This window comes from Octopus sinensis, linkage group LG8 (assembly GCF_006345805.1).
Source record: "Octopus sinensis linkage group LG8, ASM634580v1, whole genome shotgun sequence".
Lineage (NCBI taxonomy): Eukaryota > Metazoa > Mollusca > Cephalopoda > Octopoda > Octopodidae > Octopus > Octopus sinensis.
Window position 1 is genome coordinate 83,138,244 of NC_043004.1, and position 123,625 is coordinate 83,261,868.

A 123,625-nucleotide genomic window follows, 5' to 3' on the forward strand; every position below is an offset into this window, starting at 1 on the left:
ACAAATTCTGTTAAAATTTAGCGATTTGAGTCAAGAGACGGTGAAATTTGATTCTCTAATATTATTGCATCTTTGATAAAATTTCAGCATTTCAAAAAACTTCTTTTCTTTTACTGTCATGCTTTTATACTATCAGCTTCTTTACAACTTATTCGTGTATCCATCTTTAAAACAAAACATGTAAACCACGTTAACTGTAATTATCTTCCAATTTACTAGTTTTTCTAATGATCAATTATAGTTTTATGTAACATATTTCTGTGCATATCTCTAAAACATTCAGATAAGCCACATGTAATCCGAACGAAGGGATTATTGTTCAAATGTAATTAGATGATACGTCGTAAATTATTTAAAACAATTTTATATGGTTACATGAGACAGACAATACACAATATCTAATGTGTATAAAGTACTAGGAAGTATATAAATAACAATGACATCAAATGGATCTATGTAATTAGGGCTTATGTATTAAGAAAATGCTCATCATAGGATGCAATAAAGTACTGTGTGCGCTATGATTTGATCATTATCGGTGTTTATATCTAAAATCAACAACTTTTATCACTAGAGTTAATAAATGTAAATCTTCAGTATATGTATATGTGTGAAGGAGGTCTATACGTTTGTAGAAAATCGTTAAAACCCACGTTCACACACACGCCCACGCAAACATTTACATGCACACACACACACGCTCAAACACACGCACACATTCACACACACACTCACACACACACATACACGTATATATATATATGTATATATGTATACGGCAGGCTCCTTCCAGTTTCTGTCTACCAATTCCACTGACAAGATTTTGATCGGCCCGAGGCTACAGTAGAAGACACCTGTCCAAAGTACCACGCAGTGGGACTGAGCCCGGTACCATGTGAATGGTAAGTAAGCTGCTTACCACAGAACCATGTTATCGTGAACCAGGTCAGTTTAAGAAAATGTAAACTTTTTTGAACTTATAATATTCTCTGTGTGTATATACATACAGATACAATACCAATATTCCACTGAACTTTTAAATAATTCCCTCTGGAAACTAATTTTAACATTTCCTTGAGAATGTATTTATAAGTTGTAATCTGTTGTGCCCAATATTTTAATGAACTTATTAAACTTTTTTATATTTTCCCAAGATTTTCCCTTGTTAGCTGTTCTTAACATGTTCTTGTTATCAAAGAATGTATATATGTATTGTAGTATTTTGTGACAACTAATAACTAACACAACCAAGCTTTTACATGTTTCTTTTGACAATTTTTTCTAAAAAGTGATACCGGTAAAGTAAATAAACATCTTTTAAAATTGCATTTCCAAACCTTCTTTCATATATAAGTTCACTCGTGCGGTACGTTACAACTCCACTTTGTTATATATACATATATATATATATATATATATATATATATATATATATATATATATATATATGCTATACATATAATATATATATGTATATATATATATATATATATATATAAGGGTGAAAAATTAAATATTAATTTCATTAGTGTCAGTTTTAAACCAGTGGCCTAGCATATTGAAAAATCTGAAGATTCAGAAAATCTGAAGATTCAGAAAATCTGAAGATTTATCCATTATGCTAGAAGTAGATCCCCTATGGTCTTAACACTAAGAAAGGATTGTTCTCAAGAAAATTTAGCAAACGCCAGGACGTATCATTTCATTTGTCTTGCTCGTTTACGTTCTGGCGTTTGGTAAATTTTCTTGGGAACAATCTTTTCTTTGTGGTAAGTTTATGGGGGGGGGGTCTACTTCTAGCATAATGAATGTCTACTTAGTGGTCATCCCTGTTATATATATATATATATATATATGTATATATATATATATATATATATATATATGTATATATATATATATATATGTATATATATATATATATATATATATATACATATATTTGTGTGTATGCATACATACACACACAGACATCTTAAAATCCTTAAATCCTTAAAAATGTTTTAGCCCGAAGGCCGCGGCCATGCTGGGGCACCACCGCTGAATGAGCCACACTAGTTTGTGAATCCACCTCTGATACGTGGCACTTGATCAACAAGGGAGTTCGATGCTGCTGCCCGCATCCGTGTCTCCTGTCGTGAGGTAGGTTCATCTGGGACTCCCAACAAGAAGAGATCCAGTTTAGTTTTAAAGAAACCCACATCCACACCATGTAAGTCTCTCAGGCATTTAGGGAGGATGTTGAAAAGCTGTGGTCCTCTGAAACCCAAGCTGTTGCAGTATCTGGACCTGTATTTTGATGGTGATGTTGGAATCCTTGGCACCACGCAGCGGCGCCCCGTTCTGCGGTTGGAGTAACTTTGAATGCCAAAGTTTGGGATAAGACCCTCCAGGATTTTCCAGATGTATATTACTGCATATCTCTCCCGCCTCCGCTCCAGGGAGAAGAGGTTTAATACCTTCAGTCTTTCCCAGTAGCTGACATTTTGCATTGAGACGATTTCTTTGTGTAGCTTCTCTGAGTTGCTTCGAGTTCTGCTGTTTGTTTTATATTGTGTGGTGACCAAAGTTGGAGCAGTAGTCCAAGCGGCTGAGGACAAATTTTTCCATAGGACCATCAGTGTCTCCTTCTCTCTTGTTCTGAAAGTTCGGAGAATCCATCCAGCTAGCCGTCTGCATTTTATCACCAGATTAGCAATATGCATTTGGAAAGATGCATCATTGCTCATGTCAATGCCCAGGTCACGCACTGATTTTGACTCAGGGATTGCAATTCTTCCTGGGCCAGTGTATCCAGTCTTCACGTCATTTACTTTGTGTGCCAGTAGCGCAGGGCCTGGAACTTACCTGCATTAAACTGCATGTTGTTGTCCTCAGCCCACCTGTATATTGTGTCCAGCTCATGTTGCAGATGCGCAATATTTTCAGGGTTCTGTATTGCGTGGGAGACCTTTGTGTCATCTGCATAGCTAGCAAGGGTGGTCATCGTAGCAACTGAAGCATGTCTGAAAGGGCCACTATGAACATCAGTGGCCCCAAGACAGTGCCCTGTGGGACACCGCTTGTTATTTGCGTTTCCCTGGAGGTGGCTCCATTGCTCACAACTGCCTGTTTTCTGTCTTTTAGGAAGTTGTGCAGCCACTCTCCAAGTTTCCCGCCTATGCCGAGACCACGCAGTTTGTGACAGATCATACCATGGTCGACTTTATCAAAGGCTTTTGCAAAGTCAAGATATATTACATCCACATTTGAGCCATTTAGTAGCTGTTTCAACACCCAGTCATAGTGTTGCAGGAGCTGTGTTAGGCAGCCTCTACCTGGTCGAAATCCATGCTGGGTGTCAGACAGTAAGTCATTTTCTTCAAGGAACATGATTAGTTTCTTACGGACTATTCGTTCCATGACTTTGCTGATGTGTGAGGTCAGAGAGATAGGCCTATAATTTTTAGCATCTGCTCTGCTCCCTCCCTTATGGATAGGGCATATTACCCCGTCTTTCAGTTTGACTGGGAGCTTACCACTTGCAAGAAAGCTCTGAAAAAGAAGCTGTAGCGGTTTTGCAAGGGCTCGTTTGCACGATTTGAGAAGGATCGCTGGGAATCCATCAGGTCCAGCAGCTGAGTTTGTGTCAATCTCATCAATGGCTAGTGTGATATCATCTTCTTCGATGTTGATGTACTCAATTTTTGTCTCTTTGGCCGCTGGTAAAGTGGCAAAGAATCTAGTTAAAAAACAAACAAGCCCACAAACTCTCGCACGCACACACACACATATACACACAGAGGCTGGTTTTCTTTGCATGACAATCGTTTGAACTTCTTTATATATGTATACTATAAATCTTAGAGAGACTTCTCTCTAAGAAATTCACAAGTGCTGATATGAAATACATCTGTGAGTTTTGCTTCAGCAAAAGCATTTTCTGAGAAATAGCAGCAAACGTCTACTTTTCTTCTAATATACAAAGAAATGTTTATCTGTTACATATTGTCGTAGAAATAGAAATGAGGGTTAAATATAGTAATTAATTTCGAAGCAGAGAATTCATTTGTTCGAATGTATAGTCATATATTCACACTATTCTACAAACGCACGCGCGTACACGCGGACATCTCTCTCCCTTTCTCTCTCTCTACCTTTCTTTTTCTCTCTCTCTTTCTGCATATATATATACGCATGTGTGTATGCATACATACACGCACATATGTATATACAATATACATACCGGCGAGCTGGCAGAACCGTTAGTACGCCGGGCGAAGTGCGTAGCCACGTTTTTTTAGGTTGACTTTGCCTTTCATCCTTTCGGGGTCGATGAATTAAGTGCCAGTTACGCGCTGGGGTCGATGTAATCGACTTATCCCTTTGTCTGTCCTTGTTTGTCCCCTCTGCGTTTAGCCCTTGTGGGTAGTAGTAAAAAATACATACATACATACATACATACATACATACATACATACATACATACATACATACATACATACATACATACATACATACATACATACATACATACATACATACATACATAATACATACATACATACATAATACATACATACATACATACATACATACATACAATACATACATACATACATACATACATACTACATACATACATACATACATACATACATACATACATACATACATACATACATACATACATACATACATACATACATACATACATACATACATACATAATACATACATACATACATACATACATACATACATACATACATACATACATACATACATACATACATACATACATACTATATACTTTTCTGAGTTTTGGCGTACGTTTATAAGAGTTCAGATACAAATGGTTTGAGATTATATTACCGTGTATAGAAATATTGTAAAACGCTAATGTTTGAATGAGAATAACATAAACGATTTAGCAGCGGTTTTGCTGTAAACTATAATTGGACAGAATTCCATGAGTGGATTCCTTTTATGTGTTTAAATGTACACTGTATTTTATGAGTAATACATAGTCTTTGGACTAAATGTTTACACGCTAGGCCACTGGAAGTGAAAATTTCTATTAATTTCTATTTTTTCCATTCGATATGATTAAGTATATATATATAAGTAATCCCTCTCTCTCTCTGTCACTCTCTCTCTCTCTCTCTCTCTATATATATATATATATATATATATATACGACGGATTTCTTTACATCTACCAAATCCACTTAGAAGGCTTTCATTAACCCGAGGCTATACTAGAAAACACTTGTCCAAGGTGCAATGTAGTGGGACTGAACCTGGAATCGTGTGGTTGGGAAGTAAGCTTCTCACCACACAGCCACTTCTACAATTATAGAAGGTGTGTGTTTAAATGATTGTATATATTTATTTAAATAGAATTACACACATGCAGAGAGGGAGAGAGAGAGGGAGGAAAAGAGATACACACACACACACGCATATGTATAGATGTTAGATTACATTCAGATTTAATAAACCATGTCAATTATTGCTTTTCATTTGATCCACTTCGGTCATAAACAAGCGTTAATGAAGAGAGGAATTTTGAAAAGGAACTGACGTAGCTTCAGTGAAGCTTCATCAGCAACTACACCCACTAGAAACACACTACTACAAGAATTTATCTCACAGTAATGTACACACAAGAAACAAGTGGTGCATTTCACGTGTTGCTCTGCATGAAATTAATGCTTTCAGAGCGATATATTTCGCAGTAGCGGAAATTATTTTTTAAAATATAAAATATAATGGTAGGTCTGTGAAGGTTTCTTACATCTTAGAATATTCAAGGGCCCCAGCTAGTAATAAGACCAAGGAATAAAGCGAAGAAGAAGAAGAAGAAGAAGAAGAAGAAGAAGTTGTGAGATCCTCGATTAGAATTCTTCATACCTGGAGCTAAGATCCTTCTGATCACCTTAGTACACACTATTGCGGTATCAGTAGAAAACATAGAGAAAGAAAGAGAGAAAAACTATAAGAAAAGAAGAAAAAAGAAACAAAGAAAGAAAGAGAGAGAAAATTATATAGCAAGAGGGGCACTGGGAGAGTGAGAATATTTGGCAGCGCACCAGCCAAACTTAAAAGTATTAAAGGCAATGTATATTTAGGTAGTATTTGAATTGAGAGATTAGGGAGTCACGACAAATATTCATTCCATAGATTCAAAAATCTCTCTGATGTTATTTAGTTTCATAGACAGAATTACTGTTATAAATATGAGCCTTAAAGAAACAGTTTCAAACTTACCGCTCGGTGTATACGAATTCCACACCAAAAAACTGCAATCCAATACAAGAAATAACCGGATGCTATCACAGATACATATACATATAAATACTTGTTACTTCCTAGTAAACCATTTATAATTCCATAAGTAAGAATAGTGCAGCTCGTAATACTACTGAACACAATATATCCTGAAATAATCTGCAATGATTCATTTACCAATGTCAGGATTGAAGAAAGAGTATCATGGGTGTTACATATTTCGGTAATGTCTCTATGATGCTTGATAAGAAATGCATTCGACGATTGATTTTCCTTTATGTAATGCTGTGCCTCGTGCGACACCTTATTAAATTCATGAACAAGCGTGAAAACAATTGTAAGATTTACATAGAGGTCAATTACCACGGACATAAAGGATATGCAATTAAATACAACCTGCACTATTAAAACAGGTATGATGTATGTGATATGGTTTGGTACAGGATATGTAAAGAACATCAACAAATCAAGACTGAGTAGTGGCAAAATAAGATGCATAATTAGGCTACAAATGACACTCAAAGCTATTAATATTGATAATCTTCTATATGAATATATTAAAAAGGAATTGTAATATTTTTCATCTTCATCTTTAATTTCCAGTTTTGTGTATATTTCAATTAGCTGCTTGACATTAGATCCTCTGAAGTGCTTCACCAAACAAAACAAGGAGGTAAAACTCCGGTACAATACAATATATATATATAAGAATATTACATGAGGGTGAGGAGATTCCAGTTCTAATAAGGCAACAATGTGGCGAACAGGATCTAAAATAATATGCATGGAGAGGAGTATATAAAAAATTTGCAAACAAATAGTTTTAAACTTAAAAGATTTCACCGATGACATTTTCAAACTTGCAGTCCTTATAGTGTTAAATTTTCGATAAAATTCCAGCATTTTAAAGAAGCGAGTTTCATTTAGTTTCATATTTGTTGTAATTACGACTTCGTTACACGTTACTTCTATATGAAAAGCAGCAATCGCACAAGTTATATTTCTTTGTTAGATACCTAGTTACTCATTATTTTTTCTGTTTTACTATGTTGCACTGCTTTCCTTCTCACGGAAGTACTAACATTAAACAAGAAACGTGATAAAGCAGATATATGCTGTCCGGAGTCTTTGAAATCAGATATTGTTTCAAATCTGTTGCTATGGATGTAAAATTACAATATCATCCACAAAGCATCTTAAGACATGTCAGAGTCAAAATCTATTTCTTAAACAAACACTTCTTAATGCTTATATCAATATAAATATATATCTATCTATATACCTACCTGCCTGCCTACCTACCTACCTACCTACCTACCTACCTACCTACCTACCCACCTACTACCTGCCTACCTACCTAACTACATACCTGCCTGCCTGCCTACCTACCTATCTACCAACCTACCTACCAACCTACCTACCTACGTATCTATTTATCTACCTATCTAACTATCTGTCTGTGTGCCTGTCTGTCTGTCTGTCTGTCTGTGTGTTTGTCTATCTATCTATCAATCTATCTATCTATCTACCTGTCTATCTGTCTATCTATCTGTTTTCTTATCTATCTACTTATGTAGCTATATCTGTATATATATATATATATATATATATATATATATATATATATATATATATATATATATATAACTATTTATCCATCCACGCATCCATCCATCCATCCATTCATCTATCTATCTAAATCTATCTATATATTGTGCAGTGCTTTATATTGCTGCCAGTTCATTTCTCACAAATGCAATAAGTAGGATATTGATGTTACATTGATATTAATTAGCATGTATTGTATCAAGCATTGATTCACAACCGAGGTGTGTTGGGTGAGTCAATGCTTTTGTTATATCTACCCCATAAATGAACACTTATATTTCTTTGGTGAATACAGTAGCGTGAACACTAATTTACTGATGGTGTATTTCATAGTGGTATTGTCTCCTTTATGTGCACTGGTACGATATATTTATATATATGCCTCTGTGTGTGTGTGTGTGTGTGTGGTGTGTTTATATATATAAAATATATATAATATATATATATATATAATATATATATATATATATATATATATATATATAAATAGATATATAGACACACACACACACACACACACACACATATATATATTTATATATATTATATATATATATCGGTAGATCGATAGATATATTGATATATATATAGATTATGGAATTAACAGGTGATGGCATTCTTTATTTGAAATCATTGAAATTGTTTCGACATATTCTCACACCTTTAGAACATAAGTGAGATGTTAAGCAATGATTATTTTCTATCCCAGTTCTACGATGCGCATCCTCAGATTAGTATTTAAAAAAAATTCGTTAGATCTTCTGGCCATTCTACTCAACGTGATAACGCATACCCAAGGAGAAGTGTCATTCTCATCTGTTTACAGTTTAAACGAAAACCATAGATATAGTGCCCGACAAAATATAATTATTAACAGGTGATGGCATTCTTTATTTGAAATCATTGAAATTGTTTCGACATATTCTCACACCTTTAGAACATAAGTGAGATGTTAGCAATGATATTTCTATCCCAGTTCTACGATGCGCATCCTCAGATTAGTATTTAAAAAAATTCGTTAGATCTTCTGGCCATTTCTACTCAACGTGATAACGCATACCCAGGAGAAGTGTCCTTCTCATCTGTACAGTTTAAACGAAAAACCATAGATATAGTGCCCGACAAAATATAATTATAATCAAAATACAAAATACAGTTACAATCGAAATATAAAATATACAAATAGAAAAAATAGAGCTAACATACAAAAGAAAAATTAAACAGAAAAAAAGAAAATGTGCTAAAGCATCTCTTAGAACCTAGTATCGAACTTCAAATTGAGGACATCAGGGAGAAAATGGTGAATGATTTCGTGAGAAAAGCTAGAACAAAGAGTGCTTCAGGATGTGATGTCGTCTCGCATAAAGCATACAAATATTGCACTCGTCTGCGAAAGAAGCTTTTTGTCCTCCGACCGCTGTGGCGCGAAGAGATTCTAGTAGAGTCATATACTTTGCCTCTTACGACCACTCTCAAGGTTGCTCTGGAAGAACGGTCTTTTACATTTCAATCCTATGCTCTTAGACAGAAAATATTAAGAGGTGGGAAATGGGAGAAAATGAAAAAGAAAGATCGGAGAGCGAGAAAAAAATATGTGTCGGGATTAAATTTTCAACATGACGAAACGGCCAGAAGAAAGAGGTTGAAATGAAAGGGAGGTAATGACGGTGACCCGGTCGAAGGAATTTACTGACGCGTACCCGTGTGTCTGTGAGAATGGTGTATGTGAGTGCGTATCTATGAATGCAGGTGAGTGTGTGATAATCATGTGTGGTCAAGCTGAAGAAATTGTAGACCAGTGTGTGTGTGTGTGTATAACAGACGCAATATGTACATTATGTGGAGGAATAGGCGTTACATGTACTAGTATGTATGTGTGTGTGCATGTGAAGGTGTGTATATGTGTGAGGATAACGTGTGTGTGAGAGTATGTGTGTGTGTATGTGTGTGAAAGAGAGAGAGAGAGACAGATCGCTTGTGCATAGCATTTGATGTGTTATATATATATGTAATCAAAATAAGCAACAAGGATATCCAAAGGTAATGCAGTACGATCGTTTCATGCGACTTCATTTAATTAAACAATGCAAGTATTGCATCAGTTTTAAACTTGCATTGTTTAATTAAATGAAGTCGCATGAAACGATCGTATTGCATTACCTTTGGATATTCTTGTTGCTTATTTTGATTATAATCACCCCATTTTCAATTATATGGATACTACCATACCAAACTCTGGTGCCTTTAACTTAAGTACCATATTCGACTAAATCTTACTGAACTATATATATATATATATATATATGGCCTGCTCGCTTAGCCAGCGGAGTGGCGTCGCTTGAAGGCTAAAGCAATGCACAGCGCATTGTGACCAGCGATGTGTAGCAACATCTGATAGTCTGGTCGGTCACGGTGATCACGGTGATATATATATATATATATATATACCTACATACATACACACATACATACATACATACATACATACATACATACATACATACATACATACATACATACATACATACATACATACACACATGTATGTTGCTTACTAATATTCCTACAATTTTTATTGTTCACATCAACACCTGTTCGGCGGGAAATCCAACCCGCACATAATACAAATCGTATATCTTTATATCTTTCTATACATGTATGTGTGCATACATAAAAATGCACACACAGGTGTATTAATACCAACATGCTCACCTATATGCAACCTACACATATTTATCTCTTCTGTAGAGCATGCAGAATCATAAACACCCAGAGAAACAAAACAAAAAATGGGAGTGGCGTTGAACAGAAAGCAAGAGCTCTCTCAGGTACTGGCTCTGCTATTAGGTACCTCATTGTAACAGTGGATTTTTATTCCAATACTTACATCACAAGAAGCTTAGAATCTTTAAAGACTAAAGCTGTTAATCTGGCTATCTTCAGATAGGTTGCGTGTGTGTGTGCGTGCGTGTGTGTGTGTGCGTGTGTTTGTGTGTGCGTATGCATATACAGTGTTTTGGTTTATTGTATGCTAAAATGTGCTATAGAGAACGTAAGATATTTTATTGTAGATCTTATTGTTTCTCATGTGTCCTAATAAGATTCAATAACCAATTAACCAGCTCACGACAGTTCTCTGTATCGACCAGCATATTGTAATATTTGATTGGCAATATTATGATTTCAATAACTTTCTAAGGTGAGATCGCACTGAATGTATGAATCTCTGATAAAGTGATGATCTAGAAAACTATCAGAACAAGTATTGGAACAAGTTGCTGAACAAGTATTGGAACAAGTTAATCTTCACTGAATCCTATTTAAGAACAACTTATTGGATGATATATATATATATATATATATATATATATATGTAAGTTCAGCAAAATTTAGATTCAGATCAAATCAACATCTCTGTCTATATATCTACCTTTTTTATAATGTTGGCAAATGAAATAGGGATAAGAATGTGCATTGTCCGTTTAATTGAAAAATTCTATATGTGGCTGAAGATTGCTCGACATTTTAAAACTGATGTAATACTTACAGTGTTTAATAAAATGAAGTAGTATGAAACAATTGTACTACTCTACCTTGGATATAATAGTTATTTATTTTGAGTATATATATATATATATATATATATATATACATATATATATCAGCTCTATCTATTTACCTATCTATATATCTATCTGTCTGTCTATGCGTGTCTATCTGCATATATATATATGTATGTATGTGTGTGTGTATGTATGTATGTATATATGTATATACATATATATATGTGTGTCTGTGTGTGTATGTATGCGTGTATATATATATATATATATATGTGTGTGTGTGTGCATTATTTATCGGCATTTATACTTGCACAAGCATTACAATTAGATATAAAATATAAGAAAATGTGTATTTCTGTGTATGTGTTTATGTATGAGTGTGTTTCTCTGGGTTTTTGTGTGTGTATGTGTGTGTGTCCACGCACAATAAGTAGGATACTGATGGCACATTGATAACAGATATTTTGCATTGTCTCAAGCATTGATTCACAACTGAGGTGTGTTGGTTGAGTCAACGCGTTTGTTATATCGGCCCCATAAATGAACATTTATATTTCTTCGGTGAATACAATGACGTGAATACTAATTTAATGAAGATGTATTTCATAGTGGTATAGTGTCACTTATGTGCACTGATACGAGATAATAATAATAATAATAATAATAATAATAATAATAATATAATAATAATAATAATAATAATAGTAATAATAATAATAAAATTTAATAATAATAATGATAATAATAATAATAATAATAATAATACTAATAATAATAATAATAATAATAATAATATTAATAATGATAATAATAATAATAGTAATAATAATAGTAATAATAGTAATAATAATAATAATAATAATATAGGATGAAACGGGATAACGATGTGTTATAAAGAGTGGACCACCTAATCTCTGGATGTATGGTTTTAACACCTGTAGAATAAAAATCAAGAACTGACAGAGTTAGCCAATATCTACACTGGACAATATGTGGGCGGTATAAACTCAAAACTGCGGACAAATGGTACAAGAACCCCAGTGAGGCTGTAACTAAGTGAAAATAACTTAACAATTCTTTGGGATTTTCTAGTGTGTATCAAAGTAAATAAATCAGATATTGTTGTGAAAGACCAAAACAATAAAGTCTGTTAACTGATTGACATGTGCATACTCTATGACTATACTGAGACCCCCTTCGGTCATGACTGACCGTGGGATTGCACCTAGAACGTTACGCTCCCAAGCTGAAACCCGGACAAGGTTGCTTATGGAAGACCAGCAGTCGCCCATGCATACCAGCCTCCCCTCTCCATGCAATGCTACCAGTGTTATCCAAGGGAAAGGCAAAGGGGCCGATACAGCTTGGCACCTGTGACGTCGCAACTCATTTCTACAACTGAGTGAACGGGAGCAACGTGAAATAAAGTGTCTTGATCAAGAACACAACATGCAGCCCGGTCTGGGATTCGAACTCACAACCTCACGACCGTAAGCTCGACGCTCTAACCACTGAGCAATGCGCCTTCACTTCTATGACCATAATATCTCGGCAAAAGAGTGAACTGGAGCAACGTGAAATAAAGTGTCTTGATCAAGAACACAACATGCAGCCCGGTCTGGGATTCGAACTCACAACCTCACGACCGTAAGCTCGACGCTCTAACCACTGAGCCATGCGCCTTCACTTCTATGACCATAATATCTCGGCAAAAGAGTGAACGGGAGCAACGTGAAATAAAGTGTCTTGATCAAGAACACAACATGCAGCCCGGTCTGGGATTCGAACTCACAACCTCACGACCGTAAGCTCGACGCTCTAACCACTGAGCCATGCGCCTTCACTTCTATAACCATAATATCTCGGCAAAAGAGTGAACTGGAGCAACGTGAAATAAAGTGTCTTGATCAAGAACACAACATGCAGCCCGGTCTGCTATTCGAACTCACAACCTCACGACCGTAAGCTCGACGCTCTAACCACTGAGGCATGCGCCTTCACTTCTATGACCATAATATCTCGGCAAAAGAGTGAACTGGAGCAACGTGAAATAAAGTGTCTTGATCAAGAACACAACATGCTGCCCGGTCTGGGATTCGAACTCACAACCTCACGACCGTAAGCTCGACGCTCTAACCACTGAGCCATGCGCCTTCACTTCTATGACCATAATATCTCGATAAAAGAATTTGATTAGCTCAGAAAATATAAAGATTTGTTAACCGAAATCGAAATAATGTTGCATCTCCAGACGTCCTGTGATTGTAGGAACAATTGGAAAAATCAAAACAGAAACTGAAAATTATTTAAGAATGATCCCTGTCTTACCATCCATGAAGGAAGTGCAAAAGATTGCCTCAACTGCTACGTGACACGTAGTGAGAAGAAGATTGTCGCTGTGAATTTTCTTTCCCTTTTTCTCATTTATGTGTTTACTTTTGTATTTAATTTTTTAAAATATTTCTTTGTAACTTCTCCTTTTTCCCTATCATACGACATTGTAAATGAACAATCTGGGGTTTTTTTTTTTTTTTTTTTTTTTTTTGGTCAACCAATATATAGAGTATATTTCTCTCTGCCCTAGGTGTCAAGAAGACACTCGTCAAGAAATGGAAACAGAAATGAAAGATGCTAATGGAATTAATAATAATAATAATAATAATAATAATAATAATAATAATAATAATGAGAAGAAGAAGAAGAGGAAGAAGAAGAAGAAGAAGAAGAAGAAGAAGAAGAAAGAGAAGAAAAAGAAGTTGAAGAAGTTGAAGAAGTTGAAGACGTTGAAGAAGAAGAAGAAGGAGAAGAAGAAGAAGGAGAAGGAGAAGAAGTTGAAGAAGAAGAAGAAGAAAAGAAAAGAAGAAAAAGAAGAAGAAGAAGAAGAAAAAGAAGAAAAAGAAGGAGAAGAAGAAAAAGAAGAAGAAGAAGAAGAAAAGAAGAAGAAGAAGAAGAAGAAGAAGAGGAAGATTAAGAAAAAGAAGGAGAAGAAGGAGGAGGAGGAACATGTGCGAAATTAAGAAATTTAGAATGATAAGGAAAGTATTCATAAATAGATAATACACCATATCGGTATGTATTTAATACACCTGAAATGACGAACAGGTATGAGGTACTTCTGCTTTTCTTTTCATGCCCTAAATATGAAATAATCACTGAGAGCGTGTGACAGCATATCCATAAGAATTGAATTCTAATGCCTCACCTAAATCTGTCTGCATTCCTGGCAGAACCGAAATTTCGTGTGGCTTATACACAACACATCTTATGCCAGATTGCTGCAATGTCTCAATGAAAGAGTGGAGAAACTGTGAGACTGGTGGAGAAAAGAACAGAAGTACAAAAAAAAAAAACAATGAGGGAGATGAATCTTTGTCAAGTATTTCAAGCGTATTTTATTAATTAGAGATATAATTAATAAGGTGGGCGTTGGTGGAATAAAATAACAGGTCAGAGAGATGAAGCATTAAATTCTATCATTCATTTCAGGTGTCTGTCAATTTATTAGCTTTTATGATGTAATAATTATTATGAAAATGCAGTTATAATCAAATGTGAGAATTATAGAAATCTGTATATATATAAAAGGCAGGATATGCGTGTGTGTGTGCGTACGTGAATGTAATTTAGGTACGTGCACAAATTAGCACGCATGTCGCTTCGATTTTAGGAGGACATTTTTCACGACCCTAGTTGTATTTTCGTCAAATTATTTTTCCCGAGGTACCCGTGGATAGCGGTAAAAATCGATTTTCAACCTTAATTTTTACAAATTTTGAAGTTTGCCAACATGAGATAAGTCCCTTCTTGCCATAGCGAAGTGAAAACGTGTGTGTGTGTGTGAGAGAGAGAGAGAGAGAGAGTGAGAGAGAGGGAGGGAGAGAGAGGGAGAGAGAGGGAGGGAGAGAGAGAGAGAGAAGTTGTGTTGATGCATGTGTGCGTGTGTGTGAGGGTGATAAAATAAGTGACAGCGCTCACCAAAAATAAAAATGTAAAATGATATTTTTTTCTTAAACAAGAGATATAGTATTCAAATTAGGACGTTTTTGAAAGACACCATATTTTATAATAAGATTATGTATACTTTCTCACACAACAATTAAAATATACTTATTTTAAATCATTTATTTATTTTAAATCGTTCATATTCCACCCCACCCCCCTCACACACACAATACTTCGGATGCGAAAGAGTTTTGTTTTTATTTTACGCCGAGGAAACAAGTGTTTTGTTTAGAATCAATTTATTTAACAACATAGAAACAAAAAGGTAGGTAACAATTTGTCAGTGAATTATACAATATAAATGGGTAAAATTTCCGAGGCTCCACCCCACTACACCCCATTTTTCGGACCACATAAAGGGTTTTGTAGCATATTAGGAGGTCAGGGTAGTTGATTCCACGCAAAAAATTCGATTTTTGTTGTTAGAGAAAATCGTGCGAGTGTTATCTAAACGTTTGCCTGAAGTTTCTCATGGTAATTTTGAGATTAAAGATAAATGTTTTCCATATTCTTAATCTCCGTATTTTTCCACGTATATTGAACAATTGATGGCGAAACGATCAATGGGTACGGGGAATGAAATTTCCGAGGCTTCCACCACACTACACCCCATTTTTCGGACCACAAAAGGGTTTTGTAGCATATTAAGCGGCCAGGGTAGTTGATTCCACGCAAAAAAATCCGATTTTTTTTCTTAATGAAAATCGTGGAAGTGTTAATCTAAAAATTTACCAACCTTTTTTCCATTCATTTCTGTTTATGAAATTCACTGTATGTAATTTTGCTTTCTCGGTGATCAAGGCAAATGTTGACTGGCAACGCAACAGTACGCTAATGCTGACATTGGATACAATAACTTGATCTACAATAATGCGCCGATTGAAATCGAGGATGCCCTGCTCAAAATGGGTGGGGCGGCGTTGAACACATTCGGTTTGCCATTCTCATTGCGACAGGATGTTAACACACTCCGACCAAAGTTACTTCAGTAGTCGTCGTATGACACCTCTGTCCTTCCGGAGTACCTGATACTAAATGAACCGAAATTTCTCCCTTATCAGAGGCTGATGCCCGAAACTGTCGTCAGTGCCGTTGAAAAATTGTGAGCGGTATCTTTTCCCTCGATGCCGCTAGAGGTACCGGCAAATCATTTGTAACACGATTAATAGTTGCTAAGATTCGTCACGAGAAACAAATTGTGCTAGCCGTTGCTTCCTCGGGAATCGCTGCTACGTTATTGCCGGAAGGTATGACGGCGCACTCGATATTCAAGCTGCCTTTACATTTGGTGAGGGCCGAGGTTCCTACTTGCAACATTGGCAAAAATTCAGAGGAAGCTGAAGTTCGTTGACAGTGCCATCTCATTGTATGGGACGAATGCACAATGACTAATAAGGGGGCCCTTGAGGCACCGGACCGACCACTGAAAGGTATCAGGGATTCTACAGCATTTGTGGGTGGTGTGACTCTATCGCTTTCAGGAGATTTCCGGCAAACCCTTCTTGTCATCCCTTAAAGAATCCGGGATGATGCAGTGCGCGCATGTCAGCCACGTTGAGGATCCAGGTTAAGACCTTAAGCCTAAGCACAAACATGTGTGCGCACTTGCCTCGGTTGTCAAGCGATGTTGGGGGAGAAACACAGACACCCAAACACACACACACACACATACATATATATATATATATATATATATATATATACATACAACGGGCTTCCTTCAGTTTCCGTCAACCAAGTCCACTCACAAGGCTTTCGTCAGCCCGAGGCTATAGTAGAAGACACTTGCCCAAGCTGCCACGCAGTGGGACTGCATCCGGAACTATGTCGTTGGTAAGCAAGCTACTTACCACACAGCCACTCTTACATTTTAAGAAGTCCTCTCACGAAAGATTTCATTAAACAGCGTAACCACTTCCGAGGGGAAGAGACAGAGAGATATTGAGAGAAAGCGAAAGGAGATTCTACACCATAATTTGATAATTATCAAAAGCAATATCTAAGTACTGAGATCTGCAAAAAATGTGATATGTCTGTTACTCCCACCATTTAAAGAAATATAACTTCTCATCCAAGAATCTGATGTATTAGAAAGCGTCATGTTATATAATACATTTTAGTATAATAAAGTCAAAGTACGATATATGAAATATATGGTCTGGGGGTTACGATACTTGGTACAAGGCCATAAGGTCGTTGTTCGATTTATGGATATGAGGGCAGATGTGGATAGCATTTAATATGCCGAGCAGCTCTTGATTCCATTAAGCGAAACGTTCAAGAATTGCAGTAAGTCATGGAGCCGAGAGCTGAAACAATTGTTCTGGATGCCTGCAAAACTTAAAGATCGAGATTAGTTGTCGAATGCATAGCGTATTCCACCATTCGTAGTCACTTGCTTTTAATTGCAATGCCATTTTTGGTTCGTATCGAAAATAAGGATATTACACTGACAGAGTATTATGTAAGTAGTTTTTTTTATAACTTACCGCAGCATGTAAACGAACACCATGTCAAAGTGTTATGATCCGAAACATCAGACTGTTGAATGTAACGATTATTATATAAATGTACAAAGGCAAGTCGTTTTTATATGGGACATTTATAGTTGCGTACGTTGCAATACAGCAATTAATGATGCTACCAAGTACGATAACTGCTGTAGGAAACTGTAATGATTCATTTACTAATCCCAGTATTGTACTCAGATTATCGTGTGCATTGCACAAATCTGTAATCTCTCTAGGTTTTTTCGCCAAAATTGAAATGTATGGTTGCTGTTCCTTTAGGTAACGTTGAGCCTGACCCGCCAGCTTGTTAAATTCATATTTAAGAATAATCCAGTCATGAAATTTATATACACATCAAATAAACCAGACGTCAGTGACATACCATTAATTACAACTTGTATTGTTAAAAATGGAATGTTTAAAGTATTGTTGATTGGTACAGGATATGTTAAGAAAGCCAGTATAGCAGGGCTAAAAAGCGGCAAAACTTGCTCTATAAATATGTAAATAGTTAGCGGTACCAGTATACTTATAGAGAGAGATATGTATGAGATATGTATGAAGAGATTTTAACGATGAAATATCCGTAACTGATTTCCTAATGATATTAAATTTTCTGTATGATTCAAAAATTTTGAGGAACTGTGTTCGCTTCCGTTTCATATTTTCTATATGAGCGATATCTTCAGAATGAGTTTCCATATCGGGAAATGGAATCAAAGACAAGAAAGAGTCAAGTTTTACTTTTTAATGAATTTACTATTCGACTTTCGGTTAAAGTTCTATTTGTCTTTATGTCGAAGGAAAGCTAGACCATAACATAGAGGAGATGCTCAATATTAGAGAACGATTGGTATGATTTTAGATATTATTTTATCAAAATAATATGCTATTTCAGGAAACAAACGTATTACTAATATAGAATAAGCAGCAATGATATGCTCAGAGAGTTGCAATATTATAAAGTTGTGAAGCCGTTAAAACTTTTAAACTAAATGTTTAACAATTAATTTCGTGTAATGGCTTTCTTACAGACATCGTATTATTACAAATTATTAGATGCGTTAACACTGGTTATGCACTCGTTTTTTATGTGAGACTAATTGTCAGTTTCTATGCAGCAACAATAAAAGATATTGCGAAACACGTTTCGCTAAAAGCCTTTACATAATTTAGCGATATATACATGCGCATGTATGTATTCCTCAACACACACACACACACATATATGCATATCTAGTTAAATACATGTGCACGAATACATATAGGTATACACACATATGTAGTTAAAGATATATGTATATATACATATGTAGTTAAATATTTGCGTATGAATATATATATATATATATATATATATATATGTGTGTGTGTGTGTGTCTGTGTGTGTGTGTGTGTCTGTGTGTATTATTAAGTCGATTATAGCGTAGTTGAATATATATGTATATATACATATGTAGTTAAATATTTCTCACCCATATATATATATATATATATATATATATATATATATATATATATATATATATATATATATATAAACATATATGTAGTTAAATATATATTTATATATACATACACACATACACACACGTACACACTCATAGACACGCATGTAAGCAGAATAAATATTATGCTTACATGTTTGCATGTTTGGATGGTTGCTAATTCTCTTACATTAAAACCCATCACTTTTTTCGACGTCGTCAACAATAAAAATATCACTGATGCTGAGACGTCAATTAGTTTACCATAACGCTAACAATGACTCCATATTTATCTAGTCGTATAATTTGCTTAATCAGAATTGATTCAGTTACGTAAGAGATAGGTTTATTATTTTTTATCATGCGTTGTTGTGTTGAAAAAATCTCGGGCGTCAGTCCAGTGTTTCTGGGTTCAGGTTGTTCTGGTAACTCAAAGCTCCAGTTTTCTATGGTATGGACAGCCATAAAGCGGCGAACTGGGAGAAGCGTTAGCACGCCGGGCGAAATGCGTAGCTGTACTTCGTCTGCTGTTGCGTTCTGGGTTCAAATTCCGCCGATGTCGACTTTGCCTTTCATCCTTTCGGGGTCGATAAATTAAGTACCAGTTACGCACTGGGGTCGCTATAATCGACTTAATTCATTTGTCTGTCCTTGTTTGTCCTCTTTGTGTTTAGCCCCTTGTAGGTAGTAAAGAAATAGGTGTGGACAGCCATATGTGGGCGTATATTGTTGTACAACAATAGCACTTGATTTGACAGTAAAACTTGGTGTTTCGTACGAATAGTTGGTTTTAGTTTGTTGGTCAGCATTTTACTGTAGCTTACACTGGGGACTATAGACCCTTTTTCCAGGTTATATTGCAGTAATAAGCCTTTCTATATTTCGAAAAACAGTTAGTGTCACGTTTTTGCGGAGGGTTGAGGCTTGAATTTCTTCTTGCTCGGAGGTTCCAGGTATTTCTATTCCATACTCTGCCTTTTGCATTCTGGTTTAAAGTGATGGACTCATCACCTTTAACTATTCTCTCCAAAAATGCTTCGCCTTCATCGCTGTAGCGGTCGAGTAAATAACGTCACACCGCCGCCCGATTGTACATATACGCTTCAGTAAGCTCTTTTGACATCCATAGATTTTACGAAGCGAAGCCTATTGTGGAAGATTTTGGAAGCAGAAGCATAATTAATTTGCAGAGAAAATGCCCCTCAGGGATGGTCACTCGACGGTTCACTTGAACCATCTTTCGGCTTGTTGAGTTTTCTCATCAGTAGCAGAGGATGTGGCTGTCCTCTCCCTCTTGGTGCTTCGGGCTTTCTAGCCAATTTGAGACTTCTCGATCCACCCACACACTTCTACTGAAAACCTATAATAAATTTTAACCTCTGACACACCTGTAGACCGGAAAACCCAGTTCTCTGATCACTATACTTCCTTGGTGCGCACTTTCCAGTAGAGGATGAAAACTAGAGGGAACAGGGTCAAATCACGATTACGTTACCAAAAACGTGACACGAGAGCGCTGAATGTAGTTCAGCCAAAGAAAACCAATTTTAGCGAAAGTGTGTATAACTTTTGACTGCCGCTTGTATGACACAAATCTAAATTTTAGACGGTACCGACAGCAGTATATATTATTTCTTATAATTTTGTTCTATTTCATGTCATACGCGCTACAATTAATAGACCGGATTTGCTAAGAGAATTTAACATCAAATCGTTCTCGCTGCCTCCATTTCCGTGCGCATTGATTTCTCCCCACCAGACATATGACCAGCAAATGTGGCCAATTCAGGGAGAGATATAGAGAGACAGACGGACAGAGACAGATACAGAGAAACACAGAGAGACAAAGAAACAGAGTCAGAGAGAAAGAGGCAGAAAGAAAGCGAGAGATGGTAATTTATTCAATCTCTTTGGATGAGAGACAAACTTAAACTCTTCATAATATGCAGACAGAGAGTAAAGAAACGAAATACACGACAAAAGGTCGCTTTACTTCATCTATACACTTATATGTTATAGCTATTATAGCAATACGGATGTGATGTAGATTAGAAAACTTAGAGTTAATAAAATTTGTACAACTTACCGATTTGTTTAAATGAATTCCGCACCAAAATATTACAATCCAAGGAATCGCAGAAACCAAAACTACCACAATGGCATAAATGTTTGTATACATGTTACCTTTGAGAGCATCATTTATTATTCCGTAAGTAGCAATACAGCAGCTGATAATACTACTGAACACGGTACACCCTGAAATAAACTGCAAGGAATCATTTACTAAACTCAGTATTGAACTAAGAGCATCATGAGTGTTACATATGTCTGTAATATCTCTATGATTTTTAATAATATCCGACTTCGCTGATTGCTTTTCAGTTACATAAATCTGTGCTTCATTCGCCACTTTGTTAAAGTGATGCATAAGAGAAACTGCGATTAGAAGATTTATGTACACATCAGCTAATATGGATACCGTTGCCATTGAATTAAATACAACATGCATTGCTAAAAATGGGATGATATATTTATAATCAGCTGGTACAGGGTATGTCAAATACGTGAACAAATCATTACTGAACAGCGGTATTATAAGATCTATAGTTATGCTCCCAATAATAACCGGACATATTAATATATACACTGACTTATATACTATAGGTCTGTTATACCAGATGTTTTCTTCATGTTCAGTTTTAAGTTCGGCAAACTTTTCAATTAGTTCCTTGTGTCTAGATTTTCTGAACAGTTTTATCAATACAGATAAAGATTGAAATATGCGGAAAATTATTATGTAAATACATAGAAACATTTGATGGCTTTCTATAGTTCCAATTTGTACTAAGGAAACTATGTGCCGTATAGGATTTAGAAATAAATACATATAGAGCAGTAATGAGAGAACTTGAAAAGAAAAACCTTTAACTTTGTTTGATTTCAGCAATGATATGTCGGTTATTGATTTGAGAAAACTATTAATATTTGCATAAAATTCGAGAGTTTTCAAGAAAGGTGTTTCATTTGTGTTCACAGTCTCCATATTTACTCCTTTTCACGACGTGTTGACTGACCAACTCGCTCTTAACATATACTCAGGTCATACGAGATTTCTCTCACTTTCAGAGTGAGCCCAAGTACATCTCTCTGGCTATTTATACTTGTGTGATGCGTAAATGCTTGTCGTAAAACATTATTTGTCTTAAGGGACACTTGGAAAATATTTCAGAAAATATAAACAAATAATTCAATATGACATTAATATTGACAAATAGCAGCTTATACAAAACACGGGAAATGATTTTTCTTCATAATACAGATGTGAAATGAGTGCATGAATGAATATGTATATATATACATATATATAGAGATAAATAGATATATATGCTTGTGTGTGTGTGCGTGTGTGTGGGTATGTGTATATATATATATGTGTGTATATATGTTTGTCCAGGATAGGACTACACAGCCACAGCAGGAAATGTATCAGGACATGAAATGTAAAAGCCGGACTAGACTACTTTATGCGCAACTCCATTGTCTCCCGAGACAAAAAAGAATGCCAACCAACCAATATATATATATATATATATAAATATGTATGTATATCTATCTATATATTTATATATACATATATATATATATATATATATATACACACATATATATATATATATATATATATATATATATGTGTGTGTGTGTGTGTATCTATATCTATCTGTATATCTATATATACATACATACATACATACATATATATATATATATATATATATATATATATATATATATACAGGGTGGGGAAGCAAAATTTACAATGAACGTTAAGTTGTTTTTTCTCAGGAGACACTAAGTCAATTGTTATGAAACCTAGCATATATTGATGTCATACTCATACCTAACACTATTATCCTTACTTTTTCAGAAACTTTTGTCCATATGAGTAGTCAGGAAAGCAAAAGTCAAAAAGTGTGTGACTTTCTGAATGCACTCGTCCCACCATAGGAGATTTCAAAAATAGTTGGAGTGTCCATAAAAACTATTTATAATGTAAAGAATAGAATGACTATGAGTAAAACTATTACGAGGAAGTCTGGAAGTTGAGGAATCAACAAAAAACGTAACAAAACTTTTATTAAAGCTCTGAAATCCAAAATCCTAAAGGATCCAACCAAATCCATGATAAAAATGGCAATTGAACTTGAGGTAGACAACAAGACCATTAGAAATGCTGTAAAATATGATTTGATGTTAAAATCTTACACAAGAACACCAAAACACTTGTTGACAACAGCTCTGAAGGAAAAGAGATTGGAAAAGTGCAAGAAAATTATTACACGGTTCAAGAAAATGTCCTCCATTATAACGATCTTTTCAAATGAAAAGATCTTCAGTGTTAATGCTGTTCTGAACAGCAGAAATGACAGATTTATCGCAAAATCAATAGCTGAGGTTAAGGTGACATTCAAAACAAAATATCCTGCTCAAGTTATTGCTTTTGGTATTGTGGCTTCCGATGGAAAGAAAATGCCTATAATATTCTACAAAGCTGATGAAAAGATCAATGTTAATACTTACTACAAGACTTTGAGATACCAGGCATTGCCATGGCTTCAAGCAAACTACCCAGATGGTAATTATGTATGGACACAGGATGGTGCTCCAGCCCGCACAGCTAGAAAAATACAAGATTTCTGCAAATCCAACTTTAGCAATTTTTTGGAATCGTTTTTCTGGCCACCTTCTAGCCCAGATATAAACTCTCTGGATTATGCTATTTGTGGTGTTTTAGAACATGCTACCAATAGAACATCACAAAGCAATGTCGACTTAAAGATACTATTAAAGAAGAATGGGAGAAGTCGTCTCCCGAATATTTGAGGAACGCTTGTGCAAGTTTCAGGAAGCGTGTGAAGGCAGTTATTGGGAAAGAAGGAGGGACACATAGAATAAAAATATTTTCTATTTTGTAAATTGTCTTGTAGCAAATAAATTCTTATGACTTTCAATAAACAAATTGGTCATACACTGTCTTTCAATCCCTGCCTCAAAATATTGTAAATTTTGCTTCCCCACCCTGTATATATATATTTATGTATATATATATATATATATATAATATATATATATATATATACGATTAGATTCCCCTAGGTATCAATCATGTCTAATCAAGTTTTTCATACACAATAACAGGAATACATAAACACCAATCAATATTTATCATTTTTGTTAATTATCCGACATCTGTATGTCTGGATTAGGTAATCCTATCTATATAATTATCGAGGTGAAAATTCCATTTTTGGGCATATAATTGTATATCAGTATATACATATGTTCTTTCCTGAGCGTCCAAAAATACTATATTTGTTGCACGTCCTCGCGTTGTTGTGTTTTTTGTGTTTTCTTGTTTGGATCAACTTTATATATATATGTATGTATACACGCAGGCATTTACGCACACACTCACATATACACAGAAACACACACAAATACTGACACACACATACACACATATATATTTATATAGAGAGGAAATACAAAAGAAAAATCAACAACGCAAGGACGTGGTAGATGTAACGAAACTTATCACACACAGCATAGGATACTGTTTTTGCTGATCGTAACCTAGTGGAGCCACAAACTATACACATACGTACATATATACATACAAACATACATATATACATAACTATGTGGTAGGTAGCTTGCTTACCAACCACATGGGTCAGTCCTGTGTGGCACGTTGGGCAAGTGTCGTCTACTATAGCCTCGGCTCGACCAAAGCATTGTGAGTGGATTTGGTAGACGGAAACTGAAAGAAGCCTGTCGTGTATAGATATGTATTTGTGTGTGTGTGTGTGTCTGCGTTTGTTTCCCGCCATCGCTTGACAACCGATGCAGGTGTGTTTACGTCACGTAACTTAACGGTTCGACAAAAGAGAACGATGGAATAAGTACTAGGCTTTCGAAGAATAAGTCCTGGGGTCGATTTGTTCGAATAAAGGTGGTACTTCAGCATGGCCACAGTCAAATGATTGAAACACATAAAAGATAGAAAAAAGAAAAAGCGAGTATATATATATACACACACACATATATATATATATATATATATATATATGTATGTATGTATGTATGTATGTGTGTGTGTGTATGTTCTGTTCTGTTATTTGTATTTGTGTAACGTTCGCCGTTCTTTTTCGTACTTGCTTTCGGATGCATTTGTTGCTTTCTTCAAAGAAATTTAATGCTCTTAGATTAGTTTTTCCTTGCGCTGGCCAGATTAGAGCAATCTCGAGTATAACCAGCCGAAATTGCAAAGATAATCTGGAACACGACTGAAGAAAGAAAATTCCAAATGAACGTCCCCCCCCCGTTTCTTTGTATCGTCTATCTGGATGTTTTGTTGTCCCTTTTTTGTATCACCTAACTGTCTGGATGTTTTGCGTTCTTGTCCTATTTTATATTACTATTTATATGTATGTGATACATCATGTGTGTATGTATGTATATACAATCTAATCCAGTAGGTGCATACACACATATACGTATATTTATAACACGTAAATACACACATACATATATCCATACAAACATACATACCTGCTGACGTTCATATCATGCATACATACATAACAATTTCTACTATTTTGCGGTTGGGGCTAGCCTATTACGTAGATTCATGTTCTGAAGGAGAATTTAGTTAATCGGCCATGAAAGAAAGAAAGGCAGAGCTGTGGCTGTGTGTTTGTATAGACATATGTATGTGTGTATTTACGTGTTATGTATATACGTATATGTGTGTATACGCCTATTGAATTAGATTATATATACATACATAGATACATACATACATACATACACACATGCTGTCTCTCACACACACATGTTCTTAAACATGCATGCATAGAGATCGGTAGATAAATAGATAGATAGATAGATAGATAGATAGATATATAGATAGATAAGATAGATCGATAGATAGAGAGAGAGAGAGAGGGGGAGAGAGAGATAGGTTGATTGATAGTTAGTGAGAGACAAACAGATAAACACACAGACTGACAGATAGACAGAGAGACAGGCAGGAAACAGATAGCTTGATAGCTAGAAGGAGGGTAAAACAGATAGACAGACATATAGATAGGTAGATAGAGAGATAGATAGATAGATAGATAGATAGATAGATAGATACATAGATAGATAGATAGATAGATAGATAGATAAATAGATAGACAGACAGACAGACAGACAGTCAGTTAGACTAACAGATAGACAGATTGATAGTTAAGGAAAAACAGATAGATAGACAGACAAACAGATAGACAGATCGATCGATAGATAGATAGACAGACAGAAAGTCAATCAGGCAAACAGATAGATTGAGTGATAGCTAGAGAAGAAAAACCCAGAGACAGACAGAGTGACTGAGAGACAGACAGACAGACAGACAGACAGATAGATATGTTTCTTTATTAGCCACACAGGGCTGCACACAGATAGAACAAATTACAAGGTAGAGCTTTTCTTTTGAAGGTTTAAAAAAAAAAAAAAAAAAAAAAGGAAGGGGGAGTTTCGATCAAAAGGGATCGTAAAAGGAGAGAAAGAGGACAAAAGAAAGGGGGTGTTAAAAAAAAAAAAGGGGGGGGGGGAGAGGAAAAAAAAATTGATCAATAGGGATCGTTATCACAGAAATGTCAATATGAAGTGTAAAGGGGAGGACAGGTGAGGTTTACCCGTGGAAAGAAAAGCCTACGGAAAAGACCACGGTAACCTCGGTCAATGAAGTCACATTTTATATTTCTTTTTTTTTGCAAATAAGCAACTCTCTGTTTTCGATTTCTGGGTTCATAGGACTATGCTCAAGGTGGCTTCGTCATTCATACGTGCCATTCTTGCTACATTCACCCATCTTTTTTTAAAACATTCGCTAGACAAAACTTGCCTCTCTACTCTCACTTTCCTTTTCAAGTGGTACTTGAAGAAGTTGATGAGAGATTGACCAGAGAGGAAAGTGTTTGTCTCCAATCCTTTCAGACGCGTCCACCAGATACATTCTTTCGCCATAGCCACAAGGATGATGAAAATAGCTCTTCCTTCCCGTTTGAAGGAAGGAGGCGTGACAATATTGACGATAGACTCAGCTGATAAACCGACTCGTCCCACACGTGACAGCAGTTGTTCGACATAAGCCCACAGGTCGGAAATTGTTGGACACTGAACGAGTGCGTGCAGAACGGTTTCGTCGCTCTGACCGCATCTCGGGCAGGTCGGCCCCGTGTTTCTCGAGCCGTGTCTGTAGAGCTTATCCCGAACGGGTAGCGCTTCTCGGTAGCACTGCCAGGCCAGGGATCTCTGGAAGTTGTCCATGGGCCCTGGCCCGAAAGTCGTCCCGAACAGGCGGGTCAGGTACTCCTCGTCGACGTCCAGGTTCGCCCCGAGCTCGTCGTCGTACCTCCCCTCCACTAAACCCCTATAGAATGCTTTGGTTGTGTTGAAGTCACTTAAGGTCGACCCAGGACGGCAGAGTTGCTTGAGAGCAACGCGACACTCGCGGTGCCATTCGCCCTTCCTCGGCCTCTTTTTGATCCACGACTGCAGTTCGGTCATGGAGACGAGCTGCGGGAAAGCGTGCCTCACAAACGGCGACCACACCTGTTCACCGTCGTCTACATAGAGCCAGAGATGTCGCAGTCTCAGCGCGTGTCTGCGCATCATCAACCACGGCATGCCCAGCCCTCCTTTTAACGGGTGTTGACAGCAAATGGATCGCCTGACCATCGGGACGCATCCTTTCCACAAGAAGCGAAAGAGGATGCGTTGTAGTTTGGTGATGGTAGGGTCGGGACAAGGTACGACGGTCAGGCGGTAGTAGATGACGGACGCGATGTACGTGTTCGCCACCTCCGCTCGACCTTTTAGGGACAGTTTCCTCTCGGCCCATTGCCGGGCGAGAGTGACCACCCTACTCGTTATCTCGTTCCAGTTCTTCTCCACTTGGAGGTCCGGACCAAACCAGACCCCGAGCAACTCAACCGGGCCGTCGGTCCAGCGTCCCACGACGGAGGCGCTGGTGGACGGCATGGGCTTGCTTCTCCAGGTGCCTAGTCGCAAGCCCACTGACTTTTCCCGGTTGATTTTCGCTCCTGTCACCGCTTCGTAGTTTTTCAGTGTCTCGCCGACCAGCTCGATGTGCTCGTGGCTAGACACTATGACGGTGACGTCGTCCGCGTATGCAGACACGCTCGTCCCGCATCCCAATTCTCGCGGGATGCCCCTTAGAGTCGCCAGCTTCCGCAGTAGTGGCTCAAGAGTCAATACGTATAGAAGCGCCGAGAGGGGGCATCCCTGACGGACCGAACGTGCAATGTCGAAAGGTCTCGATAGATGTCCATTTACGCGAATTTGGACATCTATCGAGACCTTTCGACATCTATCGAGGACATCTATCGAGACCTTTCGACAGACAGATAGATAGATAGATAGATAGATAGATAGATAGATAGATAGATAGATATATAGATAGATAGATAGATAGATAGATAGATAGATAGATAGATAGATAGATAGATCGATATATATATAGATAGATAGATAGATAGATAGATAGATAGATAGATAGATAGATAGATAGATAGATAGATAGATAGATAGATAGATAGATAGACATGCTAGAGCTATTCAGCTACTGACGTATTGTATATAACCTACGATTTGCATGTTAATTGATTCCACTTAGACAGAAGTATATAAGTCTACCTATACAAATGTAAAGATTTATGTTTACATGATCGATCAGTTTCCTTTGATGTGAAAATTGCAGAAAATAACCTAATCAATACCCAATTGTTTCTTCGAAACTGAGGTTACTATCATTTCTTCCACTTAAGTGGAATCACTTAACTTACATAACATGCTATGTATAAAATGTCAATAGCGATGTTGCATTAATCTCATGGGTTGCTCTCCATTTCTGTTTCAGAATACAAATTATTATTCACATGCAAGCGTATTGTTATCAGTTCAATGTTGTCTGCAGTCCTACAATGGCTTATCTGGCCGAAACTATGAGGTCACTCTCAACAACTTTTTTTGTGCACAAAAATGTATATATTGGAGATCAATATGTGCATTGACGCATCATTTTATAAGCACATTAGCAAGATGGCAGCCAAGTGCAAACTGCTGACAGGATGGATACTGAGGCCCTTCAAGACAAGAGACTAAAACTATGTTTACCCTGTGGAGAACCTTTGTTCTCAGCCGCCTGGAGTTCTGCCCCCAGTTATAGTCACCACGTAGTACCAAACTAACAGCGGAGCTTGAGGCAGTCCAACGCCACTACACTAAAAAGATTGAAACAGTGCAATGGATGAGCTACAGAAACAGGCTGAAAAAGCTACAATTTTACTCCCCGGGGCGAAGGAATGAGATATATGCAATAATATACATATGGAAAATCGAAGAAGGTTTGGTACCCAACATCGGCATTGAGTGTTATACAAATGCCAGAATTGGCCGTCATTGCATTGTACCAAATGTGCCATCCACTCCACCTATATTCAGGACCAGGTGTTGCATTAGTCAAGGGTTCGAAGGCCCACATCTCTTCAATGACCTGCCACAAACATTAAGAAATCGGCATAAGGTGGAAGTAGATGTCTTCAAAGAGGAACTTGACATCTTCTCCATAATACATGATCAACCAACAGCCCGACATGAGGTGCAGTCGTGGGCAGCGGAATCAAACGCCTTCATACACCAAATGGACCAACTGCAGGGACAAAGATAGATACAGAAGTGGTGATGTGAAACACTTCAGGCTGAGGAAATCAGAAATCCATGGTGATGCTCCAGTATGACCACAACCGCATGGCTGAAACAACAAGTAAAAGTGTAAAAGTGAGTGTGTGTGTGTCTTTCTGATCATATCTAGAGAATTGTATGCGGTACAGGAATTTCTGTACGTGTCTCTACGTTTCATAGGGTTTGCATAGTCGGGACGTTGTTCATTATCCTAAGTCTGCTATGAGTATATTGGCTTTCATGTTGTGTGTCAAAGCTGAGTTCTTGTAAACAACATACGTTGAAGCTATGGGTTTCATGTAATAGGAGTGGAGGAGCTGCATTCTGTTGTTCACAGTCTCTAATCAAAGTTCAGTATCAAAGACTGGGTGTCAATTGTTAGGTTGCCAATTGCGGTAATCTATAATTACCTTGATACTTTGATAGATGATGTTTACTGTTTAAGAAGTGTAACATTTCGATAGAAGATAAATTTTTCGTCACCAGTCCAAAACAAGTGAAATGAGTTCGCGAGAATGGAGAGAAGAGCAGATGTCAACTCGGGATTTGCGGTTGCTTTCGGGCAATTCATGAGGCACCCATTTTCCAAGTCTAGAAACCTTTCCAAGTTGTTGAAGAAGACGCTGAACAGTTGTATGGTTTGAACTAAGCTTTATTGCCAATTCTTCAACGGATAATGCAGGATTTTCTTCAAGTAATGCCTCCAGAAGCTTATCATCAAATTCAACTGGACGTCCTGTTCGGTCTTCATCTTCAACGCTGAAATCTCCACTTCTGAATTTTGCAATCCATCTTAAGCAAATTCTTTCATTCAAGCATTCTTTCCCTTAAACCGAGTGTTTGTTTCGAGTCGTTTTGGCTGCAGAGTTTCCTTTTTTCACTCATAAATCATTATGTGCCTGAAATTCTCTTTGGATATTTCCATGTTAGAAAGGGTTTTAATCAAAGAAATTTTAATTCTATTATTCTGTGAAATAATATTTAATTTATTTTAAATGTACGCAAATGCATGAAAATAATTTTTAATTCCATTAGACATTCTAAAGTACTATCAAATTTCATTTAATTTTTAAATAGGTAAAATCGGACAGAACTTATGGGATGACCTGATTAATATATATAAAAGGAAAGTTTAGTTTAGTTAAAATATGTTTCTAACATATTTCAACTGCGAAAAGGCAAATTCACGGCAGTTACCGAAGTGACCGTTAAGAAAATGATCTCGTAGGGTAAAAAGTTATAAAAGCACCATATCTGTTCAGCGTCGCCATCTGAATTGGAATCCGGACAGATGGCGACACTGAACGGTTTGGTGTTTTTACACACTTTTAAAATAAGATATAATTTTTTAAATGTTGGATTTACTGTAGGCTCTTTATTTCTTTTAAAACATTCAAGCGACGTTGTCGAAAATGTATTTGAAATGTTTGTATAGGGTTTGGTGTTAGGAAAGATTCATGTAAAGTTGATTGCTTGTGCGTTAAAAAATAATTGCTTCAACATACTCCGATTGCCAATATCTTGCAATTCCATCCAAAGAAGACACGCGAGTAAATTTTGACATAAAATACGAGGGGCGTTCAATAAGTAATGCCTCTGACCCACTTGCAGTTATTTGATCTAGCTGAAAGTTTGCATGTGCAATTATTCATATCTCTATCGATTGAGTGGAAAGTTACAGCTCTGAACTAATTGTGGTTTCTGATTTACAGGTGTTTGAACTGAGTCACGTGTGAAATGGAGCCTGTTGAGTGTCGAGCAGTGATCCGGTTTTTGTATTTGAAAGGACGCACACCACGGGAGACTTTTGATGAAATGAAAGTAACTTATGGTGATGATACCCCATCATATGACCTTGTAAAACGCTGGCATCGTGAATTCAAACATGGTCGGAACTCTGTGGAAACAGCTCCCAGATCTGGTCGTCCCCATTCTGCCATTGATGAGGCACCTCACCGTCAAGTTGAGGCTGCCATTTTGGAAGATCGACGCATAACTATTCGCCAAATAGCCCATGAGGTTAAGATTAGTACCGGGCCTGTGGAAACTATCATTCATGACCATTTGCATATGCAAAAGGTGTCTGCCAGATGGATTCCCAGGTTGCTCACACCTTTCCAGAAGCAAGAACGCGTCGAGTGCTCGAGGATGAATTTGGGGATGTGCCAAGAAGATGAGTCAAACTTTTTCAAAAGACTGATTACACAGGATGAAACCTGGGTCCATCACTATGATCCAGACACCAAAGCCCAGTCAATGCAGTGGAAGCACCGTGACTCACCTCCTCCAAAGAAGGCAAGGGTGCAACCCTCCGCTGGCAAGGTCATGCTCACAGTCTTCTGGGACCAGGACGGAGTAGTGATGACAGATTTCCTGGCAAAGGGTACCACAATTACAGGAGCCTATTATGCTTCACTTTTGAGGAAATTAAGAGAAGCTATCAAAATCAAGAAGCGGGGCAAGATCAGCAAAGGCATCCTCCTCTTGCAGGACAACGCTCCGGTCCACAACTCGCGTGTCGCCAGATCAGAAGCACATGCGTGCGGCTAAGAACTCCTCCCCCATCCCCCCTACTCTCCTGACTTTGCACCCTCTGATTTTCACCTCTTCCCAGCCATGAAGTTGTTTTTGAAAGGAAAGCGTTTCCCAGATGATGCAGCCTTGATTTCTGAAGTCACGTCGTGGTTGGAGGACCAAGCTGGGGTCTTCTACAAAAACGGTCTCCAGAGCTGCATCAAACGATGGGAGAAATGCGTAACTCTGGGTAGTTCCTATGTAGAAAAAGACTAATAACTGTGCCAAGTTTCGTTGCTCTACTGCTATGGGAAGTGGGTCAGGGGCATTACTTATTGAACGCCTCTCGTAGCTTTATATTAACATAATTTTTTCTACCCTGATGACATGCATTTAATTCAGTAAAATGAATAAATGAATTCAGTAAATGGATTCATCATGACATTTTATTTCAAGAAAATATAGCCAAAAAGGAAATTACATAATGCAAGGTTGAATATTTATAATTGAACATTTATACAGTGATGTATCGGCCAAAGAAAAACATATGTTGTGCAGATGAGGGGTAAGAAAAATACAATATATATGGAGAAAAATCAAAGTGAAAAATATTCTTTTTGATAAGGTTTAATAAAAAGATGATGGTCAGTTGTAAGAAAGACTAGTTGAAAATCAATAGCCGCATGATAACAAAGATTACATAGTCAACCTAATGTTTCACTGGTACGAGAGGCTGGAACCCGCTACAGTATCACGCTATTTTTTATCTGTTCAAGCATCTTGCTTCGGAAAGGTTTGCAGGGACGTTGTCCGAACACATGTATAGTTAGGTAATGTTGTTTAACTGAACTTCGTATTTAATTTACCATTGGAAAGGTATAATAAGGAAGAGGGCAGTTATAAAGATTTTGTCTGGATCACAACCAGTATGTAAGTAATAAAACTTCCTATCATCTGAAAAGAAGAAAAGAGAAAAATTAATTAGCTGTTATTTTCAATGAATTCATAGAATGATTTAGAAAGAAGTTTATTATATTTTAATAAAATAAGGACAGAAACTTGGCAGTAACGTGAATGATTCAGCCAATACGAGTAATTTAGGCCTTCAGTTAAAAATCTGCCAGTCTTGTCGTCAGTTCTCTTCAATTAGGCATCGGTAGAATATATATCCTTTTGTATTCTAGGCAATCCAGTCGATTAGATCGACCTCAGTAGGCAACTGGTACTTAATTTATCGACTCCGAAAGATGAAAGGCAAAGTCGACCTCTGCGGAATTAGAACTATCGAAATATCGCTAAGCAATTCGCCCGGTGTGTTATCGTTTCTGCCAGCTCGCTGTCTTATTACTAATTGTAATAGCAATAATTGATTGATGTCTGATTAAAATGAGAGGAGTCCTGCGATATGTAGTTACAAAAGGAGGTTGGGAATAAGAGAACGAGCTCGATAACACTAAACAATCCAGTATCTTCGCTCCCAGCTCAAAACTATGTTTTCAAATCTCCTATCTCCTTTAAAGCTGGTTTCCACTTCAATCACATCATAGCATCTATAGCCCTGTTGTGATTATAGCAGTTGTGTTGCAGTTTTAATTGGAGGTTTGTTAGGAATATTGTTTTGTTATAATATCCTCCAATATAATCTATTAACGAAATAAGTAAATATTAATATTTAGCACTTACTTATAATTTTGCTTGCGCATTCATTAATACGGTTACTAGGTTTCCAATACGTATAAGTTACTGAAACCATAACATTCCCCTTGCCAAGCTGGCGGCACATTGTAAGATTTAAGGTCAGCAGAGTGAAGCACAGATGTAAGTCGATTACGTCGAAACTAGTACATTACTGATATTTTCATTTATCAACGCGATTCTAACTTAGTCGTAAAGAACTTCCAAACATGCAGCTAAGCATTTTCTCTGACATCCTAACGATTCTGGTAGGTCACCATCTTGTTTCGGAGTTTTCGGAAAATTGAAGTATGAGGAGCTGTATCAGTAATAGATAGATGCAGTGGCAACAGAGTTTATTTGAAGCAGATTGCATATATTCGTACATATGTCCAAGTACGGATGTCATATCACATTACCTCCTATATATTTCAAAAAAATTGTATGAGAATATATATATATATATATATAGGACAAGGTACTGCAATAGCCTGGGCTTCAGAGGTCCACAGTTTTCAATAACCTCCCGAAGGATCTGAGAGACCTGCATGGGGTGGATGTTGGTGTCTTCAAAATAAAGCTGGACCTCATCCTGTCAGGTGTTCCAGATGAACCAACTTCGTAGCAGGAGGTTCAGATGAAGGCAGCTGCACCAAACACTCTCATGCACCAAATGTCAATTGCTAATAAGCATTCGTAAAGTAAACTTATGTAGCAACACCAAATGGCGGTGCCCCAGCATGGCCACAGCTCGTGAGCTGAAACTAGATAAAATAAAAATTAAAATAGATAAAATATATATATATATATAAACTACGGTATTTGATGGCATAAATGACGCAGGTACCAATTTCAGGAAGAGATATTCAGAGTTAAAATGCTTTTAGTTCTTTAACGCATATAAGATTTACAGCAGAATAATAGTATATTACAATTACTTAGAAAAGTGGGTTAGGTATAGCAGAAAGCATTGCTGTATATTAAATATAAGTTACAATATAAATTGAACATAAAACATTAAATTACGAGGGTGAAAACGTCCTACACAATTACAGCAAAAAAAAAAAAAACAATGGTAGAATACGTTTAATGAACTGTAATCATCTACTTTTTTTTTATTACAAAACCAGAAAACTCTTTACCACCAAATCATATAAAGTCCTCAACTTCGTATATAGAAATGGAGTTGAGTTTCTTTTAGACATTATAAAGAAAAAAAGCGCTTCATATATAAAATGAAGTTTTGTAAATATTAAACACTGTGATAAATTACCGTAAGTGTTGACGAGGGCGTTATTACGAAACAGCCACCAACATCAATTCCATGAGATTCAGTCGTTAGTCGATTTAGGAAAACTAATATCTGTAATACATAAGAAGAGGGACAACATGAATGGGGATTGTGTAAAAAGAAGCATTTAACATTTCTGTGGCTGCATGATAAGAAAACATACTTCCCAACCATATGGTTTTCGGTTGGCACCTATGGCGGGGCAGTCTTCTAATATAGGCTCGAACCAACAAAAGCATTCTGAGTCAACTCGGTTGATGCAGACCCCGTCGAACACACACACGCATCCCGGAATTCTGTCAGTTAACAGGTCGCGGTTTCAAAGCATGTATATATTTTGACAAATTAAATTTAGATGCTGAAGTGTATCTAACGGTTTTTGTGTGTATTTTAAATGGGTTATAAACACCTTCCACGCTGTTTTTGTTTTAGCACACGATCTCAGATGAGGTTACTTGATAATCAAGTACATCTCCGTAATATATATATATATATTAATATGAACAACTAGGCACAATATAATTTCATAAAGGATAATTCAGTCATCACTACGTGTGACTAAATTTGTCGAGACGCCTACTTTGCTAGAATTGAGAATTAAAAAAAAAAAACTCTTTATGCTGTCAGAGGGGCACTATATATATATATATATATATATATAAATTATTAGAGAGTTAACCACTATGTGGATAACTCTAGTGCTAAAAATGGCCCCGATAGTATAGCCACAGAAAAAGATGTTTCCAACTAGAAGTAACATACATTTAACGGAACGAAAGTGAAATATAACGAATAAATAGATTGACCCTGAACAAATTGTTTCATTACTAATGTAATATGTAATTTTACTTACATACACATCTATAAATCATAAGCAGAGGTTTGTCTTAAATACAATTAATTAGACCGACACGAGCGTCAAAATCACGAGCGGTTTAACGAATTGCATTTTTAGTTATGCCTCAAATTCCACGCCAAAAGCATGCCAAGACTCTTTGGAAGCGTATGCTGCATCAAATAAAATATTTACTGCCGCATAATTAAATTTATAAATTTATAAATGAGGGTGAAAAATTGATATTAATTTAATAATACCATTAATTTAACACCGAGTGGCTTAGCACAAAAAACTACGGAGAAAATACAAATTTATACATAAATTATTAGAGAGTTAACCACTATTTGGATAACTCTAGTGCTATGCTGCAGTAAATATTTTATTTGATGCAGCATACGCTTCCAAAGAGTCTTGGCATGCTTTGGGCGTGGAATTTGAGGCATAATTAAAAATGCAATTCGTTAAACCGCTCGTGTTTTTGACGCTCGTGTCGGTCTAATTAATTGTATTTAAGACAAACCTCTGCTTATGATTTATAGATGTGTATGTAAGTAAAATTACATATTATATTAATAATGAAACAATTTGTTCAGGGTCAATCTATTTATTCGTTATATTTCACTTTCGTTCCGTTAAATGTATGTTACTTCTAGTTGGAAACATCTTTTTCTGTGGCTATACTATCGGGGCTATTTTTAGCACTAGAGTTATCCACATAGTGGTTAACTCTCTAATAATTTATGTATAAATTTGTATTTTCTCCGTAGTTTTTTGTGCTAAGCCACTCGGTGTTAAATTAATGGTATTATTAAATTAATATCAAGTTTTCACAATCATTTATAAATATATATATATATATAGTTACGGAGATGTACTTGCAAAGCAAATAACCTGAACTCAGATCGTGTGCTGGAAGGAAAATAATTGCAGCATGGAAGGTGTTTATAAGTCATTTAAGGAACACACGAAAACCGTTAGATTCACCTCTACATTTAAATTGAATTTACCAAAATATGTTCGTCTCTTTGAAGCCACAACTTGTTCACTGACAAAATTCCGTGCGGCAGCAAAATATACATATATATATATATATATAACAAAGTGGAGTTATATATATATATATATATATATATATATATATATATATATATATATATATATATATATATATATATATATACCGACAGTGTAAGAGCGGTTAACTGCCCCATGACCGTCTCTAGAATCAGCTGAGTAGGCCTAGTTTTGCTTATAAAACAGGCATCAGCAGCAGCGACTCCTCAAATGGCCGATGGTTTGGCTAATTTCTTCTGCCAGTATATTTAAATTTACCTTAAAAAATTTATGGCTGATTTAGCGAAATGCATTAGGTGTATATTAAAAATTAAGATAAATAACCAGGCGCAGCGTAATGCCATAAAGGAAATTTCTGTCAAATGACTGCAACAAGCTGAATATAAAGGATAAATGATAGCTTGTAATCGATGTCTTTGGGTGCATCATCATTGATGTTACCTTGGGTTAGTGTTCACACTTGCCGGGAGTTTGTGACCTCGCATGCATTTTTTGCACGTTTGATGGGATAAAAAACAATGCACAGAATGCATACTTGTTGAATAAATCTGAACGTTTGTAACTCGCATTGATGCTCAAATAATTTGCGAATATCAGTACATGGCCCACATTTGTCGCACAAACGCGGGAATATGGATTAAGCGCCAGTTTTTATTCAGTCGACTATCCTATCAATAACTCCCAAATCCCGAGTCAATGTTTTGTTTCGTGAAGCAATAGATATCGCCTTACGTCTATTAACTTCTGTATTACCCAGCCATCATGGGCTTTAAAGGGAGACGTACATGGAAAATATCTAGTCCGCTATCAAAGCGATCACACGACGTTTGAATTCGTTGATACAACAAAATACCAGCAGCTTAGAAATTATTCAGAGGACGATATTTTCTGAAAATAAATACCTATGTTAATGTTAGCAATTAATGGTTATGTCATTTTCATCAAGAATTATCTTTCTAATTTTTATATAATGCAGCGTGAAATAATTTTATAAGATATATATTCATATGGCTTACAGTGTTTTATAGGATATAAATTTATGACTGATTTACTGAAATGCTAATGTGCTTACTATGATTTAATAAAACTTGCTACGCGCATTGTGAAGCCATAAAAGAAATGTTTAATCGACGATAATTGTATCTGAGGGCGCTGAATTGCACCGACATTGACAGACATAAGAGTTAAATCCCTTAAAGTTGCATAAGCTCATATTTATATATACAGTGAGGGGGAAGATAACCCCCCCTTCCACATATATATATGCTCTTTATTACTCTTTTACTCATTTATTTGTTTCAGTCATTTGACTGTGGCCATGCTGGAGCACGCTTTTTGTCGAGCGAATCGACCCAAGGACTATTTTTTGTAAGTCTAGTACTTATTCTCTCGCACTCTTTTGCCGAACCGCTAAGTTACGGGGACGTAAACACACCACCATCGGTTGTCAAGCAATGTTGGGGGAACAAGCACAGATACACAAACATATACACACATATATATACATATATATATATATATATATACGACGGGCGTCTTTCAGTTTCCGTCTAACAAATCCACTCACAAGGCTTTTGTCGGCCCGAGTTTATAGTACAAGACACTCGCCCAAGGTGCCACGCAGTGGGAATGAACCCGGAACCATGTGGTAAGCAAGCTACTTACCACACAGCCACTCTTATGCATATATATATATTTCATATAGATACGTATGTGTGTACATGCATGTATAAAGCCATTTATTATTATATAATAAACGGGAAAACAATAAGAATTAGAAGAAATATTGGCGCAAGTTTCGGGTGCTTCGTCGATTACACCAACACTATTGCTCGAATGGTAAGTATTTTATCTACCCCAAAAGGATGAAAGGCAAAGACAATGCGAGTGGCATTTGAACTCAAAGTAAAGACATGAAATCGTGCTAAGCATTTTGCCTCGTGTAGAAACAATTCTGGCAGCTGGCAGGCTTCTTTTAAAGAGAAATATTAATAAAAAAATATATTAAAAGTAAGACGACGAGATCATAAAGTCTGCTTACCTTTGCAACGACTTCCGGTTTTATGTCCTGAAATTGCATATAATGAATACTTCGTGTAATACTGTGAACCTAGTAGTGAAATAGAAAATAATAATAATAATAATAATAATAATAATAATAATAATAATAATAATAATAATAATAATAATAATAATGCTGGCACAAGTCCACTAATTTCGAGAGTCGTGTCAACGTTGGTGGAAATTGAACGTAAAGAACCGGAAGAAATGCGGCTAACCATTTTGTACGGTGCAGTAAAACAATATACTTAGTGTCACTTAAAATATTAGGTGTCTAATTATAAGAGGAGAATTGTTAAATAAACACTTGGAATATTAATCTGATCATTATTAAAAGGATTAGTCTAAAAAACACTTAAAATATAAATTTAACCCATTGTAGATGTATCCGTTAAAGAAACTACTGCTGATGCAGCTTTTGCTGCTAGTGCCGGCCAGTATCTCAGCTTCATGTTGGTGCAGCTGCTAGTGTCGGCGAGTATCTCAGCTTCATCAATAACTCCCTTGGTTTCGCAGTCGCCCCTCACTGGACCTGCCCCTGCTCGTATTCTAGGGGTACTAAATGCAATGTTCTTAACAAAGTTTATGCCTGTTAAAAATGAGTCTGTATATATGTGAACAAGGGAAATATTTATGTATTAAGGACTATCCTACCTATAGACGTTTTTATATTAAGGGAGACGTGGGGAGCGCAAGCCAAATGATATTTCTGTGACGCTTCCTTCTACGGATGTTGAGGCCCCGCATGTAGGCGATGCGGTCCTTAATCCTCATACTAACATACTTCACCAGATTTTTTAACACGGTGGATGGGTGGTACGAGGCTGTATTGATGTACTTTAGCCTCTCATTTGGCTTGCGGTAGGGTCTGTATGTACCGAAGCCCATGTTAAGCGTGATGTCTAAGAAGTTCGCGGTGGTGAGGTTGATCTCGATCGTGATTTTTAATCCCATGGAGGCAAGTGTGCTAATTTGATCTTTCCTAGGCCTATCTAGTATGTGACCGCTATCTCCTCTAGAGATGGCCATCTCTGTAGAGACCAAAGAAGACAGAGGAGAACGTTTTCTTAAGGGTATTAAGGATATACAACACGGTGAGGTCGCATACATCAGACCGTAGGATTGGCTTACTTGACCCAGGTCGAACCTTTAATGAATACACTGTTTACCTGGCGTGAAAAATGACTTCTATATCCCTGTCGCTAACGCCATGTGCGTGCGTATGTGTGTACACATAATATTAACTTCTAATGTTGTATAATGGTTTGACTGGGCATCTATCGATTTCACATGAAAAACGAATTGACATAAATAATAGACTCGAAATTGTTCTAGACTATTATCGAAATATGTAAATTTCGTGAAGTACATGTATTGTCTTCTTTAGGGAGGCCAATATAATATTTCTTTTCTTCCTCAATATGCTCGCTTGTCCGTTTTCGCATTAAAAACACCATATTATACTGATATGACGAATCAATTCTGTATTTACTTCAACTATTTATTGTCAAATTCTGTCATATTTCCGATAAATATAAATGCATATTGTATGAGTATCGATGTATCTCAATGAATATACATGCATGAATATGTGCATGTGTGTATGTGTATATATATATATATATATATATATATATATATATATATATATATATATGTGTGTGTGTGTGTGTATGTGTGTGTATAGATATGCATACACTACACGCACACGCACACACGCACATTCACACATACACAAACACATCTGTCTACAGACAGTTATAAACACTGCTCGCTGTGTGTTTTGGCGCGTATCGGTTTATGAACAAGGGATAATTAGAGTATCCTTAGCTCATTGATATCGGTTAGTTTCTATTGATATACGAAACATTCCTTTGAAAGTGATGTGATTTTGCAAGTGTCTTACAAATATCTTTATATCTCTCAGGATTTGCACAGTACCGTACAATATCCTACACGTATTTATACACACAAGGAAACATGCATCTCATATCTCTATATCGAAACAGGTTAACAACAACAGAAGTCACTTAGAAATTCATCTGCAACAATAATCTTATGCACAATACATACATATATATATATATATATATATATATATATATATATATATATACATATTGTTTGTTCCTTCTCGAGCCACGCCTGGTTCATTAGGCCGGTTTCCCGGTTTCCTTGGCGTATAGGTTTCTCCCCTGGATGGTACGCCGGTCCGTCGCAGGTGAGCTGCAAGATGCAGGAGGAAAGAATGAGAGAAAGTTGTGGCGAAAGAGTCAGCAGAAGTTCGCCATTATCTTCTGCCGGAGCCGCATGGAGCTTAAGTGTTTCGCTCATAAACACACACATCTCCCGGTCTGAGATTCTAACCCGCGATGCCTCAACCACATATATACATTTAACACGTGGTATTGTTATATATACACCTTGTTTATAAGGGATCCCCAATTCACTTACATAGCAGAGTGATGCTTTGACGAGACTATAAGATACAAAAAAAAAAATGTTTTGAAAACCGATGTCGGACGACAAAAATTTTACTTTTTGTTTTCAGTATATTTTATCACAATGAAGAAAGACAACAAAAGACTACGATAAAACACAAACTAAATAAATACACAGTAATCACAAAACCACTCAGTGTTTCATTTTAATTTTCCACACACATGCACACACACACACACACACACACACACACACAGCGAGGCATTGAAACAAATACACATGTATATTTACTCATAAGTCGAACATTTAATAAGTAGCATATCTGTCTGTTTTTCTGTCTATCTATCTATCTATCTATCATTCTATCTATCTATCTATCTATCTATCTATCTATCTATCTATCTATCTATCTATCTATCTATCTGTCTGTCTGTCTGTCTGTCTGTCTGTCTGTCTGTCTGTCTGTCTGTATTATGTAATTATGTATATAGACACATATACATATATATGTTGATATATGCATACATGCACACATACATACACGATTATATATAAACATATATATATATATATAATTTATATTATTAGGGTGATAAAATTTTAGAAATTCTTACTACTAGTGGCTTAGTGTATAGAAAAAATAGTCAATAGACTATATATTATTCATATAAAATACAGTGTACATTTAAACACATCAAGACGTGTCCATCATAGGACTACCTTACGATAGAAGGAACAACTACAGTCCAGCTTGTTTGGACTTTAGCTGTTCCTTAATGTGTTTAAATCTACTCCATATTATATATATACATATATATATATTGCGCTCAAGTGAAGGTTGGACAGGACCACTAGCGCCAACCTCATCAACAGTACAGTTCTACCTGCAATGTTATATGGTAGTGGAACTTGGGCTACCACAAGGAGAGAAGAGCAGAGTCTGGTAACGGCTCAAAGAGCCATGGAAAGGTCAATGCTTGGTATCTCGTTGAGAGAGCACATCAGTAGCGCGATCCAGGGAGGAGTGGACAGCGTGCTGTGACCAGCGATTTCAAATGGACGCCCGACAGACTGGTCGGTCAAGGTGATCTAGGTGATATATTAGAAAAAAAACACCTTTATATCTTGTGAAATTTTATTTAGTATTTCTAAATTGTATTTTTCCCTGTAAGTTAGGAATAATATTCCCTCAAATTATATATATATTTATAATCGTGAATGGATACCTGAATGTAAGATCACATGTTCTCCTAACAACACCCAGAACGTATCGTATTAAGGAAACAGACCGTGTATTCACCTATATTGATCTTTATTGTTAGAAATGATTATTGACAATATAGTCATTCTCTTGAATACACCAAGGGTTCAATGTTACCTGGCCAGGTATTGATGTCAAATATCACCAAACAAAGAGGTCAATACCATTTGTTGGCATTTCGCTCATAATAGTAGGATACATTCAGCATATTAAGGAGGTTGTGGAATTGACGAAATATGATCTGAATCTGGAGATAACTACAATATGGAAATTGAAAACAAATGCAATCGCTATAATAAAAGGAGCTTCGGGAATAAAAAGGAAAACATTTAGGAATATACATGACCACACAAACATCACCTACATATGTGCATAACTCACATACAATACAATTTTTTGGCACCGTGCTCATAATTGTAGCATTCATTCAGTATAGTAAAATTAATAATTCCAAGAAGTAATACTTCATATAACCATGAAAGATGAGAAGCTGAACTATATCTCTGAGCTAAAAATATTCTACAAACCCACCGAAAGCGCTGAAAATGTGCTTACTATATAAAATACGAAGCATATCAGTTTGAAAATGAGAGACGTATATTATGAGACTCACCGATCTGTTTAAACGAACTCCAAACCAAAGCAGTGAAATCCAGAAGAAAAAAGTTTCCAATGTCATCATTAAAACGTAACTGTATATATACGGGTTAGTGTCTAAACCATTATTTATCATTCCATACGTTGCAATACAAGTGCTGATGAGACTACCAAGTATGACAAGTACTGAAATAAGATTCAGTGTTTTATTTAGTGATGTCAGTATTGTACTCAGAGTATCATGATTTTTAATTATATCTATAAGTAGTCTTCGGTTTTTAATAACAAATGAAATGTCGGATTGCTCTTCCTTTACGTAATTTCGAGCTTCGTTCGCCACTTTGTTAAACTCATAAATAAGTGCAATTTCGGTTATAATGTTAATATACACATCAAGAAATAGCGATGTCAATGAAATGACATTAAATACAGCATTTAGTGTTAAATATGGTATGGTATATGCACTGTTGTTCTGTAGAGGATATGTGAAAAATCGCAGCATATCTTCACTGTAGAGAGTAAATACGATTTCTAAAAGTGTGCTTGAACCTATAGTTATAAATAAAAATATTGATAAGGAAATATATGAATATATAAATTTAGAGTCATAGAATTTTTTTTCTTCGTCTTCAATATTAACTTTGGCGAATGAGTCCAATAATTCATTGTTGTTAGAATGCCTGAAGAGTTTAAGCAAAGAAAGGACAGACATGAAGCTGCGGAAACATAATATAAATACATATGTTGATATTTGAAAGGTGTTTACGTTGTCCAGTTCTATCAAAAAAATAAAATAGCGAATAGGGTTTATAATTAAATGTATGGAGAATAGAATATTGAACACTTGTAAACAGATTCTTTGAACATCAAGTGTTTTCAGCAAGGATATATTGAAACATGCTTTCGCGAAATTATTAAATTTTTGATGAAATTCCAAGACTTTAAAGAACTGCGTTTCTTTAATATTCTCGCTTATTCTAAATTTGAATTCCATTTAAAATGTTTTTGTGTCCACTTTCAAAATCTAAGAGATTAATCAGGTAATGTACCGATACGTTCAGTGCGTTACTTGATATAATGTTCTATCACACTTCCATTATATATATATATATATATATATATATATATATATATATATATATATATTTCACAAGATAAACACCTAACAATCAACGGGTAAACAAATACAGTCTTTACGGACTATTTGTCATCATGCATGTATTCAAATTATAATTTATATACATCATCCAATGTGCCATGGTACAAATCACTGATTAGACACCAGAAGAATCAATTCGATTAAGGTAAAAGTAAAACAATCTGCAGTCATTAATTCATTACAGAAATACAGAAATGCACTATTTAATGTTTAACGTTTCAGTATTGCCTTCATTATGGACATAACAATAATCGGGTCGATTGTGCGTATTGAGCATGTTTACTCACACAAGTTACTTATCGTGAGAAAACAATGAATTACACGTTGTATCTAAAATATTCGGTCAAAATGTATAATGTTTATATTAAGCTAAGGCTCTATCATATATGTTGACGATACATATTGACATTATATTCATTTTACTGACTCAGGTAAAAAGCATACATAGATAAACACAAACATACATGCATATGTATATATACACATATATGCATATATATATATATATATATATATATATATATATATATATATATATACATATGTGCATATATATATGTATATATATATGTGCATATATATATATATATATATATATATATATATATATATAGCTTTATTATGCAGATAAATTAGATTTAATGTAACTCGGTGTGTTGATCAATATCCTCCTACAGAATTATTTACAAACAGGAGTGATTTCTGTTTACCTTGTATGAATTATTACTTCTTAATATATCTGAAGGTGTTGTTTGAATAAAGGAACTCCGAAATATAACCCCAATTCTTCCTTTATATTCACTTTATATTCACTTTATATTCACTTTATATATATATATATATATATATATATATATATATATACATATATACATATATATACATATATATACATATACATATATATATATATATATATATATATATATGTGTGTGTGTGTGTGTGTGGAGGCGCAATGGCCCAGTGGTAAGGGCAGCGGACTCGCGGTCGTAGGATCGCGGTTTCGATTCCCAGACCGGGCGTTGTGTGTGTTTATTGAGCAAAAACACCCAAAAGCTCCACGACGCTCCGGCAGGGGGTGGTGATCCCTGCTGTACTCTTTCACCACTCTTTCTCTCATTCTTTCGTCTGTTGGCCTGCTCGCTTAGCCAGCGGGGTGGCGTCATTCGAAGGCTAAAACAATGCGAACGTATTGTGACCAGCGATGTGTTACAACATCTGACGGTCTGGTCGGTCACGTTATATATTTTCTAGTTTCAGCTCAGAGCCGCGGCCATGTCTAATATGTGGCACTTGGTGAAGAATGGAGTTTGATATAGCTACTCTCATTTGCACCTCTTGCCGTGAGATAAGTTCATCTGGGACTCTTGACAGGAAGATGTCCAGCTTTGATTTAAAAACCGCCACATCTACTTGAAACACAGGCTGTTGCAGAAGCTGGTCCTGAAGCGTGATGGCATTGCTGGGATCTTTGGCACTATGCAGTGTCGTCCCGTTCTAGCATTGGTGTAGCTTACAATGCCAAAATTTGGCACGATTCCTTCCAGGATCTTCCAGACATATATTACTGCATACCTCTCCTGTCTTCTCTCCAGGAAGTAGAGTCTTAGCTGTTTCAACCTTTCCCAGTAGCTGAGCTGTTGCAAAGAGATGATCTTCTTTGTGAATCTTCTCTGGATTGCTTCATGGTCCGCTGTTAATTTTATGGTGGGTGACCATAGCTTTGAGCAGTAATCCAGGCGGCTGAGGACGAATATCCACCAGAAGACTATCATGGTTTCCTTATCTCTGGTTCTGAATTTTCTTAGGATCCACCTAGCCAGTCGTCTGCACTTTGTCGCATCCTGGTAATGTGCACTTGGAAAGAGGTATCATCACTCATGTCGACACCCAGGTCCCACACAGACTTAGGCTCTGGGATTGAAATTCCCTGTGGACCGGTGTATCTTGTAAGTTTAATATTCAGTTTTGGATGCTGGGAGCGCAGGGCCTGGAATTTTTCAGCATTAAACTGCATATTATTATCCTCAGCCCATCTGTAGACTGAGTCCAACTCCTGCTGCAGGTGTACAACATCGCTGGGGTTCTGTATTTTCTGCGAGACTTTCGTATCATCTGCATAGCTGGCCAGAGTGGCTTTTCGGGCATTTGAGGGCATATCTGAGAGGGCCACTATAACAAGCAGTGGTCCCAAGACAGTGCCCTGTGGAACACCGATCACTATTGCTGTGTTCATAGAGATGGCTCCATTAACCACTACTGCCTGACTCCTATCTTTCAGGAAGTCATGTAACCACACTCCACGTTTTCCAGCTATGCCGAGGTCACGCATTTTGTGGCATATCATACCATGATCCACCTTGTCAAAGGCTTTTGCAAAATCAAGGTAGATTACGCCCACATTTGATTTGTTGAGTAACTGCCTCAACATCCAGTCATAATGTTGTAAGAGCTGGGTAAGGCAGCTCCTACCTGGTCGAAAACCATACTGGGTATCACTCAGCAAGTTATTTTCCTCAAGGAATGCAATTAGTTTCTTTCTGACTATCCGTTCCATGACTTTGCTGATGTGTGAAGTCAGAGAAATAGGCCTATAGTTTTTGGCATCTGCTCTACTTCCCCCTTTATGTATTGAGCATATTATTCCCTCCTTCAGCTTGGTTGGCATTTTGCCATTCGCAAGGAAGCTCTGGAAGAGAATCTTGAGGGGTTTTGCCAGGGCATGCTTACACGCTTTGAGGAGGATGGCTGGGAAACCATCTGGACCAGCAGCTGAGTTCGTCCACTTCATCTATGGCTAGTAGGACATCTTTTTCGCTAATGTCAATACATCCTATTGTAACCGCCTCGCTTTTTATAGGTGAGGCGGCAAAAAAAGTCCACTGGCTCGTTCACTTGTCTGTGTTCCAACGAGGTGGTAAAGATACTTTTGAACTGGTCATTCAGCATCTCACTGATCTTAGTTGGACTGTCTGTGAGGGAGCCATCCTTGTGGAGGAGGGGTCCTATCTTGTAGTGCACTGAGACTGTTTCTTTCGCGTAATGAAAGAAGGCCTTTGGGTTAGATTTAATGTTTTTTATAACCCAGGCTTCTTTGTTTGCTTTTTCCTTCACGTAGGATCGTTGCAGCCTTTTTTCGATCTCCATCAGTGTTGTTTTAGGCGGGACGTTTCGCTACTTTTGGGATGTTGGTTGAGACGATTTGCAACCTTCGTCCGTCGTCTCATGAGGATCTTCCTGTCTCTTGGAATCTTGCTCCTATTTGTTTTGGCCTTGTGCTCTGGGACATATTTCTGGCATACGGCTTGCACAGAAGACATGAAACATTCTAGTTTCATGTCAATGTCTGGTGTGGAGAGACATTCCGGCCAGTTCTCTCTTTTTGGATCGATTTCCAATCTTCTCTGTGGAAGTTCAGATTGGAGAGATTTCGGGTGCTTCCTTTAGGCTGTATGTCTTTGGTTACTTTTGGCCCAAACATAGACATCTCTATTATGTTGTGATCCGAAACTGATGTCGGTGTCACTTTCACATCATGAATGATGTCCATATTGTTCGTGAAGCAGAGATCCAGAATGTTATTCGCCCTTGTTGGCTTGAGTACAACTTGCTCCATGAATAAGGCATTGGTGAGGTTGAGCAGGGACTCCACCTGTACTTGCTTGTAATGATTAATTCCTGAGAGTATGTGACCTTCGGGCCATTTGACGTTGGGGAAGTTGAAATCACCCATAAGAAATATGGTCACGTGGTGTTCCAGATTCATGAGGATTTCTTTAATTCTTGTGAGGCAATCTTCAAACTTGCCTGTGTGATTTGGGGCATCCGGTGGGCAATATGTATTGCATATGACTATATCATGTAGTCTTATGTATACAATTAAAGTGTCACATACCGAATTTGAGTATGTCATTAAGACCTGGGGTGTGAGGTCATCTCGGTTGTATACAGCAACTCCACCATGGCTCCTTTCCCTTCTGTCTGTTCGCAGTATGGCATAGTTTGGTATGTGTACTTCTGCGTCCTCTATATCAGGGTTGAGGTGAGTTTCCACAAGTGCTATGCATAGGGCTTGATTGTATGCAGTAAGATCTCTCAGGAAACAAATTTTGTTTCTATTTTGATGCAACAGGCCTCCAATATTTAGTAAAAGTATTGGGGTGACGGCTGTGCAGGCGTTAGGAGAGGCCATCCCGTGTCTGTTGACTGTGGTGATCTTGCATAGTGGTGGGCAGGGTTCCTTCTCTGTGCTTGGTGTAGCCAGGTTAACTGCCGGACAATTCTTTGCGCCATGCATAAAAAAGACTCTTGCTCAGCTGCTGCGTTGCGTAGAACATCTGGAGAGCACACTTCGTTTTTGAAAGTTTTCCTGGGAGATATTTCTTGTGTTCCCTCGGTAAAGTTTTTCTCTTTGAGTCCCCTGAAGTTCTGGCGGGGTGTCGGGTGGGCGAACCGGCAGTTTTTGCCGTCCTCACCATGCCAACATTAGACCCGCAGGTAGAATTTACAGGTTCTTCCAGATTTTTTCTTTCCAGAAGTGTACTGGGTGGCATTGGATCCTCCATGGGTTTCTCTGCTGTTTGTGTGGTGGGTTGTGGTTTCAGCTTTGATTGTTTTGCCTTTTCCTCCTTTTCCCCCCTTATTTTTGTTTTCGATCCATTTTTCTTCTGTTTTTCTAATTTTTCATTTCTTCGTAGGACCACTGGTACAGGGGGGCTCCCGATTTCTGCTCCGTTGGCTCCCCTATCCTTCACTACCTGGTCGTTCACCCGGGTAGGTGATCCATTTTCCTGAGGAACCCCTGGATCACAGAGACTTCCGGCTTCCTTCTCTTTTTCGTCCTCTTCATTCTCATCAGCCTTGCCACAATAATTTTCAATTATGTTGCCAGTGTTTTGATGTGTGGTCTTATAAGCATGTAAACATATAAATATATATACATATATATATGTATATATATATATATACTTTATTTTAAGCAGCAGAAAATTCAACAAAATCTGTTACTCTGAGTTTCTCGTTGCCGTTCATCAGACAGTTTTTGCTAGAATGGAACTTATATATTAATTCAATCTATACTCTTACAAACGCTACACCTTTAAAAAGAAATGGACTTGTTTGATTGGCCCTTTAGAAAAAACGGTCAATCTTCGAGCGATAAACAAAAAGGTCAAAAATATATGTATATATATATAAAAAAACTTATAAAAATTATAAAATCCGAGGAAAAAACCTATTGCCGTTAATGAAGACAGTACAAATTAATGCATAGAAATTAAACCTGTTATAAATACTGCAATACATATTTATATTAAAATCTACATATATATATATCAACATACACAAAAGGATGCGCGTAAACGCCATACATACATATACAGACGTATGAATATGAATCTAAATATACACATAAAAGCATGTGTACATATATTCACGCAAACCGTCTCGCACGCAAGCTAAAATTCATCTATGTAGCAATTCTCATATACTGAGCAAGGAGGGGGAACGAAAGAAAGGGAAAGAGAGAAAAAGGAACGAAGGAGGGGTGGGGAAAAAACTTGTAACGATGTTGTTGGCATCTATAGAGACCAGTATACATACACAAGTTTGAATTGATACATATACATACCGTCGTGTATATGTGTGCTTAAGCACAAGCATACTTTCACTTACACATACACAGATACGCATGCTTACAAATACATATGCCTTGCTATACACATACTTATATAAACATTCTAATTTTGACAACATTGCTTTTTTTTAAAAAAAAACATTGCTTTTAAAAAATGGGTGCATTAATAAAAATATATACGAAAGACATAAAATAAAATATAACATCCTATTTTGGGTCATTTAAATGACCCAAAATAGGATGTTATATTTTATTTTATATGTCTTTACAAATATATATATAGCTATACAAATATATATATATATATATATATATATATATATATGCATATATATATATGCATATATATATATGCATATATATATATATATATATATATATATATATATATATATATATATATATGCATATATATATGCATATATATATATATATATATATATATATATATATATATATATATATATATAAGAAAGTTTGTTTGTGAAAGCACGTGGGTGAATATATAAGAAAATAGTAAAGAGTGAAAAAACGACAGAAGGCTTAAATGTTAAAGAATATATATATTTGCGTCAATATGTCTGGAGAATATTGGAAAATTTTTTTTCCCCTTCTTATAATGACATAATTTTATAATTTTTAAAGAAAGACCGGTTTCGCATTTAGCTCTTCAAATTTCTTGCGACGTAATGCTTATCTTTAATAGCGTTATCCTTGTTTTTTTGCTACGGAGAGTTCTAAATAAGGGAAGGTAGTGCGTGATTTCTTCCGGTGTAAGGGAGATAATCGCTTAAAAATTTTTTTTTTCCCTTTTTCTCTTAGTGTGAATTTCTCTGTATTATTCTGTTTGGATAGTTGAGTCTGGGTTTGCACTTTTCAATGAAGAATGTTTCCTTGTTTAGTCTAATTTGTGTTGATGATCCGAAAGCACATTGGTAAAATGGAAAGATTAAAAATTGTGGTTGTAGTTGCTTTGCGCATTTCTCAATGTGCTCACTAAAAGGTATCATTCTATATTCTGGGAATGCAATCTGTTGTCGATGCAGTGTGCATCTACGTCTGAGTGATAGTCCCGTGGACCCCACGTAGTCTTGGTGGCAGCCCGAGCATTTAATGACATAAATTATGTTTTCAGAGGCACAAGTAAAGTTCGATTTGATCTTGAATTTCTGACCCTCTTTAAAGAAGAATTATGATCCTTCTAGTAGGTTAGGACATGTTGCACAGTTCGATCTACCACATTTTTTTTACTTTTGCATCCGTAATTTCAGAAGATAATTTTGCCTTTGTGAGAATCTTTTTAAGTGATTTAGGCTGTTTGTAGCTTTTAATGATTTGATGTATGTTTAGAATTTCCTTTAATTTTCGGTTTTTATGAAGTATTGGTAAATTCTGGGTGATGATGGTGAAAGCTTCTTTGTTTCTGGGGTTGTATGTAGATATGTAAGGTAGTATTTTCGGGGAAGGTGTGTTGTTGTGTTGAACTTTTCTTAAAGTTTCTATGTTGATTTCTGTTGCACGTCTGATACCATCCTCTATGAGTTGAGCTGGGTAATGTCTGTCAATTAAGGTATTTTTGAGTTCTTGCAGTCTGAAGTTCCTGGTATTTTGTTCTGACACTATTGTGCATATCCTTCTTGCAAGGTTGAAGGGGATGTTTGTTTTAGTGTGTCTTGGGTGGCATGAATTAAAGAGAAGGTATTGTTTGGCGTCTGTGGCTTTGTAGAAAATGTCTGTTTCTATTTTAAGGTTAATTTTTTTAATTAGTATATCCAAGAACGGGAGCTCCTTTTGGTTGTATTCCATTGTGAACTGTATATTTGGGTTTATGCTGTTCAATAGGTTTTTAAATTTTAAGAGTTTATCTGTGTTTTCATTCCAGAGAATAAAACAATCGTCCAAGAATCGTTTCCAGTTCTCTTTTATGTATTGAGAGAGGGGGTTTCCAAAGATTGATAAAGATTCCTGGTAAATGATTATTTCCATGTATCCCATTGTTAAGTTCGCAATGACTGGTGCTGCCCTTGTACCCATAGCAATTCAGGATTTTTGGCGGTAAAATGTATTGTCAAACATGAAGTGGTTATTGTGTAGGATGAATTCAATTGATTTAGTAATGAATTCTTTACTGATCCTTTTTGTTATTTCTTCCGGAAATTTGTCTAACCAGAACTGTATTGCCTCCAGTCCATAATTATGAGGTATACTGGTATACAAGTTGACTACATCAAATGAAACCAGGATTGTTTCTTCCTTGGCTTTTTTTGGAAGGTGGTTTAACATATCTAAGTCATCTCTGATATGGCTATCGATATGTTTAAGGAAGGGTTTCAGGAGGATGTCCATAAATAGACTTAGTCTGTGTGTTTCACAGGATGGGCCAGCTACAATGGGTCGTAGTTTTAGGTCCCCCGGGTTGGGTGTGTGTATGTATGTCTTTGGTGATTTTTTAATGGTTTCATTTATAATTAGACTTTTATGAATTTTTGGCAGACCATAGAAAAGGCTAGGTTTGCATTTAAAGTTTGTTAAGAAGTCAATCTCTTTGGTTGTTAGTTCCTTTTCATTGGTTTTAATTAGTGAAGATAGAGTTTTCATTATTTTTTGTGGGGTGTAGTTGGTAATTTTTTCATAATGTAAGTTGTCATCAAGCAAGGAAATTACAAGATTTCTGTAGTATGATGTATCCATTATTACAACTGCATTTCCCTTGTCTGCTTCCTTAATAGTTATATCCTCATCATTTTGAAGTTCTATCAGTTCTTTCCATTGTGTAGTGTTAAAATTTGGGTTAGCTTTCTGTTTGTGTATAGTATGGTAGGGGAAGTTCTCAATGTGGTTGCAGAATTCGTCAAGATCTTTATTTCTTCCTCTGTGTGGGATGTGTTCACTTTTCCAAACATAATAATACAGAGAAATTCACACTAAGAGAAAAAGGGAAAAAAAAATTTTTTAAGCGATTATCTCCCTTACACCGGAAGAAATCACGCACTACCTTCCCTTATTTAGAACTCTCCGTAGCAAAAAAACAAGGATAACGCTATTAAAGATAAGCATTACGTCGCAAGAAATTTGAAGAGCTAAATGCGAAACCGGTCTTTCTTTAAAAATTATAAAATTATGTCATTATAAGAAAGGGAAACATTTTTTCCAATATTCTCCAGACATATTGACGCAAATATATATATTCTTTAACATTTAAGCCTTCTGTCGTTTTTTCACTCTTTACTATTTTCTTATATATATATATATAAACGTATATGTACACACATACATACATATATATATATATATATATATATATATATATATATATATATATATATATATATATATATATATATACGAGTCTAAATGCAATGCACGCAAGATACAATGGGCCAGAATGGACTGCGATCGGTAAATTAGAATTATTTCATTACCTGGGTACTGATTTGAGTAATGATAGATCCTTCCAGATGCATTCTGCTAGGTTGGCAATATCATGCAGACACCTCGCTAGCTTGATCATTGGAACTTACAGAACGAGAGGCCTGGAACCCATGAGGAATGTCTGGAGGAAACTTCTTCTGTGTCAGACTACAGCTCTAAACTACGGTTACCACACAGTGCTAAATTAAGTGCAGAACTCCAAGCAATCGAACGAAGCTACACAACGTCGCAATGCGAATTATCACTTTCTGAGAAACACTGAAATAGTTAAGACTCTGCTCCCTAGAACGAATCTGTTAAAGATATACAGTGATACAGATCTGAAAAACGCTGCAAGACTCATACAAACTTTTGGCGTTCAACTAACGCTGAAATTTTTGGTTACAATAGATTTTCAGGAAGCATATTTCATTGGAAGCAATTTGTTTAAATGTTAACATGAAGACGTTTATGTTCTTTTGACGCCTTTTCTACTAGCCTTGTATAAAGGAAAGACATGAAAACCTCATTCTAGTTTACCATGTAAAATATTTAACATATATGTATGTATATGTATGTATACTTAGAGAGAGAGAGTGTGAGAGAGATGTATGTGTGTATATTTATAGTTACATACAGGCAAGGTGATCAAGGTGATATATACACAAATTATAAGGCAGATTATAAGGAACAAATTAAGTATTATAACAATCTTGATCCTGGCTCTACCTCTAATTATCTAGATGATAGTAACTATGCTATTATTCCTACTACTACTACTACTACTACTACTACTGCTGCTGCTGCTGCTACTACTACTGCTGCTGCTACTACTACTACTACTACTACTACTACTACTACTACTACTACTACTATAATAATAATAATAATAATAATAATAATAATAATAATAATAATAACAACGATGACGACAATAATACTCATGTTATTCCTCCCGTAGATAATGATCCGGATAATAATCATTATATTTGAAAATTTGAAAACAAAGAGTCTAAGGGAAATAACTATATTTCCTTACTCTTTCTGTAAAATAAAAATGAAGAAAAGTTAATTTTTTTAAAATAATAAATCTCTTCATTAATCGCATAACCCTCGTAAAAATATCTGACTCATTGTTCCATTCGGAAAACAAGCTATTGAAAAGAATTTTCCCAAAACTTCCAGGTACCACACCATTTTCAACAACCACCGTAACAGAATTGTCTTTCCAACACCAATAACTTTTTACACATTATATCCTTGCATAACAACTATATTCTAAAAAGTAAAAGGGGTTGACTTAATAACTATAAGAACGTTAATAATAATAACAGTAATCTTTTCTTAAATAAATGTACCAATATTAACAGTAATTGTGGTCCTAACAAAACTTGTCTTCTCAACGGAAATTGCAGAATAACAAACGCTGTCTTCCAATGCAAAATTACCCCTGGATCTAAAGAACTCTTTTATATTGGACTTGCTTCTACGGAATTGAAACGGCGTATCGCAAAACACTTTTCCACATATAAATACAGTCATAAATGTAATTATACAGGTCTTAGTAAACTAATTTGGCATCTCAAAGATTCTAATAAACAATATTCTTTAGACTGGAAATTTCATTGAGAACCTTTCCCTAAGAAAAATGTAAATCATTTTGTTCTCTTTGTACGGACGAACAACCCTTTATCCTCTTTTCCAAATATACACTGTTTAACACCTATAAAGAACGTGTTTACGGGTGTTTACATTGGAGAAAACACTCTTTTAGCTGTTTCAAATTATATCTAGCCCTTACCCAATAATATTTGCAACTTAATCTTTATTCATACTTCCCACACCTCCTATACTTGCCTTCTCTATCTTCTCTATCTTCTCCATTTCTTCTTTAATTCTCTTTCTCTCTTCTTTTTTCTTCCTCTCTCGCCCTATGACGTCAAATTTCTTAACAGCAATTTTAGAATTATTAGCTCTCCCTATACCACTTTGCTTTCCATATATGTATATGCATGTATGTATGTATGTCTGCATTATTATATATGCATGTATATATGTATATGTGTGCATGAATGCATGCGTGCATGCATGTATTTATATGTATGCATATGCATGTATATAAAATTATAATTAAGGGTATCTAAAAGATACTTTCATGCTAGATATATTCATACAGCACCAGGAGAGAAGACAAAGAGACAAATTAGTTTATTTTGACTCTTTGTCATCACTCCTGGTGGTGTATGAATACTTGATGTGGTTTTAGAGTCAAATGTTTGACTGCTATATCTAGCATGAAGTCATCTTTTAGATAGCCTTAATTATAATTTTAATAATTATTATTACCTATGAAATTTTTATTCCCATTCATGCCTCTTGGTATGATCGGTATTTTGAATAACAATCTAATCCTTATTTGTATAAATTTATGTATGAATATATATATATATATACATATGTATATATGCATATGCATGTATGTATATATATTTATATATATATATATATATATATATATATATATATATGTGTGTGTGTGTGTGTGTGTGTGTGTGTGTGTGTGTGTGAGTGTGCGTCTGTGTGTGTATGTGTGTGTGTCATATATCGTAGTTTCTTACATCTGTTAAAATGCTTTATTGATGCACCCTGTTGTTTTTAAACTCCCTGAAGTGATTGATGCATTGTTCCACATTATTCCTCCTCTCGGATTTATTTGAATGCGTCCATCGAAATATATAGGAGACTGACCTTTTACTTTTATGCAAGTTTTGAATTTTATGTCATGTCGCCGGCGGACAGCTTTTATTGTGAAGATAGAATATGAGTGCTTATAAAGGCTTTTATCGGTTCTCATTGCTATTTCTAGACACGTAAAGGTTTTTACAACCCTCTCCATACTAATTGCGATTTATTCACAACTATATAGTCTTGTTTTATGAATATTTGTTTTTGATCTCATGTTCTAACCACTGATATATTTGTAAATAGTTTTGAAATTTTTACGATATATGTTTCGTTTGATTATGTAACACACACACACACAAACACACACACATACATACACACATATATATATAACAAATAGAGAGACAGCGAGAGAGAAAATGGGAGATAGAAAGATAGACAGACAGTGTCTGTGACTGAACCGATAATACAAAGCATATCCATCGCCTTAAAATCTCTGAGATTTTACTGCCTCTAGATTTCTTATAGGGATAATATGTAAATATTTTATAACGCTTACCGATCTGTTTAGATAAAGTCCACAGCAAAACATCACAATCAAAGCAAGTAGGCATCCGAACGCCAAGAATAATGCGTGGATGTATATATGCGAATTAATTTGGAATGAATCGTCTATTATTCCATAAGCGGTAATACAGCAGCTAATAAAACTGCCAATGACAATAAATCCTGAAATAATTTTGAATTAATAATTTCCTAAGTTCAGGATTATAATCAAGGTGTCATGAGTGTTATATATTTCTATAATTTGTCTGTGTATGTTGAAAACTTTTGAATTAGCTGATTGAGTTTCCTTTACATATCGGTGAGCCTTATTTGCTACTTTGTTAAACTCATGAGTAAGTGTAATCCCAGTTATAAGATCTATGTACAGATCAACTAATACGGACAGAAGTGACATGCAGTTAAACACAACCTGGATTGTAAAAAATGGGATCTTATAACAAACATTGTTAGATACAGGAAATGTGAAGAACAACAGCAAATCATGACTTAAAAGCGGTAACATCACCTCCCAAATTACGCAAATTATCATAGTTAAAGTTAAAAATATGCATAAAGTTATATATGAGAATATAAAGTTTTTGTTATAGAATTTGCAATCTTCATCTTCAATTTTAATTTCGGCAAATGTTTTGATTAGTTCTTGGTGTTTAGAATTTCGTAATAGTTTCGACAAACAAAAACAGGAAAGAAAGCACTGGTAAAAAATTATTTGAATATACACAAATATTTCATCACTTTTTAAAGTGTGTTTGTCCATAAAATATGCAATGTGGTGAATAGGGTTCATAATGAAATATATACAGAGCAGTAAATAAAATATTTGCGAAGAAATTCTTTTAAAATTTAAGGATTTGATTGATGAGATGGTGAAATTTGCTCTCCTAAAATTATTGCATCTTTCATAGAATTTCAGCATTTCAAAAAACTTCGTTTCTTTTAATGTCATGTTTTTTAATATCTCCAGCTTCTGCACAAGTTATTTTTGTATCCATCTTTAAACCAAAACGTATAAACCACGTTATCTCTAATTATTTGTCAATTTCTTAATTATTCTAATTACTTGTGGAAAATATGTCTGTGAAAATCATAAAAATTATCTGATACACGATATGTAATTCAGGTGAAGGGTTTCCTGTTCGCATGTATTTAAATAAGTCATATCAGTTTCACACTCTGTTATAGAGCAGAATCACTCTGATTTTGACTAGAATCCAGCAGAGAAAATGTGCAATATCTAATGTTTATAATGTGAGAAGTAATATAAAAATAATAATGTCAGCAAATGGGTTTATGTAATTAGGGATAATGTATTAACAAATTGCTTATCATAAGAATCTCATGAATTATTGTACATTATGATTACGTAACTGTCATCTTTCATAACTAAAGCAAACAGATGTCATGTTTCGAGATAAGTAAAAATTCATATCAAATGCGTAACTAGGAGCAAACGTATATGTTTGTAGACTCTCATAAACTCATTGCTCTTGTGTGTGCGTGCATTTAGTCATACATGCACATGTGGCTGTGTAGTTAGTAGAGTGCTTACCGACCACATGATTCTGGGTTCAGCCTCACCGCGTGGCACCTTGGGTAAGTGTCTTCTGCTATAGCCACGGGCCGTCCAATGGTTTGTGAATGAATTTGGTAGACGGAAACTGAAAGAAGACTGTCATATATATATATATATATATATATATATATATATATATATATATATATATATATATATATATATATGTATATATACATATATATATATATATTTATGTATACATATATGTATGTCTGTGTGTCCCACCATCATATCATCACTTGACAACCAATGTCGGTGTGTTTATATCCCCGTAAAATTATCGTATATAACTGTGTATATATATATATATTTATATATATACAAATACATATACATGCATACACACACACACACACACACCACACACACATACACACACACACACACACACACACACATATATATATATATATATATATATATATATATGTAAGGAGTATATATATATAATTGCGCTCGTGTTTACACATATGATGATAAATTTATCGATATGCATAGCGATAAAGATAAACTCGAAAATCTACTGTTCGTGCAAAAATATAAAGTTCAACCGTTAACATGGCCACACCTTTACGTATTATTACAACCTACTACTGAAAACAACGAAATACTAACTGATTAGAACTATGCAGACAAACACACACACCTAACACATAAATTAGTTTATCACACTAACAAAAGTAGAAAAGATATACTGATATATCTCAGCTCCATTCACTTGTGTGGATCCATTTACGTTTGCGATTAGTGAGACGTATGATAATTTCTGATAATTGGTATTGCAGAATCGTGATTTGACAAACATAAAATGGTGTCTAATTAATTGTTTCCCCACTTCGAACTGGAGCGATTGATTTTGAAGATAGTCTAATATGTATCCTGATTGCTTCATCCAATAATCCCTTCACAGCAGGTATTAAACGACCTCTTAAATGATTGTTTTCAATCCATGTCTGTAAATATATATATTAGCAGTTATATCCTCTCAGTTGTAATCCGGCACTTCAATATGGAATTAGCTAAGCTGTGATATGAAAATGTAAGAAATACGTTACATGGCATTCGCAGAAAGGTCTTGGATATGACTACGCAGAGGGGTCCCAATTTTCTTGCACGGTAGTGGCGAACGAAAATAAGCAAGGGCGTGAACATGAGCACAATTTTCAAATATACAGCTCTAGATTGTCCTAAAAATGATGAGGATCACTCAAATTAGAAAATAGACCATAAAGACAAAGTAGCGACAGCGGTGACAATAGTCCAATCAGTGATATGAAGACTGTACAAAAACAATAGAATAACAGACCTTGAAAGTTGCCGCAACGTCACATACGGACTAAAAGATGACTCTGCTCAGCACAGCCCGCTAAACCTTCTCGCTAGTTCAATTTATCAGCGCAGCTCAAACAGCTTATTCTTTGCTTATAGGCAGAAGCTCTAAAAATTCATCACTGTTAAAATTGATTCAAATCAGATAAGAAATATTCCAGGGAATCACTATTATTTATACAAAACAAACTACTTTATTGACAAAGAAATATAACACTGGGAAACGATAATAACAAAAGCTGCCACCTACAGCATTAAATAGTTGTGTATGTAAATATAATTCTACATTTCTGAATTTGATTGTTACATGTAAATCAGGAACATAAAAGAAAAGCTGTTGGGGCAGTAGACATCCTCATAAAACTGTAGGAAATTTGATGGTAATAAGAAAGTAGGAGAATACGAAGAATAAGAAGAAAGGCCAGATAAGGCGAATGTATAAGATTAATTTTAACATGGTATATCAAAACAGACTACTATTAATATAATGAATAATATTTAAAGAGAGTCAAGACTATCGAAAAGGTTGCAAGACGCAAGGAAAAGTTTAGGAAAATAAAAATAAGAAATAAGTGGAAATTTTACCGATGAGTGTGTTAAAATATAGGGCACAAAAGGAAAATACCTCTCCCCATACACAACAAAATTTGCTTCAACACACGAACTCATATAAGGAATCTTGCAAACCAAATCCAAAAACGAAATATTTAAGGAGATTTTGCTCATTAATAACGATTTCTATTAATATTTAAAATTATGATATATTTGTGCAGCTTTAATATCGTTGTTTGTTGTACGTTGTAAAGAACAACGGTTTGTCTGCGGTTATTTTCAGTACCGTATCAGATGTTTGCATAAGATGTGCACTAAAGTACACCCTGAAATCTACTAGAAAAAGAATAACTGTGAGCAACTGTCATAGGAGAATTTACTGAAGCCTTTTTAGAGATAAGGATAGAGCAAAACAAATACGTTGGTATTATAGAAAAGGAGTTAAATTAGAATATTAAAAGAATGAAAAACAGTCACAAATTCTTAAAGTAGATGTTGCTGTTGCCCCACCATAATATGCATAAATGTAATACAGGAATACATACAAGCATAAATAAACACATACAAACACACACACAATCATATATATATATATATATATATATATATATATATATATATCAAAGTTCAAGGAGAAAGAGAAGATAGATTAGCCTATCACCCTCCCAGTCAGGCCAATACATATTCCTTTTGGGAACGGTGTATCACGCGTAATAGTAATTAGTAGTGCGTCGTGTAAATATTTTCTTTCCTCCTATTTGGTTATAATATATATCCAACGTGCAATTTCCTTTTGTTTACTAAATTTTTCCTCATACATTCAGAATTTAGGGTAGAAATTTAACTTTTTCCTCTACAAGTATGTTTCCGTTACTAACCCAACTTATCTTCGTAGGACCATATCTATGAATTTACCATTGTTTACATTTTGGCTATCGTCTCTGGTTTCCATGCTATTATGTCTAGCATTTGCATTGCCCTGTCTAGCTGCTGTAGGAATCGTAACATCTGTCTCCCTTCCATTGCCTGCTTTTTTGGGGTGGTTGTTTCCCTGACATTATTTCTAAATGTGTTAGTAGGTCGAGCGAAATGCTTAACGATGTTTCGTCCGCCGTTAGATTATGAGTTAGAATTCCGCCGAGGTCGACTTTGCTTTTCATCCCTTTGGTATCTATAAAATTAGTACCATTTACGCACTGGGGTCGATGTGATCGACTTAAACCCTTCCTCCAAAATTTGAGGCTTGTGCTTCCAGTAGAAATGATTATTTCTAATGGGGTGTTGAGGATCCTTCTAGGCCGGCTATTTATCTTTCTGACTCTATGTGTGTGCTAGCTTCCATTATGAGCATTATTATCACAATTGTTTCTACCAATTACATTAGAGTTGTCTCTTGCGGTCTGGAATTCAGATATTCGCCTAGCAACATCTAATCAAACTTGTCAACAAACCCAATTCTTTTATACGCCGCTTCATACAGTGTGAATACAATTTTGACTGAGACTAAGAGAAAAAATAACACACCCTAAGAATTACAGCATTTATTTAAGTCACAGAAATTTCCCCCACCTGATCCACAACTGGCTATATTTTAAGATGTAACTTCCTCTAGTACACAAATAACAGCTAAGAAAACTGCACGCACCAGTCAAGGAACTCAAGAAGGAAGTAAAGATTTTTGTAAACGGAGACAAAACCGCTATTTTATAATACTTGGTCTATAATCTACATCAATCTCCGCTTAGAAAAGAGATCCCAAAAGCTACAAATTGGCACATACAAACAAGCTGATTAAAATTTGCAGGTCAAGAAACTAGTGGTGAAGTTAAATTTGAGGTTTAGATTTACAAGTAATGGACCTTAACTACCAAGAACCTTAAATAAACCTGAGAGACAATAAGCCTAACTTCACTATTAACCTATGAATACCTATATCAAAACGTGATCCATAAAGATAAATAATAACACTTACTGATCGGTTTAAACGAAGTCCACACCAAATCATTCCTATGCAATAGAGCATGTAAGTTATAAACTTCAGTAGCATATAAAGGTGTACATAGGGAGCAGATTTAAAGGAATTATTTATCATTCCATACGTGGCAATACAGCTGCTTATTATATTAGCAAGGACGATAAATCCGGATGATATCTGCAGTGATTCGTTCACAAATCTCAGTATTGCGCTTAGAGTATCGTGTCTATTACATATTTCTTCAATCCCTCTATGTGTCTTGAACATAACAGTCTTATCTGATTGTTGTTCTTTTAAGCACTTCTGGGCCTCATTCGCCACTTTCTTAAACTCATAAATAAGTGTAAGACTGATTATAAGATCAAAATAGAGATCGAATAACACAGTCACCAAAGAGAAACCATTGAAGATGAGTTGTATTGTTAAAACTGGAATGTAATATGTATTATTTGTTGGTACAGGAAATGTTAAAAACATAAGAATATCGCTACTGCAGAGCGGCAAAATAAGATCCATACACACATTGGAAATGACAGACACGGATATATATACAAATAAAGTTGTATATGAAAATATTAAATTACAGTTATAATATTTTTTACTTTCCTCTTCAATTTCAAGATCGGCGAATTTTTCAAATAGTTGCTTGTCGTTAGAATCCCTGAAGAGTTTCACCAAACAGAAGAGTGCTAAGAAACTCCTGTAGAGAATTATGTAACAATACACAAATATTCCACTAGCGTTAGCATTTTGCAATTGTATTAAAGTCACAATATGCCGAATCGGGTTTACAATCAAATATATAATGTACAATAAGTAAATTGCAGAGAAACAAATTACTTTCAAATCGAATGTTTTCAGGATGGATTTATTCATAATATATTTCCGAATATTACTAATTTTTCGATATAATTCCAACATTTTAAACAATTGTGTTTGTTTTGCATCCATACTCATTCTAATTCCGTCGTATGAAGAGACTTTTGCTTTCAAATAGATAAACACGGCAATAGAGTCCACACGATATATAAAGCAATTTTAAAGTTTTCCGCTCTTTCTTTCTTGTCTAGATTTGACTGTGTTGTAAAATTTAATGTAACGGTAAAATTGAAACAATAACCGATGGCAAAATAAAGTAATTATGAAAGGCCTGTAGAAATTCGACAGCATTAGTGTATATGATGTTAGCTTTAACTAGTTGCTAAAGATCTGAATGCCTTTGTACTAAAAATTTTATTGTCATGAAAGTATAAAAGATGTAAGTCCACTTTCTATGAAACCTGGTCAATATTCCTTTCTGTCTAAACAAAAAACTAATCCGTATTCTTATTTACAGTCGATATAATATTAAATAGCATGTATATTTATATGCATAAATATACATATATATAACTACACAAACACACATATACACATATGTATCCATATGTATGTGCATACAAGGGTGTGTGTATATATATATATCTGCATACATACACACAAACACACACACCTATATATGTATGTATATGTGTATATATATATGTATATAAAAATAAATATATATATATATATATATATATATATATATGTGGTTAATATTCCTTTCTGTCTAAACAAAAAACAAATCCGTATTCTTATTTACAGTCGATATAATATTAAATAGCATGTATATTTATATGCATAAATATACATATATCTAAATACACAAACACACATATACACATATGTATCCATATGTGTGTGCATACATGGGTGTGTGTATATATATATATCTGCATACATACACACAAACACACAAACTTATATATGTATGTATACGTGTATGTGTATGTATATAAATATATATATATATATAAATATATATATATATATATAAATACATATATACATACACATATACATATATAAGGGTGTGTGTTTGTGTGTATGTATGCAGATATATATATACACACACCCATGTATGCACATACGTACGGATACATATGTATAAATGTGTGTTTATGTATTTATATATATGTATATATATGCATATAAATATACATGCTATTTAATATTATATCGACTGTAAATAAGAATACGGATTTGTTATTTGTTTAGACAGAAAGGAATATTGACCAGGTTTCATAGAAAGTGGTCTTACATCTTTTATACTTTCATGACAACAAACTTTATAGTTCAAACGCTTTCAGATCTTTAGCAACTGCTTAAAGCTAACATCATATACACTAATGCTGTCGAATTTCTACAGGCCTTTCAAAATTACTTTATTTTGCCATCGGTTATTGTTTCAATTCTACCGTTACATTAAATTTTACAACACAGACAAAACTAGACAAGAAATAAAGAGCGGAAAACTTTAAAAATTGCTTTATATATCGTGTGGACTCTATTGCCGTGATTATCTATTTGAAAGCAAAACACTATTAATACGACGGAATTAGAATGAGCATGAAAGCAAAGCAAACACGATTCTTTAAAATGTTGGAATTATATCGAAAAATTAGTAATATTCGGAAATATATTATGAATAAATCCATCCTGAAAACATTCGATTTGAAAGTAATTTGTTTCTCTGCAATTTACTTATTGTACATTACATAATTGATTGTAAACCCGATTCGGCATATTGTGACTTTAATACAAATGTAAAATGCTAAAACAAGTGGAATATTTGTGTATTGTTACGTAATTCTCTAGAGGAGTTTCTTAACACTCTTCTGTTTGGTGAAACTCTTCAGGGATTCTAACGACAAGCAACTATTTGAAAAATCCGCCGATCTTGAAAATGAAGAGGAAAGTATAATATATTATAACTGTAATTTAATATATACACAAACACACACACACACACACGCACACATATATACACATACTTATTATATATTGATTATTCCTGTTTTTACGGTTTGTGATCTAGTTATGATTTATGGAAATATATTATATTTGTTATTTATGTTTTTGTTTGTGTCTATAATTGTTTGAATTGCATAACAGTAGTTTTATCTCTTAATTATATTTTAGATATTTACATTGCGAAATTTGATTTAATACTAAACTGAATTTTTCTCAGTAGGTTTGGAATTATACTCCCTAATAATATTATTATATATACATAGATACACACACGCACACACACACACACACACACACACACACATATATGTATATATATATATATATATATATATATATATATATATATATATATATATATATATATATATACGAACGCAATACCTGGTGTGTCGAATATAAAGACATTTTTGTCAGAAGGAATAAATTAAAGCAATTTCAAAGGTGTAGATTAAATAAAATCAAGTATAAACGTAAATTTAAAACAGCTCAGAAACATTATTTTATATAATATAAATTTGGATAAGGGAAATGTAATATAGATTTAATGGAAAAGTCGACAGAAGCGGAATCAAAAATTCCAAACTGAGGTACTGGATGAATAATGCCAAGCATTTTGTGAAGTCCGCTAAGAATCTGTCAGTATTCCTGCCTTTTTAGCAATAATATTAAGAATGATAAATAAATGCAATTATAGTAGATTAAGCAAGCAATATTAATAGTAATAATAATAATAATAATAATAATAATAATAATAATAATAATAATAATAGTCACCCAGGCACTGCAAATACTAAGCAACTGGAAGGCACCTGGGCATGACAAGATCCCCAACTTCTGGTTGAAATATCTAACAGGAATGCACAAAAAGCTGGCTGAAAACTTTCACAACGTACTAGCAGAGCCAGAGACAATGCCTGAATGGCTCACGAAGGGGAAAACCATCTTAATTCCCAAATCAAGTGAGACAGAAAAACCAGAAAACTACAGACCAATAACCTGCCTCCCTACTATGTTCAAGGCATTTACTGCAGTGATATCACAAAGGCTGAACAAGCACCTGGACAAAAACAAACTGTTCCCAGAAGAGCAGAAAGGATGCCGCAAAGGCTCATATGGCTGTAAAGATCAACTAATGATTAATAAAGCCATAACTGAAGACAGCCACAGAAAGAAGAAAGGCCTCAGTATGGCCTGGATTGACTACAAAAAGGCGTTTGATAGCATCCCCCACACATGGATCCTCGAAACACTAGCCATTAACAAAGTAGCACCAACAATCATAAAATTCATAGAGCACTCTATGAATAAATGGCAAACAGTCCTACACCTCCAAACAAAAGAGGGACTCATGAAAACCAAAGACATCCCCATTAGAAGAGAAATATTCCAGGGAGACACGCTCTCTCCACTCCTTTCCTGCTTGGCACTGTCACCTCTATCTGATATGCTAAATAGAACTGGATGCGGATATAAATGTTACGGCAAAACGATCAGCCACCTTTTATATACGGATGACCTAAAACTATACGCTGCAAATGACAAAAAGCTGGAAACACTATTAAAGACAGTTCATGGATTTACCAAAGAAATAGATATGAAATTTGGATTAGAAAAATGCGCCAAAGTAACCCTGAAAAGAGGAAAACTAGTTAAGAGTAACAACATCACACTAGATAAAACCAATGAAATAAAAGAATTAGACCAAAGCCAAACTTACAAATACTTAGGAATCCATGAACTAGATAAGACACAACACACACAAATGAAAGAGAAAATAAAAAAAAAATATTATAGACGAGTTAGATCAATACTAAACACAGAGCTCAATGCTAAAAACAAGATAATAGGTATCAACACTTTAGCTGTCCCAGTTATAAGTTACAGCTACAATATCCTTAACTGGACACGAAATGAACTGACCAAAATAGATAGGAAAACAAGAAAAATACTGACAGGATCTAGGATGCATCACCCAAAATATGACATAGAAAGACTATATATACAACGTATAGAAGGTGGTAGAGGCCTTATACAGCTGGAAAACTACTATAAAATAACCACCATAGGACTGCAAAAATATCTACTTCAGAAGGAAGGAAAACTGGTCCAGATATCGGCAAAACACGAGCAAAACAAAAGACTGTTCTCAGTATTTAAGGAAGCTGACAAATACAAACAAGAAATGATGCCACCTAATAAACATGAAGAAGAAGAAGATGAAGAAACAACAAAAGCTATAAAACAAATGAAATCCAAACTAAAAATAGAACAGCAACGAACCATGATAAAACGATGGCAAGAAAAGCCCCTTCATGGTAAATACTGGACTAAACTAAACGCAAAAGAAATAGACAAAGAAAAATCCCAGCAATTGTTGAGAAGCTCAGGACTCAAAGCAGAAACAGAGGGATTTTTAATTGCAGCACAAGACCAAAGCCTCCCCACCAGAAATTACCAAAAACATGTAATGAAAAGAAATATTACAAGTAACTGCAGAATATGTGGAGATGGACAAGAAACAATAAATCATATTATCTCTAGCTGCCCAGTCCTGGCTAAGAAGGAATATATTCACAGACATGACAGAGTTGGAACCTACATACATTGGAAGCTATGCCAACATTATGGAATAACAACAGAAAAAAGATGGTATAGGCACACACCAGAAAAGGTCACAGGAAACGAGAATGCAACCATACTCTGGGATATGCCGATACACACAGATAGAGAAATTAAGGCCAACAGACCAGATATAGTTGTCAGAGATCATGAAGAAAAAAAATGCTTTCTAATTGATGTATCAATACCGGCTGATGACAACGTGTCTCTAAAAGAAATGGAGAAACTCTCAAAATACAAAGACCTGGAAATAGAGGTAACTAGAATGTGGAATCTGAAAACAGAAACAATTCCTATCATAGTAGGTGCATTAGGCATGATAAAAAAATATTCAGACAAATACATAACAAAAACACCAGGACTTACAAACACATATAACATACAGAAAATTGCACTACTAGGCACCGCACACATCCTACGCAGAACACTTTCCATACAATAACCATCAGAGCATCACAACAAATCACAGCACATACCCAAGGCACACAGAGCTGTGCTCGGTAGTGAAGTGAAAGCACGCTATAAAAATAAAACTACTGAATAATAATAATAATAATAATAATAATAACAACAACAACAACAAGCAACGGACTAAGCTACTTAACAAGATTAATGCAGCACAAACAGCAGAAGAAGTGGAAGAATTTTGGAAAGAAATATGATCGGCGTAGGAACAACCTCAGAAAGGGACTATTAAATCAAAGGACTTAGCGTCTCAACAACTGTGAACCCCAATAACAACTCAAGAGTTCATCCAGGCACTGCAACGACTAAGCAACTGGAAGGCACCTGGGCACGACAAGATCCGGAACTTCTAGTTAAGATATCAGAGAGAAACACACAAGAAGCTGGCTGAAAACTTTAATGACATACTAGCAGAGCCAGAGACAATGTCTGAATGGCTCACAAACGGGAAACCTATCGTAATTCCCAAATTCACTGAAACGACAAGCCCACAAATCTACAGACCAATAACCTCTCCTTACAATTTACCAAGGCGTTACTGCAATAATATCGCAGAAATTGAGCAAGCATAAGGAAGAAACGAACACGTTTTTTTTTCCAAAAGAGCGGAAGGGATGCTGCAAGGGCTCATATGGCTGTAAATATCAATTAATGATCAATAAAGCCATAACTGAAAACAACCGCAATGAGAAGAAAGGCCTCAGTATGGCCTGGATCGACTACCGAAAGGCTTTTGATAGAATTTCCCACACGTGTATCCTGGAAACACTAGCCATGAACAATGTAGCACCAATGATTATTTAAAAATACATAAGACACTCTATGAATAAGTGGCAGACAGTACTATAGCTCAAAATAAAAAAGAAACTAGAGAAAACAACAGCCAGCCCCATTAGTAGAGGAATATTCCAGAGAGACACGCTCTCTCCACTCCTTTTCTGCTTGGCACTGTCACCGTTTTGTGACATGCTAAACACAACTGGATGCGGATACAAATGTTACGGCAAAACAATCCGCTACCTCTTATATATGGATGACCTAAATCTATAAGCTACAAATAATAAACGGGTGGAAACACTACTAAAGTCAGTACATGGATTTACCAAACAAATAGATATGAAATTTGGGTTAGAAACATGTGCCAAATCAACCTTGAAAAGAGGAAAATTAGTTAAGAGTAGCAACATCACACTAGATAAACCCTTTACTGGCAATTACTGTGCCAAGCAAAACGCAAAAAAATAGACAGAGATCTAGAAAGTAACCATAATCTGGGTTATACCTATACACACAAATAGAGAAATTAAGGCCAACAGACCAGATATAGTTGTCAGAGATCATGAAGAAAAAAATGCTTTCTAATTGATGTATCCATACCAGCAGATGACGACGTTACTCTAAAACAAATTGGAGAAACTTTCAAAATGCGAAGACCTGGAAATACAGGCAACTCGAATGTTGAGTCTAAAAACAGAAACACTTCCTATCATAGTATGCGCATCTGGTATGATAAAAAATATTCAGCCAATAACATAACAAAACCACCAGGACTTACAACTATATAAAACATAAAGAAAATTGCACTTCTGCGCACTGCACACACCCGATGCTAAACACTTTCAATACAGTAACCATAAGAGAATCTTAGCAGACCACAGCACATACCCAAGGCACACAGAGCTGCGCTCTGTAGTTGTTAAGTAAAATTAGGAGACTTTTAACGTAGGAGATATAAGATCTGCTCTCAGGGGGTCAAGCAAATGGAAGTCTCCAGGAAAGGATAAAATTCCTAACTTCTGGTTAAATGACTTCCCAGAGAGACATGAACTGCTAACAGAACTTTACTAAGATGTTTTGCAACACCCTAGTATGGAACCCTCTTGGCTAGTTAATGGTTTAATACACCTACTTCTAAATAAAGAAGTAACAAATGGACCAAAATATTATAGACCCATAATATGCTTAACAACAATGTATAAAACGTTAACATCTGTTCTGAATGAATATACCTATAGTTTTTAATAGAAAGTAGCACATTCCCTAATGAGCAAAAATGATGTAAACGAGGATCCTATGGTTGTAAAGATCAGTTACTCCTAAATAAGATAATCTTAGAAGATTGTCACAAACGACACAGACTTGTCAATAGCCTGGATAGAGTATATAAAACCTTTTGATAACTTGCCACATACCTGGATTAAGAAATGTCTGGAAATGTATAAAATAGCGCATACTCTGCAAAACATTTTGTCTGTAAGTATGAGATCATGGACAACCACACTAACTTTGAACAGTGCCAATGAATCTCTAAATGGTGGGGATGTAAACATTTCATGTGGCATTTTCCAGGGTGACTCACTATCACCGCTATTCTTTTGTTAAAGCTTAATACCTCTCTCAAAATTGCTCAATGATACACAGTACGCTTATAAAAATGTTTGATAAAAATATAAATCATCTCATTTATATGTTTAATTTAAAGCTCTTTGCAAAATATCACCAACAACTCAAAGGCTTACTAGCGATTGTTAAACAGTTAATTGATGACATCAGGATACAATTTGGCCTCGATAAATGTGCAAAAGCTACTTTATCAAAGGAGAAAGGACAGAAACATCTAACGTTAACTTTGACCTGCAGAATGTCATAAAATAGTTGGAACCAGCGGAGAGCTACAAGTACCTAGGGGTACTTGAAGAGGACAAAATCAGGCATTCAGTGATGAGGAAAGGATCAGAAGAGAGTGTTATCCCAAGGCGAGAGCAATACTTAAGACACAGCTGAAACAGGATCGAAGCGATCAATGATTTAGCCATACCCGTAGTGACTTCCATTTTCAATATCATTAACTGATCAATTACTGAAATATTTAATTTTGACAGACGAATATGTAAGCCATTGACAAGGTATAGAAAGAAACACCCTAAGGCAGATATAGAACGATTTTTATCTGACCAGAAAAGAGGGAGGCTGTGGACTTTCACAACTGGCATTACCAATGAAGATTTCCACAATTGACCTAGACACCTACCTTAAAATCCCTGAAAACTGAATGTTAAACATGAAAACAAGAGAGCATCATACTCAGTAACAAACGGGCAAAGGAATATCTAAGTGAATTTCAAATACAACAAATTCCGGAATTAGACTTACTCAAAACAAGTGCTGAGAAAGCTAAGCGCATGAAAACCCGTGCTAATATTGCTGCCTTAGATATTCTGACGGATAAATGGCAAGAACAGTCTCTCAATGGCAAATACCCAAAGAGAGTGAATAATGCCGATGTTGACAAAATCCTTACCCATCAATGGTTAATGGTTTACGGCTAAAATCTGAAACATAAGGGTTTATCATCGCAGCCAAAGATCAATGCCTACCTACAAGGTACTACCAGGCCATCTGATTACAGAACGGCAGCTTCCCAAAATGTCGTGTATGTCAACAACAAAATTTAAACGATTGATCATTTTTCTCCATGTGCAGTCTTCTTGCGCCTACAGAGTATCTCAACAGGCATGATAGATCTGCACAATATATTCACTGGGTAATTTGCAAAAACCTTGACTTGCCGCATAATAAAAACTGGTGGGGACACAAACCACTTCCAGAGCTTGAAAATAATCACATCTCACTCCTCTGGAACTTCACCATTCAAACTGAAAGAAAGATAGATGCAAATAGGCCAGACATCATATTGAAAGATTTCAGACAAAAAACATGCCTCCTTGTTGATTGTGCCAATCAATATAAACGTATCTGTCAAGACACAAAAACTGAGCAAATATAAAGATCTTGAAAAAGAAATTAGCAAAATGTTGAACCTGAAACTAAAACAATAACTATTGTCATAGGTGCCCCAAGGAATGAAATCATGAGGAGTTGATTGCTTACCCAGCTCAGATACAAGGAAACCCCAAAATAGGAGAAATTCAAAAGATAATTCTCATGGGAACTGCCCATATCGTACGAAAAATACATTCTATGTAATTTCAAATTTTTAAATAAACACTTAACTTTCTTGTGGTTTCTTAAACATTCTCTAGAACAACACTATGTACAAAACCAAATATATGGCACTTTACGCATAACAACAACATGGACTAGTTGCTTGAGGTCAGTGGGTGAGATTTTGAACCAACTTTTACAAATATGAAGCAAATGTCATAAATCAACAACAACAACAGCAACAGCAATAATAATAATAAAATAATAATAATAATAATATTAATTAAACGATAATGATAACAATAATAACAATAATAATAATAATAATAATAATAATGATAATGATGATGATGATAATAATAATAATAATGATAATAATAATAATAATAATAAAAAATAATAATAATAATAATAATAATAATAATAATAATAATAATAATAATAATAATAATAATAATAACAATAGTAATTGGTAAACGTTTTCTCCAAATTGATTATATCCTACTTCTTCACAACCAAATAATACCCATAGTTTTCCCTCTAACCGTAGATTAATATTCACTTGATTAAATTCTACCCACCATTCTTAAAATTTAGCGGTCAACTATCTTGAAACAGATACACCAATAACTCCACTCTAGTCCAATGTCTCCCTTTTAGCCCTTTTCCGCCACGCAACTAAACACTCTGCTTACATAACAAATAACTATCAAATTTCTATTTTCATGTAGGTATGTACATATCCTTCTTTCTATATTATTTACTCATAACTGGTTATATATGTGCGTGTGTGTGTGTGTGTTTGTGTGTATGTGATTGTGTATGTGTGTATGATTTTGTATCGATATGCCTGTTTGTGTATGCCTAAGTACATCCAAGTTTATATCTGTCTAGACGTATAAGTACCCATACGTATGCGAAGTGGTGCAGCAAGATAAACATGCATATTCACTTCTATACACAACACCTTCTAGTTTCTAGCTAGTCACATTGGAAAACCATCCATTTGTTATCTGAAAAATTCTATACACCGCATTACTTTTGCTATTTACACTAGCTATTTCGATATTTTCATTCACATAAATATTTATATATATATATATATATATAATATATATATATATATATTATATGATATTCTTTAATATTGTAAAATGTATATAGCACTCCCATCTATACATATTAGCCAACCTAATATACTACATGAACAACACTGGATAAACATTCTTAACCATTTGAAGTTGAATTGAAAGTTTTAAATTTACAAGTAATGGACCTCAACTACAAAGAACCTTCAAATAAACCTGAGAGACAGTAAGCCTAACTTCACTAGTAACCTATGAATACATATATCAAATCGTGATCCATAAAGATAAATTATAACACTTACTGATCGGTTTAAACGAAGTCCACACCAAAACATTCCTATGCAAAAGAGTATGTTAATGATTAACATCAGTAACATATAAAGTTGTACATATGGGGCAGATTTAAAGTAATTATTTATCATTCCATACGTGGCAATGCAGCCGCTTGTTATATTAGCAAAGACGATAAATCCGGATGTTAACTTCAGTGATTCGTTGACAAATCTCAGTATTGCGCTTAGAGTATCGTGTCTATTACATATTTCTTCAATCCCTCTATGTGTCTTGAACATAACAGGCTTATCTGATTGTTGTTCTTTTAAGCACTTCTGGGCCTCATTCGCCACTTTCTTAAACTCATAAATAAGTGTAAGACTGATTATAAGATCAAAATAGAGATCAAATAACACGGTCACCAAAGAGAAGCCATTAAAGATGAGTTGTATTGTTAAAACTGGAATGTAATATGTATTATTTGTTGGTACAGGAAATGTTAAAAACATCAGAAAATCGCTACTGCAGAGCGGCAAGATAAGATCCATACACATATAGAAAATGACAAGCCCGGATATATATACAAATAAAGCTGTATATGAAAATATTAAATTACAGTTATAATATTTTATACTTTCCTCTTCAATTTCAAGATCGGCGAATTTTTCAAATAGTTGCTTGTCGTAAGAATCCCCGAAGAGTTTCACCAAACAGAAGAGAGTTAAGAAACTCCTGTAGAGAATTATGTAACAATACACAAATATTCCACTTGTGTTAGCATTTTGCATTTGTATTAAAGTCACAATATGCCGAATCGGGTTTACAATCAAATATATAATGTATAATAGGTAAATTGCAGAGAAACAAATTACACTCAAATCGAGTGTTTTCAAGATGGATTTATTCATAATATGTTTCCGAATATTACTAATTTTTCGATATAATTCCAACATTTTAAAGAATTGTGTTTGTTTTGCGTCCATACTCATTCTAATTCCGTCTTATAAAGAGAGTTTTGCTTTCAAATAGATAAACACGACAGTAGATTCCACACGATATATAAAGCAATTTTTCCGCTCTTTCTTTCTTGTCTAGATTTGACTGTGTTGTAAAATTTAATGTAACGGTAAAATTGAAACAATAACCGATGGCAAAATAAAGTTATTATGAAAGGCCTGTAGAAATTCGACAGCATTAGTGTATATGATGTTAGCTTTAAGCAGATGCTAAAGGTCTGAATGCCTATGAACTAAAAAGTTTGTTGTCATGAAAGTATAAAAGATGTAAGTCCACTTTCTATGAAACATGGTCAATATTCCTTTATGTCTAAACAAAAAACTAATCCGTATTCTTATTTACAGTCGATATATTATTAAATAGCATGTATATTTATATACATAAATATACATATATATAAATGCACAAACACACATATACACATATGTATCCATATGTGTGTGCATACATGGGTGTGTGTATATATATATCTGCATACATACACACAAACACACACAGAAACGTTAGCGCGCTGGGCGAAATGCTTAGCAGTATTTCGTCTGCCGCTACGTTCTGAGTTCAAATTCCGCCGAGGTCGACTTTGCCTTTCATCCTTTCGGGGTCGATAAATAAAGTACCAGTTACGCACTGGGGCCGATGTAATCGACTTAATCCGTTTGTCTGTCCTTGTTTGTCCCCTCTGTGTTTAGCCCCTTGTGGGCAATAAAGAAATATATATGTATGTATATGTCTATGTATATATATATAAATATATATATATATACATATGTATGTATATATATATATATATATTTATATATATATATAAACATATGCATATACATACATATATATAGGTGTGTGTTTGTGTGTATGTATGCAGATATGTATATACACACACCCATGTATGCACACACATATGGATACATATGTGTATATGTGTGTTTGTGTATTTATATATATGGATATTTATGCATATAAATATACATGCTATTTAATAAATTATCGACTGTAAATAAGAATACGGATTTGTTTTTTGTTTAGACAGAAAGGAATATTAACCACACACACACACATATATATATATATATATATATATATATATATATATATATATATATATATATATATTTATTTATTTTTATATACATATATATATACACATATACATACATATATAGGTGTGTGTTTGTGTGTATGTATGCAGATATATATATACACACACCCTTGTATGCACATACATATGGATACATATGTGTATATGTGTGTTTGTGTAGTTATATATATGTATATTTATGCATATAAATATACATGCTATTTAATAATATATCGACTGTAAATAAGAATACGGATTAGTTTTTTGTTTAGACAGAAAGGAATATTGACTATGTTTCATAGAAAGTGGACTTACATCTTTTATACTTTCATGACAACAAACTTTTTAGTTCAAAGGCTTTCAGATCTTTAGCAACTGCTTAAAGCTAACATCATATACACTAATGCTGTCGAATTTCTACAGGCCTTTCATAATTACTTTATTTTGCCATCGGTTATTGTTTCAAATTTACTGTTACATTAAATTTTACAACACAGTCAAAACCAGACAAGAAAGAAAGCGCGGAATCTTCAAAAATTGCTTTATATATCGTGTGGACTCTACTGCCGTGTTTATCTATTTGAACGCAAAACTCACTTAATACGACCGAATTAGAATGAGCATGGAAGCAAAACAAACACAATTCTTTAAAATGTTAGAATTATATCGAAAAATTTGTAATATTCTGAAATATATTATGAATCCTGAAAACACTCTATTTGACAGTAATTTGTTTCTCTTCAATTTATTTATTGTACATTATATATTTGATTGTAAACCTGATTCGGCATATTGTGACTTTAATACAAATGCAAAATGCTAACACGAGTGGAATATTTGTGTAGTGTTACATAATTCTCTACAGGAGTTTCTTAACACTCTTCTGTTTGGTGAAACTCTTCAGGGATTCTAACGACAAGCAACTAATTGAAAAATTCGCCCATCTTGAAAATGAAGAGGAAAGTATAAAATATCATAAATCTAATTTAATATATACACACACACACGCACACACATACAAACACACACACACACACACGCACACATATATACACATACTTATTATATATTGATTATTACTTTTTTTACGTTTTGTGATCTAGTTATGAATTATGGAAACATATTATATTTGTTATTTATGTTTTTGTTTAAATCTATAATTGTTTGATTTGCATAACAGTAGTTTTATCTCTTAATTATAATTTATATATTTATATTGCGAACTTTGATTTAATACTAAACTGAATTTTTCTCAGTAAGTTTGGAATTATACTCCTAATAATATTATTATATGTACATACACACACACACACACACTCGCACATACACACACACACACATACACACACACTCACATATATATTTATATATGTATATATATTTTATATATATATATATATATATATATATATATATATATATATATATATATATATACATTTAAATAATGAGGGAGATAAGTTGAATATTAATTTAATTAATATCAATTTAAAACCGGTATCCTAGCATTGAAAAACCTGAGAAATCAGAGAAAATTCTAATACATGTGTATGTCTAAAGGGCTAAAAAAACCACTAGGTGGTCAACCGTATGGTAGGAGTTGGTGATCTACCTCTAGCATACGGCTAACCACCTAGTGGTATTTTAGCACTTTAAATATATATATATATATATATATACCCGTACACACATACATTATACACGAACACAATACATGCTGTGTCGAATATAAAGACATTTTTGCCAGAATGAATAAATTAAAGCAGTTTCAGAGGTGTAGATTAAATAAAATCAAGTGTAAACGTAAATTTAAAACAGCTCAGAAACATTATTTTATATAATATAAATTTGGATAAGGGAAATGTAATATAGATTTAATGGAAAAGTCGACAGAAGCGGAATCAAAAATTCCAAACTGAGGTACTGGATGAATAATGCCAAGCATTTTGTGAAGTCCGCTAAGAATCTGTCAGTATTCCTGCCTTTTTAGCAATAATATTAAGAATGATAATTAAATGCAATTATAGTAGATTAAGCAAGCAATAATAATAATAATAATAATAATAATAATAATAACAATAACAACAACAACAACAACAACAACTACAACAACAACAACAACAAGCAACTGACTAAGCTACTTAACAAGGTCAATGCAGCACAAACAGCAGAAGTAGTGGAAGAATTTTGGAAAGAAATATGATCGGCGTAGGAACAACCTCAGAAAGGGACTATTAAAACAAAGGACTTAGCGTCTCAACAACTGTGAACCCCGATAACAACTCAAGAGTTCATCCAGGCACTGCAACGACTAAGCAACTGGAAGGCACCTGGGCAAGACAAGAATCCGGAACTTCTGGTTAAAATGACTGACAGGAACACACATTTTAGAGATCATGAAGAAAAAAATGCTTTCTAATTGTTGTATCAATACCAGCAGATGACAACGTTTCTCTAAAACAAATTCGAAAAACTTTCAAAATACGAAGACTTGGAAATACAGGCAACTCGAATGTGGAGTCTAAAAACAGAAACGCTACCTATCATAGAATGCGCATCAGGTATGATAAAAAATATTCAGCCAATAACATAACAAAACCACCAGGACTTACAACTATATAAAACATAAAGAAAACAGCACTACTGGTCACTGCACACACCCGATGCTAAACACTTTCAATACAGTAACCATAAGAGAATCTTAGCAAACCACAGCACATACCCAAGGCACATAGAGCTGCGCTCTGTAGTAGAGGAGCAAAAGTAGGAGGCTTTTAACGTAGGAGATATTAGATCTGCTCTCAGGGGGTCAAGCAAATGGAAGTCTCCAGGAAAGGATAAAATTCCTAACTTCTGGTTAAATGACTTCCCAGAGAGACATGAACTGCTGACAGAACTTTACTAAGATGTTTTGCAACACCCTAGTATGAATCCCTCTTGGCTAGTTGATGGTTTAATACACCTACTTCCAAAAAAAAGAAGAAACAAATGGAACAAAATATTATAGACCCATAACCTGCTTAACAACAATATATAAAACGTTAACATCTATTCTGAATGAATATACCTACAGTTTTTAATAGAGAGCAGCACATTCGCTAATGAGCAAAAAGGATGTAAACTTGGATCCTATGGTTGTAAAGATCAGTTACTCCTAAATAAGATGATCTTAGAAGATTGTCACAAACGACACAGACTTTTCAATAGCCTGGATTGAGTATATAAAAATTTTGATAACTTGCCACATACCTGGATTAAGAAATGTCTGGAAATGTATAAAATAGCGCATACTCTGCGAAAAATTTTGTCTGTAAGTATGAGATCATGGAGAATCACACTAACTTTAAACAATGACAATGAATCTCTAAATGCTGGGGATGTAAAAATTTCATGTGGCATTTACAAGGGTGACTCACTATCACCGTTACTCATTTGTTAAGCCTTAATACCTCTCTCAAAATTGCTCAATGATACACAGTACGCTTATAAAAATGTTTGATAAAAATATAAATCATCTCATTTACATGTTTGATATAAAGCTCTTTGCAAAATATCACCAACAACTCAAAGGCTTACTAGTGATTGTTAAACAGTTCATTGATGATATCAGGATACATTTTGGCGTCGATAAATGTGCAAAAGCTACTTTTATCAAAGGAGCAACGACAGAAACATCTAACAATAACTTTGACCTGCAGAATGTCATAAAATAGTTGGAACCAGCGGAGAGCTACAAGTACCTAGGGGTACTTGAAGGGGACATAATAAGGCAATCAGTGATAAGGAAATCATCAGAAGAGAGTGTTATCCCAAGGCGAGAGCAATACTTAAGACACAGCTGAAACAGGATCGAAGCGATCAATGACTTAGCCATACCAGTAGTGACTTCCAGTTTCAATATCATTAACTGATCAATTATTGAAATATGTAATTTTGACAGAGGAATACGAAAGCTGTTGACAATGCATAGAAAGAAAAACCCTAAAGCAGATATAGAACGACTTTTATCTGAGCAGAAAAGAGGGAGGCTGTGGACTTTCACAACTGGCATTACCAATAAATATTGCCATAATTGGCCTAGACACCTACCTGAAAATCTCTGAGAACTGGATGTTAAACTTGAAAACAAGAGAGCATCACACTCAGTAACAAACGGGCAAAGGAATATCTAAGGGAATTTCAAATACAACAAATTCCGGAATTAGACATACTCGAAACAAGCGCAGAAAAAGCTAAGCGCATGGACTTGTTGCTTGAGATTAGTGGGTGACATTTTGAACCAACTTTTACAAATATGAAGCAAATGTGATAAAACAACGACAACAGCAACAGCAAAAACAACAATAAAAACAACAACAATAATAATAGAAATAATAATAATAATAATAATGATAATAATAATAATAATAATAATAATAATAATAATAATAATAATGGTTGTGATGCATGTGCCTGGTGTACCTTTATCAGACGGGTAGTCATGATGGGTATATTGGGCTTCGTATATTTTACCCCAGTGTCACTTTGATGGCATGAACTGCTCTCTCACTCAATAATAATAATAATAATAATAATAATAATAATAAGGAATATATTCACAGACTTGACAGAGTTGGAACCTACATACATTGGAAGCTATGCCTAAAGCATGGAATAACAACAGAAAAAAGATGGTATAGGCACACACCAGAAAAGGTCACAGAAAACGAGAAAGCAACCATACTCTGGGATATGCCGATACACACAGATAGAGAAATTAAGGCCAACAGACCAGATATAGTTGTCAGAGATCATGAAGAAAAAAATGCTTTCTAATTGATGTATCAATACCGGCTGATGACAACGTGTCTCTAAAAGAAATGGAGAAACTCTCAAAATACAAAGACCTGGAAATAGAGGTAACTAGAATGTGGAATCTGAAAACAGAAACAATTCCTATCATAGTAGGTGCATTAGGCATGATAAAAAAATATTCAGACAAATACATAACAAAAACACCAGGACTTACAAACACATATAACATACAGAAAATTGCACTACTAGGCACTGCACACATCCTACGCAGAACACTTTCCATACAATAACCATCAGAGCATCACAACAAATCACAGCACATACCCAAGGCACACAGAGCTGCGCTCGGTAGTGGAGTGAAAGCACGCTATAAAAATAAAACTACTGAATAATAATAATGAAAATGATAATAATAATAATGATGAGGAGGAGGAGGGGGATATTAATAATAATAATAATATTAAAAAAATGATAATGTTAATAAAAATAACAATAATAATAATAATAATAATGTTAATAAAATGATAATAATAATAATAATAATAATAATAATAATAATATTAATAAAATGATAATAATAATAATAATAATAATAATAATAATAATAATGATAAAAATAATAATAATAATAATAATAATAATAATATATAATAATAATAATAATAATAATAATAATAATAATAATAATAACAATAATAATAATTGGTAAACGTGTTCTCCAAATTGATGATATTCTACTCCATCGGAACCAAATAATACCCATAGTTTTCCCTCTAACCGTAGATTAATATTCACTTGATTAAATTCTACCCACCATTTTAAAATTTAGCTGTCAACAATCTTGAAACAGATACACCAATCCCTCCACTCTAGTCCAATAACTCCCTTTTAGGACTTTCCGCCACGCAACTAAACACTCTGCATACGTAACAAATAAATACCAAATTTTTATTTTCATGGAGGTACATACATATCCTTCTTTCTATATAATTTACTCATAACTGGTTATATACGTGCGTGTGTGTGTGTGTGTGTTTGTATGTATGTGAGTGTGTATGTGTGTATGATTTTGTATCGATATGCCTCTGTGTGTATGCCTAAGTACATTCAAGTTTATATCTGTTTAGACCTATAAGTACCCATACGGATGCGAAGTGGCGCAGCAAGATAAACATGCATATTCACTTCTATACACAACACCTTCTAGTTTCTAGCTAGTCACATTGGAAAACCATCCATTTTTTCATCTGAAAAATTCTATAAACCGCATTACTTTTGCTATTTACACTAGCTATTTCGATATTTTCTTTCATATAAATATTTTTATATATATATATATATATATATATATATATATATATATATATATATATATATATATATAATATATATATATATATATTATATGATATTCTTTAATATTGTAAAATGTATATAACACTCCCATCTATACATATTAGCCAACCTAATATACTACATGAACAACACTGGATAAACATTCTTAACCATTTGAAGTTGAATTGAAAGGTTTAAATTTACAAGGAATGGACCTTAACTACCAAGAATATTCAAATAAACCTGAGAGACAATAAGCCTAACTTCACTAGTAACCTATGTATACATATATCAACTCGTGATCCATAAAGATAAATTATAACACTTACTGATCGGTTTATACAAAGTCCACACCAAATTATTCCTATGCAAAAGGGTATGTTAATGATTAACATCAGTAACATATAAAGTTGTACATATGGGGCAGATTTAAAGGAATTATTTATCATTCCATACGTGGCAATGCAGCCGCTTGTTATATTAGCAAAGACGATAAATCCGGATGTTAACTGCAGTGATTCGTTGACAAATCTCAGTATTGCGCTTAGAGTATCGTGTCTATTACATATTTCTTCAATCCCTCTATGTGTCTTGAACATAACAGTCTTATCCGATTGTTGCTCTTTTATGCACTTTTGGGCCTCATTCGCCACTTTCTTAAACTCATAAATAAGTGTAAGACTGATTATAAGATCAAAATAGAGATCGAATAACACAGTCACCAAAGAGAAACAATTGAAGATGAGTTGTATTGTTAAAACTGGAATGTAATATGTATTATTTGTTGGTACAGGAAATGTTAAAAACAGCAGAAAATCGCTACTGCAGAGCGGCAAAATAAGATCCATACACATATAGAAAATGACAAGCCCGGATATATATACAAATAAAGTTGTATATGAAAATATTAAATTACAGTTATAATATTTTTTACTTTCCTCTTCAATTTCAAGATCGGCGAATTTTTCAAATAGTTGCTTGTCGTTAGAATCCCTGAAGAGCTTCACCAAACAGAAGAGAGTTAAGAAACTCCTGTAAAGAATTATGTAACAATACACAAATATTCCACTTGTGTTAGCATTTTGCATTTGTATTAAAGTCACAATATGCCGAATCGGGTTTACAATCAAATATATAATGTACAATAAGTAAATTGCAGAGAAACAAATTACTTTCAACTCGAGTGTTTTCAAGATGGATTTATTCATAATATGTTTCCGAATATTACTAATTTTTCGATATAATTCCAACATTTTAAAGAATTGTGTTTGTTTTACTTCCATGCTTATTCTAATTCCGTCGAATTAAGTGAGTTTTGCTTTCAAATAGATAAACACGGCAGTAGAGTCCACACGATATATAAAGCAATTTTTAAAGATTTCCGCTCTTTCTTTCTTGTCTAGTTTTGTCTGTGTTGTAAAATTTAATGTAACGGTAAAATTTAAACAATAACCGATGGCAAAATAAAGTAATTATGAAAGGCCTGTAGAAATTCGACAGCATTAGTGTATATGATGTTAGCTTTAATTAGTTGCTAAAGATCTGAAAACCTTTCTACTAAAAATTTTATTGTCATGAAAGTATAAAAGATGTAAGACCACTTTCTATGAAACCTGGTCAATATTCCTTTCTGTCTAAACAAAAAACAAATCCGTATTCTTATTTACAGTCGATATATTATTAAATAGCATGTATATTTATATGCATAAATATACATATATATATAAATACACAAACACACATGTACACATATGTATCCATATGTGTGTGCATACATGGGTGTGTGTATATATATATATATCTGCACACATTCACACAAACACACACACCTATATATGTGTGTGTATATGTGTATGTATATATATATACATATATGTATATATATATATACAAATGTATGTATATATATATATTATATATATATATATGTAAAAATACACACATATATATATGTATATATATATATATATATATATATATATATATATACATATATTTATAGACGCACACTCACACACACTCACACATATATACATATACTTATTATATATTGATTATTCCTTTCTTTACGTTTTGTGATCTAGTTATGATTTATGGAAATATATATTATATTTGTTATTTATGTTTTTCTTCACGTCTATAATTGTTTGAATTGCATAATAGTAGTTTTATCTCTTCAGTATATTTTATATTTTTATATTGCGAAATTTGCCTTAATACTAAACTGAATTTTTCTCAGTAAGTTTGGAATTATACTCCCTAATAATATTATTATATATACATTGACACACACACACACAAACACACACACACACACACACACACACACACATACATACACACACACACACACACACACACACACACACACACACACACACACATATATATATATATATATATATATATATATGTTTAAATTATGAGGGAGATAAATTGAATATTAATTTAATTAATATCAATTTAAAACCGGTAGCCTAGCATACAAAAATCTGAAAAATCAGAGCAAATTCTAATACATAGGTATGTTTAAAGGGCTTAAAAACCACTAGGTGGTGAGCCGTATGGTAGGAGTAGGTGATCTACCTCTAGCATACGGATGATCACCTAGTGGTTTTTAGCGCTTTAGATATATATATATATATATATATATATATATATATATATATATATATATATACCCATACACACATACATTATACACGAACACAATACCTGGTGTGTCGAATATTAAGACATTTTTGTCAGAATGAATAAATTAAAGCAATTTCAAAGGTGTAGATTAAATAAAATCAAGTATAAACGTAAATTTAAAACAGCTAAAAAACATTATTTTATGTAATATAAATTTGTATAAAAGAAATGTAATATAGAATAAATGGAAAAGCCGACAAAAGCGGAATCAAAAATCCAAACTGAAGTACTGGATGAATACTGCCAAACATTTTGTGCGGTCCGCTAAGAATCTCTCAGTATTCATGCCTTTTCAGGAATAGTATTAAGAATGATAAATAAATGCAACAGCTAAAGAAGATGAAACATCCAAAGAAGGAAAAACTAAACCTCAAACAAAACCAAAAGATGAAACAGCCAAGGATAGAATCAAACCTGACTATCCATGTACCAAAAAGGATAGAAACAGACAGCGCACACGAATATGTAAATTCTACATGAAACGTGTCTGCTGGCATGGAGAGGAAGGTGCAAGCTGCCGTTTTGCACATCAAAGACCCTGTCACGTAAACACGAAACAGGTGAGAAACCAACTACCAAAAGGAAAAGGAAAGGACCACGCACCACCTGCACGATGTAGTGCGTGCTACAAACCGCCAACATGTTATTGAAAGGGCGGCTGCTGAAGAAGAATCTTTTTTGTGCATGGCACAAAAGATTGTACAACAGCTAACCTGGCTCCATCAAACTTAAACTCGCTGATGGGACTATCCACAATACACAAGACCGCCACAGCAAATAGACCCAAGGTGGACACCGCCGGCAACAGCATACACCTCACCTCGATGCTACTACTGAACATCAGAAGACTGCTAACACTCAGTAATAGGACAAAAATTCCGTTCTTGAGAGACTTTGTTGGATGCAATCAAGCCTTATGCATAGCACTTACGGAAACACACATGAAACCGGACATAGCAGATGCGGAATTACACATACCACAGTATGTTGTACTACGGACCGACAGAAAAGAAAGGAGTCATGGAGGAGTTGCTATGTACATCCGTGAGGACCTCACACCCCAGGTCCTTTTGTCATACTCAAACTCGGTGTGTGACACACTAATTGTACATATAAGGCAACTTGGTGTAGTTGTGTCTGCTACATATCGCCCTCCAGATGCCCCAAGCCATGTAGGCAAGTTTGAAGATTGCCTTATTAAAATAGAAGTTCTAGTCACATTAGAACAACACATAAGTGTACTTCTTATGGGAGACTTCAATCTACCCAATGTCAGATGGCCCGAGGGCCATTCTCTCCCAGGAATGACAGGATGTGAACGAGGACAGGTGAGGTCCCTCCTGAACCTCATCAACACCCTGTACATGGAGCAAGTAATACTCCAACCAACCAGGGCAGGTAACACACTGGATCTCTGCTTCACAAATAATATGGATCTCATCCATAATGTGAAATTGACACCGACACTACTCTCGGATCACAACATTGTAGAGCTGACCAAGTACGGGCCAAAGGAAAGCATTGACATGCAGCCTACAAGAAACTCTCAGAATCTTTTCAGCTTGAACTTCCATAAGGCAAACTGGAAACAAATTGAGAAAGAGATCCTCAAACAAAACTGGCCTGAATGTCTCTCCTCGCCAGACATCGACATCAAACTTCAACAATTCATGTCTGTAATGCAAGCCATATGCTACAAATGCGTCCCAGAGAGAAAGGCCACTGTACACAAGAACAAAATCCCCAGAGAGAGGAAAATTCTAATGAGACGGCGTACAAAAGTTTCAAATCGCCTAAAGAGACAAATTGAAAGCAGTGAAAATAAAACTGTTGGAAATGGAAAAATGTCTGCAACTCTCCCATTAAAAGGAAAGAGCAGACAAAGAAGCCTGGGCTATAGACAACATAAAATCTAACCCCAGAGCTTTCTACAGGTATGCCAAAGAAACAGCTACGGTGCACTGTAGGATAGGGCCACTCCTTGAAAAGGATGGCACACTCACAGGAAATCCAATGAGGGTAAGTGAAATACTAAATGAGCAATTCAAGAGTGTTTTCACTCCACCCCTTCGGCATTTCAAAGTCAGCAATCCAACTGACTTCTTTACCACTGCAGATATAAAATCAGAGGCAGCGATGATTGATTACATCAATACTAAGGAAGACGATGTAATAAAGGCTATAGATGAAATGAAAACAAACACAGCTACTGGCCCCGTTGGATTCCTAGCAAGACCACTGCAGTTCCTCTTTCAGCGCTTCCTTGCAGCTGGCAAACTTCCAAGAAAACTGAAGGAAGGTAAAATATGCCCTATTCATAAAGGAGGTAGCAGAGCGGAGGCCAAGAACTACAGACCTATCTCTCTGACCTCACACATCAGCAAGGTCATGGAACGAATAGTCAGAAGGAAACTAATCACCTTCCTTGAAGAAAATGACTTGCTGCCTGACACCCAACATGGTTTCCGACCAGGAAGAAGCTGATTAACTCAGCTCCTACAACACTATGACTGGGTGCTGAAACGACTGCTCAACCCCTCAAATGTGGAAGTGATATATCTCGACTTTGCAAAGGCCTTTGATTAAGTTGATCATGGAATGATATGTCACAAACTGCGTGATCTTGGCATAGTTGGAAAATTGTGAGAATAGCTTCAAGACTTTCTGAAGGATAGAAGTCAGGTGGTAGTAGCCAATGGGGCCAATTCCATTAACCCGCAAATAGTGAGCGGTGTTCCGCAGGGCACTGTTTTGGGACCACTACTGTTCATAATGGCCCTCTCAGACATGCCCTCAGCCACGCAGAGAGCCACGATCACAAGTTATGCAGATGATACAAAAGTTTCACAGGCAATACTGGACCCTGAAGACACTAAGCACCTGCAATGTGAGATGGACAAAATATACAAGTGGGCTGAAAAGAATAGCATGCAGTTCAATGCTGAAAAGTTTCAACCTTTACACTATCAGCATGCAAAACTAAATGCAATACCCAATGAATACACTGGACCTGGAGGGATTGCAATCCCAGAGGCACAATCAGTGCGTGACCTGGGTATTTATATGAGTGATGACGCAACCTTTCATGTACATGTTGCTAAATTGGCAATGAAATGTAGGCGGCTGGCCGGATGGATTCTTAGAACCTTTAGAACAAGAGAACAAGAAACCATGATGGTCCTCTGGAGGAAACTTGTCCTAAGCCACTTTGACTATTGCTCTCAGCTATGGTCACCATCCAGTGTCAAGTTGATCACAGAACTTGAGGCGATCCAACGAAGCTACACGAAGAAGATAGCCTCTGTGCAGCATATAAGCTACTGGGAAAGACTCAAGAAAATGAGACTCTATTCCTTAGATCGTAAGCGAGAAAGATATGCCATAATATACATCTGGAAGATCCTAGAAGGACTTGTCCCAAACGTTGGCATCGAGATTTAAACAAATACCAGAACTGGGCGCCACTGCGTGGTGCCAAGGACTCCAAATTTGCCATCAAGAAGTAGGACAAAATACTGTGATAGCCTGGGCTTCAGAGGCCCACAGCTCTTGAATATCCTCCCGAAGAACCTGAGGGACCTGGATGGGGTGGATGCAGATGTCTTTAAAGTAGGACTGGATCTCTTCCTGTCAGGTGTCCCAGATGAACCAACTTCACGGCAGGATGTGCAGAAGAGGGCAGCTGCATCGAACTCTCTCATGAACCAAATGGCAGTTGCTAAAAAGCATTCGTGAAGTAAAATCATGTAGCAACACTAAATGGCGGTGCCCCAGCATGGCCACAGCTCGTGAGCTGAAACTAGATAAAATGAAAATAAAAATAAATAAATAGTAGAATAACCAACAATAATAATAATAATGTTAATAATAATAATAATAATAATAATAATAATAATAATAATAATAATAATAATAATAATACGTTTTTTCCCTGCTCTGACCAACCCAGCGTGACAACGGAAAAACTGGAAGATCTACTGTTTTCTGTGAGTAATTTGAATTTCCCTCAAAATAAGCTAAGGTACTTACATATCTACATCTTTGCACATACAAGCGAACACATAACAAAGAATTTAGAATCATAAATATCTCCAATTTTGTGTGAACAGTCTGCCATCCCTTCTTTGCCTTTTATTGTAACAACACAATTAAATGCACGATAAAAAACTATGGAAGTAAGCGTATACCAATATATATACACTGCACAACTACAAAAATTGTAAACCACAGCATAACTTTTAAAAAGAAAAGAAAAAATTTCTGAGCATTCGAAAATGTAAACATTTTTCCCTTTGCAAATATCTTTTTTTTTTTCTTCCAAATGGACATCTCAAGAATACTTTAAAACTTTAATATATTACTCAAACACGTAAACACGTAAACTAAACTTTTATTGCAACAACACAATTGAACTCAGAAATTAAAAAAAAAAAAATCATCGAGTGAATATCAGAAAATATGCGTGTGTGAATATACATATATATATACATATGTGTATGGGTATATATATATAGCTGGATTGCTTTTCAAGATAACGCTGGTACTAGTAAACAGGTTTGACCTTTCCCTGACCCAAAATGTCCTTTGTCCACCACCTGATGAATCTATTTATAGAACATGACCACTCTACCGTGGTGATGGTGATAGTGATACGAATAATAATAATAATAATAATAAGCTACCGCTGTGACTACACATAAAACAATGTCATTGATGATGATGATGATGATGACAGTGATGACAGTGATGATGATAATTCTCATTTTAATTTTTTTTTCTTTTTTTTTTTTCTCGTATTTTATTCTCCTTTTTTCGAACTAATACAGGCAGAGTGAACCTTTCCTAAGCTAAAAAAAAAAAAAGGGGAAAACTATGCCCGGAGATAAAACTATCAACAAAAAAAATACAGACGAATACAGATCTGCTAGCCTTAAGAAACTGCGCTACGAACAATGTTTACGTGCAGAAAATCCTAAACTGACAGATCCGTCTCTTAATGTAAGAGTCGAAGCTCGTCATGCTTCAATGTCAACAAAACACCCTACAATCCGCGATGGTCGGCGAGCGGACTACAAAAGACCACGTACCCGAAAATTGAACCAAAGTCTGATTGAAAAATCAGCTACTGGATCAAATCTTCCCGACACACAGGAGCTGGACGTACCCCGCAACTGGAATATTCCAACAGATGGCCATCCATGCTCGTCACCAAACACTCAAAAGAAAAAGAAGGAAAAATGGACTAGGGAAGATAATAAAGAAGTTCTTGCAGCCTTCTACCATGCCATATATTTCCCCACAGATAAATCGAACACTATACAAACCTACATAAACTGGAGACAGAAACACCCTGAAGTAAGACCCTACATAGACAGTAACAAACTTGCCAACGTCAGAAGAAACATTATCAAAAAAAAATTACTGACTGAAGTAGAGATTTATCAAATTAGACAAGCAGTAACGGATAGAATGAACGAAGCTGCAGCTAGAGAAGATAATACAGAGGAAATAATTATAGACCAGCTCAGAGCTAATAAAAACGAAGTAAGGATTGAAAGAGTTAGTATAAGTGATAGGCAAAGTGAAATACTCCCTGAACCAAACATAAACACTAAGACAGATGAACATCAAATAGATGAAGAAAGTCACACAAATATTGACCCGAAAGAACTACATGAGCTAAAAAGTCAAATCATGATTGAATGGCTGAAAATTAAAGAAACCAGTATGGATGAATGTGATACACTCCCTAAAATCCGCAAATCTAACCAAAACATGAAAATAATTGGTAAAATCCGGCTTGCACTTAAGGATATAATTTCAGCTAATGATGTTGATAGCACAGATCTCAACCACCTATACTATGCATCCGCGAAAATCTCAACGATCCTATGTGGTGAAAAGATTAGAAAACGGCAACATTTCCACAAAAAGCCTTCTTGGCAAGAGTGTTTGCAACAACAAATTAAACTATTTAGATCTGACATTGAATATTTCAAAAACCTTAAGGTTCATAAGACTACCAATCCTGCAAAAACCCCAAAACTAATGAAAAAATATAGTATGAAAACTATACTTGATATTGATGCCACCATAGAAACCATCAAGCAAAATGTATCTGCTAAAGCTGCCCGCATAGCGAAGTATGAAAAGCGTATTAGATTCTTCAGGGAAAACAACATGTTCAAAAATAACCCCAAAAATTTTTACAGGAAGATAGGAAAAACAACAGTTACTGTAAAGTCTGTACCATCAAAAGAAGAAGTGCAGGGATTTTGGAATAAAATTTGGGCAGAAGAAAAAACACACAGCGAAAAGGCCCCCTGGATTGATAGAATATCTAAAGAACTGGACTCCTTAGAAGAGCAAAAGTGGGAAGGTGTCAAGGTAGAAGATATAAGATCTGCTCTCAGGAAGTCAAGCAAATGGAAGTTTCCAGGAAAGGATAAAATCCCTAACTTTTGGTTGAATGCCTTCCCAGAGAGCCATGAACTGCTAACATAACTTTACAATGATGTTTTGCAACACCCTAGTAGGATGCCTCCTTGGCTAGTTAATGGGTTAACATTCCTGCTTCCAAAAAGTGAAGAAACAAATGAACCCAAAAACTATAGACCCATAACCTGCTTAACAACTATGTATAAAACACTAACATCTGTTCTGATGGAATATACCTATAGTTTTTTGACAGACAGCAGCATATTCCCTAATGAACAGAAAGGATGTAAACGAGTATCCTACGGCTGTAAAGATCAACTAATCATCAATAAGATGATCTTAGAAGATTGTCACAAACGACACAAAAACTTATCAATAGCCTGGATAGACTATAAAAAGGCTTTTGATAGCCTACCACATAGCTGGATTAATAAATGCCTAGAAATGTATAAGATAGCACCTGCTCTGCGAAACTTTTTGTCTGTAAGTATGAGATCATGGAGAACCACACTAACTTTGAACAGTGACAATGAATCTCTAAATGCTGGTGATGTAAAAATCTCATGTGGCATTTTCCAGGGTGACTCACTATCACCGCTCCTCTTCTGTTTAGCCTTAATACCTCTCTCAAAACTGCTCAATGACGCGCAGTACGGATATAAAATGTTTGATAAAAATATAAATTATCTCATTTACATGGATGATTTAAAGCTCTTTGCAAAAATGACCAACAATTCAAGGGCTTACTAGCGATTGTCAAACAATTCAGTGATGACATCAGAATGCAATTTGGCCTCGATAAATGTGCAAAAGCTACCTTTATCAAAGGAAAAATGACAGAAACATCTAACGTTAACCTTGACCAGCAGAATGTCATAAAAGAACTAGACCCAGCGGAGAGCTACAAGTACCTAGGGGTAATTGAAGGGAACGGAATAAGGCATTCAGAGATGGAGGAAAGGATCAGGAGAGAATGCTATCGAAGAGTGAGAGCAATACTCAAGACAGAGCTGAATGCGAGAAACAGGATCGAAGCGATCAATGCATTAGCCATACCAGTCGTGACTTACAGTTTCAATATTGTTAACTGGTCAATTACTGAAATATGTAACCTTGACAGAAAAATACGAAAACTATTGACAATGCATAGAATGCACCACCCTAAGGCAGATACAGAACGACTTTATCTGCCAAGAAAAGAGGGAGGCCGTGGACTTTTACAACTGGCAATAACAATGAAGATTGCTACAATTGGCCTAGACACCTACCTGAAAAACTGGAAAAAGGACTGGATGTTAAAACTTGTCTCAAAACATGAAAACAAGAAAGCATCATACTCAGTAACAAAACAGGCAAAGGAATATCTAAGTGAATTCCGAATACAACAAATTTCGGATTTAGAGAGAGACATACAAGAAACAGGCACAGAAAAAGCTAAGCGCATGAAAACCAGTGCTAAATCTGCGGCCTTAGATATTCTGAATGATAAATGGCAAGAAAAACCTCTCTATGGCAAATACCCAAAAAGAGCAAATAATGCAGATGTTGACAAAGCCGTGACCATCAATGGCTAATGGCCTCTGACTTAAAATCTGAAACAGAGGGGTTTATCATAGCAGCTCAAGATCAATGCCTACCAACAAGAAACTACCAGGCCAACATATTAAAGATCAGAAGCAGTCCAACGTGTCGTATATGCAAGCAACAAAATGAAACCATTGACCATGTGGTCTCCAAGTGCAGTCTTCTAGCGCCTACAGAGTATCTCAACAGGCACGATAGAGCTGCACAATATATTCACTGGGTAATCTGCAAAATCCTGGATTTGCCACATGAAAAAAACTGGTGGGAACACAAACCACCCCCAGTGCTTGAAAATGACCACATCTCACTCCTCTGGAACTTCACCATTCAAACTGACAGAAAGATAGATGTAAATAGGCCAGACATCATATTGAAAGACTTCAAACAAAGAACATGCCTCCTCATTGATATGACTGTCCCAATCGATATAAACGTATCTGTCAAGACCTACCAAAACTGAGCAAATATAAAGATCTTGAAATAGAAATCAGCAAAATGTGGAACCTGAAGACTAAAACACTACCTGTTGTCAAAGGTTCCCTGGGAATGATAGCAAAAGGGGCTGATGGCTACCTAACTCAGATACCAGGAAACCCAAAAATGGCAGAAATTCAAAAGATAGTGCTCATGGGAACTGCTCATATCCTACGCAAAATACTTTGTATGTAATCTCAAGGTTTAAAACAAACATAAGTTTCGGTTTACAAAAAAAAAAAACTTTTTTGAGACATTCATTAGTACAACACCCCGCCCCCAAATATATGGCACACTAGGCATAACAACAACATGAACTTCCAACCCTGTTGTCTCTGGAGGTCTCTGGGTGAGACTTGGAGCCAACTTGTACAAATATAAAGCAAAAGGCAAACATAGAATAATAATAATAATAAATAATAATAATAATAATAATAATAATTATTATTATTATTATTATTATTATTATTATTATTATTATTATTATTATTATTATTATTTTTTTTTTTTTTTTTATTATTATTATTATTATTATTATTATTATTATTATTATTATTATTATTATTATCACAAACGAGCTCCGAAATCTATCCACAAACAGCTCATAAATCTATCCAAAACAGCTCCGATATCTGTCTACAAACATCGAAAACAAAGACATCGTATGGAGCCAAAAATTACTAACAAAGGATTGGACTATATCCGAGTAAGTTATACTCATTGAAATGTATTACTATTTTCCAAACGAAATGATGTATTTAAACTCGATATCATCACCTGTAACATAACACATGTAAACATGCGTGATACATTACGATCCTTCAACACCAGATCATCCCCGACCCCAAACACCATGTACAAAAAAACTACGATGAAATTAAATACCACCGATATTATTCAACCCAAGAATAACAATCGGGAAGTACGTACTTTAAACTTACAACACAAAAGGTACGAAAAACTACACGTGCAAAACAATGTGACAACAAAAATGAACGGACCGGTACCCTACGAAAATGACGACCGTTAAATTAATGGGCCGGACGTTGTTCCTCATGTCCTGCAAATAAAACCCAAAAGACATAATTGGACACATGAGGAATACATTTCTATCCTACACGCATACTTCGCAGCAGTGCTCTACCCAAAAAATGAAAACACAACAACACATACATATAAAATATGGAAGGAAAATAACCTAAATATAGACTTGGATACAGCAATGAACCCTAATAAACTAGCTAACGTACGAAGATACATTCTGAACGCAAAAAAATATCAGAAATAGAAATAGAATGTCTAAAAGAAAAAATACACCAGGAAAATGTAGATAGAAGCCACGCAATAATGCCAAAAAATATAAACACTGAAACAGTAAAACACGAAGACAAACGTAACATTCCCAACAAACACGATGTAAACAAAAAGCAACAAACCCAGACCGTAAGGATGCATAATAATACACGATAAACAGCAAGCCAAAACACAGCAAACAAACATGTAAATAAGAAAGAAAGCGACACAAATCTAAAATCTGGAAACAACGAAGGAGAGCCTAATGATTATAATTATATAAAAAGTAAACTAATCAAAGAACTGAAAATCACAGAGATCAAAATGGACCACCGACCATATCTCCAAAAAATCAAAATAGACGAAACAACAACATCAATTATAAACATCATAAAGCTAGCCGTCACGGAACTAATAGCCACTGAAACAAAAAGCGATATCACTGTGCTAAATGACTTAGTATACGCAGCAGCCACTGCAGCCACAAAATAAGATGGATACTCACCCAAACCCATCCAAACAAGAGTACCACCACTCAAACAAACCCTGTGGATAAATAACATCCAAAAAAATACAAAAAATGAGAAAAGATCTGTCGATTCTTAATGAAATCAGTAGACAATCAACGCTACTGAGCAACCAAAAGAAAACAAAAATACTCCGCAAATATAACATCACAGAAAAAGATTTACCTGAGATAAAAGAAAAGCTGAAGCAAGATATCCTTGACAAAGCACAAAGGATCCGCCGGTACGAGAAACGCCAGCGTTTCTTTGAACAAAACAAAAACGTTCAACTCCGACCCTAAAAAGTTCTACCAAGAATTTGTCAAAAATAAAATAGAAATCACTGCAGCACCAACGGCAGAAGAAGGGGGAGAATTCTGGAGAGAAATATGGTCGGCGAACGAACAACCCAAAAAGGAGTATTAAAACAACAAACTCAGCATCTGAGCAACTTTGGACCCCCATAACAACTGAAGAGGTCACCCAGGCACTGCAAAGACTAAGCAACTGGAAGGCACCTGGGCATGACAAAATACCCAACTTCTGGTTGAAATATCTAACAGGAATGCACAAAGAGCTGGCTGAAAAGTTTAACAACATACTAGCAGAGCCAGAGACAATACTTGGATGGTTAACGAAGGGGAAAACCATCTTAATTCCCAAATCAAATGGAACAGCAAAACCAGAAAACTACAGACCAATAACCTGTCTCCCTACAACGTATAAGGCATTTACTGCAGTGATATCGCTAAGGTTGAACAAGCACCTGGACGAAAACAACCTGTTTCCAGAAGAGTAGAAAGGATGCCGCAAGGTCTCATATGGCTGTAAAGATCAACTAATTATTAATAAAGCCATAACTGATCACAGCCACAGAGAGAAGCAAGGCCTCAGTATGGCCTGGATCGACTACAAAAAGGCGTTTGATAGCATCCCCCGCACGTGGATCCTCGAAACACTAGCAATTAACAAAGCAGCACCAACAATTATAAAAGTCATAGGGCACTCTATGAATAAATGGCAAACAGTGCTACAGCTCCAAACAAAAGAGGGACTCATGAAAACCAAAGCCATCCCCATTAGAAGAGGAATATTCCAGGGAGACACGCTCTCTCCACTCCTTTTCTGCTTGGCACTATCACCTCTATCTGATATGCTAAATAGAACTGGATGCGGATATAAATGTTACAGCAAAACGAGCAGCCCCCTTTTATTTATGGATGACCTAAAACTATACGCTGTAAATGACAAACAGCTGGAAACACTACTAAAGACATTTCATGGATTTACCAAAGAAATAGATATGAAATTTGGATTAGAAAAATGCGCCAAAGTAACCCTGAAAAGAGGAAATCTAGTTAAGAATAGCAACATCACACTAGATAAAACCAATGAAATAAAACAATTAGACCAAAGCCAAACTTACAAATACTTAGAAATCCATGAACAAGATAAGACACAATACACACAAATGAAAGAGAAAGGAAACAAATAATATTACAGACGAGTTAGATCAATACTGAAAACAGAACTCAATGCTAAAAACAATATAATAGGTATCAACACTTTAGCCGTCCCAGTTATAAGTTACAGCTACAATATCCTTAACTGGACACGAAATGAACTGACCAAAATAGATAGGAAAACAAGAAAAATAATGACAGGATCTAGGATGCATCACCCAAAATCTGTCATTGAAAGGCTATATATACAACGTATAGAAGGTGCTATATGCCTTTCACAGCTGGAAAACTACTATAAAATAACCACCATAGGACTGCAAAAATATCTACTTCAGAAGGAAGAAAAACTGATACAAATAGCGGCAAAACACGAGCAAAACAAAAAACTGTTCTCAGTATTTAAGGAAGCTGACAAGTACAAACAAGAAATCATACCACCTAAGAAATATGAAGAAGAAGAAGAAGAAGAAGAAGAAGAAGAAGAAGAAGAAGAAGAAGAAGAAGAAGAAGAAGAAGAAGAAGAAGAAGAAGAAGAAGAAGAAGAAACAACAAAAGCTATAAAACAAATGAAATCCAAACTGAAAACAGAACAGCAACGAACCATGATAAAACGATCGCAAGAAAAGTCCATTCATGGTAAATACTAGACTAAACTAACTGCAAAAGAAATGGACAAAGATAAAATCTCTGCAATGGTTGAGAAGCTCAGGACTCAAAGCAGAAACAGAGGGATTTTTAATTGCACCACAAGACCAAAGCCTCCCCACCAGAACTTACCAAAAACAGATAGAGAAATTAAGGCCAACAGAACAGATATAGTTGTCTGAGATCATGAAGAAAAAAAATGCTTTCTAATTGATGTATCAATACCGGCAGATGACAACGTGTCTCTAAAAGAAATGGAGAAACTTTCAAAATACAAAGACCTGGAAACGGAGGTAACCAGAATGTGGAATCTAAAAACAGAAACAGTGCCTATCATAGTAGGTGTATTAGGCATGATAAAAAAATATTCAGACAAATACATAACAAAAACACCAGGACTTACAAACACATATAACATACAGAAAATTGCACTGCTAGGCACTGCACACATCCTACGCAGAACACTTCCCATACAATAACCATCAGAGCATCACAACAAATCACAGCACATACCCAAGGCACACAGAGCTGCGCTCGGTAGTGAAGTGAAAGCACGCTATAAAAAATAAAACTACTGAATAATAATAATAATAATAATGATAATAATAATGATGTGGATGAGGAGGAGGGGATATTAATAATAATAATAATATTAATAAAATGATACTGATAATAAAAATAACAATAATAATAATAATAATATTAATAAAATGATAATAATAATAATAATAATAATAATAATAATAATAATAATAATAATAATAATAACACCGGGGACGTTTAAGATGTAAGAAGGAAAATACAGAGCTCCGAAATCTATCCACAAACATCGAAAACAAGGACACCCTATGGAGCCAAAGATTTACTAACAAAGAATTGGACTATATCCGAGTAAGTAATACGAATTGAAATTTATTACTATTTTCGAAACGAAATGATGTATTTTGACTCGATATTATCTCCACCTCTAACACAACACATGTAAACATGCGTCGAACAACACGATCATCCCCGACATCAAACACCATGTACAAAGGAACTACGAAGAAATTAAATTCCACCGATACTATTCAATCCAAGAATAACAATCGAGCGGTACGTACATTAAACCTACAACAAAACATGTACGAAAAACTACACGTGCGAAATAATGTGACAACAGAAATAAACGGACCGGTACCCTACGAAAATGACGACCGTCAAAATAATGGGCCGGACGTTGTATCTCATGTCCCGCAATTAAAACCCAAAAGACGTAAATGGACACGTGAGGAATACATTTCTATTTTACACGCATACTTCACAGCAATGCTCTACCCACAAAATGAAAATACAACAACACATACATATAAAATATGGAAGGAATATAATAGAGATATAGACTTGGATACAGCAATGAACCCTAATAAATTACCTAACGTACGAAAATACATTCTCAAGGCCAAAAAAATATCAGAAATAGAAATAGAACATTTAAAAGAAAAAATACACCAGGAAAATGTAGATAGAAGCCACACAACAATGCCCAATAATATAAACACGGAAACTGTAAAACACGAAGACAAACGCAACATTCCCAACAAACACGATGTAAACAACGAAGGGGAGCCTAATGATTATGATAATATAAAAAATAAAATAATCAAAGAACTGAAAACCACAGAGCCCAAAATGGACCACCGACCATACCTCCCAAGAATAAAAATAAACGCAATAACAACACCAATTATAAACAACATAAACCTAGCCGTCACTGAACTAACAACTGAAACAAAAAAAGTGATATCACTGAACTAAATGACTTGATATACGCAGCAGCCAAAAGAATATTATAGACGAGTTAGATCAATACTAAAAACAGAGCTCAATGCTAAAAACAAGATAATAGGTATCAACACTTTAGCTGTCCCAGTTATAAGTTACAGCTACAATATCCTTAACTGGACATGAAATGAACTGTCCAAAATAGATAGGAAAACAAGAAAAATACTGACAGGATCTAGGATGCATCACCCAAAATCTGACATAGAAAGACTATATATACAACGTATAGAAGGTGGTAGAGGCCTTATACAGCTGGCAAACTTCTATAAAATAACCACCATAGGACTGCAAAAATACCTACTTCAGAAGGAAGGAAAACTGATCCAGATAGCAGCAAAACACGAGCAAAACAAAAAACTGTTCTCAGTATTTAAGGAAGCTGACAAATACAAACAAGAAATCATACAACCTAATAAACACAAAGAAGAAGAAGAAGATGATGAAGAAACAACAAAAGCTCTAAAACAAATGAAATCCAAACTAAAAATAGAACAGCAACGAGCCATGATATAACGATGGCAAGAAAAGCCCCTTCATGGTAAATACTGCACTAAACTAAACGCAAAAGAAATAGACAAAGAAAAATCCCTGCAATGGTTGAGAAGCTCAGGACTCAAAGCAGGGACAGAGGGATTTTTAATTGCAGCACAAGACCAAAGCCTCCCCACCAGAAATGACCAAAAATATGTAATGAAAAGAAATATTACAAGTAACTGCAGAATATATGGAGATGGACAAGAAACAATAAATCATATTATCTCTAGCTGCCCAGTCCTGGCTAAGAAGGAATATATTCACAGACATGACAGAGTTGGAACCTACATACATTGGAAGCTATGCCAACATTATGGAATAACAACAGAAAAAAGATGGTATAGGCACACACCAGAAAAGGTCACAGAAAACGAGAAAGCAACCATACTCTGGGATATGCCGATACACACAGATAGAGAAATTAAGGCCAACAGACCAGATATAGTTGTCAGAGATCATGAAGAAAAAAATGCTTTCTAATTGATGTATCAATACCAGCAGATGACAACGTGTCTCTAAAAGAAATGGAGAAACTCTCAAAATACAAAGACCTGGAAATAGAGATAACTAGAATGTGGAATCTGAAAACAGAAACAATTCCTATCATAGTAGGTGCATTAGGCACGATAAAAAAATATTCAGACAAATACATAACAAAAACACCAGGACTTACAAACACATATAACATACAGAAAATTGCACTACTAGGCACTGCACACATCCTACGCAGAACACTTTCCATACAATAACCATCAGAGCATCACAACAAATCACAGCACATACCCAAGGCACACAGAGCTGCGCTCGGTAGTGAAGTGAAAGCACGCTATAAAAATAAAACTACTGAATAATAATAATAATAATAATAATAATAATAATAATAATAATAATAATAATAATAATAATAATAATAATAATAACAATAATAATAATTGGTAGACGTGTTCTCCAAATTGATGATATTCTATTCCTTCACAACCAAATAATACCCATAGTTTTCCCTCTAACCGTAGATTAATATTCACTTAATTAAATTCTACCCACCATTCTTAAAATTTAGCGGTCAACTATCTTGAAACAGATACACCAATAATTCCACTCTAGTCCAATATCTCCCTTTTAGCCCTTTTCCGCCACGCAACTAAACACTCTGCTTACATAACAAATAAATATCAAATTTTTATTTTCATGGAGGTACGTACGTATCCTTCTTTCTATATTATTTACTCATAACTGGTTATATATGTGCGTGTGTGTGTGTGTTTGTGTGTATGTGAGTGTGTGTGTGTGTATTATTTTGTATCGATATGCCTGTTTGTGTATGCTTAAGTACATCCAAGTTTATATCTGTCTAGACGTATAAGTACCCATACGTATGCGACGTGGTGCAGCAACACAAACATGCATATTCATGTATATACACAACACCTTTCTAGTGTCCAGCTAGTCCCATTTGACAACCATCCATTTGTTATATGAAAAACTCTATAACCCACTTTACTTATATATATTTACATATATATATTATATGATGTTGTTTAATATTGTAAAATATATATAACACTCCCATCTATACATATTACCCAACCTAATATACTACATAAACAACACTGGATAAACCTTCTTAACCATTTGAAGTTGAATTGAAAGTTTAAATTTACAAGGAATGGACCTTAACTACCAAGAACCTTCAAATAAATCGGAGAGACAATAAGCCTAACTTCACTAGTAACCTATGAATACATATATCAAATCGTGATCCATAAAGATAAATTATAACACTTACTGATCGGTTTACACGAAGTCCACACCAAATCATTCCTATGCAAAAGAGTATGTTAATGATTAACATCAGTAACATATAAAGTTGTTCATATGGGGCAGATTTAAAGGAATTATTTATCATTCCATACGTGGCAATGCAGCCGCTTATTATATTAGCAAGGATGATAAATCCGGATGTTATCTGCAGTGATTCGTTGACAAATCTCAGTATTGCGCTTAGAGTATCGTGTGTATTACATATTTCTTCAATCCCTCTATGTGTCTTGAACATAACAGTCTTATCTGATTGTTGTTCGTTTACGCACTTTTGGGCCTCATTCGCCACTTTCTTAAACTCATAAATAAGTGTAAGACTGATTATAAGATCAAAATAGAGATCAAATAACACAGTCACCAAAGAGAAGCCATTGAAGATGAGTTGTATTGTTAAAACTGGAATGTAATATGTATTATTTGTTGGTACAGGAAATGTTAAAAACATCAGAAAATCGCTACTGCAGAGCGGCAAAATAAGATCAATACACATATAGAAAATGACAGGCCCGGATATATATACAAATAAAGTTGTATATGAAAATATTAAATTACAGTTATAATATTTTTTACTTTCCTCTTCGATTTCAAGATCGGTGAATTTTTCAAATAGTTGCTTGTCGTTACAATCGCTGAAGAGTTTCACCAAACAGAAGAGAGTTAAGAAACTCCTGTAGAGAATTATGTAACAATACACAAATATTCCACTTGTGTTAACATTTTGCATTTGTATTAAAGTCACAATATGCCGAATCGGGTTTACAATCAAATATATAACGTATAATAAGTAAATTGCAGAGAAAGAAATTACTTTCAAATCGAGTGTTTTCAGGATGGATTTATTCTTAATATGTTTCCGAATATTACTAATTTTTCGATATAATTCCAACATTTTAAAGAATTGTGTTTGTTTTGCTTCCATGGTTATTCTAATTCCGTCGTATTAATAGAGTTTTGCTTTCAAATAGATAAACACGCCAGTAGAATCCACACGATATATAAAGCAATTTTTAAAGTTTTCCGCTGTTTCTTGTCTATTTTTTACTGTGTTGTAAAATTTAATGTAACGGTAAATTTTAAACAATAACTGATGGCAAAATAAAGTAATTATGAAAGTCCTGTGGAAATTAGAAATCATTAGTGTCAGTTACAATTATGCTTGGCCTAAATGTGTTATATTTCAGAAGCACAATGTATAATATTCAAATCCTATGTATTATCTGCGATAAATAAACATATATATATATATATATATATATAGCTGTTGCTAAAGATCTGGATTGAATGCTTCTGTTCTGGAAACAGTATAGTCTATTAAACTTGGTCAACAATATTTCAGGTCCTTTGTTAGAAACCTGTCTGGGTGTGTTTCCATTTTAACAAAGATATTACAGATATATTACAAGATATATATTTTCTGTTTCAATTAACGTGTAGCCTGATTATATTTGATTATTTATTCTAATATAATGCAGGGTTGAGTGTAACACACAGAGAATTATATACCTCAAAACACATGATTCAAACTGTCCTTTCTCTTATTGTAAATTATTTAAGGAAAATTATGGCATATATATATTTGTATTATTGTGTGTTCGCTTGTACGTGTATGTAAATGTATACTTATTTTTGAATACACACACACACACACACACACACACACACATATATATATATATATATATATATATATATATATATATATATATACACTTTAACACACAAATACCTGTATATAAGTATATATAAGCGTGTATGTATCCATATATATATATATGTATGTATATATATGCATATTATAGAACCTAGCTGTTCTTTCTATTGGGTTGAATCCCATGAGTGGATTCGTTATGTGTTTAAATGTACACAGTATTTTATATATAAGTAATAACTTACGTAGGATCCAAGTAATAACTTACGGTAGACATGTGTCTCCGTGGCGTTCCATCATATATACATATATATATATATGTGTATATATATATATATATATATATATATATATATATATATATATATATATATATATATATATATATATATATATATATGTATATATATATATATATATAATTAATAACTAACGGTGGACACGTGTCTTCGTGGCGTTCCATTATAGATAAACAAATATAAGATACCTGAATTACAGGCCATCACCAAGGAGTGAAAATTACGTAGACATATAATGACGAAATGCCAAAAGAAGTGTAACCCCTCCTCGTTTGTCGACTGTTAATTACTCTCTATTTCGAGCTTTCAACGACAATACAGGAAAACTTCATAAAACAGCATCATGCAGAAATATAAAAATACAAAGTTTCTGGAGAGTTAGAGCCTCGAACGAACAAACAACGACAGAGTGGACACACCAAGTAAACAATCGACAAAGACTACCATTAAGGACCATTGGGCCAAGACGCATTGTAATGGGTAACGTCTGGGAGAAATTTTGAATGGATACAAATTAAATACAAGATAAGAATATATTAGGAAGGAAAAATGAGAGAAAAAATGTTTGTAGGCGAGAAAAATGACGTCCAGCTGAACACGATACACATGGCTAATGCAAAGGTTTTCAACATGAACCTGGTTACGAGACTGATAATATATACCATTCGAGTGGTCGAATGCTCCTGCGGCCCATTTTACCTACACAAGATACATTATCGCGTTTCATTAGATTATGGAATTGAAAGCAGAGATAATAGTTGTGGCTGTTTGCAAACATTTGAGAGGTAAATTAATTGTCGAATGCATGGAATATGCCACCATTCAAAGCCACTTGTAATTGACGGCAATTATTTTTGGTTATTATGGACAGGGTATTATGCAAGTATTTTATATAACTTACCGCAGCGTGTAAACGAACACCATGCCAAAGTGTTATGATCCAAAACATCATATTGGAGAATGCTGCAATTGCTGTATAAGTGTATATATACCCATTATTTTTAAATGACTCGTTTATAATTCCGTAAGTTGCAATACAAGAGCTGATAATGCTACCAAGTACGATGTATCCTGTAATAAATCGTAACGATTCATTTACTAATTCCAGTATTGCACTCAGATTCTCGTGTGCATTACATAAGTCTGTAATCTCTCTAGGTTTCTTCGCCAAAATTGAAATGTGTGGTTGCTGTTCCTTTAGGTAGCGTTGAGCCTGACTCGCCAACTTTTCAAATTCATACTTAAGAATAAATCCCATTATGAAATTTATATACATATCAAATATATAAGACGTCAGTAATATGCAATTAATTACAACTTGCATTGTTAAAAATGGAATGTTAAAAGTACTGTTGATTGGTACAGGATATGTTAAGAAAGTCAGCAGATCAGGGCTAAAAAGCGGCAAAACTTGCTCCATACATATGTAAAAAGTTAGCGGCATCAATATTCCTATAGATAGAGATATATATGAGAATTTTATATGGCAGTTATAGAATTGTCTATCTTCTTCTTGAATTTCAATTTCGGCGAATGCGTCAATTAGTTTCTTGTCTTTAGGATTCTTGAATAATTTCAGAATACAAAGGAAGAGAAAGGAACTTTCGTAAAATATTATGCAAATATACGAAAATATTTCATCAGATTTAGCAATTCCCAGTAGTATAAAAGTGGTAATGTAACGAATGGGGTTTACTATTAAATATACATAATACAATATATGTAAAACCTGGTAAAATATTCGTATAAATTTGAGTGATTCTAGCGATGAACTATCCATAACAGATTTCCTAATACTTTTAAATTTTCGGTAACATTCCAACATTTTTAAGAATCGTGTTCGATTTCTTTTCATATTTTCTATATTTCCGATATTTTCAGAATGCGTTTCCATATCAGCAAATGGAATCGGTGACTGGGAAGTGTCAAGTTTTATTTTTTAAAGAATTTACTATTCCTTTTACAAATGAAGATATATTTGCTGTATGCTGCAGGAAACAGAAGCAACGTACACTAGTAATGAACGGTTCGTGTGATTTTAGATATTATTTCATCGAGATATCAAACTATTACATGAAGCACATACGATTCAGCAGTATTCTCAATCACATACACTTACATTTGCAATGATGCAAAGCATTTAAGCAGTCACAATTTTTAAATCTAACAAATAATTTCGTGTAATATTTTCCTTACAGAAAACATATTTCAACTTACTGAATATACCAACACTGCCACTCCACTCCTACTCATAACAAGTGTCATCAAAATGTGACAAATCAACTGCTGTGTCTATTTGAGAGACGAACTGCCTGTCTCTACGCAACAATCCAAAGCTAATTGTTTTCCCGATGTTCCCTAACAGAGTTTGTATAATATACGAGTATACACGCGCGCGCGCACGCACACACACACACGCACGCACGCACACACACACGCACATGCACGCAAGCCCACACACCCTCATACATATACATACGTATTTGTGTCCGACTATACATTTAGGTTCATATACATTTAGGTTCACACAATGCATGCACACCAACACATACGCACTCATACATATACGCACTCAGAAATATACACATATACACATATATATGTACATGTATATGTATATATATTTATATATAGATCTATGTGTGTATATATGTATGTATATATCTGTGTATATATATATATATATATATATATATATATATATATATGACCACACTCACACGTACTTGCTGTTATATTTGCTTGATAGGGCGATAATTATATTCCCTTTATTTATTCTTTGCCACTCCTCCCTCGGTTCAGAAAGCACTTACACCATCTATGTTACATAGATTACAATTAGTGGAAATAAATATTCGATATCAGTTTGATGGTGTTGTATTAGCAATCAGGATTGTTTAATCTCTGTCGAAGGCATGTTTTTCTTATTAATATAATAATGTGGCTAAGGTGGCAATTTTGCAGAATTGTTAGCACTCTGGAAAGGATGCTTAGTGGCATTTCTTTCGTCTCTTTGCGTTCTGAGTTCAAATTCCACTGATATTGACATTATATTTCACCCAATTGGGGTCGATGACATAAGGAACGGCCGAGCACTGCCGATTCGTTGTAATTGGCTTACAGCTTCCCTGAAATTTCTGTTTTGGGTCAAAATTTGAATGCGTTATTGTTAATATTCATATGCATTCAGAAAATACAAAAACTACTGCCTGGTATTGCATCAGTATCTGGTCGTCGTCATCGTCATCATCATCATCATCATCATGGTCTTGATTATTATTATTATTATTATTATTATTATTATTATTATTATTATTATTATTATTATTATTCAGTAGTTTTATTTTTATAGCGTGCTTTCACTTCACTACCGAGCGCAGCTCTGTGTGCCTTGGGTATGTGCTGTGATTTGTTGTGATGCTCTGATGGTTATTGTATGGAAAGTGTTCTGCGTAGGATGTGTGCAGTGCCTAGTAGTGCAATTTTCTGTATGATATATGTGTTTGTAAGTCCTGGTGTTTTTGTTATGTATTTGTCTGAATATTTTTTTATCATGCCTAATGCACCTACTATGATAGGAATTGTTTCTGTTTTCAGATTCCACATTCTGGTTACCTCTATTTCCAGGTCTTTGTATTTTGAAAGTTTCTCCATTTCTTTTAGAGACACGTTGTCATCTGCCGGTATTGATACATCAATTAGAAAGCATTTTTTTTCTTCATGATCTCTGACAACTATATCTGGTCTGTTGGCCTTAATTTCTCTATCTGTGTGTATCGGCATATCCCAGAGTATGGTTGCTTTCTCGTTTTCTGTGACCTTTTCTGGTGTGTGCCTATACCATCTTTTTTCTGTTGTTGTTCCATAATGTTGGCATAGCTTCCAATGTATGTAGGTTCCAACTCTGTCATGTCTGTGAATACATTCTTTCTTAGCCAGGACTGGGCAGCTAGAGATAATATGATTTATTGTTTCTTGTCCATCTCCACATATTCTGCAGTTACTTGTAATATTTCTTTTCATTACATGTTTTTGGTAATTTCTGGTGGGGAGGCTTTGGTCTTGTGCTGCAATTAAAAATCCCTCTGTTTCTGCTTTGAGTCCTGAGCTTCTCAACCATTGCTGGGATTTTTCTTTGTCTATTTCTTTTGCGTTTAGTTTAGTCCAGTATTTACCATGAAGGGGCTTTTCTTGCCATCGTTTTATCATGGTTCGTTGCTGTTCTATTTTTAGTTTGGATTTCATTTGTTTTATAGCTTTTGTTGTTTCTTCATCTTCTTCTTCTTCATGTTTATTAGGTGGTATGATTTCTTGTTTGTATTTGTCAGCTTCCTTAAATACTGAGAACAGTTTTTTGTTTTGCTCGTGTTTTGCCGCTAATTGTATCAGTTTTCCTTCCTTCTGAAGTAGATATTTTTGCAGTCCTATGGTGGTTATTTTATAGTAGTTTGCCAGCTGTATAAGGCCTCTACCACCTTCTATACGTTGTATATATAGTCTTTCTATGTCATATTTTGGGTGATGCATCCTAGATCCTGTCAGTATTTTTCTTGTTTTCCTATCTATTTTGGTCAGTTCATTTCGTGTCCAGTTAAGGATATTGTAGCTGTAACTTATAACTGGGACAGCTAAAGTGTTGATACCTATTATCTTGTTTTAGCATTGAGCTCTGTGTTTAGTATTGATCTAACTCGTCTATAATATTCTTTTTTTATTTTCTCTTTCATTTGTGTGTGTTGTGTCTTATCTAGTTCATGGATTCCTAAGTATTTGTAAGTTTGGCTTTGGTCTAATTCTTTTATTTCATTGGTTTTATCTAGTGTGATGTTGTTACTCTTAACTAGATTTCCTCATTTCATGGTTACTTTGGCGCATTTTTCTAATCCAAATTTCATATCTATTTCTTTGGTAAATCCATGAACTGTCTTTAATAGTGTTTCCAGCTGTTTGTCATTTGCAGCGTATAGTTTAAAGTCATCCATATATAAAAGGTGGCTGATCATTTTGCCGTAACATTCATATCCGCATCCAGTTCTATTCAGCATATCAGATAGAGGTGACAGTGCCAAGCAGAAAAGGAGTGGAGAGAGCGTCTCCCTGGAATATTCCTCTTCTAATTGGGATGTCTTTGGTTTTCATGAGTCCCTCTTTTGTTTGGAGGTGTAGGACTGTTTGCCATTTATTCATAGAGTGCTCTATGAATTTTATGATTGTTGGTGCTACTTTGTTAATGGCTAGTGTTTCGAGGATGCATGTGTGGGGGATGCTATCAAACGCCTTTTTGTAGTCAATCCAGGCCATACTGAGGCCTTTCTTCTTTCTGTGGCTGTCTTCAGTTACGGCTTTATTAATCATTAGTTATCTTTACAGCCATATGAGCCTTTGCGGCATCCTTTCTGCTCTTCTGGGAACAGTTTGTTTTCGTCCAGGTGCTTGTTCAGCCTTTGCGATATCACTGCAGTAAATGCCTTGAACATAGTAGGGAGGCAGGTTATTGGTCTGTAGTTTTCTGGTTTTTCTGTTTCATTTGATTTGGGAATTAAGATGGTTTTCCCCTTCGTGAGCCATTCAGGCATTGTCTCTGGCTCTGCTAGTACGTTGTTAAAGTTTTCAGCCAGCTTTTTGTGCATTCCTGTTAGATATTTCAACCAGAAGTTGGGGATCTTGTGCCCAGGTGCCTTCCAGTTGCTTAGTCTTTGCAGTGCCTGGGTGACCTCTTCAGTTGTTATGGGGGTCCAAAGTTGTTCAGATGCCGAGTTTGTTATTCTGATACTCCTTTTTTTTGGCTGTTCGTTCGCCGACCATATTTCTCTCCAGAATTCTTCCAATTCTTCTGCCGTTGGTGCTGCAGTGACTTCTATTTTATTTTTTCCCAGTTCTTGGTAGAACTTTTTGGGGTTGAACTTTTTGTTTTCTTCAAAGAAGCGTTGGCGTTTCTTGTACCGGCGGATCCTTTGTGCTTTGGCAAGGATATCTTGCTTCAGCTTTTCTTTTATTTCAGGCAAATCTTTCTCGGTGATGTTATATTTGCGGAGTATTTTTGTTCTCTTTTTGTTGGTTAGTAGCGTTGATTGTTTGCTGATTTCATTAAGAATCGACAGGTCTTTTCTAATTTTTTTTATTTTGCTTTGGATGTTATTTATCCACAGGGTTTGTTTGGGTGGTGGTACTCCTGTTTGGGCGGGTTTGGGTGAGTATCCAGCTTATTTTGTGGCTGCAGTGGCTGCTGCGTATATTAGGTTATTTAGCCCAGTGATATCACTTTTTTTTGATTCAGTGGCTATCAGTTCAGTGACGGCTAGGTTTATGCTGTTTATAATAGGTGTTGTTATTTTGTTTATTTTGATTCTTGGGAGGTATGGTCGGTGGTCCGTTTTGAGCTCTGTGGTTTTCAGTTCTTTGATTATTTTATTTTTTATATTATCATAATCATTAGGCTCCCCTTCGTTGTTTACATCGTGTTTGTTGGGAACGTTGCGTTTGTCTTCGTGTTTTACAGTTTCAGTGTTTATATTATTGGGCATTGCTGTGTGGCTTCTATCTACATTTTCCTGGTGTATGTTTTCTTTTAGGTGTTCTATTTCTATTTCTGATATTTTTTTTGTGTTGAGAATGTATCTTCGTACGTTAGCTAATTTATTAGGGTTCATTGCTGTATCCAAGTCTATATCTCTAGTACTTTCCTTCCATATTTTATATGTATGTGTTGTTGTATTTTCATTTTTTGGGTAGAGTACTGCTGTGAAGTATGCGTGTAAGATAGAAATGTATTCCTCACGTGTCCATTTACGTCTTTTGGGTTTTATTTGCGGGACATGAGGTACAAAGTCCGGCCCATTATTTTGACGGTCGTCATTTTCGTAGGGTACCGGTCCGTTTAATTCTGTTGTCACATTATTTCGCACGTGTAGTTTTTCGTACATTTTTTGTTGTAAGTTTAATGTACGTACCGCTCGATTGTTATTCTTGGGTTGAATAGTATCGATGGCATTTAATTTCTTCGTAGTTCCTTTGTACATGGTGTTCGGGGTCGGAGATGATCGTGATGTTCCACGCATGTTTATATGTGTCGCGTTAGAGGCGGAGATGATATCGAGTCAAAATACATCATTTCGTTTCGAAAATAGTAATAAATTTCAATTAGTATTACTTACTCGGATACAGTCCAATTCTTTGTTAGTAAAACTTTGGCTCCATAGGATGTCCTTGTTTTCGATGTTTGTGGATAGATTTCGGAGCTCTGAATTTTCCTTCTTACATCTTAAACGTCCCCGTTTAATTATTATTATTATTATTATTATTATTATTATTATTAATATTTTTATTATTATATTATTATTATTATATTATTATTATTATTATTATTATTATTATTATTATTAATATTATTATTATTATTATTACTATTATTATTATTATTATTATCATTATGATTATTATTATTATTATTATTATTATTATTATTATTATTATTATTATTATTAATATTATTATTATTACTATTATTAATATTATTATTATTATTAATAATAATATTATTATTATTACTACTATTATTATTATTATTATTATTATTATTATTATCATTATTATTATTATTATTATTATTTTTAATATTATTATTATTATTATTATTAATATTAATATTATTATTATTATTACTATTATTATTATTATATTATGAATATGATTATTATTATTATTATCATTACTATTATTACTATTATTATTATTATTACTATTATTATTATTATTATTATTATTATTATTGTTGTTTTTGTTATTGTTACTATTATTATTTTTATCATATACAATATCGTGAGATTGTTGACCGAAACTATTGTTAAGTTGCAACAAGGACATCTGACACGAAGTACTTTGCTTAATATACGTGCTGTTTCAAGTAATGCCGAGTTTTGCAATACATCTAGATTGTAGGATATTTCTAAGGTTGCCAGATGTTTGTTCAGATTAACTCTCGTACCATCCACAACTTAGCGATCTCAATTCTCAGGTCTCCATATTTATCAAACTTTTCTCTTTCTCTCATGATGACATGTTGATCTCTTGGCACTGCCATGCCAATTATTACGCACTTTTGATTGCCCTTCGTGTAGTTGTTGTTGTCTTTGTACAGCTTCTATAGCTGGAGATGTACTACGGTGCCACCTGTTCACTTCCCGTCAACTAAGGTAACATCCCTTATTTTTCGAGCACTATCCAGAGTATTCGTGCGGCTCCAAGTAGTGCTATTTACTACAATGGCTTCATCCTTATTGCAGCCCCTATTTTCTCCGTGTACTTCTCAAGATTTTTACTTACTGTTCCAAGGGATTCTACAATTATTGGTACTACTACCTCCTTTTTTTGCGACCACAACTGCTTAACATCTCAAGCTAATCTGTTATATCTATCGAATTTTCTTTCTTCCTTATCGCATGTTATGTTGGCAGCTGGATATGCTATATCTATGATCCATCATCATTTGCTTTGTTTCTCTATTAACAATATGTCTGGTTTCCTATTCTCTATCTCATGGTCGCAATGAATCAGAAAATTCCATAGGATTTTTGCATTATCATTTTTGATGATGCCTTCGGGTAAATGTTCGTACCACTTGTTTGCTCTGTCAAGTCCATACTTGTTGCAAACTGTCAAATGGACAATCCTTGTTATGATGTCATGACGTCTCCTATATTTTGTCTGGGCTAGTGGCGTACATTGACTGGTAATATGCCATACGGTTTCACCATTTTGTCCACAAATTCTACACTTATCACTTTCTGATGTGTTGTCTATTCTGCATTCGATGTAACTAGGTCTTAATGCTTGCTCTTGGGCAGCACAGATTAGAGTGTCCATTTCCGGTTTTAAATCACCTGTAGTCATTCACAGCCATTTTCCCTCTGTCTGTCTTATTTTCATCATTTCTATAAAATTCTCCATGCATTCTTTTCTTTATTCATCTATTTTCAGTTAATTCTCAAGTCCTTATACAGTTCATTATCTTTGCAATCTTCCATCCTACACAAGCTTGATTTCTTACTTCCAATAATAGTGTTTCTGTGGAACTTTTTACATACCATGTTATGTTCTTATAGTTTGCTCTAATACTGTGTTCGCATACAATAAGCCCTCTTCTCGCTCTTTCTCTTGGTACATACAGTTTGTCTGTGTCACCTTTTCCGTGGAGTATCCCATATTTAGTCAGCAACTTCCTTGTCTTTGCGAATAGGAACAATACCTTCGTTTCGAAGGTATTGTTCCTTTTTATCTGTTTTCATTGTTTTTGATAGTCTATTCTTCTATGATTATCTTCTCTCTGTTTCCCCCCGTTCATATTTTAATCTATTATTATTTTCCCCCGCGCACAATGAAGCCATTTATTTCAGGTCGTTAATCATAGAAAACGAGTTATTTGCTCATAGGTTTTTAATAATCTGGTAAAGAATTTTACCGTTGCTGTCCCCAGACTTTTCGCTGCTAAGTCTCTGGCATCTACGATTTTTGGTCCTTGTTGTTACTTTTTGTTCTCAATATTTCTTTCGCCCTTGCTTTTCCTTAATCTTCCCAGTTCCTCAAGGCATATACCTCTATGGCTTGTTTTCCTCCAAATATTTTACCAGCAAGTCTTTTTATCCTGTGTTATAAATCTTTTCTGCCTTTTTTCTTTTGGCGGGGATAACCTTTTACTGGACATAATGTTAGTAGTGATCTGTTGCTTTAGCGAGTCATTAGGACATATAATTCCATATTGACAGTCCTTGACCGCTGGTCGTCTTTCACAAATGCTATTCTTTCTTTTCCATTCACACATAACACCACAGAAAAATCACTCCTACCCTTGCAGCTATGGTGTGTCTGAAGTCCCTAAATATAAGTCGTGTATTCCTTTAACCCATGTATCAGGGCACACTGATATATTCATAGGTTTACACAAAGAATCCATCATGTGTTTTGCTTCTTTTCGGAGTTAAAGGTATAGGAAATTGTGCCATAGACTATCCCTATTTTAGTTATATGTCAGGGAGAATTTATTGTACTTCGTGAAAAGAGCAAAATAATTATCAGCTTCCATCATTCGGAAACCAGAGATTAATAACTTTTCTCTTCATCCTCTCCTGCATTGTTTCACCTGGCAATGAAATATTTTAAAATAGTCTAACGTGCTACATATTATTCATTCAATTAAGACAGGTTCAAATATTGTCTCAATATCTGCAGAAGACGAAATTATGTCTCAACATTAAATAAGTTGTCGGTTCATTTAGTGTAGGGAAAGTGATTGTTTTCAGACTGCTGCTGTATATTCTAAAGATCTTCCAAATTATTCATTTGAGTATTGTGATTTTTTTTCCTATCAATTCTTTACTGATCTCTTCATTTTGTTACTTCTTACCCATTTTGCTTTAATATTATATTTCATTTGTTTTGTCGTTTTACTGTTTTGTATATTACCGCGTGGAAGACATTTCGGATGTGAAAATAAAATAGGCGTAAAATAAATGTTTAAGGATTGTGAAAATAATTCCCTCTTTCTACGGTTTACCTAATGCCGTCATAATTACAGTCTGTTTTACAAGTACTCCAAAGATTTTTTCTAGTAATACATAAATTAAAACGTGTTTTGAAGGGAAATCGAGCGCAATAAAGATGATGTTGACGACGATTCGGATAATGAAAGTAACAAGAATAATGAGCTAAAAGTAGGAAATATATTGTTGCGTCTTGGGAAAGTATAATATTATTATAGTATAATAATAACAGGAGCATTGAGAGAGAGAGAGAGAGCAAACCTCCGCTAATGCAACACCAACGTCTTTTCAAAGATTAGCCGGGGATGATTTTTAAAACGAGAATATCTGAAATAAACTCGACTGCTCTCAGAACGAGAGTACTAAAAATGAACCATACCGCTCTCAAAAATAATTTTTAAAAAACAGGAAAAATAATCCAGAATCCTTGTCCGGTACCGGATGGATCCCAAAATCTATTCAGTTCGTGTCAGTCACGAGGCCAAATATCCATGAAAATTTAATCCGAAACCATTCAGTGGTTCTTGAAAAATTTTGTCCAGGGACAAACGAACAAAAACAAACAAACGCGACTGAAACAATACCTCCGCCTTCGCAAAAGCAGAGGCAATATTATTAGAATATTATTATATTTATACTAATGTAGCGACAAGGAAAAACTGAATACACCAATAATGAAAACAATCGCAAATAAAAATAAATACTTGACAATTATAAGACTGGTGCCAATAATAATAATAATGATAATAATAATAATAATAATAATAATAATAATAATAATAATAAGATAGCACCGGGGGACGTTTAAGGGATTACACCGGGGAACGTTTAAGGATTACACCGGGGGACGTTTAAGGGATTACACCGGGGGATGTTTAAGGGATTACACCGGGGGACGTTTAAGGATTACACCGGGGGCCGTTTAAGGGATTACACCGGGGGACGTTTAAGGATTACACCGGGGGGCGTTTAAGGGATTACACCGGGGGACGTTTAAGGGATTACACCGGGGGACGTTTAAGGATTACACCGGGGGACGTTTAAGGGATTACACCGGGGGACGTTTAAGGGATTACACCGGGGACGTTTAAGGTGTAAGAAGGAAAATTCAGAGCTCCGAAATCTATCCACAAACATCGAAAACAAGGACATCCTATGGAGCCAAAGTTTTGCTAACAAAGAATTGGACTGTATCCGAGTAAGTAATACTAATTGAAATTTATTACTATTTTCGAAACGAAATGATGTATTTTGACTCGATATTATCTCCACCTCTAACGCAACACATGTAAACATGCGTGGAACATCACGATCATCCCCGACCTCAAACACCATGTACAAAGGAACTACGAAGAAATTAAATGCCACCGATACTATTCAACCCAAGAATAACAATCGAGCGGTACGTACATTAAACCTACAACAAAAAATGTACGAAAAACTACACGTGCGAAATAATGTGACAACAGAAATAAACGGACCGGTACCCTACGAAAATGACGACCGTCAAAATAATGGGCCGGACTTTGTACCTCATGTCCCGCAAATAAAACCCAAAAGACGTAAATGGACACGTGAGGAATACATTTCTATCTTACACGCATACTTCACAGCAGTACTCTACCCACAAAATGAAAATACAACAACACATACATATAAAATATGGAAGGAAAGTACTAGAGATATAGACTTGGATACAGCAATGAACCCTAATAAATTAGCTAACGTACGAAGATACATTCTCAACACAAAAAAATATCAGAAATAGAAATAGAACACCTAAAAGAAAACATACACCAGGAAAATGTAGATAGAAGCCACACAACAATGCCCAATGATATAAACACTGAAACTGTAAAACACGAAGACAAACGCAACATTCCCAACAAACACGATGTAAACAACGAAGGGGAGCCTAATGATTATGATAATATAAAAAATAAAATAATCTTAGAACTGAAAACCACAGAGCCCAAAATGGACCACCGACCATACCTCCCAAGAATCAAAATAAACGAAATAACAACACCAATTATAAACAGCATAAACCTAGCCGTCACTGAACTAGCCACTGAAACAAAAAAAAGTGATATCACTGAACTAAATGACTTGATATACGCAGCAGCCACTGCAGCTACAAAAGAAGCTGGATACTCACCCAAACCCGCCCAAACAGGAGTACCACCACCCAAACAAACCCTGTGGATAAATAACATCCAAAACAAAATAAAAAAAATTAGAAAAGACCTGTCGATTCTTAATGAGATCAGCAAACAATCAACGCTACTGAGCAACAAAAAGAGAACAAAAATGCTCCGCAAATATAACATCACAGAAAAAGATTTGCCGGAGATAAAAGAAAAGCTGAAGCAAGATAACCTTGCCAAAGTTCAAAGGATCCGCCGGTACGAGAAACGCCAACGCTTCTTTGAACAGAACAAAAAGTTCAACACCAACCCCAAAAAGTTCTACCAAGATCTGGGAAAAAATAAAATAGAAATCACTGCAGCACCAACGGCAGAAGAATTGGAAGAATTCTGGAGAGAAATATGGTCGGCGAACGAACAGCCAAAAAAAAGGAGTATCAAAATAACAAACTCGGCATCTGAACAACTTTGGACCCCCATAACAACTGAAGAGGTCACCCAGGCACTGCAAAAACTAAGCAACTGGAAGGCACCTGGGCATGACAAGATCCCCAACTTCTGGTTGAAATATCTAACAGGAATGCACAAAAAGCTGGCTGAAAACTTTAACAGCATACTATCAGAGCCAGAGACAATGCCTTAATGGCTCACGAAGGGGAAAACCATCTTAATTCCCAAATCAAATGAAACAGCAAAACCAGAAAACTACAGACCAATAACCTGCCTCCCTACAATGTTCAAGGCATTTACTGCAGTGATATCGCAAAGGCTGAACAAGCACCTGGACGAAAACAAACTGTTCCCAGAAGAGCAGAAAGGATGCCGCAAAGGCTCATATGGCTGTAAAGATAACTAATGATTAATAAAGCCGTAACTGAAGACAGCCACAGAAAGAAGAAAGGCCTCAGTATGACCTGGATTGACTACAAAAAGGCGTTTGATAGCATCCCCCACACATGGATCCTTGAAACACTAGCCATTAACAAAGTAGCACCAACAATCATAAAATTCATAGAGCACTCTATGAATAAATGGCAAACAGTCCTACATCTCCAAACAAAAGAGGGACTCATGAAAACCAAAGACATCCCCATCAGAAGAGGAATATTCCAGGGAGACACGCTCTCTCCACTCCTTTTCTGCTTCGGCACTGTCACCTCTATCTGATATGCTAAATAGAACTGGATGTGGATATGAATGTTACGGCAAAACGATCAACCACCTTTTATATATGGATGACCTAAAACTATACGCTGCAAATGACAAACAGCTGGAAACACTATTAAAGACAGTTCATGGATTTACCAGAGAAATAGATATGAAATTTGGATTAGAAAAATGCGCCAAAGTAACCATGAAAAGAGGAAAACTAGTTAAAAGTAACAACATCACACTAGATAAAACCAATGAAATAAAAGAATTAGACCAAAGCCAAACTTACAAATACTTAGGAATCCATGAACTAGATAAGACACAACACACACAAATGAAAGAGAAAATAAAAAAGAATATTATAGACGAGTTAGATCAATACTAAAAACAGAGCTCAATGCTAAAAACAAGATAATAGGTATCAACACTTTAGCTGTCCCAGTTATAAGTTACAGCTACAATATCCTTAACTGGACACGAAATGAACTGTCCAAAATAGATAGGAAAACAAGAAAAATACTGACAGGATCTAGGATGCATCACCCAAAATATGACATAGAAAGACTATATATACAACGTATAGAAGGTGGTAGAGGCCTTATACAGCTGGAAAACTACTATAAAATAACCACCATAGGACTGCAAAAATATCTACTTCAGAAGGAAGGAAAATTGATCCAGATAGCAGCAAAACACGAGCAAAACAGAAAACTGTTCTCAGTATTTAAGGAAGCTGGCAAATACAAACAAGAAATCATACCACCTAATAAACACGAAGAAGAAGAAGAAGAAGATGATGAAGAAACAACAAAAGCTATAAAACAAATGAAATCCAAACTAAAAATAGAACAGCAACGAACCATGATAAAACGATGGCAAGAAAAGCCCCTTCATGGTAAATACTGCACTAAACTAAACGCAAAAGAAATAGACAAAGAAAGATCCCAGCAATGGTTGAGAAGCTCAGGACTCAAAGCAGAAACAGAGGGATTTTTAATTGCAGCACAAGACCAAAGCCTCCCCACCAGAAATTACCAAAAACATGTAATGAAAAGAAATATTACAAGTAACTGCAGAATATGTGGAGATGGACAAGAAACAATAAATCATATTATCTCTAGCTGCCCAGTCCTGGCTAAGAAGGAATATATTCACAGACATGACAGAGTTGGAACCTACATACATTGGAAGCTATGCCAACATTATGGAATAACAACAGAAAAAAGATGGTATAGGCACACACCAGAAAAGGTTACAGAAAACGGGAAAGCAACTCTGGGATATGCCGATACACACAGATAGAGAAATTAAGGCCAACAGACCAGATATAGTTGTCAGAGACCATGAAAAAAAAAATGCTTTCTAATTGATGTATCAATACCGGCAGATGACAACGTGTCTCTAAAAGAAATGGAGAAACTCTCAAAATACAAAAACCTGGAAATAGAGGTAACTAGAATGTGGAATCTGAAAACAGAAGCAATTCGTATCATAGTAGGTGCATTAGGCATGATAAAAAAATATTCAGACAAATACATAACAAAAACACCAGGACTTACAAACACATATATCATACAGAAAATTGCACTACTAGGCACTGCACACATCCTACGCAGAGCACTTTCCATACAATAACCATCAGAGCATCACAACAAATCACAGCACATACCGAAGGCACACAGAGCTGCGCTCGGTAGTGAAGTGAAAGCACGCTATAAAAATAAAACTACTGAATAATAATAATAATAATAATAATAATAATAATAATAATAATAAACTATGACTACCCATGTATTTTAATTTAACTTTAAAAAAAACAAAAAATAATGAACGAACTAGTGAGTCTAGTTTAATGTCCTACCAATGTATACTATGAGTTTCTTTGCCCTAGGAGTCGGAAGACACTCGGCAAGAAATGGAAGCAAATTTGAAAGAAGGAAAAAAAGATAATAATAATAATAATAATAATAATAATAATAATAATAATAATAATAATGGTAATTGATAACGCACAAAATTGAATTTTTGACAGAATTTGCAATATTTTCTGTTATTTCTATTAGATTTGATGTCTTCATTTTTATCTTTTTTAAATGCTACAATTAATATACTGGATTTATAAAGAAAATTGGACTGATCTCCATTACTGTACGCTGTAAGTTATCATCATCACACAAGTTAAGCAAACGTAGCCGGTTCAGAGATTGTGAAAGAGAGAGTAAGAAAACAGGGAGAGTGAAAATGGAAGACAACGAGAAGGACAAGTGTTGAACTTGTGTACTCTGTTTTAGTGGTACTCTGTTGAATTTGTTTGGATGAGAGGCAAGGCTAATTTCCCCATGACATGGACACAAAGCGAAGAGAAGTGGAAGAAACGACAAAAGATCATTCCGTGTAGCTGACACGTTAAAAAGTCGGTCGTTTAAACACCTTTTATGGTGTTATTTCTAACATAGCAATTCAAATATAAGGCAGACTGGATAGCTTAGAGTTATGTAATAAAATTTATGCTACATACCGATCTGTTTAATTGAATTCCGCACCAAAGCACTGCAATCCACGCAGACAGACATCCTGAAATCACCACAGCTACATAAATATTTATATACATGTTATTTTTGAAGGTATCAGTTATTATTCCGTAAGTAGCAATGCAGCAGCTAACCATACTGCCGAACACGATAAATCCTGAAATATAATGCAGGGAGTCATTTACTAATCTCACTATTGAACTCAGAGCATCATGGGTGTTACATATATCTGTAATCTCTCCATGGTGCGTAAAATCCGAGTTCGCTGATTGCTTTTCAGTTACATAAATCTGTGCTTCATTCGCCACTTTGTTAAAGTGACACATAAGAGTAACTGCGATTAGAAGATATATATACACATCACTTAATACGGATAAAGCTGATATAGAATTAAATACAATCTGCATTGCTAAAAATGGGATGATGTAAGAGTAAGTATTTGGAACAGGATATTCGTAAAAGATCAACAAATCATAACTCAACAGCGGTATAATGAAATCCAGAGTTATACTCCCAATAATAATTAGGCATATCAATATATACACTGATTTATATATTATAGGTTTGTTATACCAGATTCCATCTTCATCATCAATTTTAAGTCCAGCAAACTTTTCAATTAGCTCCTCGTCTCTAGATTTTCTGAACAGTTTTATGAATGGAGAGAGAGAAAGGAATAAACGGAAAAATATTATGTAAATATATAAAAACATTTTATCATTTTCGAGCGTTTTCAGTCGTATTAAGGAAACAATGTGACGAATAGGGTTTAGAATCAAATACATGTAAAAAAGTGCAAAGAAAACTTGTAGACAAACTGATTTAAGTTTGTTTGATTTCATCAACGATATATCGATTATTGATTTGCCACAGCTATTAATTTTTCGATAAACTTCGAGAGTTTTCAACAACTGCGTTTCATTTGTTTTCACGGTTTCCATAATTTCGTCTTTTTCACAACTGGTTGATTCCCTCTAAAAATATACACAGACCATGCAAGTGCTTCGACTTGGTTATTTATACTTGTGTGGTACGCAATTACTTATGGGACAAAGTCGTAACGGAGACGTCGCTCGTATATTAGTCACATAAGAATGGACGAATAGCAGCTTATACAAAATACAGCAAGTAACTTTTCTTCTTTATCCTTGTGGGAAATGAGTTCATGAATGTATACGTATATGTATATGTATTTTTGTATGTATATCTACCACTGTATTTCTCCACGCATCAAATCAGGTATAATCAGGTTTTTGATGGCTAATATATTTACAATAACAGCGATGCATTAATATCTATCAAATTATCTTACTTTTGTTTTTAATTGGAAATTTGCGTGTGTTTGTCAGTTTATCCTAATTATTGGTTATACAGCAGTATGATGGTCAAATTCCTCTATCCACATACATACATAATACATACATACATACATACATGCACACATCCATACACATACTCACAAACACAGGCACACACACACACTCACACACACACACACACACACGCACACATCTACTACATATGTGGAGAATCGGTGTGTGTTTATTTGTTGCGTTGTTAGCTAACGCCTCCTATATCGTTTAATTGATATTGATGAAACTTGACATGTGAGTAGAACTCATTGTTGAAAAACTCGATAATAGGGCCCCTGAAAGGGACCTTTATATAACTAATTTTTTAAACACCCAAGGGAAACCCGACATGGTTTCCAACCAGGATGAAACTGCCTGACTCAGCTCTTACGACACTTTGAAAGGGTATTGAAAAATCTGCTCAACCACTCAAATGTGGAGCTAATATATCTCGTCTTTGCAAAGGATTTCGATCAAGTCGATCATAGAATGACATGTCACAAACTGCGTGATCGCAGCATAATCGAGAATTTGTGAGAATGTCTGCATGACTTTCTGAGAGATAGAAGTCAAACAGTAGTAGACAATGTGGCCTGTTTTAGAACCACTACTGTTCACAATGGGTCACTCAGATATACGCTCAGCCACACAGATTCTCACAGGTGATACAGAATCTTGAAGAGGCTATGCATCAGCAACATGAGTTAGATGAAATATACAAGTAGGCTAAGAAGCACAGCAAGCAGTTTTAATGCTGAAAAGTTACAGGTCATATGCTATCAGTACGCAAAATTAAATGCAATACCCAATAAATACACTGGACCTAAAGAGATTCCAATCCCAGAGACACAATCAGAGCGAGATGTATCCTTCCATGTGCATGTTGTTAAGTTGGCAATGAAATCCATGCAGCTGACTGGATGGATACTTAGAACTTTAAAAACGAGAGATCAGGAAACCATGATGGTCCTCTGGAGGATATTTTTTCTCAGACGCTTTGATTATTGCTCCCAGCTATGGTCACCAACCTGTGAAAAATTAATTGCAGAACTTGAAGCAATCCATCGAAGCTACACGAAGAAGATAGTCTCTATGCAGCATATAAGCTACTGGGAAAGACTCAAGAGATTGAGACTTTTACCTGGGGTGTAGGCAGGAAAGATATACTGTACTATACATGTGGAAGATCCTGGAGGGAATTGTCCCAAACTTTGTCATCGAGAGTTACGCCTTACTTGCTATCAAAATAGAGGACAGGATAATGCAATTGCCTGGGCTTTAAAAGACCACAGTTCTTCATTATTGTTTCAAAGGACCTGATTGACGTACAAGGGGTGGATGTAAATAACTTCAAAACAAAACTAGATCATTTACAGCCAAGAGACGAACCAACTTCACAGCAGGCAGTGCAAATAAAAGCAGCGAAGTCACATTCCCTCATGCACCAAATATCAAGTTCTAAAAGGAACGGGTGAAGTAAAAATTATGTAGCAACACCAAATGGTGGTGTCCCAGGAGGCTACAGCTCGTAAGCTGGAACTTGCTCAATTCAAATTCAATTAATTTACGTTTACGTAAGGATTATTGAATTTTTTTATGCAGGACTGACAGAAAATTACATAATCAATAGAGAATTGTTTTTTCGAAACTAAGCTTACTATCATTTCCTGCACTTAGTAGAATCACTTCCGACATATCAACGAAATTACATAACCTTCAACATATCAATAACTAAGTAACTATAGGCTATCTAATATATATATATATATATATATATATATATATATATATATATATATATATATATATATATATATATATATATATTCATATATGTATAAATGCATAAAACACATATATACTTTTTTATATACATGTATAAACTTACATCTATCATTCAATGTACATATACGTATGCATATATGCATATATACATACATATATAAATATATATATATATATATATATATATATATATATATATATGTATATATATGTATGTATATGTATGTATGTATATATATATATATATATATATGCATATATATAATATACACACAATCGCACACACATGCACACACATATATATACATTCATGTATATATATATATATATATATATATATATATATATATAAAACTGGTGATTGAGTCCCCGCCTGAAGTGTATATGTGTATGCACATATGCATGTTTGCATCTGTATACGACATTCGATACTTAAGTATGCAACCACTTTTTAGGAGCGTGTAGATACACCAAGATTAATGTTTTTGCCAAACCTTCCCAAACAGTAAACATATACTTTTGAAAAGCCATTATACCTACGCCCATTTGTCGGAC

At 35.0% G+C, this 123,625-nt stretch overlaps 1 protein-coding gene across 4 annotated transcripts; it reads right to left on the minus strand.

Moving 5' to 3' along the window:
• Positions 1 to 33,309: 33,309 nt before the first annotated feature.
• On the minus strand, positions 33,310 to 121,031 carry LOC118764607. Of its 4 annotated transcripts, none has more exons than XM_036505525.1 (4): positions 119,921 to 121,031; positions 39,687 to 39,713; positions 35,716 to 35,805; positions 33,310 to 33,722 (listed from the first exon to the last, which is right to left on the minus strand). In XM_036505525.1, the coding sequence occupies exons 1-4, from the start codon at positions 120,872 to 120,874 to the stop codon at positions 33,666 to 33,668; spliced, it is 1,128 nt and encodes a 375-aa protein (XP_036361418.1). In that variant the 5' UTR covers positions 120,875 to 121,031; the 3' UTR covers positions 33,310 to 33,665. The 4 variants fall into 4 exon arrangements, with proteins under 4 accessions (XP_036361418.1, XP_036361417.1, XP_036361420.1 ...); XM_036505524.1 differs by having other exon boundaries at positions 39,687 to 39,755; positions 119,921 to 120,951; XM_036505527.1 differs by lacking the exon at positions 119,921 to 121,031 and adding an exon at positions 104,470 to 104,993.
• Between the last annotated feature and the right edge of the window lie 2,594 nt (positions 121,032 to 123,625).

What these genes read in the sequence shown, in the direction of transcription:
- LOC118764607 (XM_036505524.1), bottom strand. Translation starts at nt 120,874, where the DNA reads ATGGAAACCGTGAAAACAAATGAAACGCAGTTGTTGAAAACTCTCGAA. An exon ending in GAATTCAATTAAACAGATCG is followed by an intron (nt 39,756 to 119,920) that starts GTATGTAGCATA and finishes TTTCACTACTAG; the next exon opens with GTTCACAGTATTACACGAAG. An exon ending in CGCCCTCGTCAACACTTACG is followed by an intron (nt 33,723 to 35,715) that starts GTAATTTATCAC and finishes TCTTCTTTTCAG; the next exon opens with ATGATAGGAAGTTTTATTAC.